At 46.6% G+C, this 119789-nt stretch overlaps 2 protein-coding genes and 1 pseudogene across 5 annotated transcripts; 1 reads left to right on the plus strand and 2 right to left on the minus strand.

Moving 5' to 3' along the window:
• Positions 1–1978: 1978 nt before the first annotated feature.
• On the minus strand, positions 1979–24045 carry LOC127680238 (borealin-like; annotated as a pseudogene).
• Clta (clathrin light chain A) lies at positions 23902–43461 on the plus strand. Of its 2 annotated transcripts, none has more exons than XM_052176382.1 (5): positions 23902–24224; positions 29832–29869; positions 30864–30981; positions 36377–36488; positions 43018–43461. In XM_052176382.1, exons 1-5 carry the CDS (start codon positions 24044–24046, stop codon positions 43187–43189), a joined length of 621 nt encoding a protein of 206 aa, XP_052032342.1. In that variant the 5' UTR covers positions 23902–24043; the 3' UTR covers positions 43190–43461. The 2 variants fall into 2 exon arrangements, with proteins under 2 accessions (XP_052032342.1, XP_052032340.1); XM_052176380.1 differs by having other exon boundaries at positions 23903–24260.
• Positions 43462–44990: 1529 nt separating this feature from the next.
• On the minus strand, positions 44991–86612 carry Gne (glucosamine (UDP-N-acetyl)-2-epimerase/N-acetylmannosamine kinase). Of its 3 annotated transcripts, none has more exons than XM_052176377.1 (12): positions 86480–86612; positions 67599–67804; positions 64477–64928; positions 59612–59764; positions 58155–58367; positions 56122–56209; positions 55041–55251; positions 52515–52644; positions 51973–52194; positions 50361–50543; positions 49130–49246; positions 44991–48134 (listed from the first exon to the last, which is right to left on the minus strand). In XM_052176377.1, exons 1-12 carry the CDS (start codon positions 86528–86530, stop codon positions 47899–47901), a joined length of 2262 nt encoding a protein of 753 aa, XP_052032337.1. In that variant the 5' UTR covers positions 86531–86612; the 3' UTR covers positions 44991–47898. The 3 variants fall into 3 exon arrangements, with proteins under 3 accessions (XP_052032337.1, XP_052032338.1, XP_052032339.1); XM_052176378.1 differs by lacking the exon at positions 86480–86612 and adding an exon at positions 73471–73774; XM_052176379.1 differs by lacking the exon at positions 86480–86612 and adding an exon at positions 73396–73566.
• Between the last annotated feature and the right edge of the window lie 33177 nt (positions 86613–119789).

Consider the following 119789-nt stretch of genomic DNA (forward strand, 5'->3'; position numbering starts at 1 on the left):
GTGTAACACCACCTCGGGGCCTCGGGGTGAGGAACACCCCGAGTCAGGAAACTCAGGCCCTCCTGATTTGGTTTCGACCTACTTTCACCTGTGTCTACCTGGTCTCCTGATTTCTTCCCACAACTTAACCAAATCACATTCCTGAGCACTCTCTAGTATCCTCTAGTATCCTATACTAGGTTAGGGTTAGGGTTAGGGTTAGGGTTAGGGTTATGACATTTTGTGTGTGAGGGGAGGGCACATGCCACAGTGCACATGTAGAGGTCAAAGGGCAAGTTGGGAGAGTGGTTCTCTCCTTCCATCCTGTGTGGCCCTGGGACTGAACTCAGATCGTCAGGTTTGATGGTAAGCACCTTTATCCGAGAAGCCATCTCATGGACGCTCTCTTTGTTTCTGTGGCTATAAGAAAACATCAGAGAGCAGACAATGTCTAAAAAAATTATCTGTGGGGGAGCTCAGGATTCCGGTTGCAGGTAAGTCCTACCAGCATGATATTGGTGTATGGCAAGTGACCCCTGGCTCTCTCATAACAACAACAAAGATGACATCAAATAATGGGTGAGTTAGAGGTCATGTGATAAGAGAGGAAAACCACAAAGGAGACAAGATTGTTCTTTTAGAACCTGCTTTTGAGCATGTTTATTCAACCCTGCAAGATCTAACCACTCTCTGGGACCACCATCAATCCCTAACCTCCTCTTCTAATCCCAGCCTCTCCTGTCAGGTTCTACCTCCTACAAGATCCAGCACTTTCAATGCTGTTTTCCCAGGACCAATGAGGTGGTTTGAATAGGAATGGCCCCCATAGGCTTGTTCATTTGGGAGGATGCTACGTGACAGGAAGTAGGTTTGGCTTTGGGAGTAGGTGTGACCTTGTTGGATGAAGTATGTCACCTGTTTCTTATGCTGCAGTGCTAGATGTTACAGATGTGCGCCTCTACAGCCAGATTTGTGCTCGGTACTGGGGATCACACTCACTGCTCATGTCTGTGTGGCAAGCACTTTATGTAGAAAGCCGCTTCTGTAGCAGAGGATTAGTTAATCAGCTTTTGCTCCCAGTGGCTCATATGTACTGCACCCACCTAAGAGCTCTGGATCCCTCTCTCTCTCTCTCTCTTTCTCTCTCTCTCTCTCTCTCTCTCTCTCTCTCTCTCAAACACACACACACATACACACACACACACACACACACACACACCAGCTAAATTTGATAAGCCTTGACTTGCTCAATGGCTGGGCACTTACGAACCTCCCCACAGCTAGCACACACTCCCCTCTGGTGTTCTGGGCTTAACACCTTCTAAATCTATATTTCATCTCTGCTACCTCAGACCCAATCATAGGAATGGCCCCAGGGCCACTTTCCCGGAATCTTAAGTGTCTGGGCCTTTAAGTCTCTCCTTGCTCCCCTGCCGTGGAGATTGTGTCTCTTCTTCTCCCCCTTAATCCCTTGCCAGCACAATCTGAAGTCCCACCCTTGTCTCCCTGCCCAGCCAATGGCTGTAAGGCAATTAAAAAAAAAAAAAAAACTACAGCAAACTAAGATGGATTGAAAACAGCAAGCTTTCTGGAGGACAAAACAGCTGAAGTGGGAAATGATGGTGTGAAAACTTCAGCAAGAAAAAACCAACTTGAAGCATGTCTGCCACAAAGGACAGAAATAACAACAGAACTTAACAGGAAGAGCCCGGCCCTGCAGGAAGCACAGACCCTACTGCTGACTTCCCAGCCCACCGGGGCCCTGGGCGAAGGTGACACTTGCCCTCTAGGACAAGGCTCTAAGCAGTGTTTAGCCCTGTGGGACCTTGAATGATAGACGTTCTCAGTCACTCAGTACCAAGCACACAAAGACCCTGACTAGCCCTGTTCCCATGTAAATTCTCACAAACCAGAAGTGTGCAGCAAGACACCATAGCTGTCAGAGAGAAACAAAGCACTGTTGCAGGTGTTGCCAGGTGAAGCGGCCCCCAGCACAGATCTAAGGGTTCTGCCACCGCAGTCCCCGCTGCCACCGTCGTGTGTGCCCTGTGTACCCTGTGTGCCCTGCCGTCTTCTCATCGCCCGTCAGTATGCTGCAGCAGATCTGGGCAAGGCCGCTTGAGAGCTTCTAATGATTCTCAGGGCCTCTGGATTCCGCTGAGCAATGTCAACCCTCTGCAGTTCACTGGCCAGTAGCACAAGCTCGCGCCAGCACCCATGGGCACACTGAGGGTGATCCTTTACTGTGTGCGAGAGGGCTGCCGTTGATGGAGACGTTGTAAACCTGCTCTTTGGATGCTGGAGAGCGTAGACCTGGAGTCTTGAAGACCTGGGAATCAAACCTAGGTGCCATGCCTGGGTTTGGTTTCACCAGAGATGGCTCCAGCCTGCTCACAGCTGGCATCACAAAGTTACGGCTTAACTTTTTGCTTCTGCCTCTTCCTTGTATGGACTGGCGATGGAAGGCCATCTTTTGACTTTTGCAGACTGAAGATTCTTCTGGCTCTTTCTTTTTCTTCCTCCTCTTCTTTCTTCTTCTTCTTCTTCTTCTTCTTCTTCTTCTTCTTCTTCTTCTTCTTCTTCTTCTTCTTCTTCTTCTTCTTCTTCTTCTTCTTCTACTACTACTTCTACTTCTTCTTCTTCTTCCTCTTCCTCTTCTCCTCCTCCTCTTCTTCCTTTATCAATTCTTCCACCTCTATTACCTTTCCCTTTTTAACAGATTTCAAAGGTGTCTGAATAGCTTCAGCTGTTAAATTGTTTATTTCTCTGATGTCTTGATCAGCTGTTGCTGCCTCTTCCTCGGCCTGCTTGTTTCCTCCTAGGACGAAGTAGTCAAGCCAATTCATCTCTTGCAGTGCCTTGGGGAGCCAAAGGATCTCGATTTTGTAGAAATTGTCTACCTCCTTGAGGGAGGTCTGTCTGTCAGACTCAATTTGCTTGATTTGAACTTGCACCTCACGGTTGAAGTCCTTCCAGAAGGAGGCAAGCTTCCTGCTCCACAGCGTGTCGGTCCGCAGCTCCTGTGTTTCTTGGGGGCCATGACGCCAGGGTGCATCGAGTGAGGGGCCAAGCTGCCAGGTCAGTGACTGAGGGTCTCAAAACACAGGCTCAGGAAACGTCATGGATCCAGCTAAGGCAACTCTTTATTACCAGTCAAAGCCTGCTGGGGCCGGGCACCTTCAGTATCCAGAGGCAAGGCTTTGTTTCGGAGCCTAATTAAGACAAAGCATTAGAATCAATTCTCAACATGTCACCCTTTCTGTTCAATACAAAAAGGCTCTTCTCAGACACAATTTGACATAACCATAACAATTATGTAATTTACAAAGGGTGATATATAATTAACAGCCAGTCCATCATATTTACCAGTTAGATAAAGCACTACCTGACTTAAAGAGTTTACAAGTCTACAAGTCTATACCTGAATTATGTTCTGACTTTAATTTGTTTTTTTTTTTTTTGTTTTTTTTTGGGGGGGGGTTCTTTTTGTTTGTTTGTTTTTTCGAAACAGGGTTTCTCTGTATAGCCCTGGCTGTCCTGGAACTTACTCTGTAGACCAGGCTGGCCTCGAACTCGGAAATTTGCCTGCCTCTGCCTCCCAGAGTGCTGGGATTACAGGCGTGTGCCACCACGCTCCTGACTTTAACTTGTATACCATCTGAAAATCATCCTTTCTATATCACTTTCCTCAATGCTGAACAACTTAAGTTTGATTAGGAGACTATAACTGGTTTCCAACCCCGTCAGAAATCCGAGAACAAATTAAATATTACCTGAGTATGAAGGAAGCACAAAAGCATAGCTTCCAAAACTTAAATTGTAGAGACAGCTGACTATTCCTCAAAATGCCAGAGCATCTGTGTGCAAGGTATGAGGCTAGACCCCAAAACCACAAAAGTGAACAAGACAGCCAGGGCTCTGGCCTTCTCGGACAGACAGCAGCGTTGTAGAAGCAGGGCCAGGGCCTTGCTGGAGAGGCGGATCACTGAAGCATGCCTCAAAGTTTGTCTGCTGTTCTCAGCCTTTCCTCATAGACCTTCAACTCCATCTGCGGTGAGCTGGGTCGCCCTGCTCCCTCCCCTGCCTGTGGCCTGCCATGGGGTCCAGCCTCATCAGTCTCAGTGTGCATGATCCAGAAAGCACTTAGCCCAGTTACTGTGGGTTAGCTGAAACCTCTGAATGCAGGAACACAAGCAAACACTCCCTCCCTTATATAGTCAGTCCCGGAAACCAGCACCGCCCTCCGCTTCCCCCGGTCAGCTTTTCCATCCCAGCGTTGGTTCTCACTCAATAAACGTTTTCTCTCTTCAAAGTCTCAGGCATCTAGACAGTCTAAAAAAGCCTACCCCAGGACCTTGCCTGGGCCTCCCCAGAACTGGGAATGTGACACTACATTCTACTTAAAATGAAATGGTACACACACACACACACACCTGTATAATTTGTTTTCTGACACACACACCTGTATAATTTGTTTTCTGTTTTGAGACCAAAACACACAGTTCAGTCTGTCTCACACAGTATTGGCTGGCAGACTCTCCTGCATTTACCTCCCAAGTGATGGTGAGATTTCAGGCATGGGCCACCATGCACAGCTACGATAGAGTAGTATTTGTTTCATATTTGGGGGTTTTGTTTTGGTTGAAGACAGGGTCTCACTAGGTAGCTGTGGCTGTCTTGGAACTCCCTATTAGAGCAGGCTGGTCTCAAACTCACAGAGACCTGCCTACCTCTACCTCCCAAGTGTTGGGATTAAAGAAATGTGCCACTACATTCAACCACTGATTTGTTTGCTCTTTTGTTTGTTTGAGACAGGGTTTCTCTAGAATTTACTCTGTAGACCAGGCTAGCCGAAAATTCAGAGATTCACCTGCCTCTGCCTTCTGAGTGCATATAAGTCATGCATCACCATAACAAGTTAACCCTTGATTTTTTTTAATTCCCTCTTCTGGATTCTTCACTCACATGTTACATGTACTAACAAGGAGGCCCAAATGAGTACATATAAACTAAAATAAATGAAACTAAAAAAACTCAGATGAGATTCGGACCTCTTTTATGGAAGAAGGAAGTCTACCAGGAGGTTACCTGTGTGCTTAACTTCAGTATCAACTGCTGGGTCTTCAATAATCACTAATAATCAATAGTCAGTTCCTTAAAATATATGTCTGCCACTGCCACCCCCTTCCTGCTCTACTATGAACTGAATATTTCTGTCCCCCTTCTCAACCTATGTGTTAAAATTTTAATTCCTAGCATGGCTGTATTTAGAGATCAGGTCTTTAAAGATTAAAGTTAAGGAAGAATTGAAAGCCCTGAAGGAGATAGGAACTCCATAGGAGAACCAACAGAGCCAGTTAACTTGGACCCTTGGGGGCTCTCAGAGACTGAGCCACCAACCAAAGAGCTTACATGGACTGAGCTGAGGCCCCCACATATGTAGCAGATGTGCAGCTCAGTCTTCATGAGGGTCCCCTGCCCCCATCATCTGGAGCAGGGCTGTCCCGAAAGCTGGAGTCTGACTGTGGAACCCAATCACCTCACTGGGCTGCCTTGTCTGGGCTCAGTGGGAGAGGATGTCTAGCCCTGCGGGGATTTGATGTGCCAGGGTTGGGGGATACCCAGGAGGCACCCACACTCTCAGAGGAGAAAGGGATGGAAGATGGGGAGAGGGATTGTGTGAGGGGGAGACCAGGAGGAGGGGCAGTGATCGGGATGTAAAATGAGTAAATAAATTAATGGGAAAAAAAAGAATTAAATGAGGTTCTAAGAATGGAACACTACGACCCTACGAGAGTGCCCCTTAGTGCCATCAGCAGAGCATGCACTGTTAACCAAGAATGTGAGTCTCCCACTATTGCATTTCTCTCTAAAATTCACTTATATTTCAAACTGAGCTCCAAATCACCTCTGGGAAGTTTTTTATTTTATTTTATTTTATTTTATTTTATTTTATTTAATGTATGAGTGCTCTGATATATATCCAAGAACCAACTCAGGGGTGGTATTGTCCCAGTGAACTGGGCCCACTCACATCAACTGTCCGTCAAAGAAAATGCACTACAGGCTTACAGAGTCCTCTCCTCCCTCCATTGCTCCATTCCCTGGAGACTATGCCAAAACTTGTGGCAGAGCCAGCTCTCACCCGCCCTTTCATGTCAGCTGGCTGTACCTAGAAGCACTGTCTATAGTGTTCCCAGCGGCCACCCCTGGCAGGGACTCAAGTAGTCAAGTCTCATTACCTTCCTGGCCTCATGCAGGAACTTTCCATTCTCACCCTGCGGTGATTTGAATATGCTTGGCCCTGGGAGTGGCGCTATTAGGAGGTGTGGCCTTGTTGGAGTAGGTGTGCCACTGTGGGCATGGGCTTTAAGACCATAGTCCTAGCTACCTGGAAGCTAATATTCTGCTAGCAGCCTTCAGATGAAGATGTAGAACTCTCAGCTCTTCCTGCACCGTGCCTGCCTGGATGCCGCCATGTTGATGATACTGGACTGAACCTCTGAACCTGTCAGCAAGGCCCAATTAAATGTTGTCTTTTATAAGACTTGCCTCGGTTATAGTATCTGTTCACAGCAGTAAAACCCTAAGACATACCCTCAGATCAACAATAACTTTACAGGTCTCCCTCCCACCTCAACTCCATCTGCTAGAGACTCCAATTCTTCATTCAGTCCCAGGGTCTCCCTACCCCCTTCTTCCCTGTTTCTCAGTTTACTGCCTTATTGCACCTATTTCCAAGATTCCCCTCCTCCCCCCTGACTCCTGGGGATCCTGCCTTGGTGTGAGCAGGGCCCCCCTAACTCTGTGCTGAACTGGGAGCCCTGCCTTGGTATGAGCAGGGTCCCCTAACTCTGTGCTGAACTGGGAGCCCTGCCTTGGTGTGAGCAGGGCCCCCCTAACTCTGTCCTGAACTGGGAGCCCTGCCTTGGTGTGAGCAGGGTCCCCTAACTCTGTGCTGAACTGGGAGCCCTGCCTTGGTGTGAGCAGGGTCCCCTAACTCTGTGCTGAACTGGGAGCCCTGCCTTGGTGTGAGCAGGGCCCCCCTAACTCTGTGCTGAAGCTTCACAACCTTTTCACCTCACCAACTTCTATTCTTCTCTGTCATCAACTGCAGAAGCACTCCCTTGCAGGCAGCCCACAACATCACGCTGTCCTACAATCTGAGAGCACAACAGAACACCCACAAGGACGCACCCACCAAAGGCAAGACCAGATATCAGCACCAAAAAAAGACTGCATCATCCCAACTTCAGACACCTGGACATTAGCACAGAAAGATAATCAGTAACAGACAGGACACTACATCTCCACCAGAGCCCAGCAACCCTACTATAGTAGACCTCAAGATGCAATATAGTCGCACAAGACTTCAAAACAGCAATTGTGAATATGGTTGTCTTAGTCAGAGTTTGTATTCTTGCACAAAACATCATGACCAAGACACAAGTTGGGGAGGAAAGGGTTTATTCAGCTTAGACTTCCACACTACTGTTCATCACCAAAGGAGGTCAGGAAAGGAACTGACACAGGGCAGGAACTTGGAGGTAGGAGCTGATGCAGAGGCCATGGAGTGATTCCCCTGGCTTGCTCAGCTTGCTTTCTTATAGAACCCAGGACGACCAGCCCAGGGATGGCACCAGCCACAGTGGGCTGGGTCCTCCCGCCTTGATCACTAATTGAGAAAATGTCTTACTGCTGGATCTCATGGAGGCATTTCCTCAAGGGAGGCTCCTCTCTCTCTGTGATAATTCAGCTTGTGTCAAGTTGACACACAAAACCAGCTGGTACGATGTCCAAGAATCTTACGGAAAGTCTGAGTAAGTCCATTAGTGAAGTCTGTGAAAACACAGAGGCGTCAAGTATCGGGTAGGGAAAATCTCTCTGTACTGTGCAGATCATCATCAATAAAAAGCTGATTGGTCAATGAGCTGAGGAGAGACTTCCGTAGAGACTGAAATTCCAGGATAGAGTCAGGAGTGGGAAGAGATTCCCCCTGACTCTGAGGAGACAGACACATGAAACTGAGGGGCGGGGACCAGCCATGGGGCACTTGTAGAATAGGAGAGACAGGTTAATTAAGTTACAAGCTGGTGGGAGCAAGCCAAAGCTTTTGGCCTAAACATTTATTCAGAAATAATTCAGTTTCAAGTCGTTACTTTGGAAACTTGGGCGTGTTTGGAAAAGCCAGAGGTTACAGTAATAAAAACAGCTCAAGTCATGGCGGAAGAAATAAAATCTCTGAAGAAAACTCAAACTGAGGTGAAACTAGAAATGAAAATTTTTAATAAGTTAAAAAAACCTCAGAGTCGAGCCTCACCAATAGAATATGAGAGATGGGAGAGCGTGCCACGCACTGAAGACATGGTTGGACAAACAGATACCTCAGTCAAAAAGAATATTAAGCCTAAAAAAGTCTAGGTACAAAGCATCCAGGAAATCTGGGACACCATGAAAAGACCAAATTTATGAATCATAGCAATAGAAGATGGAGAAGAAACCCAGGTTAAGAGGCACAGAAAATATTTTCAATAAACTCATAGCTTAGCCAATGTTCTATCGCTGGGAAGAGGTGCTGTGACCACCATAGCAACTCTTTTTATTTCTTTGTTGTTTGGTTTTAGTTTTTTTGGTTTTGGTTTTTGTTTTTCAGTCAGTGTTTCTCTGTGTAGCCCTGGCTGTCCTGGAATTCACTTTATAAACCAGGCTGGCCTTGAACTTACAGAGAGATCCATCTGCCTCTGCCTCCCAAGTGCTGGGATTAAAGGTGTGCACCACCACTCTGACCACAGCAACTCTTATAAAAGGAAAGCACGTAATTGGGGATTGGTTATAGCTTCAGAGGTCCAGTCCCTTGTCATTGTGGCAGGAAACGTGGCAGTGTGCAGACAGATACGGTGCTGGAGAAATAGCTTGAGAGCTCTATATCTGGATCTGCAGAGAGCAGGACAAAAAGAAAAACCCTAGCCTGTGTTGGGCCCTTGAAAACCTCAAAGCCCGCCCCCCAGTGACGCACTTCCTCCAAGAAAGCTCCACCCACTCCAATAAGGCCACACCTCCTAATTCCTTTCAAGTAGTGTCACTCCCCGATGACTGATCATTCAACTATATGAGCCTATGAAGTACATTCCTATTCAAACCACCATATTACATTCTCCAGCCCCCCACCCCCATAGGCCATATCATAGTGCAAAAATGCATTCAGTCCAACTTCAAAAGTCCCCATTGTCTGTAACAGTCTCAACACAGCTTAAAAGTCATAAGGTCACGGGCTAGAGAAATGGCTCAGAGGTTAAGAGCACTGGCTGCTCTTCTAGAGGTTCTGAGTTCAATTCCCAGCAACCACATGGTGGCTCACAACCATCTCTAATAAGATCTGGTGTCCTCTTCTAGTCTGCAGGCATACATGTAAGCCGAATGCTGTATAAATAATAAATGTATTATAGAAAAAAAAGTCTTTTTTAAAAAGTCCAAAGTTCAAAGTCTCTTCTGAGACTCAAGGCAATCTCTTAACTGCAACCCCCTATAAAATCAATATAAAAAAGTAGATCATGTACTTCCAACATACAACAGCCCAAAATATACATTAGCATTCCAAAAGGGAGGAAAGGGGGCCCAGTGGGGAAATAGTGGACCAATACACGATTGAAAATCAGGAGAACCAGCTCCACACTCTGCATCTCCGTGTCTGATGTCACGTCACGTCACGTCACGCCTCAGAGCTCCAGCTGTCTTCAGCTTTGTTGAACAGTTTGCTGGGCACACCCCAGCCGCAGCACGCTTCTCTCCTGAGCTGGTTCCACACCCTGTCAGCAGCTCTCCTCAGCGGGTACCCCACCGCGACTCTAGCGTCCCCCAAATCCAGGCTTCACTTTCACAGGCTCGCACATGGCTGCTTTAGGCCTCTGTCAGGGACGTCCCTGACACGCTCCTGGCCTCAGAGCTTTTCCTTAGCTGTGGAGTTTTATTGTGGTAATCCACCAGAGAACATGGAGTTAAGCCAATAGGAAGTCTTTCATAGCTGGCTGGTGACTATACTGGGTATTCAGGATCCCAGTGTAGCCCCAGCCTTTCTCAGGGTGGACCTTTAAGCACAAAAAAACATACTCTGGATTGACATATTTCAGTTAACAAGAACTGATAGCTAGAAGCAGAACTACAGAAGCTAAAAAGCAAGAGTAGTGCATTTAAAGACATTCCCAGAACTGTATGGACTTAATGGATTAGGCCTTTGTTTCAGTTTCGGCAAGCGGTGGGTGCAGGCGGTGGGTGTTGTCTGTGTGCTGAGTCTTACAGCTTGGATGGTACTTCCATTGTGGAATCAGTATGCTAAGGTCTGGGGCCCTGTTATATTCCCCACTGGTTTTAATGAATGAGTCAAATCGGGAACTCATCCTGCTCTAAAGAGGAGTAGTTGGTCCCAAGGACCATTCATTTTTACTGAACTAATACATATCTGGCCACATAGTCTAAGATGGAGGACTTCCACCAGCAGTGAGCTGGCCCTGGTGGAAGGAGTGCAGATGAGCTAGCTAGAAGAAGGGGATGCCCTCCCCTCCCCTCCCCTCCCCTCCCCTCCCCTCCCCTCCCCTGCAGCAGCTGGAAGAGCTGGCCCAGAAGGGAAAGAGCTGCGCAACTAGCCCTTCCCCTCACTGGCCATAGCACTTGGGAGAGGGGACCCTGTACCTTGCCTGGGTGACACAGTGGAGCTGGCCCCAGTGACCAAGGCACAGGTGAGCTAGCCTCAAGTGTGTGAGAGCAGGAGAGCTGTTCCAGGCCCTTCCAGGCAGCAGCCCTTGGGAGAGCAGGCCCGGTGCAGCACAGTGGAGCTGGCTCTGGAGGCAGCTCTGGAGCTGGCTCTGGAGCCAACCCTGCCCACTGCCTATGGCGGCATTGGCTGGCTTAGGCAGAGCGGTGCTGGAGAGCGCCCCCTGGTGGTGCGGATAAGGGAGAGCCTATGGGCCGACCAGCTCAGCCACCACCCAGGCTCAGATCCAGGGCTCTGGGTTCTGTGAACAGTTGGGGTGCATGAAAGGACCAGTCCTTTCTGTTCCAAAGCTGCAGGATCTCCATGACACAGAGAGAGCAACAGGATAAACTGGGAGGAGTCCTAATAAAGATCCAATATTGATGGTGTCACAGAAGCCAGAGATATCAAACCAGACCAATGACTCATTACAACGAACATTTGCAAGTAAAGAAGTGTGGACAGAAGGGTATACTGTGGGACACATTGTCTAATCTTTATATATTTCTTTTCTAATATCTGGGACCAACTGGGTGACAAAGGAAATCTTTTTAGCAGCTACCTGTAGGCCTTCTAAAAAGGATCTAGAAAAAGTTGTTTAAAGTTTCAGACCTTGCTGGACAGTGGTGGTGCATGCCTTTAATCCCAGCACTCGGGAGGCACAGAGGCAGGTGGATTTCTTTTTCTCTTTTCTTTCCTTTTTTTTTTTTTTTTGTTTTTTTTTTTTTATTTGATTTTTTGAGACAGGGTTTCTCTGTGTAGCCCTGGCTGTCCTGGAGCTCACTCTGTAGAACAGGCTGGCCTCGAACTCAGAAATCTGCCTGCCTGCCTCCCAGAGTGCTGGGATTATGGGCGTGCGCCAAGGTGGATTTCTGAGTTCAAGACCAGCCTGGTCTACAGAGTGAGTTATAGGATAGCCAGGGTTATACAAAGAAACCCTGTCTCAAAAAAAAAAAAAGAAAAAGAAAAAGAAAGAAAGAAAGAGAGAGAGAGAGACGGAGACAGAGACAGAGAAAGAAAGAAAGAAAGAAAGAAAGAAAGAAAGAAAGAAAGAAAGAAAGAGAAAAAGAAAAAGAAAAAGAAAAAAGAAAAAAGAAAAGAAAGATTTAAGTTTCAGACCTTGGTCAGAGTTAGAGAAATCCACCCTGTGCAGGCTGCGCTGCCCAGCAGATCTTCCCACCTGGCCCTGGGGAGGTTTTCTATTTTTTTAGAGAATGGTAGGTTTCAAAGTTTTCCAATTATATGGATCACTGGTTGAAAAACAGACATAAATCATAAAAAACAAAGTAGAGCTTCCTCCTTCCCTCCCCTAGGGATGCTTAGAGAAGGTGGAGGGGCAAAGGGAATGCTCACCACCGGCAAACTAACCCTTGTGTGTGTGTGTGTGTGTGTGTGTGTGTGTGTGTGTGTAAAACGCGCACTCCACTTAGTTGGCAGGGGGCCCTGGATGAGAGGCCCAGCCCCTCCCCACCTTCATGGACCATGAGCAGGAGTCAAACAACAAACAAGCAAGTGTTCCTGCTCTGAGATTGGGATGGGTGCAAATTTTTTTTGTATCTGTTTGGTTGGTTGGTTGGTTGGTTGGCTGGTTGGTTGGTTGCTCTGGGTGACCTGGCAGAGCCAAAAGGATTCAGGTCCCCAACAAGAGGGGGCATGCTCTTAAAACAATCACTAGAGAAAGCCACTGTTCAATACAGGGAAACAGAAATACATAGAAAAACACACAGAGATACACAGTAAAGACAACCAGTGGTGGCTGCCACGCATTCATATACTGAACAGATAGGGGAGTCCAGTGACATCTCACAGGGATCCTGGGCACTGGTCAGCAGCAGCCTCATCTAACCTCTTCTATGTCTCCAAATAGAAGGTGTCTTAACTAGACTTACCTCCAGAGGTGACAGACTTTGTAATTTGTTTCCTTTTGGTGTGGGGGTGTCAAACTCCTCAGGGTAGAGGTTGATCCTGAGGATCCGGAACGTTCCAGGGCCCTACCTTGGAGGAGTCCCTTGACCACTGCACTCTTCACCACTCCAAGGGCCTCTGAGACTCCTGGCATCTCTTGAGATCTTGGTGGGACCTCCAGAAACATTGTGTGGTATCCGCCAAAGAAGACTGCTTAGGCATGTATTTAAGCTAATGGGAAATCCTTATTAGCTATCTAACAACTACACTGCGTGTTTAGAATTGAAGTGTAGTCCTGAGCCTTTCTCGGGATGAGATTTTAAGCATAAAAACAATGTTCTGGGTTGACATACTTCAGTTTATTGGGGTTGAGGAGTCACCTCACAAACCATAGGAATACCCATCTCATTCAATCAGAGATAGTTTATTGAGCATTTGCCCCAGGACTGATTGATCAGGGCTACAGGACAGACTTCAGAGCTGGCTGTGATCCTGGGTCAAGATCCTATAAGGTTTTAAAGTCTTAAACCCATAAACATCTGTGTCAAGTTATTCCACCAATCTGGATTTAGGAATAGGGGATTTCCTTAGGAACTTGTCCGGCTTCCATTGGTTAGAGTATTCAACTATGGCAGGGGACTTACCTTGTCTAACTTTCGTGTCTTAACTTGCCAATCAGGATGTCAATAACCCAAGGACATATTTCTTTCTGCCAACTAGGATGTCAATTTCCAGGGAGGTCTTGGGAACTTAAACTTTATTTGACCCCTACTCAAAGTGGAAATCTTATTCCAAATAGTTTCTTATATTGGGGCAGGTGTCTCTTATGTTGGGGTCCATCCCAGGAGCAGCTTATAAAAACAAAAACCATAAAAAGATCATACACAGGTTCAGGAAGTCCAGCCTGGCAGTTGGTTTGGGTCCAAGTTTATTGTGGCTAACTATACAAAGCAGTTCTAACTGAGTTCTTTTGTGATTGGTTTCCAAGAACACCAAAGCACAGAATATTCAATCAACTTAGGCATGAGAAAGTTTCCTAGTAATGGCACAAAACAGCAGGCTAGACAGGTAACAGTTACATAGGCCTTAACATTTTACCTAGGCTTTAATACACTTAACAAGAACAGTTAGCCAAAGTGGAATTACAGAGACAAAAAAACCCAAGATTATTACATTTAGAGACATTCCCAGAACTGTGGACTTTGATGGACTAGGTCTTTGCTTTAGTTTTGGCAGATGGGGCTTTATTTTACAGCCTGACTGGTACTGGTATCATGGAATCAGATATGCTAAGGTCTGAGGTCTACTAAAGTAGATCTAACATTCTTGCCTAACATCCATGGGGCTCTGTTACAATTCCATAACCCCTTTCTTATATCCTTGACTTTAAACCCAGAATGGTGTGTCTGAATCTGCAAAGTTCTGTTGTTTGCTGGGGTTGGAACATGAACCCCATCGTTCAATTCTGCATCAACTTCTGTTTTTGATGATTTCCTTCACTGCTGAAGCTTTGCCTTAATTCTCTTTCACAGGTTGAAAGCTTAGCTGGGTGTGGTCTTGCCCTGACATCACCGCTCCCTTTATTCCATTTAGCATCAGACTTTTTTTTTTCAAAACATAATCTCCTTGAGTCCTGGACTTAGCTCTATTACACTTCCTGGTACTCTTTTTCTCTTCAAGCTGTACACTTTGTATTTTTTCTTCTTCAGCTTTCTCCTTTTCATAATATATCTGTATAAAAGTGACCACTAATATTTGAAATTTAAATAAAGAAAAAAAATATATATAAAGAGTGACGACTAAAACCATATGATACAGTCAATACTAGGCTGTCTTGAGTTCTCATCTGCCAATGCCATTAAGCCAAAACTCTTCAGTTTAGCCTCAGGCAGATTTCTTTGGTACAAAAAAATAAAGCCACATTCTTCTCCAAAATATCCCAAGGCTATTTACTAATATCCTTTTCCTCTGAAGTCTCTTGAGCTGGGCCATCAAAATCTACATTGCTCTCAACACTACTGCCTTCCTCTACATTCATACTATGACTAGTAAGTATTGCTTAAGCACTCAGTCACTTTGCTAATCTAAAGTCCCAAAGTCCACATTCCACCAAAAAGCAGCATGATCAGGCCTGTCACAGCAATACCCCACTCCTGGTACCAACTTCTATCTTGGTCAATGTTCCAGTGCTTTGAGGAGACACCATGACTGTGACAACGCTTATAAAGAGAAGCATTTAATTAGGTCCTACTTAAAGCTTCAGAAGTTTAGTCACCACCTCATAGAAAAAAATTTGCCTAGCCTAAAGGAGATGTCTACCAAGGCACATGAAGCATACAGAACACCAAATAAACAGGATCCAAAAATAAATTCTCCATAACACATTATAATAAGATATCTAAACATACAAACATATAAAGAAAGAATATATTAAAAGCTGCAATGGAAAAAAAAGGCCATTATTTTATTAACACCTGACTTCTCAATAGAGACCCTAAAAGTCACAAGCACCTGGAAAGAAGTTCTACAAACTCTTAAGAGCTCAGACCTATCAATCAAATAGACAGATCCCAGTATCAAAATTATCAATCAAATAGAGAAAGATAAAGCAAAATTTAAGCAGTATTTGTACCAATCCAGCTCTACAGAAACCACAAAAAGGAAAACTTCAATCTTAAGAGGTTAACAACACCCAAGAAAATGCAAAGAATACATAATCCCAGGCCAGCAAATCAAAAGAGGAAAAAAAATCCACACCATAACAACAAAATAATAACAGGATCAATAAACACTGCTCATTGATAATTCTCAACATCAGTGGTCTCAATTCCTTCAATAAAATGACATAGATTAACTGATTGGATACAAAACAGGACCTATCTTTCTCCTGTATTCAAGAAACACACCTTAATATCAGAGCTACATATTATTTCAGAATAAGAATGGAAAAAGGTATTCCAAACAAATGGACCTAAGAAACAAGCTGGTGTAGTTATTTTAATATCTGAAAAAATAGACTTCAAACTGAAACTAATCAGAAGATGCAGGAAAAGACACTATATACTCACCAAAGGAAAAAATCCACCAAGAGGATATTTCAGTTCTAAACATCGATACACCAAACACAAGGAGTTGATAAAAGAAACACTACTACAGCTAAGCTCCCAGTATTGACCCTTACACAGTGATATTGTGAGACTGCAATGCCTCACTCTCTAGAAAACAGACAGGTCATCCAGACAAAAACTAAGCAGAGAAATGCTGGAGTTAATTAATGCTATAATTCAAATGAAATCAGAAGACATTTACAGAACATTTAACTCAATACAAAAGAACATACTTTCTTCTCAGTAGATCATAGAACTTTTTCTAAAACTGACCACTTCCTTGGACACAAAACAAGTCTTAACAGATACAAGAAAATTGAAATAACACTCCGAATCCCATCTGACCACCATGGATTAAAGCTGAATATCAACAACAAGAGATTTTGTTTTTTGTTTTGTTTGTTTATTTGTTTTTGAGACAGAATTTCTCTGCGTAACAGCCCTAGCTGTTTTAGAATCTATTTTGTAGATCAGTGAGTTTGTGGCCGCAATCTTACAAAGATCTGCCTTTGTTTCCTGAGTGCTGGGATTAAAGGTGTATGCCATCACTGCCTGGCTAGCAACAACATCAAAATTAAAAACTCTTGGACATTGAACAACTCACTGAATAAAAAAAATGGATTAACACATAGATTAAGAAGGAAACTAAAAACTTTTTAGAATCAACCTAAAATGTAAAAATTAAATCACAACACAAACAAATGAAGGTGGTTCTAAGAGGCAAGTTCATAACACAAGTACCTACATAAAGAAAATTAAGAGATTTCTATATTAACAACATAATGTCACACCTGAAACAAAACGCACCTGTCAGACCTAGAACAAAACAAATAAATAACACCCAGTAGATGGTAAAAAATAATCAAACTCTGGGCTGAAATCAATAAAACAAAAATTTTTTACATAGACTTAATGAGATAAAGTTGATTATTTGAGAAAATCAGTAATATTTATAAACTTTTAGCCAAATTAACTAAAAGACAGAGGAAAAAAAAGATTCAAATTAATAAAATTAGAGACAAAAAAGGACATCACAATAGAGGAAATCCAGAGAATCATAAAGACATACCTTAAAATCTGCATTCCACCAAACTAGAAAACCTAAAAGAAATGGTAGAGAGAAAGGGACTGTGGGAAGAATCAGGTGCGGGAGGATTGGACAGTGTGATACAGAGGGGGAAGGAACAGGTGCCAGGTCTGAGTGGGAGGTAATGGGCATGTGACAGATGTAGACTAGAATAAACGGGCTAATTTAAGTTAGGCAAGGTAGCTATACCTAGCTATAGTGCCTAAGCGTTTATAAATAATAAAAAGGCTCTGTGTCATTATTTGGGAGCTGATGGACCAAGACAGTTTGGTGATAGAAATGAGTATAAACTATACAATCATTATGGAAATCAGTGTGGCAGTGCCTCAGGAAACGGGGACTACATCTACCTCAAAGCTCAGCTATACCGTTCCTGGGTATATAGGCAAAGGTCTCAATAGTTACTACAACAGTAGTAGGACTACTTCTGGCAGGACACAGGTGAAACGGGGTTCTAGAAAAGAACTAAGGAGCCCTTCTGGGTTTGGAGGAGCTCAAGAGAAGGGTAGATTAGCTCAGCTGAATGACACAGAAAGATTTCTAGCTAGCAGCTCAACCTCTGAGTTGCAACCCTTTTGGGGTCATTGAATGATTCTTTTCCCTGGGTCACCTAAGATCATCGGAAAATGTAGATATTTATATTACAATTCATAACAGGAACAAAATTACATCTATGAAGTAGCAATGAGAATAATTTTATGGTTGGGTATAGCACAATGTGAGGAACTGTGTTAAAGAGTCGCAGAATTGGGAAAGTTGAGGACCACTGTAGTACAACAGACACACTTGGTCAACTGTGTTCATTGCTGCTCTATTCATAATAGCCAGTGTTACAGGATAGTTGGTGATTGTACATAGAAAACCTGTTTGTTAGCAAAACATGAAAGCCTAGAAAGATATTGTGTTTGTCCCATGCAGTTAGGTGTGTCGGGAAGAGACGCAGTTTGGGTGTGCCTCTACAGCCCTAGCTAGATAAGAATGCTAAAGAATTGAAAGTTCCAGCCCATTCCAAGGCAAATTGCTTGTGGTCTTTGCTCTATTACCAGAAGCAAAGTCAGCTGGATGGCCTTGAGCTGCTGCTCTGTGCAGGTGAAATGGTTTGGCCCCCACTGACTTGGTTTGTAGCCACCACCCACAAGTCTCTGGCTCCGCCTGGCCAGGGTGTAAGGCAATGTGTTATAGCAATGGACCTTTGAGAGAGCTCTGCTCACTTGGACTTTTAGGCTCTCTCACTTTTGGCTTGGAAGAGCTTCGTAGTAGGAGCTCCTGGTCAGGTAGGGATTTGTTCTTTGGACTAGCAGGAACTTCAGAACTAGCAGCAGGAACTAGCAGCTGGCAGGACACAGGTGAAACGGGTTTCTAGGAAAGAACGAAGGAGCCTTCCTGGGTTTGGAGGAGCTCAAGAGAAGGGTAGATTAGCTCAGTAGAATGACACAGAAAGACTTCTAGTTAGCAGTTTAGCTGTAGAATCAGGCTTGTAAATAGACCTTTTGTATATCGTTAAGAAACTAAAGTTACCTTGCTGAGCTATCAGGTTTTTACCACAGCTGCTGCCTCCAGTGTCTTTATGGGTATTAATATTAATCAAATTTAAAAAGATAATTATTACAAGCCAGAAATTGGAAACACCCTTGATGCCTGTGTTAGGGTTTCTATTGCTATGAAGAGACACCATGGCCAAGGCAATTCTTATAAAGGAAAACATTTAATTGGGGCTGGCTTCCGGTTCAGAGGTTCAGTCATCATCATCACGGTGGGAAGCATGGCGGCATGCGGGTAGACATGGCTCTGGAGAGGTGGCTGGGAGTTCTACATCTGGATGTGAAGGCAGTGGGAAGAGCAATGAGCCTCCAAGCCTGGCTTAAGCTTCTGAGACCTCAAAGCCTGTCCCCCAGTTAACAACGTCCTCTGAAAATGCCACACTTATCTAACAAGGCCTCATCTCTCAACAGGCCTAGTCCCTAGGAGCCTATGGGGCCATTTTCAGACTACCAAGATGCCATCGATGGATTGATGGATCAGGAAAATGTGGTATATTTACACAGTGGCATGTTATCCAGTTGTTAAAATGAAATCATGAGGTTTTTCAGGTAAATGGATAGAAGTAGAAAAACATCATCCTGAGTGAGGAAATGAAGAATTCAAAAATCACATATGGTATTTTGATGCTCTGAGTGAGCATGGCCCCCAGAGCTCATGTTTGTATGTTTAGATCACAGCTGATGAATTGTTTGGGAATGATTAGGAGGTGTGGCCTCCTTGTAGAGAGGGTGTAACTGGGGATGGGCTTTGAGGTTTCAAAAGCCTGCACCAGGCCTAGCATCTCTGTCTGTCTGCTGCCTTTGTGTGTATCAGGATCTAAAGCTCCCCGCTACTTCCCCACAGCACCATGCCTGTCTGTCTGTTCCCTGTCAATAATGAAAATGAACTAACTCTCTGAAACTGTAAGCAAGCCTTTAACTAAATGCCTCTTTTTGTAAGAACTGCCTAGGTCATGGTGTCTCTTCACAGCAATAGAACAGTAGCTAAACCTGATATGTATTCTTTTATATGTGGATATTAGCTCTTAAACCTTCAATAGGCAGGTTACTATAAGAACCACCACAGAGGGTAATATGTAATGAGGAACTAGAGGGGAGGGAAGAATTCCCCAAGGAGGGGAAATAGAATATATAGAGAAAAATGGTGGGGAGGAGACTGGAACAGAAGGATTAAGTGGAGAGAGGAGGAAGATGGGGTAAGGAAGGATGTATGGGGGGGCAGCTAACAGTGAGGTCATTTGAGTGGGTCATGGAAACCTACTATAGTAGAAGCTTCTGAGATAGCGTTCATTGCACTGGAAGGTACTCTATACCCTACCAGAGGACAAGTGTAAACACTAACTCAGCTGCAAACCCTTTTACCTACATTGATGACCTTCCTGCATGGTACACTGGTACAACAGTGTCATAGATGTTTTTGGAGTAGCCAACCACCAACCAATTGAATCTAAGGCCCACACCATGAGATAGAACCCATTGTCAATCATAATCTCTATAAATTCAAAGTCTCTTCTGAGATTTATAAAGTCTCTTAACTGTAATCTGCTATAAAATTAAAATAAAAAGCACATACCTCTGACATTACAGGATATATATTGCCATGCCAAAACATAATAATGTGGAAATACTGGACTAAAGCAAGTCCAGTTGAGTAAATTCCAAACTTTGCATCTCCATATCTGATATCTAACTTCTTTCATCTTTGTTGACTGCAACACAATTCTTTCTCTTGGGCTTGTTCTACTCCTTGTTAACAACTTTCCTCAGCGGATATCCCATGGCTTTGGTATCTCAAACAACTTGGGGTCTCCAAGGCAACTTCAGTTTCACAGCTTCTTGTTTTAATGTCTGAGATCCACACATGATCTTCTGAGCTCCTCCAAAGGGCTTGGGTCACTTCTCCAGCTCTGCCCTCTGTAGCACTCTAGGCTCAGGTTGACTCTATCTGACTGCTGCTGCTGTTCTTGATAATCATCCCATGGTACTGGGGTCTTCCTATATGCGGGGCTCTTCCACTGCAGCAGGGTTGCACTCTCACTAATAGCCCCAAATAGGCTCTCTTCGCGGTGCTGAAGCCTCTACTTCTTTGCATGAGTCTGTCAGTCCTGGGCCTTCAGCTGCCATGAGTCTACATCTTCACCATTGGCCTCTCCTGGCCTCGAACGGTGCCACGCCTCAGCCACTTTCCATGACCCTTTCATGCCTTCATAACCAGTACCACATGGGTGACTTGCACATTCCCAAGTCTGGCTGCCAGCACAGGGTCCTTGACTCTATAGCCAGAACCCTATGGCTGAAAGATGCTAAGGTCTACATGGCCCCTGCTCAAATACATCTTCATCAGCTTTCTTTTTTCCAATGGTTTCCCTCACTGCCTAAGCTTGGCCATCATGGCGCTTGCTCTGTACACCAGCTGACCTTGAACTCAGAGATCTGCTTGCCTCTGTCTCCTGAGTGCTGGGAATAAAGGAGGGCACCACCATGGCTGGACCTAAGCTTCTACTAATTCCTTTTTATTATAGATCTTTATAAACATGTCATTATGTCTCAAGATCTGGACCATTATGCCTTAAGACCTGGATTAAGTGTGTGTGTCAATCTGGATCAAAATTGTGTGTCATCCCACCTCAATATCGGGATCAAAGGTAGTTGTCTTCCTGCCTCAAGATCCAGATTGCAGGTGTAGCCTCCATTTCTAGACTGTAGTTCATTCCAGATATAGTCAAGTTGATAACTGGGATTACCCATCACAATCCATCCCTTGTCAACTTGACACACCATCATATCTCCTTATGTCCAAGTGAAAACAATAACCAGCTCATAATAATGCCTAACATGATATAACTCCTTCAAACAATATGAATACATAGTAAATTTAGATTAGGTGGCAATGTCCCTTTTTCAACATTGTTTTCACAAGATGGAAACTTAGCTGGGTGGATCTTGCCCCAAAGTCACCATTCTCTTAATTTCGCTTAGTATCTTTAATCTGTTTATCTTCTTGAGCACAGGATTTAGCTACATTCCACTCCTGTAATCCTTGAATCATACATTTTGTATTTTCCCTTTCTAAGTTTGCTACACTTGATCAAAATGTTCTTCAAGAGTGAACCATAAGGCAGAGTCTATGGTAGGCTTTATTGAGACTTCCTTTGTCAATGCAATTAATCTGAATGTTTTTTACCTTAGCCTCAGGCAGACTCTTCAGACAAGGGCAAAAAGTAGCTACATTCTTCACCAAAATATCACAAGAACAGTCTCTAGGCCACATATTGAAGTTCCTCTCCACTGAAACCTCTTCAGCCAGGCCCCTACAGTTCAAATCACTCCAGCAGCACTGTCTTCCATGCTTCTGCTAGTATTGCCCATTAAGTATTCCACTGCTTTCCAAAATCCACATTCCTCCAAACAAAAGCATGGTCAGGCCTATCACAGCAATACCCTAGTCCCTGGTACCAACTTCTTAGTTAAGGTTTCCATTGCTGTGAAGAGCCAAGGCAACTCTTATAAAGGAAAGCATTTAATTGGGATTGGGGGGAGGGCCCCTTGTGGGTGGTACCATCCCTGGGCTGGTAGTCTTGGGTTCTATAAGAAAGCAAGCTGAGCAAGCCAGGGGAAGCAAGTCAGTAAGTAACATCCCTCCAAGGCCTCTGCATCAGCTCCTGCTTCCTGACCTGCTTGAGTTCCAGTCCTGACTTCCTTTAGTGATGAACAGCAGTGTGGAAGTGTAAGCAGAATAAACCCTTTCCTCCCCAACTTGCTTCTTGGTCGTGATGTTTGTGCAGGAATACAAACCCTGACTAAGACATCAGCACAGCAGACCAAGCCATCACTTCCTGGGACCCTTTCATGGTATTTTCTACTAGCTTCACAGGGTCATTCCAGAGATGAATGAGGAAAGTACTTCATACATCAGTACCTTGTTTTATATTTTAGACATCATCTACCCTGGCTGGCATCTGCCTTTGCTAAGTAGACCACACTGGCCTTGAACTCATCTTTTGGTTTGTTGTTGTTTGTTGTTGTTTTTTTAGGGTTTCTCCCAGTTAGGCTTTCTATTGCTGTGATGAAACACCATGACCAAAAATCAAGTTTGGATGGAAAAGCTTTATTTGGCTTCTGCTTCCACATTGCTGTTCATCACTGAAGGAAGTCAGGATAGGAACTCAAACACTGCAGAACCCTGGAGCAGCAGCTGATGCAGAGGCCATGGGAGTATGCATGGGAGGGATGCTGCCTGCTGGGGTCGCTTCCCCTGGCTTGTTCATCCTGCTTTATAACAGACTCCAGGACCACCAGCCACAGGCCCTCCCCCATCAATCACTCATTAAGAAAATGCCTTACAGCTGGATCTTACAGAGGCATTTTCTCAACTGAGGTTTCCCTCCTTTTGGATAACTCTAGCTTGTGTCAAGTTGAGAGAAAGGCTAGCAAGCACACACCTGCTTCTGCCTCCAGACTGCTGGCTTTACAAATGTGCATTAACTTTCCCCAAACATTTCCATACATTGCTTTTACATGTATCTTGTGGGTACTGTGTTGTATACGTGTGCAATGGCATATCGGCATATTTGATCATGCCATGGTAGCCAACTCAGGTCAGCAGACCTGCGACCAACATTTTTACCTGCCCAGCCATGTTGCCAGCCTTCTAAACTTATTACAGTCCATGCTTACGATGGTTTTAGAAGGCCCATGTAGTTCAGTGGTGGAGAGCCTGCCTAGCCTTCTGCCCTGTTTAGCATTGTAGTTACTTAAAAAGTAACAAACCAAACCAACCAACCAACCAACCAACCAACCAAAAATATGTGTATTAAAACACACAGGACTGGCAAAATGGCACACTGGATAAAGGTGATGCCACCATGCCTGGTAACTCGAGTTCCATCCAAGGGGCTCACATGGTAGAACTGCCTCCCAAGCTGGCCTACGAACTACACACACATTTTAAGTAACTACAATTAAAAAAAAAAAAGAACTCACATTTTTCCTGGCCTATTTCTGAAAGCATCTTTGACCCCAGATTTGGCTGGTTGTATAATGGGGGTTTCTACGTGTTGCCCAAGTTGGCCTCAAACTTCCAGGTTCAAGCAGTAAAGTGACCTTTGTATTTTTTCTTTTTAGGGTGGTGACTTTAAATGGTAAATGCACTTCTCTTGGTCTATGCACCCATAACATTTTTCAATAAGCCAGGAGGGAGGCAATGCAAGATTCTTCTACCAGCTTTTCCAAGCGAAGACACTGAGGTTCAGAAACACCAAGTGGTTGTGTGTTGAGTAGTCGGGAAGAGCTCACAGCCCCGGTCCCCACAAACCCCTCAAACAAGCCCCACTAACGGCTGCTCCTGGTCACTCCAGCTCCTGATGCTCTGCGACTCCCAGTCTTCGGTAAGGTGGCACTTCCGCTGGCTCCTCCCTCCGCTCCCAGTCACGAGTTGTCCCCAGTGCTCCGCCCCTTTGCCAGCTGATTGGGCAGCTCCCGTCTTCTGATTGGCTGTTCCTTTTGTGGCTCGCCAACCCAACCGGATATAGAAGCAGGGTTTCCGCTTCCACCTTCTCCCTCCTCTCGCTCGTCCTCCGGTAGCAGCCGCCAGCACAGTGTCCGCTGCTGTGCGGAGTGTCGGCGGATCGGTCGGTTGGTTTCTGCTTCGGCGTCGCTGCGGTTTAGTTGGGCCGTCATGGCTGAGTTGGATCCATTCGGCGCTCCCGCCGGTGCGCCCGGTGGCCCCGCGCTAGGGAACGGGGTGGCGGGCGCCGGCGAGGAAGACCCGGCCGCGGCCTTCTTGGCGCAGCAGGAGAGTGAGATTGCGGGCATCGAGAACGACGAGGCCTTCGCCATCCTGGACGGCGGCGCTCCGGGTCCGCAGCCACACGGCGAGCCGCCGGGGGGTCCGGGTGAGAGGGCAGCGGCGTTCGGGCGGGAGGACTTGGGGCACACTAGGGTCGGCGCTCTCCCGCGGAACTCGGGCTTCAGGTTGAAGCTTTAGAAGCTCAAAGAGGAAGTGAGACCCCGTCTGGGTCATTGCACAGACCTCCGCTGCTGCAGGCTGCCGGCTTCCGAGTGCTGCTGGGCCGGGGCGGAGGGGAGCGCAGATGCAGTGACTGTCAGGATCTGGGCCCGTTCTGTCCAACTTTTCACCAAGCATTTGCTGTGCTTGAAGCCAGGTCTCTGAAGCTGCCGCATTGGCGCAGTTTGGCCAGACTTGTGTCTTGAGTCCACTCGGAAATAATTGCTTAGGAAAAAGTAAGAATAATGTAAACGTTGGGACACGCGTGCAAACAAAAATGTCAACGTAGTTCAGCAGTAAAGATATATAAAACTTTGAATTGTGGGGAGGAAGATAAGGAGTTCATAGAAGATGGGCTGGCTGTGGAGAAAGAAACCGGCCCAGAAGGATAGGTGTTACGTTGCATACCTTGCATACATTGTGGAGGGTAGGACTACAGGCGCTATTCTTAGGAAACCACTTGGAAGGAATTCTTGCCCCAGGAAAAGCCAAGGATAGTCCGGACCAATCAAAGAGGGGGAAAAAGTGAATATGGTGTGCACTGTGGGCCCTCCCACAGCAAAGCACAAGCAAAAGAGACGGGATAGGATGACAGTTTGGTTTGATGCTCAAGATTGTGGTGTGGGAGGAAAGAGTGAGTGGAAAAGGCCTATTCAGTAGTAAAGGAAGTAGGAAGTTAGCTAGAGAGACAGACAGACAGACAATGACTTTCCTTTTACAAGGGAAAAAAAGCTTGGCACTGCAGAGCATGTCCTTAGGTGTTTGGGACATTGGTGCCGGAGGGTCACCACCAGCCAGAGTAACATGGGGGAACCCCACCACCACCAAAAATGCAACTTAAAAAGATGTAATGGCAGTCTCTGTAAGTAAGAATGTCTACCCTCTAAACTGCGACTGAGTCAGGTAACCGATGGGAGCAGACAACGAGACAGTGGTGGTGCACCAGAGTAATGTTCTGTGTGTATTTGAGGCCAGAGATTGCAAATGGCCATTATAAACAAGCAGAATATTTTGAAACAGACTTGCTTCTACTCCGCAGTCTCTGGGTTTATTTATTTAACAAAAACAAAACAACAACAAAAAAACCCCAGGACATTATGCCATCTCTCAGACAAATCATTCCCCAGCAGGAGCTTATATGGAAGCCTGCACTGTAGCCAGGTTCGCAGTTTCCAGCAAGCTGCTTGGACAGAACTGGGTGGTAGCCTAGAGCTGAGGTTGATGTTAAGCAACAGAGGCTGTTTTCTTTGAGTGGGTTTTTTGCATTTGCCTGAGAACTTCTGAAATTTGCTTTTTAGCCCTACAGTGTCCTTCCTTCATTTAATAGAAAACTGAATCCTAGAGCGTTGTGACTCTCCCCTCCCTCAGCCTGTTCCTCCGTCTGTTGCAGATGTTTTAGCAGCGTGTGCTGGGGTGGAAGAAAGGTTTTGTGGATGTTTTGGCAAGGCAAGAATTGGGAGAAGTAGCGCCCGTAGAAGAGTATATGATTCTGTGGGCAGTGTTGTATGGGTTCAGTGTCACATTTGGATCACTTAAGTGTCTGGTCTAGGTAGGTGCTCATGTGTTTGACAAGTAAGTAGGCAAGAGAGCCCTGAACAGAGAACACAGCTGCGGGGCTAGGCAGTTTGGGAGATAAAATGGAGACAGTTGTGCCTTCTTTTCAGCAAAGGGAAGGAAAGGAATGATTGCTGACTTAGTTCCTGGAAAAGACATTTTTATGAACTAAGCATTTAATGACTACATGGTAGATCCTGACACTGCGTTGAGGGTGGTAATAGTGTAATCTCAGCACTTCCTTTCGGGAGTAGAGAACTTTCCTACTCAACACAGTAGTGGTTGTGATTTGGGCTATCCTGATGCTCGAAGGTGAATTTAGGCAATTTCTGTGACTACCATCACGGCCTAGCCTGTTTTCTTCTCTGTTAAGGTACATAATAATATATACTACATGGTGTTTTAGAGTTACATTAATTTGTCTGTAAATTGCTTACTGGTGTGTGAAAACTGGCGCCTGAAAACTGGTGAATTTTAGCTACTATTTTCCTGGAAGCAGGAAGAGGCATTACAAGGCTTGAAGGCTTTGGGGTACACCGAGTAAATAAAAACAGTAGGTGGGAGCCCTGCTTCATGTACTTTAAGGGGGACAGAGAAAAAAGACAAACTTGCTCCCTCTGCCGGGTGGTGGTGGGGGGTGAATTCCCATGGGAGATGCGCACTGGTTGAACAGAAGGCTGGGCCAAGACATACATTTAGGGATAGGCGGTAATCAACCGGGTGAAGTGCCTGGGGGTAGTAACAGAACAGATGGTTAGGAAGGAGGCGGGGCAAGTCTAGATATTGAAAAAATTCCTCCGTGGTGGGGCCCGGAGGAGAGGAAATAGAAGGTGTATGCGGTCATAAGGCGCCATTTTTGACAGGTCAAAAGAGGTGAGTTCAGGTTGTTTTCTGGAGGGAGATTAATTTTATTGGTAGAAATGGAAGAGTGTTACCCGTTATATTTAAGTATGCCGTGCACTTACTGCACCCAGCATCCTCATGCCTCTAGGTCCACGCAGCCTCTGCCAGCCAGGCTGAGCTGTCCACGCCCAGCTATCTGTGTCAGAGGAGAACTGATTACCGTGCAAGTTAAGCTGTGTCCTAAGGTAGCAAGCTAATCAGTGGCTCAGCTAGGATGCAGCCCTGGTCTGCCTGACCTCACTGTGCTGACATAAACATAAGGTTAAAATTGTTTGCTCCATGGAAACTTTACTCTGGCCCTTGGTTATTTTCTTCTTTCAGGGATGGGGTGGTAGTTTGAGACAAGGTCTGTCTCTGTAGCCTGTCCTGTCCTGGAACTTACTATAAACAAGTCTGGCAGAACTCAAATCACCTGCTTCTGTCTCCAAAGTTTCAGGATTAAAGCATGTGCTATTATGCCTAACTTGGCATTTGTTTCTTTTTTGACTCCCTTTTTGTTTTGTTTTGTTGTTTTGAAAGTTTCTCTGTATAGCTCTGGGTGTACTAGAATTCACTCTGAAGATCAGGCTAGTGTAGAACTCACAGAGATCTGCCCACCTATACCTCCCAAGTCCTAGGATTAAAGGTGCCCCACTGCTGCCTGCCTTTTTTTCTGGACTTCTTAAGATGCCTGAAAAAGTTTTCTTTTGGATTATTGGAGTTAGTGTAGCTGTCTTAAATCAAGGGCCATAGATTCCTTTGTTTCTGTAGACTGCCTTTGACGTGGTCAGTTAGTTGATTCTTGTAGGAATGAGGACTAGCGAGACAGCTCAATGGTTAGGACCACTGGCTGCTCTCTCAAAGGAACTGGATTCAGTGCCTAGCATCACATGGTAGCTGTAACTCTAGCTTCTGGGGATCCGATTACCTCTATCTTGGCAGGCATTGCATACATGGTGGCACACACATACATATGGCAAAGCACCCATACAATAAGTCTTTAAGATGTCAAAAGAATAATATAATACTTAATAAAGAGCTCAAAGCATGTGCCAGAGGTCAGGATGAATCCTCAGACCCAAGAACAGGCTGCAAGTGGTTTAGGAAGTATGGGTTGTGCGTTGCTCTGGTTTATATAGAGTAATGGCCAAAGTCTTCTTTTGGAACTGGCCCTGGGCTGAACTGTATTAACTGTGTTGGCTGTAATATATTAACCATACTGTAGGACTGATCAGGCTAGCCATTGCAGGCTCTAGGAGTTAAAACCATCTCATTCTCCTACCTTACACAAAAACAAATTCCAGGTGAAATCGACATTTTTAAGGTACCAGAAGAGGGCCAGAGAGATGGCTCAATGGGTGAAAGGCCTTTGCTGTAAAACCTGATGGCCTGAATAAGTAAAGTGTAATAAATTATTTTTAAGTACCAGAAGAAAAGTATTCTTGTGGGATAGCCTGGGCAGAAGCCACAGAGTAAGAGTTGGTAACATTTGCAGACAAATTAAAGTGTAGTTCTCAGTATTAAATGTCATAAGCCAAATTGAAAAACAAATGGGGTGTTGGGATGTAGCTCAGTGGGAGAGTGCTTGCCTAGCATGCATGAAGCCTTGGGTTCAATTCCCAGCACCATAGAAACTGACTTATATGGTGGTGTAGGCTTGTATTCCCAGCACTTGGGAGGGGAGGCAGAATATTAGAAGTTTAAGGTCATTCTCACCAACAAGATGTTTGAAGACAGCCTGGGCTTCAGTGAAAGCCTGTGTCAATTAAACACACACACACCCACACCCACACACACACACACACACACACACAGTGAATGTAGGAGATGGCTCAAATCCCACACAAGCTTGAGACCCTGAGTTCAACCCTGAGTTAGTTAGTACTCATGTAAAATCTGGCTGCCGTGGTGGATGCCTGTAATCCCAGAGTTGGGAGGAGACAGGATCCCTGGTGCTTGCTGGTCAATCAGCAGCCCATGTCTTAAAAAAAATAAGGTTGAAGTCAGTTGGGAGGATAGCCAACAGAACCCCTGAGCCCCGCATGCATGCACAGGTGCAGAGAGAGGAGCCTGGGGAGAGAGGTGAACAAAATGGGGAAAGTACTTGCAATAGAATGGGTTTATTAATAAAGAGAATATAGAGCCCAGAAGACAGTAAAACCAGGCAAATCTCAGTTCAGTAAAGAAGAAACTCAGGTACATCATTACCTCACAGGGAATAGGGGCTGTCCCAACAGTGCATACCCAGTGACCCAGCAGTTCTACCACAAGGAATTTATCAAAGGAGTAGTTGACTACACCAGCCAAATACCTTTATTTGCTGTTAAGAACCTTTGTTAAAATTGTTAGGCTATATGCCACTTACCTTTAGTTTCTTACTGTATGGCTGACGCTTACGTGGAATTTGCCCAGGCTGGCCTCAACAACCCTTGATCTCCTGCCTCAGCTTCTGAGTGCTGGCACTACAGGTGTGCATGAACATATAGTTCATACCCACACCTCAGCCCCTGTGTGTGCATGCAGGTCAGAGGAAAGCTTGCTGGAGCCCTGTTCTCTTACTGTTTGGGCCACAGGGATTGGACTTGAGGTGTCCGGCAATTTAAAAAAAAAAAGATTAGTGTGTATGAGCGCTTTGTCTGTATACATGTTTCCACAGCACTAGGGTGCCTGGTACCCAGGGAGGCCAGAAGGAGAGCATTGGATCTCTTGGAGCTGGTGGTACAGATGGTTTTAGGCTGCCCTATGGGTGCTGGGGAAAACCTGGGTCCTTGGAGGGTCTGCAGTGTTCTTTACCACTGAGCCATCTTTCTGGCTACCTTCCCACACCAGAATATTTTGCCTTTTGATCCCAGGGCTCTCTGAGGCATGCGGGCTAGTGTTGAGCTGTACTCTAGCCCTGCTGTCGCCTCTCAGAGGCTAGTCAATAGCTCCTAGTTGTACAGCACACAGTATTGTATTCTCCTATATAATCCCTAATCCTTAAGTAGCCCTGACTGACAGGCTGAAATCTTATGTCTTGCAGATGCTATTGATGGAGTGATGAATGGTGAATACTACCAGGTACAGAGTGCTCTTAACTACATTAAATGACACTAGAGTGTTTACTGTGATTGGAACTGATTGACCTAAAAAGAGACCCCCAATACTAGTACACTCTGCTGGAGTAGGCAGTGGCAGTGGCAGAAAGAGCTTTTTTGAAAAAAATAAAATTTGAAGCAGTGGTCATCATCCTCACTTTCAGCACTGTGTGCCGTACGCCATACCCAGCACTATTAAAGTCACTGGGTGCAGTGTAGGCCTGGCTGTCCTGGCGCTCACTAGTGGACCAGGCTGGGTTCCCTCACCGTTGCACTTGCTCTGCCTCCTGAGAGCTAGGATCCACTGCTAAGCCTGGTAGTCACTAGAGCTTTAAGTAATTCTCCTTTTCTCTGTGTTAGAGTCTAGCAAGGTTAAGCTGGTAATGATCGCCAGTTGGCCACATAGTATAGTTCTCAAATCAGTTCACAACCATGAGTTTTTGTCAATGTATTATGAGTTCTCAAGTCTTTACCCATTACAGAGAAGCGTCCCTGCCCCCTGGCTCATAATCACCTGCATTTTTTGATCCTTCCCTGCTTTGACTTTAATTGCTATACATTTTCTTTTGAATTCTTTCTTAAAATTTACTGTTTGGTTAGCTGGCAGTCAATGTTTCCTGCATAGTAAAATGGCATTTGAAATCTTTGGCTTGAGGCTTGGCTCTGTTACTTGAAGGTAGCACATAATCTCTCTGTCAAGTGGGGAGAGAAACTGGTCACAGTGTCTGTGTCCCTTACCCAGCCAGCCTCAAACTTTCCTATCACTCACTTGTGTCCCACTTTTGAACAGATAACAACTAGTCTGCCTCCCTCCTGAGAGGGCAGAGACCCAGCTCACTTGTAGCTTGTGGCTTTAAGTAATCCTTTAATATTTTACACGTGCCAGCCCCGCTATATAACCTGACGTTATACTCTTATGAAGACTATCTCAGAAAGGACTGGGGCACTGATAGAGTATGTAATTGTTTTTTGTTAAGGAAAGCAATGGTCCGACAGACAGTTACGCAGCCATTTCAGAAGTGGATCGATTGCAGTCAGAGCCTGAAAGTATCCGGAAGTGGAGAGAAGAGCAGACAGAGCGCCTGGAAGCCCTCGGTAAGGAGCCCGTTTTCCTTCGGTGTCTGTTTTCAGTGGCGTAGCTGACCTGGACGGTACTCTTAGCCCTTTGAAGCTGGCATCGGCATAGTGTTTCTGTTCCGTCTTGAGGAAGTTTTTCTTCAGCCTAAGGTCGCAGGGACCGTGGCTGTGCTTCATCAGAGCATAGGGGGGCGTCTTCCCCAAGAAGAGCCCTGGATTTGAAAGGCTCAGCTCAAGACCCCACCTTACTGACTGGGTCTTTCATTCTGTCATCATCTGAGAGGACATCAGTGTCACTGACAGCTGAGTGCTGTGTACAGGGGCACATGAGGACTTGAGGTACTGTCCATGTGAGCGACACTGATGGTTCATTTATCATTTGAAAGATAAATCTAGTGTTAGGAAATGTGTCAGGAACTTTGATTGCTGTGACAACAGTGGAGAGAATCAACTTAAGGAAGAAGGTTAATTTGGCTCACGGTTTCAGAAATGGACTCCTGCCTCTATTACTTTTGGTCTGACAAGACAGAACCATCCTGGCAGAACAGGCAGAGGACATCTGTTCACCTCAAGGCAGGTTGGAAACAGAGAAGCCAGGGGTCTGAGGACGTCATACACCTTCAGAGGGACTCCGCAGCCACCGCCTCCTCCCGGCTCCCCTTCCTGTTATCACACCTCCCAGTGCTCCATCCCACTGTGCATCAGCCTGGATCACCCATCAGTTAGGATGGAGCTCTTGTAGTCCAGTCACTTCCCAACAGATAGCATATGAGCCGTTTTTTAAGGTTCATAATTGAATTTGTGTGTATGGATGTTTTAGCAGCATGTGTGTACATGTGTGTGGGACCTGCAGAGGTCAGCAGAGAGTGTTTGGTCCTCTGCACCTGGATGGTTGTGACCCATTATGGTTGATTTGGTGGACAAATCAACAAGTGCTCTAAATCCCTGAATCTTCTCTCAAGCTCCCTACATGAGTCTTTAGGGGGTCTATCATATCCATGAAACATGGACTTTTTTTTCTTAGCCTTACTGTCCCTGTAAGGTAAGGGATCTTTTTGAATTTTAAAAAATTATTTATTTTTATTTTATGTGTATTGGTGGTTTTGACTGCATGTATGAATGTCTCTTGTGTGGGTGTTGGGTGCCCTAGAACAGGAGTTATAGACGGTTGTAAGCTGCTATGTGAGTGTTGAGAATTGAACCCTGGTCCTCTGGAAGAGCAGCCAGTGCTGTTAGTGCTGAGCCGACTCTGCAGCTCCCTTTTGCGTTTTTATGAGTAAAGGTATTGAGGAAGATAAGTAGCCTTTGAAGCACACAGCTAAGAAGTGCTCTGCCTCAGGACCCACACTCGTGCCACTCCACATTGCTTTCTAATGCATCTGTGTACATGGCCGTCTAGCTGGGCAGGCCAGGCCCTACTTTGGCATTAGCTTCTGGTAGAATTGTATCCCTTAGTGTCACCTATTCCTTCAAGATGAGGGAAGCCTGGTGGTGTGGAGTGCTATGACCATGTGAGGAGGTGACCAATAGTTTCTCTTTGTAGTCCTGGCTGTCCTGGGGCTAGCTATGTAGACCAGGTTACCCTAGAACTCAGAGTTCCTGCCTGCCTCAGCCTACTGAGTGTTGAGGTTAAAGGTGTGCACTATCATACCCAGCTCTTAATGACTTTCATTTAGTTAGAGTGTGCATCTGTATGCGTGTGCTTCATTTATTTTTGGATTTCTTTATTTTGTGTGCCTGAGTGTTTTGCTTACACACACACACACACACACACACACACACACACACACACACACCCCAGTGGTGCCTGGTGCTGTCAGAGGCCAGAAGAGGGTTTGGGATCCCTTGGAACCGATAGATGATTGAGAGTCACCATGTGGGTGCTAAGAACCTAACCTGGATCCTCTGTAAGAACAATAAATGCTTCTGGCTGCCAGGGCATCTCTCCAGGCCTGCATGTGTGCACATACTCCTGTTTTGGCTGATCAGCTCTAGCATACAGGCATAACTTCTGTCTATTCTATAACTCCTAGAAGTCTTCACGTACCTATGCCTGTATTCTCCCAGGCACTACCTAATAAACTTATGCTTCAGATGGGGTAACTCACTCCTAGAAATAGAGACCTTGTCCAAATAACATAACTGTTAGTCAGAGCTAGATCTTTTATTCCTAGTTTCAAAGCTTTTGAAACAGAGTGACCCTGAATAGCAGTAAAGAAATGTTTTTTCCTAAGTGGAAATACTTGGTATCTATACCTTTGGCCAGTTTGGATGTGGTAATACACAGTATAGTAGCCCCTGACCATATGTGGGTATTCAGGTACTTGTAACTGAATTCAGAGGCTCAGTTTTAAATTTGTGCATTTTTAACAAGCTTACCTTCCAGTGGCCTTGTGTGGCCCAAGCCGCTGTGTTGGAGAGTGCAGTGCGGTCAGGAAGTTGGAGACAGGACCAAGGCCTGGGCAGCTGCAGTCTTTCTGCTTGCTCTTGTTGTCCATAGTGAAGGCCTGGAGGCGGGGCTTGCCTTCACAGAGAGCACATTTTCTTAACTAAGGAGCCTTCTTTCACCCAGCTCCACCACAGAGTCTCATAGTGTAGCCCTATTTGACCTGAACTTTGTTGTGTATATCAAACTGGCTTTAAACTTCAGAGCCTCTAAGCACTGAGATTACAGGTATGCACTCACATTTGGTCTGGTATTGCAGTCAGACTGCTGGCAGTTAGGGGTTTCTGCAGTCTCACCCTTTTTTCTGCAAGAATGAGAAAGCACAGTGCTAAAGCCGAGTTGGCGGCCGTGTTCTCAGGCGGCATTCCTCTAAGGAGCAGTGGGGTGGAGACTGGGGAAGAGGGCTCCTGTCAGTGAGCCTCAGTTTCCGTTTCTGCTCCAGGTCATGCTTCTAGATCTGTGTCCCATCAGACTGAGCAGTAAGGATTCTGAATTACTTCTAGCAGCACATCCTAAATCTGTAAAAGCCAGTTTTTATACTGAATACATTCTGTTACATACAGATAATTGCCTTTTTACTTCAGTTACACTAATCCATTTTAGAAAAATGTCCATATTTTAATAACATTTAATGAAAAATATATATGATGGCTATGGTGATACCTGCCTCTAGTATCTGTTTCTGCTAGTAACTGAGAAACAGACAAGTTTGAGGCCAGTCTGAGCTGTACAGCCAGTCCATTTTGGACCATGTAATGAAACTCTGAAAAAGAAAGACTTTTTTTTTCTTTTTAAAGATACAGTCTCTATTATGTATCTCTTGTTTCTCTGGCTGTCCTGGAACTTAAGACTTAGATCAGACTGGCCTCAAATTTACAGCGAACCATCTGCCTCTGCCTCTGCCTCCGCCTCCCAAGCCCTGGGACTAAAGGTATGTGCGGTCATGCCTAGTCCTCTCAAAAATAATTTTAGTGATTGTTAGAATACATAGACTATAGTCCAATCAAAAAACAATTAAAAATTTTAAACATTTCAAGGCTCCATTGTGGGACCCAGGATTGGACTCAGGTGATCACACTTGATGGCAAGTGCTTCTACCCCAGAGCCATCTGCCATCCACAGAGGGGCTGTGATTGGGAGGTAGCTGCTTTGCATTTAGGTTTGGTAGTAGGTTTGTATTTCATTGAAGCTCACATGACCTCCTCAACTTCGAGAATCTAATAGCGGTATAGTTTGTCCTCTGTCCCGTGTGCCATGGACAGGACCACCAGAAGTTCTCTGCCAGTATTTCAGAGGCCTTAGTGGAAACTCCAAGTAGATGGGTCTCGTGTGAGTGCCAGGCCATCTTCTGGTGAGTTAAACAACGAAGAGGGGAGTCTGTAATAGAGACACTTGGCGGTGTCTCCCACAGCCCAGCCTAGGTTGTTAGCTTGCCTTGCAAAGGGAAGATGCCCAGGAACGCTCTTGCTTCTTCAGAGCAGTCTTTACTTGATGCCACCCTGCTCTCACCTCCTCCTCCAAGATGTTAATTACAGGCCGGGCTCTTCCCTGCACTCTGTACTCTGGGTTCCTGGAGGCCTGGATGGCTGTGTGATCATGTGATTACTCCCAGGCTTGCCTGGGAAGTGAGTCAAGTGTGAGCTTTAGGTCTTTAATCTCCCCTTATCCAAGGCAAGTTCACTCAACTTTTTTGAGTTTTTTTTTTTTTTCCCCTCCCACACTGCTGGAAATGAACCTAAAGTTTATCTTCTTGGGAGTATTGTAAAGATTGAGATACATGTGAAGCCTGTGCCAAAGAGGATGTCCCCAAGAACACACATGTTTAACGATAGAGTGACTCACAGCACCGCCAGCGGTGACCACACTCCCTACCTTTGTGACAGGTAGTCTTCAGCCAAATATTGTGTAAAACTACATTTAATCTGAAAACTTCACAATAGAGTTGGAAACATAGCTTGGCGGTTAAGAGCACTTGCTGCTCTTGCAGAGGACCAGGTTCAGTTCCCAGCACCCACATGGCAGCTCACAACTCTCTGCACCTCCATCTCACGGATTCTCTGGCCTCTGGGCACCTGCATTTGTGCCCGATTGTGTGTGAGTGTGTGTACTTCCAAGGAGAAAATGTGTGAGAACCCAGGCTAGCAAGCCCACTTCTGTGAATTTTCTGCACCTGCTGCCTTGAGCCTCTCAGTGACTGTAAAGCAGTACTCCTGTGCCCTTGGCCCGGCAGCTCCCTCCCTACCTGTTTTCTGTCAGTGAGCTCTGTTATAAACTAACTGCCGCCCAAGCTGGAGTGGGTGCTCTCTAGTCTGATTTGTGAGTCATTAGAGGTGTGGACTATGTACACTTCTAGAAGAGTTAGAAGAGTCTGTTGAGTTAGTTGGAGAGTGCTTACCCAGCATGCACACAGTCCTGAAGTCAGGCTCCCACACAGTACACAGATGGGCACAGTCACACATTTCTGTAGATGAGCATTCAGAGGGAGGGAAGCAGGAGGCAGAAGTTGAAGGTTTTCATCGGTGTCATAGGTTTAGGGTCATCCTGGGCTACATGAAATACTGGTTCAAACAAAAACATTGTGTGTATGCCTGTGCACCATATGTTTGAAGTACCTATAGAGGCCAGAAGAGGGTATTGGATCCCCAGGAACTGGAGTTAACGATGGTTGTAAGCTACGGTGGGATGTGGGTGCTGGGAATGGAACCCTGGTCCTCTGCAAGAGCAGCCAGTGCTCTTAACTCATGAACCACCTCCTATCCTTTTTTCTCAACACATACTCATGTGCGTGCGCGCGCGCTCGCGCATGCACACACACACACACACACACACACGCACACACGACATTCATATATTCAGACATTCAGGCATTCCTATATCTCGGTAAATTTGGTAGGACCAAAATGCTACAGGCTGAAATGAACTGACTTTTGCTTTCCCTCAGTTGTTTTCTTTTCTCTCTTTTACAAGATGCCAATTCTCGAAAGCAAGAAGCGGAGTGGAAAGAAAAGGCGATAAAGGAGCTGGAAGAGTGGTATGCGCGGCAGGACGAACAGCTACAGAAGACAAAGGCCAACAACAGGTGGGTCCTCTCTCTGAGACTGAGTCAGATCCGTTCCAGATCCCAGTCTAGGTTCCTGGCTGTGCCTGCCTTCTCAGAAAGGCCCTGGAGATCTGGAAGAAACTGCTAGAAACAGAGGCCGCAAGTCTCCTGGGTCTTGAGAGCAAAATTCAACTTGGATTGAGTTTGGCTCTAACTGGGTCTGGTTTCATCAACTGTAATGGTGTGATCTGGGAAAGTTAGGCCTGGAGAGCCCTGAGACAAAGGTCAGTTGCAGAGTCTCGTTACTGTGGAGACAATTACAGACTAACTTATACAGACCCCCTAAATGTAGCCCTGCCCTCCTAAAGAGGCTTCCTGATGTTCTTAGCACAGATGTGCTCTGTCATTAGGTAGCTCAGGATGTTCTAACATGGACGACAGGATTAAGGCTTCACCGACTACTGCCTGTGCTGCCTAAGAAGCTTTGGGTTCATAAAAATGCGCTTTTTTTTCTTTTTCTTTCTTTTTTTTTTTAAAGGGGAGGGGGGCTGGAGAGATGGCTCAGCAGTTAAGAGTGCTGGCTGTTCTTCCAGAGTCCTGAGTTCAATTCCCAGCAACCATGTGGTGGCTCACAACCATCTGTGATGGGATCCAAAGCCCTCTTCTGGAGTGTCTGAAGATAGCTATAATATTCTCATATACATAAAATAAATAAAACATATGTATACACACACACACACATTTTTACACTTACTGAAAGTTAATATTGCAGGGAGAGAAAACCCTCCTCCTGTCACTACCGAACAGTAGCTGCAGTGTGCACTCATTTCTTAGGAGACCCTTGGGGCGTCGCTCCCTGCTGGCGAGGCAGATGAGCTTTCTGGGACTCAGAGCCACCCACTGTTTGCCAAGTAGGAGGCATGCCACTCATTGTTAAAATCAAAATGAAGCCCAAGGCAGCCTGGGCCTTAGTTAATCTAGGTGGGCTGGGTCTGGCATTTTGGGGGCAGCTCTTAGATGCAAATCCGTCAGAAAATGTAGCTGACACCGTCAGCAGCCAGCTGGTGCCATTGTGAAGCACCGTGGCAGAATAAGTGGGCCCTTCCGCATGACGGACATATGCGTCCTTTAAACTTCTCGTGTTCCTGGATCATCTTTGGCACTGACCTTTGATGCCAAGCCCAGGCCTCTCTACCTGGTCCTTTTTCTGAGGGGTGAATTCTAAGGCAGTGCTTTTCAGGTTTCATTTGAGTAAGGTGGGCACGACTGTGGTCAGGGTCCGTTGCCATCCAGCTGCTCAGAGCTTCTGCGCTGGTGTGAGGTGCCAGCCTCCTCTGCTCTCACCACCTCAAGAAGACTCCCTTCAGAGTCAAGTGCGGCTCTGCAGTAAAGAGAGGCTGCAGTGTGGTGATACTCCCAGCCAAGGAGCCTCAGCACCTGCTCCACTCTGAAGGCCCTAGGTCAAGTCCACTAACTCTTCCTGCCCCAGGTCAGCAACCTGACAGATAGACTTTCAGACTTAATGATGGAGACATTGGGAACAGGCTTTCTATCACTGAAATGTTTGCTTACTCCCTTGATCTAAAGGGATGCCCCATGCCTATTGTAGGATCCTAAGCTTAGAGGGTGAGGTTCTGAGCGCGTAGTCAGATTGTAGTACCTTAGTCTACTTGAATTGTAGAATGTTGACTTGCCTGATCCTCGTTTCAGAAAGAAGAGATTTCTCGTGGCGTATTAACATATCGATGTCAGAAACCAGCTTCTCTTTAAGCCTTGAGTCTGGTACATAAAGTTAGGGTACGCTAGCCACTGTCCCCACACTCCTAAGACGTAAGATATGCTTTCTACTCCATTCCCATAGTTTTTCTTTTTTGTTTTTATTCTGAGACAGTCTTTCTGTGTAATCCTGGTGGCTGGTGTCAAACTCAGAGAGATCCTCCTGCCTCTGCCTCCCAAGTACTGGAGTTAAAGGCATGTACTACCACTGCCCGGCTTTCAGTGATTTCTTCAGAGGATGGTGGTTAGGATGATTTATAAATCATTTGAGGGACTAGGAATGAAGCTCTGTGATGCAGGACCTCGTGTTAAATCCTCAAAACGACAGAGGAAAGGATGAGTATCAGACCATTGGTGGTACCACACTACTGTACTCTGGAGGCTGACAGAAACGAGGCTAACTTTGAACATACAGACCTATTATGTTAAACAAAACAAAACACCTCAGCACTTGGGAGCACATCCAGGCCAGGTCCTCCTGAGTGGGGTGAGGAAGAGTCAGCAGAAGGGTGGGGGGATGGGAGGGTGGTGCTTGGTTCCCATGTAGCTGGTGCTGTGTTGTCAGGGCCAAACTGTGTCTTTTATCCCAAGTTAGGGCCTACCTGTCGTTGCAGCAGAGCAGGAATCATTCCGTAGTAGCCTATGAGAAGAATTCCCTTTTCAGAGACTCAGTGGACATCTCCTGCAGTTCATCCGTGGGGGACACTCCCTTCCCGAGCAAGAAGAGAAACATTCATTCCCCTTGTTAGAGTTTCTCCTATGTTAAGACTTTCAGCTCTAACTAAGGCCCAAAACCATTTGAGGAATTAAATCCATCATTCTTAGCAGTGGTAGACTTCTTTTTCCGTGCCCACTGTGGAACTATTTATAGAATGAAGTTCTGAATTGTTATCTTAGGCCTTGGGTCAGGCATCTGTCTCCCCGTGCCGTGCTCGGCTAGGAGTCTGTCCTTCAGAGGCCCTGCTGTCCTAGGCACCCTTTCCTCTTGGCTGGTTGAGAAGAGGCGGAGCCTCACAGAGCTTCTGTGGTGACTGCCCTGGGTGGGGGCAGCAGACCTTTCTTCTCCCCCAGTTAGAGCCAGGCAGGGTGAATGGCTTAGGCTAAGCCTTCTGTAGACTCAAGGGCTTAGGTGCTGCCCTCTGCCTCCCACGGGCTTGACTCACAGCACCCTGTTTCCCTGCCCAGTCCCCAAGTTACAACCAGGCTGCTCCTTTTGCTTTCTTTAGATTTCCACAGATATCCGCTGTGTAGAGAATTAGGAAAGAATGAAGGGTATGTGTGCATTTTAAAAGTAAACTAGGAACCACTGGAGGTGCAGTCAGTTGTGATTGCATAGCACGTGTGAGGCCCTGGGCTTGATCGCAGCACTGTCTGAAGTGGATACTCAGTCCCAACATTCCTAAGATTGGGGACAAGGGGTAGGAGAACTAGAACTTCGAGGGCATCCTCAGTTACCTGTCAGGTTTAATGCTAGCCTGGGCTACATGAGGCCCTGTATCAAAATGAAATAAATATAAACTAGATATGTTACTAGAATTTGCTTTCAGATAAATGTGTGTGTAAGCTAATGAGTGATCACGATTGTCCTTGAGAAATGATCCTTCCAGCCAGCTTCTGCCTCTTCAGGGCTACAAAGTGAGATCCCGTCTCAAAAAAAAAAAAAAAAAAAAAAAATTCCTGCTTTTTATCCTAAAACAATATAGCGAAGGACAGGCTGAGACCTAGCAAGGTTGTTCACAGTGTGTCTGCGCCCTGGTTAGTCAAATCCTCCACATCCCACCCCACCTGCCTCCCATCCCGAGGATATAAAGACTTGGTGAGGTCAGGATTTTAAGCTTTGTCAAAAGCCCGCCTGGCATGTAAGTGTTTAGAAACTGTCCTGGCTTCCTGAGCAGACACAGAACCCAGGGCCCAAGCTGGCTTCCACATGCCCAGAGCCCTTCCCCCAGCCTCCGCATGTCTAGGGCTGGCGCTGTGCAACAGCCTCAGGTGTGTGCCCCACCTGGCCAGTGTGGGAAAGCAGTGGTTGGCTCCAAAAATTGGGATTGAATCTTTGGCACTGTGCCCATCTGTTGGCTGGCAGTGACCATGCCCAGCGGTAACCCCAGGGCTGGCAGAAGGGCGGGTGTCATGGCATCCTGAGCTGGCAAATGTTAGTGTATAGTGAGTAAACATGTGCACTGCAATCCACACTGACGCTAGCTGACCAAGTCTTCGTCACTGAGCTCTGCCACCTTACCAGGGAGGGGGGCGAAGCACCTCCAGCATAGGTTAGCCACAGCATTAGCCCGTCACAAAGTGCGCACTAAAGGTTGTCGCCGGTAAAGCCCACTCTGCAGCTGCAGTGCCCCGTGATGGCCGATTCCATGATGCCTCTGTCTACCGGGAGTGCCCACCGCTGGAAGCCCCTGGGGTCAGCTGGAGCCCTGGGTGCAGTTCCCCGGGTGCCGTGACACCTCTACTGTGGATTGTCGATGTTTCTGCTTCTCAATGTCTTCTCTTTTTTCCTGCCTGCTTGCCTGCCTTTGGACCTCTTGCTGTCTAGGGTGGCAGATGAAGCTTTCTACAAACAACCCTTCGCTGACGTGATTGGTTATGTGTATGTTGCAAAACTAATTCCTTTTCTTCTTTTGATTCTTTCTGTTTAGAGTTAATGCTCCTTTTGTCACAGTTGCTTTGCTTTTTAAAATATTTCACATTGGCTCTGTGGGGCTGCCTGAGAGTTGATGAGCTAGATCTGACCGTTGCTAATCTCGCACACCTCTCACTACACGCACGCACGCACTCCCTGGTGGCCACTTTCATACTTGAGGTCCTGGAGGGAAGCAGGCTTTCATGCTCGCTCTCTAGGAAGGGTTTGTTTTGGGCTTTGGTGGGTCTGACCACTTGCTGGTACTGCCAGCTTCCAGGCCCTGCTGCCTGCCTGTCTGCCTAAGATGGGAAGGCGGGCGGGTGTCCCCTGTGGCACCAGTGATGACGTAAGATGTTAGGGGCCATGGTCAGCAGCACCGCATTACCAGTCAGAGCTGGGGGTGGGGGCGGGGAGGCTCTGCCCTGCCAATTCCTGTCCTTAAAGAGTGTGAAGTGACACTTACTCAGGCAGCGTGGGGATCTGTCACTGTTTTCCCCTTAGATATCAGGTCTTAGATATCAGAAATTGTTATTTAAAAAAAGAAAGAAAGAAAGAAATTGCTATTTTAGTGGCCAGCTTCTGGTGCCCTGTCCCCTCCCCCCAGCACAAGCGGTCCCCAGCTGTGAAGTCAAGATTGTCAAAACTGTCCAGTAAACTACTTCAGTTTTCTCCCCCAAACTATCTTTTCTAGAAAAGCTTTTTTTTTGTTTTGTTTTTTGTTTTTAATAAAGATCCTTGTTAATGAACACAGTATTGCTGAGGACTTGGAAATAGTCCTGTTTCCTTTTTATGATGGAACTAGGAGGGAAAAATAACAGCTCCTTGGGAAAGGTGGTAGACAGTCTCTTGGGGCCCATGACCTGAGATGGCCGCCTTATTAGACGGAGAACTTGGCTTCCTGGGCCCCGGGTGCGCTTGCAGTGAGACTTGTGAAATGCTGGACTTACAGGTGGTGTTCGCTTTAACTTTTACACATTCTCTGGAGTAAAGTGGAGACTGGAAAAGTTGAGTCTGGGTTTGCTGGACAGCAGGGTGGCCGGCAAAGGCAGCTGCACGCGCCCAGGCCTAGAGAAAGCGGCAAGGGCATGTCTAGCTTATGACCATCTGCATTGAGCCATTCTCATTTTCTATATCTGACCTAAAGTTTCTCCTTGTTTCTCTTCTCTTCACCTTTAAGCACAAACATAAACCATCCTTGCTACAGCCTAGAACAGTTAAGTAAACCTTTCTCACTGCCCCTAACTGTGTGTGCCATGAAGTCGCAGTGTTGTAGTGGCTCTGGGCTTCAGCAGTGTTTGCCACGGCCATCCCTGTGATTAGTGCCACCCTCTGTCCCCACAGACCGGTCATCTCCATTGCTTTTGCTTTGCCCGTGATGCTTGTTGGAGTAGCTGAAGTCCATCGTGTCTTTCCCACTTCTTCCACGTGCCTCTGGGCTGTTACTCCAGCCAGTTAGTTCCCAGTGGGGGTGGGCTGATCCTCGTGTGAAAGAGCGAGTGTCGAGTGGCACCCTGCCACAGAGCAGCTCAGGCTGGCTCTCCTGCCAGGGTCTTCCCTGAGTGCGCCAGACACCTGTCGGGAGAGAAAATGGCAGACTGTTGGCTGAGCTGGTCAATGTCCTAACAACCCCTTCCAGAATGGCTTCAGTCTCTAGTGCCTGCCAGCATGGGGGCTTGGTCTTGAATGCCTTTTGCTCTGCCCTGTTTCTCTCCAGCCTTAGGAGTAAGTTTGAGGCTATTATGCAGTGACCCAGGGGCCTTTTAGAAATCTTAATTGGCTTGAACCTCAGTATAGCCCAGCTCAAGCTGCCCCACAGGCCCTTGATCAGCTGCTGCTTTGCTCTTGTTCAGAAAAGCAGTTTGCAGATGGCCAAGGACTTGCTTGTTCACGCTCTAATGACCAAAGCCAGCCATAGAGACAGACCGAGCCCTGAACCAAACCTGTACTCCGCCATTTCACACAGCAGCCTGGGTACCTGTATCTAGGAGAGCTGGCCACATGTCTGCCCTAGCTTCTGACCTGAACTAGGGACTGATACTCTTTGGAAAACCAGAATGCCACTGAGTCAAAAGTCACTCTGTAGCAAGTTAGAGCAAGGCAGCCACCAGATGGCTCAAAGGGTTTTTACATTAAACCAACATATTTTGTTATTGCTTCCAGGGCAGCAGAAGAAGCCTTTGTAAACGACATTGACGAGTCGTCCCCAGGCACTGAGTGGGAGCGGGTGGCCCGCCTGTGTGACTTTAACCCCAAGTCCAGCAAACAGGCCAAAGATGTGTCTCGCATGCGCTCAGTCCTCATCTCCCTGAAGCAGGCCCCCCTGGTGCACTGAGGAGCCTCCCTGTGGAAGCACCAGGTCTGCTGTCTTAATCCCACTCAGTGAGGGGCTATTCACTCAATTGGATTAATTATGCTGAGTTCTTTTGGACCAAACCTTTTGTCTTTAGAGTTGATCATTGTTTGTGATTGCATGTTTCCTTCAACTGTGTTCTCCCTGGCATTCAGAGAAGAGAGAGGAAGAGGATGGGAGGGAATCTCCCGGCAGCAGCCTCAGCCTGTGCTTTTGTGCATTATTCTGAGAATAAATTTCTGTTTCAAACAATATACACATGAAGCATATTTAATTGATCTGAAAATGGTCCTGCAGCTTGGGGCAGGCTTAAAGGGTGAGTGATTCTCCTTTATTTCTGGAGCTGAGAAGGCACAGTCACCGAGTGTCCACCCTTTTTAAACTATAGTAGCTCCTATTTCTGGTGTTTGGGGGTTGGGATACTTGAGAGTGTGCGTCCTCTTTACTTTTTGAAATAGGGCTCCAATATAAGAACCAGTTTGAAGCCTCTCCATAATACTTCCCTCCTCCCCCGAGCCTCGGGGCCAGAGCATGGCCCTTGCTTTTGGTATTGGCTGAGTGCCATTTCTGGAGGTTTTTTTTTTTTGGCTGTGTGACAGTTTTAAGTTTTGATATTATTCAGATGAAATAAACTAGAGGACAGAAGTGATGGCTGTGAGCTAGGGCTAGACCATACACAGCTGCCTCTGAGTTCCCTCTGCCCGGTAACCCCAAGCCACTCCATACAGGAAGCTCTTCCCCTCTGAAGCAAGCTCGCCCAGAGACTCACCTGAGAGACCTTGGTGTGAGCTCGAGCAAGTGCACAACGCTGGGAGCAGAGCTCTCCCAGCTTCTGACCCACACATCGTGGATGGAGTTTCTGATGTTCAGAACCCATCGTGGCTTTTGCACAGCCACATGTAGTTCCATATGGTGACAGTGAGGGAAGAGGCTAGCCGCGATGGCACGCGCCTTTCATCCCAGGACTGGTGAAGCAGAGGCAAGTGATCTCTTGAGTTTGGAGCCAGCCTGGTCCACAGAGTGAGTTCCAAGCCCACACAGGCTACACAGGGAGACCCTGCCTTTTAGAAAGAGGAAGTAGTAATTGGTTCAGGGATTATAGTGCGTGTTCAGCATTTGGTTTTGAGCTTCCTCCTTGGAGCTACCTTTCTCTGTGTCAAATACTAAATGCTAGTTTAATAATGGTCTCTAGTAATAACTCCTTTTCCCTTGGTTAGGAAAGCAGTGGTACTTGATAACAAATTATATCATGATAAAAGGTAAGCAGAGTGTCTTAGTCAGGGTTTCTATTCCTGCACAAACATCATGACCAAGAAGCAAGTTGGGGAGGAAAGGGTTTATTCAGTTTACACTTCCACACTGCTGTTCATCACTAAAGGAAGTCAGGACTGGAACTCAAGCAGGTCAGGAAGCAGGAGCTGATACAGGCCATGGAGGGATGTTTTTTACTGGCTTGCTTCCCCTGGCTTGCTCAGCCTGCTCTCTTATAGAACCCAAGAATACCAGCCCAGGGATGGTACCACCCACAAGGGGCCCTCCCCCTTGATCACTAATTGAGAAAATGCCTCATAGTTGGATCTCATGGAGGCACTTCCCCAAATGAAACTCCTTTCTCTGTGAAACTCCAGCCTGTGTCAAGTTGACACACAAAACCAGCCAGTACGCAAGAGCCACAAATACAGAGCTCTTTTGGGAAAAGAAATGGTTTTAGCTGTGGGTAAGCATACTGTAAGGGTATGGACTGTTAAGACTTGGACAAGGAAATGTATTTTTTTAAGCTTGGTTCAGAATCACAATAAAATATTTATTTAAATTGAGACATAGTTTCTCCGTATATATTTTGTCAGAATGTGTTACACTTTCCACAAATTTGATTAAAACAGATTTGGCTTTCATTTTGGTATCATCCTTTCAAATATATGGCTGACAGTGTGGTAACAGTGCAGTTGTTTGGTGTGTAGTAATTACAGGGTAACCCATTAGTGAGTGAAGAGACCCCCTTAGTGTGCATCCTCTGCCCCAGACATGGCGGCCTGGATAATAACCAGACACAGGTGATAATTGAAGGCAGCAGTTCTCAGCCCGTGGCCGTGACCCTGTGCGATGTCGGAGGACCCTTTTCACAGGGAGGGGGGCATATATCAGATATCCTGCATATCATATAATTACATTATGATTCATTACAGTAATAGAATTACAGTTAGCAACAAAGTAATTTTATGGTTGGGGGGGGTCACCAGGACATAAATTGTATTAAGCTCATTTAATCCATAGAACTGTAGTAAAGGATTACGGCATTAGGAAGGCTGAGAGCCACTGGTTTACGGGCTGGCTATAACCAGCCCAAGAAAGATGTGTGTATAGGTGACAGCAAAGCTGCAGGGGCTGAGCCTCTGAGCCCTTCGTGACTGACGGCCTGGTGGAAGCGCAGGGGTTGCAGTTTGCCCTACTGAGTTTGGTTTATGTCCAGGGTTCCCACTGTGTCCCTAATTCCTTCCGTGTCCCGTTCCTCATGCCCCTGCTCCCAGCCTCCACGGCTCTCTTTGGAAGTCTACTCTGCCACTGTGGGTTGGAAGTCTGTCGTTTTCACTTTACCAGGACATTGAGGTTGAGAGATTCCCTTACATCTCGGAAGAAACTTAGTGCTTGGTGTTGAGACTGTTGAAGACTACAGGGACTTCAGAGGTGGCCGGACGGATTGCTTGGCATTGCCGTATGCCCGGGCGTTTATGGGAGTCAGGAGTGGATGCAGTTTGAATGACTTCCGTGGGCTCAGCTCTGCTAGCGTGTGCTCCTCAGTGGGGCTGTTTGACATGGGCAGCCCTGGTAAGTCCATGTCCCCCTCCCCCGTTTGCACTCACTCACCCCACTGTTTGCTTGTAGTTGAAGGTGTGGTTTCTCAAGCTCCCTGCCCCGGCCTCCTATTCCTGTGTCTTTCCTGCCTTTACAAATTCTCTGGAACTGTGAGCTAAGGAAACTGTCCCTTCTGTAAGTTGCCTTGGTCACCTTCATCACAGCAGCAGAAGGTAACTGCTAGACTGGCACTTGTTGGCACTTATTCCAGGGTACAGTTAGTAGGCACAACTTCAGACTTTTATATTTTGTCATCCAAGAAAGCAGATTGTAAGAATCAGGTGTGGTGATTGTTTATAATTCCAGTACTCTGGAAGCTGGGGCAGGAGGGTTGTTGTTGAGTTTCAGACTAACCAGGGATAGAGTGAGACAAACGAGATTCTCTCAAAAAAATAAACACAACAAAAAGACAATAACTTAGTCAGGATCCAGACCCATGGCTCTGAGCTGTGGGTGTTACACAGCACTCGTGAACGTGCACATACACGTGCACACTGCCTCTGCTGACATTCTGGGTCACAGAGAGCAGTGAAAGGCTCTCCTTCCTTCCAGAAGTTCTGAGTCCTGTTGCAGCCTCTGGGAAGAAAGGGCCCCCACTAAGGCTGTCATAACTCGGACCCCAGTCTCAAGTATCTTCACAAACTCCACAAGGAAAGCGTCTTTCAGCAGACACGGGCGTGCCACATCTGTCCAGTCCCTTGATTGTGGTGACTCTTTAGTAGGAGTATGCCTTCTTGACAAGTTGTAAGATGTGTAAGTTGTTACGTTGCTAACAAGTGGGTGGGCATCTCTGGTGAGCTTTCCTATTGTGCAGCAGCTCGCTGTGGTCTTAGGAGGACCAGTAACCTAAGCCTTCCCATGATGCACCATCCCAAGGTCTCGAAAGAGTCCTAAGTCGGTTAGGAGCTGCTGCTCCTTTTGGTGCAAGTGTCCTTAGAACCCACACGGGGTTCGCAGTAAGATGACCCTATCAGAGCAGACAGCTCGTGGGGAAATTTGAAAGGAGACATGCTATTCTTGGTTGTCAACTTGATTACATCTGAAATTGTAACTAAATTCAATTCAGATTACATCTGAATTGAAACTAAAGCCCAAGAAGCTGGGTATACCTGGGAGGGGTTTTTAATTCAATCATTTGATGTAGGAAGGTCTACTTTTAGTCCACATCTTTTGAGGTGGGAAGATCCACCTTTAATCTGGGCCACACTTTCTGGTGACAGCTTCTGTAAAGGACAAGGAAGGAGGAGGCATTCGCTCCCTGGTTACCTGTTGCCTGGTTGCCCTTGCCTGCTCACAATTCTGACATATACTGAAGACCAGCTGAGGCATCCAGCCTCATGCACTGAGCCAGACTCTTGGGCTTTCCCTTGCAAGACAGCCATTGTTGGACTAGCTGAACCACAGCCTGTGAGCCATTCTAATAATCTCTATTGTAGAGAGACTCATTCTATCAGTTCTGTTCTAGGGAACCCTAATACAGAAGAGAAAAAATGCAAAGATACTTCTGCTGGTATTTCTGGGATTAGATATCAAGTTTACCTTTTAAAAAATAAGGTTTATTTTTATGTGTGTGCCCATGGAGAGGAGTATGTCCTTTTGAGTGCGGACGCCCTAGGCAGCTGAGGCACTGGATCCCCTGGGGCTTGGCTTTCAGGCAGTTGAGCTGCCTGACGTGGTGCTGGGAACTGAACTTGGGTCTTTGGCAAGAGCAGTTCAGGCTCTTAGCCACTGTGCTGTCTCAGCAGCCCCCCAAATTTGCCTTCGAAGAAATGCTGATCTAAAAGAGCATGGTTCCACTAACGCTCCTGGGTCTCAGTCCATGTCCATTCCCAGGAGGCCTAGCGGATCCTGCGGGTGGTGTAGTCCAGGACCATGCTGGCCGCGCCGAGCAGGGCTGGGTCCGCCAGGTCTGAGACCACCACGTCCACATCCTGCACGGAGGCCAGGGCTTGCTGTCGGATGACGTCCTTTACGATGTGGATGTAGTGACTGGCCAGGACTCCAGACAGGATTACCAGGGAGGGGTTCACAGTGTGGAGGATGTTCACAACCCCGAGTCCCAAAGCCGTTCCAGCTGCAGGAAAGCAAGATCAGAGACATTTCCAGGAAATGTTAAGTCAGACAACAGGAAGTGCTATATTTAATAGCCGTTCATGAAGGCCAGGCGTGAGGGCACACAGCATTAGTCCTCAGGAGACTGAGGGAGGTGGGTCTCTGTGAGTAGGCCAGCCCGCTCTATACAGTGAGTTCCAGGACACCAGGACTATGTAGAGACTCTGTCTCAAGAAACCAGAATCCAATCCAGACCTGTTGACTTACTTTCTCACATTTTTTTGTTTTTGGTTTCTGAGCCAGACTCTGTGTGATCCAGGTAGGCCTCCAACTCAACATTCTTGTCTTGCCTGTAAGGTCCGAGCTGGCTTTTTGTTTTGCTTTGAGACAGGAGTCTTACGACAGGGCTCAGAGCTACTGGAATCAAGCAATCCTGCCCCAGCCTCCTGAGGAGAAACCTTGAGAGTACCCTGATCTATTCTGTTGCAGACAGTTCTCATTCCATAGCCTTCGCTGGTCTTGAGTGTACACACCTAACCAAGCAAGCTGCTACCTAGATTTCTAGAGCCAATGCTCTGTCCTCCCTAGGCCTCGCGGCTACCATATCTTTCCCATTTCTCTCCTGCCATCAGCACAGACAGCAAAGGAGACCTTGTCGGAGAAAGCAAGAGGAATGGGAGTGTAGTGTAGCGGCAGAGTGCTTGTCAGAATATACAAGGCCCCGTGTTTATTCTAAGCACTTCAGAAATAAACAAAATTGTGTATACACTGTAAGGTCTGACCTTACTATGTGACCTTACGAGAAGGCTAGAAAGACATCCTAACTGAGTGGGAAAACTTGATAGTTTTCTTCCTCCTGACCTATACTCTAAATACCTAGATGCAAACTTAAAATAAGGATTAAGACACATTTAAAGGCAGTGATTGTAAGCATCAGCAGGAAAAGTGTCTGAGTGCACAGCGCAGAGGGAAACTGAGGCTCCCGGCTGTCCTGGGTGTCTGGGACTGCAGGCTCACCTGTCCGTAAGATGCTCTGGGCCTTCACGTTGCCCAGCTTGGCAGCTTGGATGAGATGGAGGGCGCCCACAGCTTCCTCTTTTGGCACTGACATCCCTTCCACCAAGAGCAGGTCCTCTGAGCAAAGAGGGGGGTGCAGTCAGGAAGGAGCAGCCCTGAGGGGCCTTGGCCATACCTGTGCACACTGGCTGCAGCTCGGCCTCCTCACGGTGGCAGTGTCTTGTCGTGTGAGGATATGCACACTGCCAGGCCTCTGCTGCCCTCTTGCCAGCACACTTCTGAGCTTACCCACCTGGACGCCGCTGGCCCGGAGCCGAGCCGCTCCCCACCTGCCCGTGTTAGTGTCCCCGCCCCACTCTTCCTTCTCTGCCCCAGCTCTGAGGTGGTCTACCACAGCAAGGCTGTGGCTAGGGTGCCGCTCACACCTGTCCCAGCAGTCACCACAGCTGGCCACACAGGTCTGCTCACATCATTTCATTCTGTGTGGTTCTCTTTTCTACAAGACTGGATAATACAAACTAGAATTATTTAAGGAATGAAGTTAGTCAGTAGAAGTGGATTATCATCAAAGCCAGCCCTACTAAGTGCTAAATAAGCAGTAGAGCCAGGGTCCTTAATGGAACCTAGTGTGCAGGGTACAGGGTGCTAAGAATGCTAAGACCCTAAGGGGCTAAGGATCCTCCTGCTTAGACACAAGCACTTACTGACAACCATCCCCCAGCCCCAGCAGTGGGGACCACTGCCTCTGTCCTGGAAGAACTCCTCTGCCGTGCACACTTCTTTGCTAATCCATGTCTTCCCTGAAGCTCAGCCCCAGGGTGGTGCCCTGACACGCCCTCCTTTCCCTGTATGGAGGGCAGCGGGGGAGCTTGTGGCCCCTGAGCAGGTCCCCACTGCCTTGACCACTGCTCAGTGCATGTGCGCACTTGAAGCGGAGGATGGTCACTGTTTTTTCTTCACGGAAATGGACATGAAGTCCGGGCTGTGTGCGCACTGACGGCTGACAAAGGAACCCGAAAGACCTTCCTGCTCCTGGGGGGTAGGCCGGTGCACTTCCCCAGGCCCGGACAAGTGCGGATCTGGATCAGGACCAAAGGTGCCCTGAAGCATCAGAACGAGGGAAATGAAGACCTGGTTCAAAATCATGGCCTCCAGGTCAGCTGTCTGTAATTTGCCCCCGGGTCCTTGTCTGCCATTTGGTTAGTGACTCCGGAAGGTGACAGGTACCAACCGTCATGCAGCTTCTTTGCCTCCCTCTGCAAGGCCATCCCCGAGGCATACGCTTCGATACACCCATGGCTTCCACAGGAGCAGTCAGGACCGTCCAGAGACACCACGAGATGGCCGAGCTCTGCCGCACAGAAGGAGCTGCCATGGATGAGTTCGTGCTGGTGGATGATGCCCCCACCGATCCCTGCAGGGAGAGACGCACAGCCGTCCACCTCAGACAGGAGCAGGCTCACCACGCGCTGAAACTGCACTGCTGCCGCTCTGGAAGGCAGTGTCTGCAGCACGTCTTATGGGTCTGCCTTCCCATCTGGCTGGCCCACCTCGCGTTGGTGGGTGGTCCCTCAAGCACACACTGCCTCCTCTCTGCACTGGAGTGTGATGTCCCCAGCTAGCCTCCGGTGCTGTGAGACTGTGAGACGGGAGCCAGCAGGGGGCAGGCAACTCCAGACCGTGCTGTAGGAAGCTTCTAAGGGGCCTGGGAGGTGGCGGCCCTTCCTGCCTCGGTGGGACTTGGGTATCACACCCTTTAGTGGCTTCACTCCACTCTCCCTCCTGCCCCCTCCCTCCTGCTTTTCAGGACCACCTGCACAAGAAAAGTGCAAGCTCTGCTTCAGGGAAGGCTAGGTAAGACAACCTGTCTAACTGTCCCAGTGTCGCTTCCAGAAGCCCAGAGCGTGGACTATGACTCTGGGGCCAAGTCTGAAATTCTACCATTCTAAAACAACAAAGACAACAGCTGTCTTATGTGGGGGGCTGATGCACTACCTCTCTCATTAAGCAGTTGAAGGACATTTTACCTTCAAAGCTCCTACTTTTAAGAGCCGTCTGTTATGTGTATGGGAGTTTTTCTGTATGTATCTAAGAGCAATGCGTGTGTGCCTGGTTAGAGGCTAGGAGACTGTACAGGGTCCCCCAGAACTGGAGTTACAGATGATCCGGAGCCACAGTGTGATTATGGGAATCAAGCCTGGGTCTCTGGAAGAGAAGCCAGTACTCTTAACTGCTGAAATATGTCTCTAAAACTTATCCTCAGTTCTTCTTCCTTGCCTCTGACTGCCTTGAGCTAGAAAATGTATCGAGGTTTATTAAATTGTTCAGCACAGCAGAAAGACTGCATGAAAACCCACAAGCTTAGCCAGGATTGTGGCACAGCACTGTAACTCAGAGTTTACAGGGCTGTGGCAGCAGGTTCAAGTATTCAAAGCCAGCCTGGGGACATGAGATCTTTGTCAACCAACAAGAGCCCGAAGGATAGTAGAACAGTACAAAATGTAAGAGCCATGTGGCCTGGCTGACCTGGAAATTGTAGCAATCCTCCTGCCTCTGCTTCTCTAGTGCTGGGATTCAGGCATGGGCTACCATGCCTGGCCAAATTCCCTTTTCTTTTTCTTAGTGATACTGGGGGTGGAGCTCGGGGCTTCACATGAGGTGGACACAAGCTCCTACCATGAACTATCTGCTTGGGAAGGGCTGAGTGGGCGTGGCCGTTGGCCGTAAATCTCCTTCACGGCCTACTGGAGGGCAAGTGAAGGCTAAGGCACAGCTGTCAGTGCCTCCCTGAGGGCTGAGTCTGGTTCTGGCACCTCCTGAAGAAGCTCTCCTTGCTGTCTCACCTGTCCCTGTGATGAGCGTCACAAAGTTCTCCTGTCCTTTTCCTTGGCCAAACTTGCGTTCTGCCATGGCGGCGCAGTTGCCGTCATTGTCCACCCACACGGGGAGATGCAGGGTGTCGGAGAGCGGCGTTCTGAGGTCCACAGAGTTCCATTCCTGGATCAGCTTGGTGGAATGTAGCACAACTCCTTCCTGGGGATTCACGCGGCCGCCTGTGGAGATGCCTGAGCTCCACCCCAAGCAGGAAAACAGTTCTGATTACTCATTTTACGCACACCAGCCAACATAAAGGAATTCCCCCATCTTGAACGTTCCCGAGAACTGCCAGGAATCATACAGTTCCGAGTGAAACCTACAGTGCCCGAGGATCCAGACCGCCCTAGCGGTCCCTAACGCTCGCTCGCTGCCGTGAGGCATGCATGGGGCCCATGGGGAACGTGGAACCTAGTCACAGGCAGGCACTGGCCGAGCTTACGTGTCAACACAGACTTGAACTGTGAACACAGAGAGGAACATTTCTTGGGTCTGTAGTTTAAAATCTCACCTACTCCCAGAATCCTGCAATTGAGTTTCACAGCTTCTGCCGCGGCTTCCACACACATCTGCAGGATTAAACTTATCCTTTCTTCATAGGTTTTAGGATTGAACTGACTGTACTTCTTAACTATTTCACCCTGAAGAGGGAGAGAGAAAAAACAAAACAAAGGTCTGTCTTGGTGACCGAGCTAAGGAGCACACTCATGTGACAATCAGCCCTTGAGGAGAAAGAAGGTGCTGTGATGGAAGTGACTGCGTGTGGAAGGCCTGAGGTGAGCCATCCCCACACAAAACAATGTTATAGTCCCAGGGAAGCGGCTCGTAGGCTTCTTTGGTCAATGGCAGGCAATCTAAACCGAGTTCTTTAAGAGGTCATAATTCCTCTTTTCAGGTTGATACAATTATCTAATTTCAATTCTGAGGCACCTAATAGTTATGCTACTGTTTGCATTTTTGTCATCTTCTGAAACAGAGACCAGCAGTGGTGTGATTACACAACTGAGAACAAGTTTCCATGTGGACTGGCCCATCTATCCTCACATCTTGTAGAGTTCCGTCCTAATTTAATACAAAGCAGAGACAGCCCCTCCTTACTGTTCCAGGGCTTGATTTTGGTTTGGTTTTTTATGCACCTCAACTGTGTAGTATTTTGTTTCAGAATAATGTTATATTTAAATCCTAATAATGTATGATAATTTTATGGAACTGTAAGATCCTATTGAAATGCTGACTATAATTATGTTAAATTTGAATCCCATTTGCGAGGTGCTCACATTTAAGCTCCTCAGCACTTCCGGCGAGGCTGCTTCCTAGGCCTTGGTGTGGCACTATTTCAGAATTTTATTTATGGAAATCACAGTTTATGGTTTTGATTATTCTTAGGACTCTGGGTTGTTCTGAGTTAGTAGCCTTTCCCCTTCATATTCTTTTGTATTAATGGATTTTTTACATATCAAATACAAGGATTAAAGCTGTTTATCATTAAAAATAAATCTAAAGGCATGCTTCTCAACCTTTATTGTGTGAGGATCGGCTTAGCATAGCTATGGTGTCCCCAGAGTCAAACTAATGAGTGAGTCTGCTGTGGCAGGCATCAGACTCCTGGGGTCTCACAACACCTGAGTGATCCTAATGCTTGACAGACACATTTGTCATTGACGGACGTTCACATAAAGGGACCCAAGATCCTTGTCACAAATTCATTTAACCAGAAAATTATTGATACATATTAATCATAATATCCAGCCATCTACTGGATTGACGCCCTAACTCTACAATCCAGTCCATTTCTTCACATGATCCACAAATAATATTGTTTGCTATGTTTTGTTTGTTTGTTTGTTTGGTTGGTTTGGTTTGGTTTGGTTTTTTGGATTTGGTTTTTTCGAGACAGGGTTTCTCTGCATAGCCCTGGCTGTCCTGGAGTTCACTCTGTAGACCAGGCTGGCCTCGAACTCAGAAATCCACCTGCCTCTGCCTCCCAAGTGCTGGGACTACAGGCGTGCACCACCACCGCCCGGCTTGTTTGCTGTCCCTTGCTTTATTCCTTACAGGAGAGAAAATACTTTTTCTTAATTTCAATTGAAATTTCATCTCTAAAAAAAGATCACTTGTATTTGATAAGTAAAAATCCATTAGTACAAAACAATATGAAGGGAAAGGCTCCCAATTCAGAACAACCCAGAGTCCTAAGAATAATCAAAACCATATTGTTGGTCACCAATAAAAATCCTATGTTAGGAGAATAATCTACTACTTTTTTTAAAGTATAGGGAGATTTCTTTTGCTTCTCATTAATTGACCTAATATTATTACATTTCTAATAATTTATGTTTAAATCTCAAGGACTGTCAATATCCTACATGTCTATGACAGGGCAGACAGAGTTTTCTGGGAGGCTCACTTTCCATTCAGTCAGTAAGAGATCATTGTAACATAGTCTGCTGTTTTCACGAAGGCACGCACGCTCACCCTGCCAGAGCCCCGGCTGTGTGTGGTACTGTGAAGACCAGGCTATGAAACCAGGAACTGGAGATGTGCCCAGCTGACCACTCCCCCTTGAAGCAGCATGTCTCTTCAACTGTGGGGACCCTCAACTAGGTGGGGAAGTGCTCACTGGACGTCACATCATGGTGTCTTCAACTCTGTCCTCCTGAGTGGCAAAGCCCTCTCTTCCATCTCAAGGGGCCTCCCCATCACCAGCTGGAGATTTACTGCATTGGGGTCCCTTACAGTTGACTTCTGCGAAATGTTTATCTTGTGTTTTTTTTTACACTGTGGCCTAGGCTGCCCTCAACCTTTCGGGAATCCTATTGCCTCAGCTTCCTAAGTCCTGGGATTATAAGCATCAGCTTCCACACCAGCTTAAATGTTAACAACCGGCAGACACGAGATGCGCGTTGTAAGGGATCTGGGGCCACCATGGGCAATGATGGCACACGGCCTGGTGCTCCCTCCTCCTGCCTTCCATGCACACATTTTAAAAACCCAGCCCTCGAGCGGCACACAGTTCGGTGCCCAGCACTGAGTTTACCTTCATGCTGACTATCGCCACTCTCAGATTTGTCCCTCCAAGGTCGACAGCCAAGGCGCTCAGGGTTTCCAGGATGTGGTCAATGTCTTGAGAGATGTTCTCCTTCACAGGAGGGAAGCAGAATTTCTTCTGTAGTGGCTCTTGAAGGTCAATGGACTTGAGAAACTTTAAAATCCTTGGAACAGCATTTCCATCCCCATATATCTTTGAGCTGCAATGTCCAAAAAAGTTCAGTAAAATGGTTTTGCCACACATGCCAAAACTACCCAGTGGTAGAGCACTTCCCTGGCATGTGCCAGGCCCCAATTTTAGTCTCTTGCATTACAAAACAATAAAACAACATCCCCACCCTGTGTGTGTGTGTGTATTTTAAAATATGATACACATGATAAGTCACTCCATGAACTTATTTTCTGTCAATTAAAACAAAAACTATAGCTGGCATGGTGACACACAGCTTTAAATTCAGCATTTGGACTGTAGAGGCAAAAGAACCTCTCAGAGTTTGAGACCAGCCTAGCTTACATAGTGAGTTCTAGGACAGCCAGGGCTGCATAAGAGAGAGACCCTGTCTCAAAACACAAAGACAAAAAGAAAACAACAACAACTACAAATCTTAACTACTCAGAGCTAAATACAGAAACAACTGGGCCTTTTGACAACATTGTAATTTAGTACCTGAATTTGGGGCTTTCTGTCTTGATTTGGGTGTTTGCTATTTTAGAAGTTTTAATCTTTACAGTTCTGAGAAATTACCATATTGAAATAAAAAACTGGGTAGCCAAAGTTAAGTTGTAAAGGAAATCAGATACATTGTTTTCTAGAATGTAGTCAGATTGTACCAGCGAAACCACTGTAGGGGTAGTACTGTTGTAATTAGCAGAGTCAAATTGTAAAAATTCTCCACTGGAACCTGGCAGAGACCTGGAGTCAGACATCCTGTCTGTCCAGCTGCTAGGGTGTGCTAATGGAAGAAGGAAAGTTCTGTCAAGGTGGTTAAATGGCAGTGGACCATAGCTTCAGCTGGTGCCTGGGGCTGCTCCCCATTTAATTACTCCAAAATGAAAGGCTCTATACTCACCATGGGTACTGTTTACCGAACTGGAGGTGTAGTGCTTGTAATATTTTATCTTGGGTGTCAGCATCCCTGACATGAAGAACATTCTCCCCTGAATAAAAACAGGGACGTTAGAATGACGCGTAGTTTGACTGTCCAGAGAAAGACAAACAGCAGTGTGCTGGGTTCACACAAACAGCAGTGTGCTGTGTTCAGTTCACTCCTAAACCCAGCAGATGCAAAACACTCTTGGTAAAACTTCCCTGCAGCAGATAAGATCTTTATCCTCAAAGAAAACAAACCACAGCTCTGTTCATTTAATGAGATCAGATAGACAGATGTTTGGTTGGTTTTGGCTTGGGGGCAAGCTGTAGACCTGGCTGGCTTCTAACTTGTGACTCTCCCCTCTCCTCCCTATGTGCCAAGACCACAGGGGTGTGTCACCACACATGGCTTCTTTTGTTGTTTTGGGGTTTGGGCTTGTTTTGTTTTTGGAAGTCTTGCTGTACAGCCTAGATTGGCATCAAACTTAGGACCTTCCTATCTCTGACTCCTGAGATAATACACACCAACACACCAGATTAGGGTGAATTAATCCAACCCTGACAAACTCTTTGCCTAGATATCTACGAAGTCCATTTTCAACTAGCCAAACTAGCCAGCCAGTCAGTCAGTAGCCAGACAGGGCCAGGCAGGCAAGCGTTTTCTCTCTCCATCTCTCAGCCAGTGGAGAGTAAACATCAAGGAGAGACAGGTTTTCAACAGGCTAAGAGGGGTAGAAGCAAGATGGCTGTAGAGAAACGAGGGGCCAAAGGAGGGTTTTGTTTTGTCCCCCAAATAGGAGACCCTAAGCATGTTCAAATGACAAAGATGCTAAGGGCACATGGAAGAAAGGTTGATTGAGGGGCAGGCAGGGCCCAGAAGAGGCAGGAAGGGTAGGGATTTTGAGCATAGGAAAGAGGCTGAGCGATATGCAGGACACATTCATCTCTGAGACCCTGGCTCCCCCCAAGAGCAGGTTAGAAGGAAAGGGATCCTGCCTGCATGGGACACTCAAATGTGCGTAAGTGCACTGGCGGGGCCTACAGAGACCACACTGTCAAACTGACCTTCAGGGCGCTGGGACTGCGGGGGTGTGCAAGGGGACACTCACATGTGCGTAAGTGCACTGGCAGGGCCTACAGAGACCACACTGTCAAACTGACCTTCGGGGCGCTGGGACTGCAGGGGTGTGCAAGCAGGCCAGAACCACCATGCTAGCCCCTGTCACCTCTTATTTGGGCTCACAGCTACCTTTAGCACCATCTCCTGGAAACTGCTTCCTTCTGGACTCCTATGACATCCCTGGAAGGTCCTTTATGGTTGTCTTTCTGTCCTTGTATTTCACAATACAATGTTGAAGAGTTTCAAGGTTGGTCTGGGCTGCATTTTCTGCCCTATTTAGACATTCTTCCTAGGTAATGTCACTGGTTCCCTGGTCTTTAAATACCATCTATAGCACGGGGCCTTTATCCTTAATATACTTTTTGTAGTACTTTTGATGGAAGTTTTAGCTAGGAATCTGATAGTCTACTAAATTTCAACAATATTTCTGCCTAAACATGACTAGCACTTCGGCCACACTAGCTGACACCATAGTGTGAATGGGGGACTTCACAAGGCCTTCCTGCATGGACGACACACGGGCCATCAGTGCTTAGTGAGAGAGGATAAGCAGCTCCCCTACAGGTTACCTTAGCGCAAGTGGTCCACCCTAAATACATGTACAAACAAGCAAAAGAAATGGATTCAGTAGGGGTGTGTGTGTGTGTATGTGTGTGTGTGTGTGTGTGTGTGTGTGAAGCAATAAATCAGAAGTCATATATTTGAGGAGCTGGGGGGAAACAGGAGGAGTTGGGGAGGGAGGAGTAGATATGATATGAATGTAAATACATCATTCGTGTATGAAGTTCTCAAAAAAATAAAAAACAAAACAGTAAACATAAAGAATGTGGCCAGCGCAGACCCGTCACAGACAGAGCAAGGCTGGTCTCCAAGACACGGGCAAGGGGAGATACCCGTTTCTCTTCCTATCTGCCGTGTGCCCAGGTTGATCACAGGGGTTCCAAAGGCGCCGACCTCCCGCACTCCGCAGCTGCTATTCCCAATCATGCAGCCAGCGTGGGCAACCAGCTGTATGAACTGGTCAAACGGGACGTGCTTGACTGCACGGAAATTGGGGTGATGCTCGATGCCCTTCCTCCGCATCACGCGGACCATCTCCTTGCTGCCTGTGAAAATGACCACATCGCATGATAAAACGCAACCACTTAACCACGAGACAAAGACATGCTTCTTAGTGATGAGTGCAGCCCTGATCCTCCTACCAGTGACTAGGGAAGCAGTCACACGGCCACCCATCTTCCCGTTTTATGCTGAGATTTTCATGAGTACCTCTCTGCATCTCATCCAGGAGCTGATACAGTAGCTCCTGGGGTTTCAATTAGAACTTATCAAGTAAATATATTTTATTAATACCTCTGTAGAAACTTTTACCATAATTAAGAAGCTAAAACAAGCCAGCAGTTTCTAAGCAGGAAGGTCATAGGCTCCAACACAAGCTGATTAGAGCGGCTCTGCCTAACTCTGCTCACATTTTCAGACTCCCACCTTAGTGAACTAAACTCCAGGGCAATATGGAAAGGGTCCAACACCACTGCTGGTATTTTATTTTAAAATACACCACTTTAAAACAATTTAAAGCTATGAGAAGAAAACAATGCTTAATGATCTCTGCTCCCTTGTCTTTTTCTTTGTCTACTATTATGCATGTGCACGCACACATGTGTGTACACACTCACATGTGTATACATGCACATTGGCCATCTGACTGGAAGACAAGACACTGACCATACAGTGTTCACCAACAGATAGAGGCCATCAACCTACCAGAGGCTGTGCATGTGTCTCTTCTTCTTTTTATTTTAAACTCTATTTGGCAGACAGGTAAACGGGCGCAGGGTCTAACGCCCTGCGAGATGACAGGACACTTCCTTCCAGGCCAGCCCTCACCTGCCACTGTGGGAGAACATGGCACTCCAGAGGTCCTGTGATCCCAAGACTCCACTTTGGCTTCAAGCCTAAGCCACATAGTACACAACCACATGGTGGCTCACAGCCATCTGTAATGGGGTCTGATGCCCTCTTTTGGTGTGTCTGAAGAGATCAATGGTGTACACTCTACACCCTGACTTCTAGGGTTTATATCTTCTCAGCAGACACTGAAGGGAAAAGACTAAATACGAGAGCAAAGTGCACACAAGCGAGATCCTTTAGAAAGTATTTATTTCCTGTCGTTTCCACTGGACTTGACAAAAATATCAAACATCTTGATCTACAGCAAGAGTAACCTTTGACTAGGATGCCTTTAAGAAGAGCCTTTAATAATAAGATGGGCAGAAAAAGGCGACAGGCAAGAAAAGAGGTGACAGAGATTAAGGTTTGAAGAGGTAATTTCATCTTCAAGTTCCATTACCTGCATCGATATTTGGAAACAAAACTAGGGTCCTCTTGTTAAAAGAGATAAGGGCATCCAGTGTTAACTCGAACATCTTTATGGAATGCTTAATGTCAGTGGTCACGGGGTGCTGCAGGGCGACGATGTAGTCTTTACACTTTACATCATCACCTGTTTAAAGAAAGGGAACCACAGTGCTTCATTAGTTAAGACTCTGGCTGGTGCTGGTGGTGCTAGGTTTTTTGTTTGTTTGTTCGTTTGTTTGTTTGTTTTTCGAGACAGGGTTTCTCTGTATAGCCCTGGCTGTCCTGGAACTCACTCTGTAGACCAGGCTGGCCTCAAACTCAGAAATTCACCTGCCTCTGCCTCCCAGAGTGCTGGGATTACAGGCGTGCACCACCACCGCCTGGCTGGTGGTGTTAGTGTTTGAGGTGGAGTCTCACTATGTAGTGTGGCCCGCCTGGAACACAGTTTCAAAGGTGAAGAGGAAGCCAGCCTCTCTCATGGTTAGCCGAAGTCTAGAGGACAAGCCTTTAGGTTACCAGGGAACCTCGGTACTGGAACCATAATCGATAGGGAAATACTATATATAGTTCTCCCAAGCCACAGCTATGACACATGATGCTCGTATGTGAATAAGCTCATTCCTGACTGGTAAACTGAGGAATGCTGTCAGCCTTTACCACGGGAGTCGAGGTACTCGGAGTCATCCTCACAGTGGTATCCAGAGCACCAATATGCTCGGAAGGATACCAGCTCCTCTCAGAGTCCTCCACCTTCAGTATTTTGTCTGCCTATTACCTTGAAAGCATATAGAAAGCGAGACTCCGATGTTTTCTCAGAGGGTTTTCTTTGAAAGGGAGAGGGTCACCTCACCCTAGGAGTCTGGGAACTGAAGCCAGCATTCACTAATCAAGTAGCTGGCTACGCTAGCCCTGAAGGTTGGGATGCTAAGGATTCGACAGCGGCATACCAAGGAGCAGTCTGTGCAGTCCAAGGACAGGATGGAGTGAGCAGACACTCGGGAGGACTCCAGCAGTTTCTCCATAGATCCCTACTTCTCATGGACCTTCTACTTTAAGGGTAATTTTTTACATTTAGTTTTATTTATCTGTCATTATTACTAGTGAGGGTCATGTACATGCTATGCACGCACAGGATGACTTTCAGTCAGTCTGCTTCCACTGATAGGTCCCGAAACCAAACTCAGGCTTGGGTAGGGTGTCTTAACAGCTAAGCCATCTCACCACCCTCAACTGTATTGTTTTGTTTTGTTTTGTTTTGACACAGTGTCTCCTGTGTTCCAGGCTAGCTTCGCACTCAATATAGCCAAAGAGAACCTTAAACTCTTGATTTCCTCCCAAGCACTAGGATTACAGGCATGTGCCGCTAGACCTGGCTAGGTGCTGTTTGTTTGTTTGTTTATTTTTGAGGCAGGGGGGGTCTCACTATGTAATGGTGGCTGGCCTGGAACACATTTTCAAAGGTGTTTCCCTTTCAAAGAAAACCTTTCTTTTGAGAAAGAAAGCTCAAGCCATTGAACCCAAACTATCTGTTCCTGGCATTGAAGTCTGATATTTGCTGTGTGATGTCTCTCACTATTAAGAACTTAACGTATCTTTTTGACCTTGCTAGTATTTCATCGGGATCATATTAATGTTCAGGATATAAAGTTGCATGTTGTAAGCGACCTGTACAATTTGTTTTCCTATAAGCACAGTGAAAACATGAGAAGCTGTTAGTGGAGAAGCAAAATGTGTTATTTGTACAAAATGCATTGTTCCCAGATAGACAGTTCTGCTCGCTGTCTTGTGTTTTCTTCTTCCCTGGTTTAAAAACCAAACAAGGGGCTGGGTGTTGTGTACACACTTGTAAGCCCCACATATGTAAAGATGAGGCAGGAATGCCACAAGTTCAAGATTAGCCTGGGCTATGCAGTGAGTACGAGGCTAGCCAGAGCTATATAGTAAAGCTCTGTCTAAAAATAAAGAAATAAATATAAAAACTAAAAATCCCATCTTGCTCTTTCTATAATGGTCAAATAGGGCTCAGAGTTTGAATTTCAATCTCAATGCACTGTTTCTTCATTTAAAATAATTGCATTCGTTTGTGGCCATAATGTGGGTGATATGCATGCACTGCACACATCTAGGGGGTCAGAGGTCAATTCTAGAATCCACTCTCATCCCAGCTTTATATGGGCTGTCAGGATGGCGCTGTCAGGAGGCCACAGCCTTTACCGCTGAGCTTTCTCACTGGCCCTCAACTCTCTCCTTCCTTCCTTCCTTCCTTCCTTCCTTCCTTCCTTCCTTCCTTCCTTCCTTCCTTCCTTCCTTCCTTCCTTCTTTTTGAGACAGGGTTTCTCTGTGTAGCCCTGGCTATCCTGTAACTCACTCTGGAGACCAGGCTGGCCTCAAACTCAGAAATCCACCTGCCTCTACCTCCCAAGTGCTGGGATTAAAGGTGTGCACCACCACTGCCTGACCAACTCTAGCTTTCTAATGGTCACTTTTTACTCATTAGCGTTTTTCAGTGACATATTTCCATTATAGAGCAAAGCTGATGGCATGACCAGAGTGGAGTGCAGGAGCGTGTCCTCCAACCCCGCGAGACAGAGAGGAGAGACATCTTATCCCACCAGCACTATCTGCACGGCATCCCTGACAACAGCACCTATCCAAGGCATGCCAGGACGGCTTAGCTTCTCCATGAGGAAGCCCAATCCCTTTCCTGCTTTAATATGCCTAAATTAAAAATATAGCTAAGTTGGGCCCATCGAGAGGCTCGGAGGAGAGTGAGCTTCTGCTGACCCTGGCAACTGGAGCTTGAGCTCAGGGGCCCATGAGGAGCGGGAACTGACTCCACGCGGTGCCCTCTGACCTCTCAGGGTACTGTAGCACACACGCACATAGACATATGCAAAATAAATATAAAATTAGATAAAAGTAACACTTTATTTCTCTGATTATGCAATTACAAATTTCCATTCTTCATTACTCAACAGATCTACTTTATATAAAAAGTCCTAAATAGACAATTATTCCTCCTCTCCCAACACAGTACTTTCACTGTAGACTTAGTTTTCTGCTTTGTCTTCTCTGTGTAGCCCTGGCTATCCTGGAACTCACTCTGTAGATCAGGCTGGCCTCGAACTCAGAGACTGTGTGCTAATAGTAAAGGAGTGTGCCACTACCACCCCACAGGTTTATATTCTTACTATTAAGTAAATTTAGATTGAAGGCTTATTTATGAAGTCCACAAAAATCCAACACTATAGCCCTGCCACTGTGTAATGATACCAACACCCTTTAACCTGCTTGGTGTAAGCATGAGGATCGGGGCTCAGATCCCCAGAACCCACATAGAAAAAACAAAAACAACAAAAAACAAGCAAAACCCCACAGCTTTGGATTGGGCATGGTGGCACACACCTTTTCTCCTAGGACTTGGGAAGGAGGAGGAGCTCTGTGACTTCAAGGCTGGCCTAGTTTATATAACAAATTCCAGGCCAGGGAGAGCTACCCAGTAAACCCTGCCTCAGAAACAAAACAAAACAAAACAAAACAAAACAAAACAAAGCAAAAGCAATCTAAAACTAGCAGGTTGGGAGCATTTGCCCATAACCATGGCTGCGGCCTCGGGGAAGATGAGAAACCCTCCAGGGCTCCTTGCCCAGCCAGTTTGGCCAAATCAGCAGCTGCAGTTTCAGTGACAGACCATGTTTCAAATAATAAGCAAGAGAGGAAATCACTGACTGTAACCTCTGGCCTCCACAGACACATGTGCACTTAGCATGCACACATATCGCATGCACACACACAAAAGTAAAACAACAATTTTCCATTATAATAAAAAAAAATCAAAGGCAGGAAAAGTAAAAGTACCCTTTCACACTAGAAAATAATATATAAAGAACTATATATATTTACACTATAGCTTGTACAGAAATGGCATCATGTTACACAGTGTCACAGCTTACTCCCAACACTGTGAGTCTGTATACACATGTGCATTCATGTGTACATGTGTGGGCCAGAGCACTGGCCCACAATTCTAGCACTTAGGAAAGAGATGCAGGAGGATCAGGAGTTCAAGGTTATCCAGACTATATAACACATTCAAGGCCAGACTACACTAGATCCTGTCTAAAAAAAAAAAAATGTGTGTGTGGCGGGGCTGGAGAGATGGCTCAGTGGTTAAGAGCACTGACTACTCTTCCAGAGGTCCTGAGTTCAATTCCCAGCAACCACATAGTGGCTCACAACCATCCGTAATGTGATCTGATGCCCATTTCTGATGTGTCTGAAGACAGTGACAGTGTACTAGCATACATTAAACAAACAAACAAACAAATAAATAAGGAAAGAAAGAAAAGAAAACGAGAACAACAGAAGGCCATTGGGCTAAAGTGCTCAATCTGTTGGCCTGATTTCACTCCCTAGGTCATACTGCAGAAGAACAGACTGACTTAGGGTCCTTAGACCTCTGTACATATACACATCATGGTTTAAATGTATACACATGTGCAAATGCACACACAGTAATAAAATTAATTTTTTAAAAATATTTTTGCTTATTACTCTATTAGCACATTACAACTATTGAAGAACTATCCTTATGAATACCATTTCCTAAAATATTTAATATATTTCATAAATGTGCTAAAGTATTTAAAATACTCAAGGGAGTAAAAGCACCCCATGTACACACATTTAAGACTCAGCCCAGCATGCTTCCTTTATGGATAAGCTTGCAGGCAAAGATATCACACAAGGCAAGAACTATGAAGTCAAAATCTTAGCTCTCCGGTTGCTAATGGAATAAAGATTGAAATATACCCAATATTTAACAGCCGTTAGCCTGACTAAAGTTTGGATACGTACCGAGCCACACCCGAATGATGCTCATATAGTCCTTGTTCTTGGCGGAGAGCAGCTTGTCATAGGAAGGGCAGCCTGCCAGGAGGATGCGGTCGTGGTCCTCACACATGGAGATCAGGTGCTGCTCTGCACTTCTGGTGCAGCACACGTGGTAGTGAGCCAGCTTCGTTATGGCATGTCTGATAGAGTCGTCGATAGTGCCGCTGACCTCTCCCCCTTCGATGTGAAGGATGCGGATGTTCATCAAGGCGGCCGACGTGGCCAAGGCCAGGGCGTCGAACCGGTCCCCATGAACAATCATGATGTCGGGCTTCAGGCGGTTGAGGACGTCCGGCAGCTTCACGAGTGCCAGGCCCACCGACTCCACCATGGCCGCCTCGTCCTCCCCTCTCACAATCGTGTGCAGCCTGGTGTTGATGTCAAAGTCATCTTGCTCAATCATGCGGTATGTGTTTCTAAACAGAGCAACGAGACGTGACACCGTGTTCTTATATAAGAAAGCAATAATGCTAACCCCGAAGGGAGACACTTGCCTACACTTTTCTTGCTAAAACAAGTAATTACATTGAAGTATAAACTCTCAATAGTGAGCAAAGACCATGAATGCATTTATTCAGGATTCACATTGTTACATAAAACTCAGTGGCTATGGCTTAGGTCAAGATAAAGCCTTCTCTGGGAAGCCCAGCTGTGCCACTCCCAGGCAGCACCAGAGAGGTGGGCGGGGGGGGGGGGGAACCTTTCTTTTGGGGACAGAACAAAATTCAAATTTTAATAATGGTCAGGCCTTTTACTTTTTATTACTCATCTATTTTTTTTCAAGAAGCAATTGGCATTTTAATGGAGGAAAAAGTTTGCAAAACACAAGTTTTTTAAACCAAAAATAAATAAATAAATAAATAAATAAATACAATAAATAAATACAATACAATAAAATAAAAAGCAGAGCACCAGGATGCCTGGCATGGCTGTATACTATACATTTCTTTAATATACATTCATTTTTAAATGACTCCTTTAGTTAGTATGCAAGAGAGTAACGGGATCACCATGACACTTTACACATAACATCATTATACTGTGTCCTTACTCACCCTCACACGCGCACATGTGTGTGTGTGTGTGTGTGTGTGAGAGAGAGAGAGAGAGAGAGAGAGGGGGGGGGACATGGAGAGAGGGAAAGAGAGCACCTATGTCCCACCTCTCTGGGAGCCGAGGCAGACGTCAGTTAAGTCCGAGACTTGGGAACCCACTGTTCAGCAGCAAAGCCCAAGGAAAGTGAAAGGCCAGCATGGTGACGCATCCCCTACTTGAGAGGCAGAGACAGGAGGATCACCACAAGTTCATGTCTAGCCTGGGCTACCTAGTAATCTCAGGTTAGCCTAGGCTACATAAATAGATTCTGTGTATAAATAAACAAACAAACAAAAATGAGCTAGGCATGGTGACACATGCCTTGTAATTTTAGAACAAGGTCATTCTTGGCTATACAGAGTTTGATGCCTGCCTGGGCTACAAGAAATCAGAAACCGTCTCACAAATTAAAACAAACATTTCCCTAAAACAAAAACTAAAAAATAAAATGGGTAAAATGTATTCTCATAGTTTATAACTGGGAAGGTACAAGAAGTTATGTGACGTCTCTTACACTCTTGTCTTCTCACTGCTCCATCCTCATGTTAGAAGAACCCTAAGCGTGCATCTTCCTACTCACCAGCCTCACCAGCAAATATTACCTTCCTACCTCTGGTGCTGTGGCTGCTACCTTCCGGGAGAGCCTCCATCCTGCCAGCCTTCCTGCCCAAGCTTTGTCACACAAAACCTACTGAGACTCTCACCTCCAGCTTAAACTGCGTCCTACCAATCAAGCGAATTGTCTTAGAAAGTCAGGATTCATTTCAATTTAAAAACATCTATGGGTCTATGTGAGCTCCCCATCGCTTGCGCACTGCTCTTCTGACAGCGCGTGGAGGAGGTGGAGTTCTGCTTGCTCTTCTCCATGTCCCTGTCTTTAAGGCCAGCTGTTTGAAGCACTCTTAGGAGGCTGCACGGACATCTCACACCACAAGGGGGCACTAGATGTACGCTGAGGGCAAAGCCAAGGCTCCTTTCTGTTTTATCCATACAGGGCTCTCTCAGATTACCCCTCAGTTTTCAAATATACCTTGCATACAGTGCAAACCTTAATGTCACACACATGATACCAACGATCTTGGTAACAGGACATTTTAATTTGCCTCAAAATAGGTTAGATTTTTGTATATCTTGTTTCATTTATACTATTTTATATGCGATTAACCTATAAACGAGGGTTGGTTTCTATTGTCATTTGTTTGGAGACAGGGTCTTACTGTGCAGTCCTTACTGGACTAAAATTCACTATGTAGTCTGGGCAGGCCTCAAACTCAAAGCGATCCTCCTGCCTCTGTTTCCCAAGTGGTAGACATGCACCAATACACTCAGTTGGGTAAACTATTTGAAGAACTGTTCTCAGAACTCACAAGACACACTGGGGTTAAGTAAAGGGTGCCCAGTGGTAAAGCTCGTGTTTAGCATGCTTAAGGCTCTGGGTTTGAATCCCAGCACCAAAAAAGTATGCCTTGAAGCCATGTTATTATAGTCTAGTATTATGTGTGTAACATATATAATATATATATATTAAATTATTCACACACACATATGGTGTTTCTTCTGAGTGTAGTAATGCTTCCAGCTGCTGGTTATCAAGTATCTACTATACAGCACCACTGTGACAGGTTCCACCACCATGTTGGTTTCACCCTATTTTTGTTTTGTTTTGTTTTTTTCGAGACAGGGTTTCTCTGAGTAGCCCTGACTGTCCTGGAACTCACTCTGTAGAGCAGGCTGGCCTCGAACTCAGAAATCCACCTGCCTCTGCCTCCCAGAGTACTGGGATTAAAGGCGTGCATCACCACCGCCCGTCCGCCTGGTTTCACTCTATTTTATAACTGAAGACACCAACTTGAGATGCTTCCCACATTCTCCAAGGCACATGGAGACTGGGGAAGAACCACTTGACAGTAGGTCTGTAAGCCTACAAACCCAGGCTGCTCAAGGCACACACACCAGAGGCAGAAGGAAGAACAAGAAAGCACTCAGCTCACCCGTAGTCGTCGATGAGGTGAGAGCCCAGCACGACCACATCGAGCTCGAAGAACGCAGGCTCTGTCTTGATGCCGAACATGATGGGGGCCAGTTTGGAGTAATCAGCTCGGTTGCAGGTAGCGACGCAAACCCGAAGCTTCCGGTTATTCCCGTTCTTCTCCATCACTTGCTTCTTTTTACTTGAGAGTTTCTTAAAATAGAGTTCCTAATGATAAAAAAAAAAAAGTTCTTGTTTATAACTGGAATCGCTACTAGGTGGAAAAGCAGAATTTTTCAGTTGTTTGGCTTGTAATCTTTGTTCCCCTGGGCCACCCCTGCACAACATGCTGCTCTTGCTGGTTGGTGTGTGAGGATAGAGTTCCAGCAGGCTGGTCTAACTCCACCCCTTCTTCTCACTGGCACACCAACACGCAAAGTTCTTTAAAAAGATAAATGAATATCAGCTCTTTAATTATTAGTTTCAAACTATGTACTAGAAATTAAAAAAAAAATACTTGGTATACTCACAAGTGAGCCCAACCAAGCTGACCATTAGAAAAATCTGGGTAGAGGGCTGGAGAGATGGCTCAGTGGTTAAGAGCACCGACTGCTCTTCTGAAGGTCCTGAGATCAAATCCCAGCATCCACATGGTGGCTCACAACCATCCGTAATGAGATCTGAGGCCCTCTTCTGTGGCGTCTGAAGACAGCTACAGTGTACTTATGTATAATAAATAAATAAATATTAAAAAGGAAAAGAAAATCTGGGTAGAGAATCATCCATCTGGTTAACTCCCTCAATTTACAAAAAGGAAAACACAGGTCTAGAGGGAGAATTACTTGCCCAAGATCAAGATCACATCTGTAAAGAACATGCCTTTGCCCTCACACTTCGTGGCCCTTGGGAAGACAAAGATGCTTGGGAGGAAAGTCGACCTCTGAGACCCCGTCTACACCGGCCGGGTCTCGAGGTCGACCCCAAATGCCCACACATGGCTCTGCTACGCATGCTCCAGCCACCTGAAAGCCAGCTTCCCAATCTGAACTGATTTTCTGCTGCAGACCTGTTTTTCCGTTTGTTCTCTAACAGTTAGGAGCCACTCGTCCGAATGCCCTGATATCGTGTGCTTCCATTCCTCACTGCCCTTAGACCAGTCTCTTGTCTTGAGTCTGAGATAGTGGTCAGTGGTGTGCCTGTCTCTAGTCCTGCCTGCTCCCACAGACATTCAAAATGACAGCCCCAACTTCATAGATCTGATTGTTACACCAACCAGCATGCCTCACTGTGGGAAAAAATCCAAACTGCTAACCTGGACCTCACTCAGTCTTTTAGGCCACCTCTCTCGCCTAGCTCTACTACCTGTCAAAGCATCAGCAAGCCTGTGGATTCACTAGATCTATGCCATTCATAGATCTGAGCGCCTCAGCCTAAAACTTCTTCCCCTCTTGCCCAGACTCCTACTCAGGCTTCAAAAGTCAGCCAAGTGTCACCTTTTCCTGAAAGGATTCACATAAACCCCGGGCCCTTCTCACCCCACCCCTCACAGACACCACCGTCCTCTTAGCGGCCGACCACACACACAAAAACCCTTTAGTGTAACGAACTCCTCTGCCCACCTAGCTTCCCACCTGCCCTCATGCCAGGCCCTTCATCCACAAAGTCAAAGATTAGAACAAGATTTGCTTGCTTTGTGGAATGTGTCTCTACATGTCAGGTATCACATAATCCCCGGACTTAGAAGGCTGGGCAGAAGGGGCAGAGGCTCGTCAGTCTGGTGAGACGTGACATGAGGAGGAGGCAGAGATGAGCGGGGAGGGAGGAGAGACCTCTAAGGAAGGGATGGAGGAGGGCGTTGTCTCATGGACCACTTTAAACTTCCCAATAGCAGTGTTAAGTTTCACCCCATGGACTGAGCCTAGTGCTTAGATTTGAGGAAGTATATCAATATTTAGAACTTGAATTAAGAATCCAGACAGCTTGGGTAAGAATGTGATAGGAGTCACACTGCCCTCTGAAGCTCACTAGAGAAGCCCTTCGGGAGTCTTCTGCAGTAAGTAGAACAACAGTTGTTTAGAACAACATCTAAAACAACTGTTCACGTGCTGCAGTGTGGCGCTCCCTGACCGTGCAAACTGTCCCATGACGAGGCCCACTCTGAAAGCACGACCCAGCAAAGGCTAATTCCACCCGATGAAAAGCTCTTGTTAGATGCCAAAGGAACATTCTGCAAAGAGGCCAAGGCACTACTCAATCATTAAAGACAAAACTACTCTTCCATCTCAGCTGTATTGAGTGTTCCTGCACAGAACCCGCCCTCCGATGACCAAATGTGGCCTGACTGAACGGTTGGTGATGTTTACTTTGCTGGGTGAGGCCAAGCCACTGATGGCAGCTGCTCAGTTTCTTTTCACACAACAGTGAACTTTCTATCTGCTGGTGCTTCATGTTTGCCGGGTTATACTGAACTACTGTTCTAATTAACTCAAGTAAGCCAGCGGGATAAACTAGAAAAACACAAGTGTCCTTTTTGATTTAAGTCAAAGCTTTTTAGGAAAATAAATCAAATCTTAGAATCTTTTAAGGAGGAATATTTTTTTTTAAAAAAAAATATTTATTTTTATTCTTTAATCCTTTTTTACAGTCCAGACTTCGTACCCCCCCCCAGGCCACTCCCCCTCCCATACCTCATTCCCCCTAAGAGGAGTATTTCTTGAATTTTAAAAAGGAGTTATTTCAGAGGAAGAGAAGGGTGGATCTGGGGGGAAAGGGAGGGGAAACTTCCCCTGGAATGTAATGTATGAGAGAAGAATACAAAATTTAAAAAATTAAGATATACACACACAGCTAACTATTTCATACTGGATATGGTGTGTCACACCTCTAATCCCAGCACTTAGGAGGCAGAGGCCAGCAGATCTCTAGGAGTTCCAGACCAGCCTGGTCTATGTGCAAGTTCCAGGCCAGCCAGAGTCCTGTGGTAAGACCCTGTTCCAGTAAATAAATAAGCAGATCAGTAAATAAATCCATAAATCCACAATTAGGTGTATGTCCACAGGGCTTCAGATGAAGTCACCGCACACCTCAGAGCAGAGTGTCCCAGGCTGAGCTCTCAGCCACGCGGTTCCTTAGCGCTCCAGTCAGTCACATAGCTCCTCTTAGAGGCCTGCAGCGCCTGTTTGGTTTCCTTACTTTCTTTTCTTTTCCATCTTCTCTCCTCTCCTTGTTCTCACCATTTGTTATTTCAGCTTATTTAGGAGTTTTTGGTTTTGTTCTTCTGTTTTGTTTTGTTTTGTTTTGTTTTTTGAGCCCTATGTAGCCCTCCCTGGCTAGCCTGGCCTGATACTCATTACATAAGCTCCCAACTCATGGCAATCCTCCTGTCTAAGCCCCCAGAATGCAGGAATCATAGGAATGTACCATCCTCCTATATATACATATTTATTTATAAATATATATAATGTATATTATGCAATTGAAAACATTTTACAAACTTGCTACATTCTTCCATTTTTAAATATTATGTTTCTGAATTAAATAGGAACAAGGAAAAAGTTAAAGGCAATGGAATATCAAACCAAGGTGCAAGGTGCTTTACAATAAATGAAGGGCTATGAGAGCCAGGAAAGGGAACAAACGCTTCCCGAGTCTTAGGCTGTGTGGGGCTCTGCACAGAAAATGGAGATATGCGCGGCGGGGAATGGTCTCATTCTTGATTTGGGGGCTGACACTGGGAAAGAGGGCCTAGTGCTCACAAGCCCCAACCATCTTGCTTTCACAAACAAGTGCAACAGAAATCAGAAACTTTAACAAATTGTTATTTGTTCTGCATAAAATATTCCTAAAGGGACTTTTGTTTTGTACTTTTGAGACAGGGTTTCTCTATATAGCCTTAGCTGTCCTGGGATTTTTTTTTTTTCCAAAGACTAGAATGGCCTCAAACTCACTGAGATCTGCCTGCCTCTGCTTCCAAAGTGCAGGAATTAAAGACTTGAGCCACTAACGACACATTTTATACCGAAGATAGTGACCTGCATCTTCAATGTCAATATCCGATGTGGAATGTGACAAAACGGACTTAACCCATCTAAAGGGAATTTAGGTTTCAAAAAGCACAATGCAAAGCAAGATAAAACTTGCTTCTTTACATAGCAGAATGTTAGACAGAAATGAAAATTCATCAACTGTATCTATAGTTGCCAGTGCATACTGTGTGTCCCCATACAAAAGTCGGAGGCCCCAAACATTGCAAAATACAAACGGTTTTGAGCACAGAAGCCAGTGAAATGACTGGCTGGCTGTGAGGGTAAAAGCACACAGGGTAAGCCCCACTATAAATGCAACCCAGCCGAGAGAGTTAGAAATGGGGTGCAGACAGATAAGGAACGCAGGGGCACGCTTCTGTAAGACTTGGGGGGTGGGGGGTGAGGTGGGGCAAGACGGGAACACAAGAGCAAACACCCAAACAAAAACAGCAGAAAGGAAAGGCTGCCCTGGGCAAACGCTTGGATCGGTGGACCAGACAGTAAGGGAAATGGGAGGACACAGGGGCTTCATAAAATGCCCAAGCCAGAGTCCGCCTGCCTGAACTCCCAAATCTCGGGCCCATCCCATCCCACCAGGAGCTGTCAGCTTGCTTCAATAGAGCTTTTCACTTCACTTTCTCTGCCTTTGAGTCTTCTATCAGTCCTACACCAGTCTCACAGAACGACTGTCACCAGCTCTCCTCTGCACTTTCACCTTGTTGGAGACAGGCTCTCTGTTGTCTCCCCCCCCCTCCCCCGCAAGGTCCCAAGGCTTCTTCGGATTGCTGGGATTACAGCAGCTCAAATTATAGGACTGATTTTGATGGGTTCTGAGCCCCCAAACTCAAGTTGAGTTTTCAGCTTAACGCCCGCAGCAGCAGCAGCAGCAGCAGCAGCAGCAGCAGCAGCAGCAGCAGCAGCAGCAACCTCCCCGGCTCGGAGAAACGGCAGTGCTCACAAACTACATTCAGCTCAGCTGTGCTTTATAAATGCTGCAAAAGGGTAAGTGAATGTTCCAACCACGAGAAAGGCTAAGCACACTTGTGCAAGTAGTCACCAGCAGAGAAAACAATAGTAAAGGAAACGTCTGCTAAGGCTTTCACCAGCACTGCACTGGGCTATCCTGGCGTTACAAGCATTCCGGCCTCATTCACTCCACCATACACACAGGGACACTGGGGTATAGGGGGGAAAAGTTCTCTTGCTTTAAATCACAGTTAGTTAATGATTGACTGAACTTAAATTCAAACCCAGGTCTAAATGACTTTCCTACACGCAGGTCACTGCCGTACACACCCTCTACCTTGTGTGTTCATTCCACAAACATCCACGAGTGCAAACCTTTCCGGAGAACTTGGGACACTCCTTCCTTTCACTCAGAGCAGATGGAACTCACGGCAATAAAAAGGGAAGGGCTGCACAGAGTTCTCAGAACCATGCTGCCCAGCTATAATATTTCAGTTTGGTGTTCCTTCCACAACCTCTACAGTCGGGCTAAACCATTATCTTTACTGTTAAACCGTTCCCTGCCACCACACCCCTCCTATCGAGGAGCAAAGCCTATATCCCTTGCTCTAAAAATTTTACAAGCCTGTTCAGGAATGGATATAAACGTCTATTACATTTCCAAGGAGTCCAGATGGGTCAGAGTTGGGTGCAAGACGTCCCAAACGTGCAAACCCTCTCCACCCTAGGCAGTGGTGGATCCCCGCAGCTATCGCACGCCTCCACCCCCAGGCCAGGGCCCTGTCGCCTGCCTGCAGCAGGCATGGGCTGGAGCCTGGCCAGGCCTACCTCTGAACGCCCCGGTCCCCATTCACCCGCACGCTGAGCCTGACAGCTCTGGTATCCCACACCGGAGCAACGCACCGGGGAGGAGAGGCGCCCTGCCGCGCAGGACCCGGCACACAGCGCGAGGCCCACAGCTGCAGTGGAGGTGTCGAAGCCTGGCACGATGCTCGTGAGTCACCGACTGACTCGTGGCCTCCGCCGGGTTAGTTCCCTCCGGCGCCACCTCGGCACTTGTCAGGCTCGCGTCCTGCCGGCCCACGGGGCAGGCCCCGGCAAGCGCACCCCAGGCTTCCGCTCCCCGGCGCCGCTCGACGACTCGGCGCTCGATGCAGCCCCATCCATTGCTTCTGCAATCGAAACACACACACAGATACACACACACACACACACCTCCCCTGCTCACGCTGAGCGCCGAACCTTCGATCGCCCCGGCCCCGCCCAGGCCCCTCCTTTCCGAGTTTCTGTGTTTCGGTTGGCCAGTCGTGTGGAGCGCCTTCCGCTGTCGTGTCACCTCTGGTAGCGGCATCCACTCGGTTTGATGACCCTAGGTATCGCCTGGGGGTGTTCTCTCCTCTGGCAGAGCCCACAGTTAAGCCCGAATTCTCCCTCGAGATGGTTGTTTTAGCTTTGCACCCAAGCTGAGAGCCATCTCGTGGGCCAAGCTCCAAGGCACTTGTGTCCGTGGTCCTAGAGTGGACCCTGGGATTTAAGCTTTGCCACCCCTACGACGAGGCTGGCGGAGTGCAGGATGACAATACACATTCTAGCTGAGCATAACTGAGTTCTGAGTTGCCTGCCACTCCAGGGATCTAGGCAATTCTATTACCGAATTTGGGCCTCACAGTTTGTGCCCTAGCAGCCAGATTCTGTCACCTGTCCTCCATAAGTTAATGAGAACAGAGTTACTAGTAAAAAAAAAAAAAAAAAAGCAGAAGACAGAAGTTAATTCAGTGTGGCCATATTGAGAAGAGGGACAAAGATATCCAAAGATATGTCCCCTGGGGTCCATTTTGGGAGCTCAAATTTTAGGTTAAAATATATAGAGTTAGAGATGTGCTTATCTAAGTGGTCCAGGTCAAACTGTAGCCCTCCCATCACTGTCTGGACTCCAACTTCTCCAGCAAAGTGGCAGTAACAACTTGACAGTCCCATGTGAAGTCTCTTTTGAGTACCAGAATTCAGTCTTTTCCTTCTCTGAGCATGAGATCCTTGGGGTGGGGGGGGAGGAGTGGTATTTCAGTTTCTTTGTGTCGATTATTTCAATAGTCTGATAGATTGGTCTATGCAGACATCTCTAGAATATTTGCCAGATTAACTCTAACTCCAAGACCCAGGAGGGGGGGGAGGGGCCTGTGCAGCTAGCTAGCTAGCTCCTGATGAAGGCTTTTTTTTTAAGGTTTTATTTTAGGTTTTTGTGTGTGTGTGTGTGTGTGTGTGTGTGTGTGTATCTAGTGGGGAGGGTATGTACACATTAGAGTGCATAGCCATGGAGTACAGGTGAGGGCATCAGATACCCTGGAGCTGGAGTTATCAGTGGTGGTGGGCCTCCTGATGTGGGTGGCATTTACCACAACTAGGTGCAAGAGAATGAGAAACTAGACAGGATTCTGAACAATATAGCTGCACCCACGTCTCACACAACAACAACAACAACTCACAAGTGAAATTTTCAAATCTATTTTTTTTTTTTGAGACAGAGTCTTACACTGTACCTAGCTGAAAGTGGCATGGGAATCACTGTGTAGTCCAGACTGGTCTCAAACCGATGTCAGTTCTCCTGCCTCAGCTCAATCCAACAGCATGACTAAGTGGCACCATGTACACAATCAGGCAATCCACTGGGGGTTCTTGCTATGAACTAAATGTGAACCCTATCAGACTTTTACAGCTTGTGGTCTATTTCAGTCAAGGATGAAGCTCTGGTTTCCATAGTATTAGTGTATCCTTGTTGGATCCAGCAAGGGTCACCTCATCCTGGAAGGACAGACAGTGAGTGGTTTTGTATACGGAGGTGACATTGTCTAGCTTTCTGTCTGAGGTCAGAGCAACCATCGATTTGTAAATTGACCAAGTCCCCATGCATGTATGCTCTGCTAACACAGCAATTTCCAATGCATTTCACATCATACGTCTTTTAAATACCATCTGGGCTGCCAGGTGGAGAATGGATTTGTTGAGAGTCAAGAGTTGGTACCAGTGAAAATTCCACTGAAATAGATAGGTAATTCATCTGGATGTAAAACTGGTGGAACTTATTATTAAGTTAGGAGGAAGAAATAAAGAATGGCTTCCAGGTTTCTATGTTTATCAATTGGCTGGGTGGTTGTGGCCCTTCCTAGGGTGACTTGCCTAAGCTGATGAACAGGTTTGGGAAGGAAAGTTAAAAGATTTCATTTGGAGTATGAGACATTTGAGAGCCACAGGCAGCTGTTGAGTACTAATAAGAGATGTGAATCTGGACACAAACTCCTAATCCAGACAGCAAGTGGTTTACTAACTTCCTACCATTGATGTAACAAAGTGCTAATGTTCTTTTACTTTCCTTATCTTATGCTTCCGGGGTTAGCACAGAATTTGGGGGAACCAACACACAGGCAGAAGCAGGATATCTGCCCTTTCGAGGCTGAAGGAGAGAAATCATTTCCTTGCCCTCTCCTCATGGAGACTGACTTCTTGGCTTATGAACATTCTCACAGCAAGACTTTTCCTGGCTATGCCTCTCCTGCCTGTCTTTCATTTACAGAGACCCTTAGAATACTAAATTTGCACCTAACTAGTAGTCCAGAATAATCTTGCTGGCACAAAATAATTGATTATATCTGTGCAATCTGTCTCCAAAAAAAAGGGATATGAACATTTCAAAAAGCCAGTATTCGGCCTCCCATGAGTGGTATAGTCATGTTCAATAAAGGTGTATGGCTTTGAAAGTCACATGCTACATCACTACATAGGCAGTGTAGAAAGTTAAGACAAACTAACTTCAAGAACAAGGTTTAGCTGGGCATGGTGACCCATACTGTCAGCCTAGCCTTGAAAGGCTGAGGCAGAATGAGTGTCATGCTTGAAGTCAGTCTGGGTTATAGAGAAAGACTTTGTCTCGTGAAAAAAACAAAGCAACACATACACACAAGCCACACACCACACATGCACACATACATACACACACACACATACACACAAGCCACAAGCCACACACAACACATGCACACACACACACACACACACACACACACACACACAGAGTGTTTGACAGGCAAATTGGCTAAGCAGGTAAATAAAGGCACTTGCAACCAAGCCCGATCAGATCCACATGGTTGTGGAAAGAGAAAACTGATTCTCTAAACACTGTGACACATGTTCACATGTGAATACACACATAAAATATACTAAAAAGTTTTAGGATAAAATGTTTAATTTTTAGTTTTATTTATCATGAAATCTAGAAATAAAAATCAGAAACAAAATGACAGATACCAAGGGCATCCAAAGAATCATTAGGTTATCCTTTAAAAACGTTTACTCCACAAAATTGAAAAAATCTAAAAGAAATGGATAATCTTCTCTATAGATGCCACTTCTCAAAGTTAAATCAAGATCACGCAAACAATTTAAATAGACCTATAACAACCCAAAATCTCCCAACACCGCCCCCCCCCAAAAAATGACTGGGGCCAGATGATTTTAGTGCAGAATTCTACAGATTTTCCAGGAAGAACTAACACCAATACTCCTCAAATTACTCCACAAAATAGAAGCAGAAGGAACATTACCAAATTCATTCTAGGAGGCCACAATCACTTTGATACCAAAACCACACAAAGATTCAACAAGGAGAATTATAGACAAAATTTCCTAGTGAATATTGATACAAAAATACTCAATAAGATACTTGTAAATTGAATCCAAGAACATATCAGAAAGATTATCTACCATGATCAAGTAGGCTTTATCCTGGCGATGCAAGGATTGTTCAATACAAGACTCTGTCAATGTAATCCATCATACAAACAACCTGAAAGGGAAAAACCCACATGATCACCTCATTAGATGCTGAAAATGCCTTGGCCAAAATCCAACACCTCTTAACGAAGAAAAAAGGCTTAAAGAGACCAGGGATGACAAGGACATACCTAAACATAATACAGGCAATCTACAGCAGGCAACTGCGCAAGATCACATTAAATGAAGAGAAATTAAAAGCAATTCCACCAAAATCAGGCATAAGCCAAGGCTGTCTACTCTCTCCATATCTATCCAATACAGTCCTTGAAGTCTTAGCAAGAGCAATGGAACACCTGAAGGAGATTGAGGGGATACAAATTGGAAAAGAAGAAATCACGGCATCACTATTCGCAGGTGATATGATAGTAGGTGATATGATAGTATAAGTGACCCCCAAAATTCTCCTGAACCCCTACAGCTGATAGGCACCCTCAGCAAAGTGGATACCAAATCAAGTTTAAAATGTCAGTAGCCCTCCTTTATAAAAGTGATAAACCGGCTGAGCAAGAAATCAGGGAAACACCACCCCTCACAATAGCCACAGATATTATAAAATACCCACAGACACAGATGTCACAGCAGATGCGGGCCAGTGGAGCACGAGGAGAGAACCCAGTGTCTGGTCTGTCTAGAATCCTAAACAGCTTTCTGGCTCCAGTCTATTTAGATGTTGGGCTTATTTTCCCCATTTTCTGTTTTTTTCAATACTAGTCCTCTGCTACTATACCGTCTTTTTGACTCTACTGTCAATCCATCTTTATCATTACAAGAAATCCTCTTTTTCTTCAGATGCCCTTTCCTTATTATCATGCAACCAGAAGATACAACTAAGCTGAAAGTCAGGGAGAACCCCCAAATTCATTATTTTGGTCCCCAACTCCAAAGTCACTGCCTGCCTGGCAAGCTATGTTGACCGTGACTCGGGACTGAGTACAAGTAAGACTGGAAAGAGCGTTTGTGTGTCTGCCATGTTGTTTGGAAGGAGCCGGAAGGAAGCCAGAGCTGGCACCATATGTATTCTCTGTCTTTGCTTTGCATCATGAAAAAGACAATCGAGGAGAGAAAGAGGAGGAGAGAGAGACAGAGACAGAGACAGAGATATCACATCAGATGGGCATGGTGGATTAGGCCTATCTGGAATACAAACCCTCAGGAAGAATGGTTTGGGGCTAACGTGGGCTACAGTGATCAACCAATTGCCATATCCATCTGGATATTCTTTTTTAAAAAAAAGATTTATTTATTATTCTATGTAAGTACACTGTAGCTGTCTTTAGACACACCAGAAGAGGGGGTCAGATCTCATTATGGATGGTTGTGGCCACCATGTGGTTGCTGGGATTTGAACTTAAGACCTTTGGAAGAGCAGTCAGTGCTCTTAACCACTGAGCCATCTCTCCAGCCCCCATCTGGGTATTCAAACATCCTTTATTTAGTTGTTCTCAGTCATATTACTGTTGATTGACACAGTGTCGAGAGTGTGTAGGGTAAAGCATACCCTAAACTCTGTTGCTTCTAACCTCCTCGTGAAGTAGAATGACGTATAAAAAAAGACAAGCTATTAGAAGCTGATTTGTTAATATATTTAGAGAACCACTTAAAGCGCTGCTTGCACGGCTTATCACCAAGCATGCCTTCACTTGCGCCCTGGAGCAGCGTGACCCAGAAGAGCAGCAGAAACATGGGTCGATGGGTCGATGGGTTGGTTGCAGTTCACCTGCTCCCTCACTCGCTCACCTCAGCTGGTGGCGCTCATGAGAAAACAAGCAGAAGCCTTCCTGGACCTTCTTCAGTCTGACAGGACACCTCCTCTCTTCTGCTCTCTTGGTGTTAGAGTGCTCGTTCTAGAAAGGTTCCTGAAGCACTCAGCTCACAGGGCTCCTACCGCACCAAGTTTGCCTGCATGGCTGCCTTATGCAGGGAAGCGAGGTTTTGTTTGTTTGTTTGTTTGTTTGTTTGTTTTGTTGTTGTTGGTTTTTTTTTTCTCTAGGAAAACCACAAGGATTAAGATTGTATTGTCTGACCATGTAGCCTACTCTGGGGAGTTTCAGATCAGTCAGAGACTGCCTAAAACAAAGCGGAACGGCACTTGAGAGTGACCTCTGACCTCTATACACAGTTACAATGTTCAAGTGGGCCTTCACACACACACACACACACACACACACCCATCCATCCAAAATTGTACGAGTCAACTTCAGTTTAAGGATAAAAGAGAGGCTGACAAAAGACCAGTTTAGGTACTAATGGCAAGGGGAATCTTTCCGAAGCTCATATTTCAGAGCCTTCGAATGAGTCTTCATAGCTGCAGTTACTAGTCAGCATGCTTTTCGGAGGTCTGTGATGACAAGGTGGCTCTGTGCTAGTATTGCTAACTACAGAAGAGACACCCATAGTACAGAAGACATTGTGTAAATGCAATGTTGCTGTGTTTGTTTCTGTAGAATAGTATCCTTCATTGGGGTTTTAAAATGTAACTTTTGGGCTGGAGAGATGGCTCAGTGGTTAAGAGCACTGACTGCTCTTCCAGAGGTCCAGAGTTCAATTCCCAGTAACCACATGATGACTCACAGCCATCTGTAGTGGGATCTGATGCACTCTTCTGGTGTGTCTGAAGAGTAATGGTGCACTCATATACATATAATAAACAAATCTTAAAAAAATAAAATGTAGCTTTCACTGTGGACTAGGAAGACAAAATGTTTTATCATCTAGAAGTTAGAGAAATAATGTAAGTCAGGAAGCACTCAGCCATCCCTGGAACTGGCACAAATTCTGGAAAAGTGTGTGTGTGTGTGTGTGTGTGTGTGTGTGTGTGTGTGTGTGTGTGTCAGGGCGGGGATCTCTAGTTTGCCTTTAACTTTGGCTCTGCAATAAAAAGTTGGGTCAACATAATTGTTCTCGAAAATAATATCTTACTGAAAGTTATACAAGTTTGTTCCATTGAACTTCCTGGTACTTAGCTATAGTCAACAACACTCAACCAGCAACAAGCCTTCAGAGAAACTTCACGAGTTCCTAACCGAGGCTAAGGAAATACTCTGCCGTTGGTCCACAACTCCTGGTGGAGGACTGGGACATGTTTGTTGTATAAATGACACGTGTTAATTCATTGTGTGGCCGGAGCGGCCATGCCATATCTGTTAGTAAGCATACAGCTGAGGATGAAGGGACAGCTCTATGGGGTCTTGCTGTGTGGTACTGGTTGGCCTCAACTCTGCTACCTAAATCGCCATCGACCCTGCAGCCCTTTCACCTCTGCCTAGTGGTTCGAGCGGCTGCTTAATATCTGCATGAAACTGGATCCAGTGGCTCGTTCCTGGAGGAGCCCCTTGGGTCCAGGAGACTAGCCTGGGCTATAGCGTTAAGACTCCATCTCAGACAAAATAATACTACACGAGTGCTCAAGGCATATCCAATACGCATAGCTAACACCTCTAAGGCCTTGGCGTGAACATAAGGTCTCCACCCCACTCTTCTGTGTCTTCTATGCCCCCCCCTTGGGATGATATCAACTCTGTGTTTCAAATCATTTCATTTCTTTTCTTCTTCCTCTTTACCTCTCGTCCTGTCCCTGTGTGTGAGTACTGTCGTGATTGTGCCTCTACTCTTCCATGGTCTTCTATATACTCTGTCTTCAGAACTCCCTGTATTCTTCTGCTTTCTATCTTGAGTTCCATGTAGATAAAGCCTTGTATACAGCATCTGCTCTCCTCTCCCTTCCCCTCTCTTCCCCTCCCCTCCTCTCCCCTCCTCTCCCGTCCCCTCTTCCTCTTCTCCCCTCTCCTTCCCTCTCCTCCCCTCTCTCCTCCTCTCCTGCTCTCCTCCCCTCCCCTCTCCTCTCTCTTCCCTCCCCTTCCCACCTCTCTTCTGTCCCCTCCTCTCCTCTCCCCTCCCCTCCCTTCCCACCTCTCTTCCCCTCTCCTCTCCTCTCCCCTCCTCTCCTCTTCTCCCCTCTCTTCTCCTCTCCTCTCTCCCCTCCCCTCCCCACCTCTCTTCTGTCCCCTCCTCTCCTCTCCCCTCCCCTCCCTTCCCTTCCCACCCCTCCCCTCTTCTCCTCTCCCCTCCTCTCCTTTCCCCTTCTCTCCTTTCCCCTCCCACCTCCCCTCTCCTCTCCCCCTGCTCCTTCCTCTCTCCAGCATCCCATAGATCCCAGGCTAGCCTCATTCTCACCTATAGCAGAGGACAACTTTGAAAATTTAATCCCCCTGCCTCACCTCCCCAGTGCTAGGAATTACAGGGGTGCTTCCCATGCTCAGGTTACTGTGGTGCGGGGATTGAGCACAGGGCTTTGTGAAGGGGAGACAAGCACCCACCCCGGCCTCAGCCCCTCTGTCCTGAACACTGCTTTCTTCGCTTCCCCTGTTTGTGTTGAGCATTTGCAAGACCAAGCCTTGTCTTGGTTTCTTGTGCCCTACTTGAATTTCAAATCCTATCTGTCCTGAAACCTAATCTGAACTCTCCATGTGTCTTAGTCAGGGTTTCTATTCCTGCACAAACATCATGACCAGGAAGCAAGTTGGGGAGGAAAGGGTTTATTCAGTTTACACTTCCACACTGCTGTTCATCACTAAAGGAAGTCAGGACTGGAACTCAAGCAGGTCAGGAAGCAGGAACTGATGCAGAGGCCATGGAGGGATGTTCCTTACTGGCTTGCTTCCCCTGGCTTGCTCAGCCTGCTCTCTTATAGAACTCAAGAATACCAGCCCAGGGATGTACCACCCACAAGGGGCCCTACCCCCTTGATCACTAATTGAGAAGATGCCCCTCATGGAGGCATTTCCTCACCTGAAGCTCCTTTCTCTGTGATAACTCCAGCCTGTGTCAAGTTGACACACAAAACCAGCCAGGACACCATACAAAGACAATCCTCCCTCCACTGAGTTTCTTTAGCATGTGGCTTGAGTGCCCATTTCATGTTTGTTAGCTACTGGGTGTTTTTCATGGATACGTTTACGACTGTGATGGTAAACATTACAGTTAACATTCTGTGAAATCAAGTCATCCTGGCTGCCCCCTCACCCACAACACAGTTCTTAATCAGATTTTACAGTCCTTTAAGTTAGCTCTGTATGTGTCTGACAGTTCTCTGAATCAGTACTTATGTAAGAAATACGGGCAGTGAAGACCGTCGTTTAGGGGTGGTCCTGGGCATCCCTGGTTTCCCTCACAGTCCACATCACTCTGTAATCAACGCCCCTCATTGGTCATCTTTTGGTATCTTTTTTAAAGATACTGTTTACATCACCTAGATTTATGTATCCTTTCTTAAGAAATAAAAAATGATTGTCATGGTGTGTGCATGTGTGTGCATGCACTCACACATGCTATGACACACACGTGGAAGTCAGAGGACGGTTTTGGGAATTGATTCAATTGATCAAATTGATTTGGGAATTTGAGAGATCTGGGGAATCAAACTCAGGTTCTTAGGCAGGTTTGTACAGCAAGCACTTTCACCCGCTAAGCCGTGTAGCTGGCCCCACAACACTCTTTCATGCCGATTTTTTATAAAGATCACGTATGAGAAATAGTAATGAACTGGTCGAACAAGGAGAAATTCAGTGCTACTAAAAGATGTGTGCGTGGAAGGCCATGTCAGCACGGGCCGTGCATAGTGCCACAGTAAGAAAGTCAGCCACGCCCCTCTCTGTATTTGAGATGGCATTTGGAATTATGGGTGGTGGGTTAGGAAGAGGAGGGACTGGAGGAAAATAAAACTTTCAAGTGATGGCATCAGGAATTAAGAAAGAGAATCCTGCCAGACATGACGGCACTCACTCATGATCACTGGGGAAACTGAGGCAGGAAGATTGTGGTGAGTTTCAGGATGGCACGAGATCCTGACTTGAGAGAGCAAGAAGTGGGAAGGAAAGAGATGAGAGAGAGGGTGAGTTCTGACAATGGAATCGGGAGAATGTGGAGACAGAATGGATAGAAGCGGATGGTAGAAACCATAGTGAGGGACCGAAGTTCCTGCTTCAATACCTGAACCGAGGAGAGACAGATGGGGTTAGCTGTAGACGGGAGGATGGTGCCCTTGCTTTGGATTTGATGAGTCTGTGGAATCCTAGGAGATTTTCATGAGGTTGAGGATGTAGAGGAAAGCATAGTTTAGAAAAACAGACTTGTCATGGGTGTGACTGATTCCATTACCTAATATCTGGGTTTTAGTTTTGTTTTGTGTTTGTTTGTTTGTTTGTTTGTGTTTTTTAAAGATACTGTTTACTCTGCTTCTGAGGCACCACTATCTCTCTGGGGGGGTTGTTTTTGTTTGTTGTTGTTTCTTTTTCCAGTCAGGTTTCCCACTTCTGGGGAAATCTCGGAGAGCAATGAACAAGCTTCCACCCAAAAGCCACCGTCGCAACCACAGCATCTCCCCTGCCGGGTCAATGTCCAACTGGACTTTTCACATCTCATTTCTCCTGACTCCTAGTGTTGCTTGTGGTCAACTCTTTTTATAAAGCAGGCTTCTAAGCTGGGTGGTGGTGGCGCACACCTGTAATCCCAGCACTTGGGAGGCAGAGGCAGGCAGATTTCTGAGTTCGAGGCCAGCCTGTTCTACAGAGTGAGTTCCGGGACAGCCAGGGCTACACAGAGAAACCCTGTCTCGAAAAAACCAAATCCAAAAACAAAAAAACAAAAAACAACAACAACAAAAAAACCCCAAAAAAACAAAAAATAAAATAAAATAAAATAAAACAGGCTTCTATACTTGCAAACTCCACACCCATGGATTTAAAGAGTTATCAGCAGGAGTCTTCAGAACAGATGTGTTTGAACTGAAACACATGGCTTCCTTGCTTGTTCTCTAGTAGGTAACTGAGCCTAACCCTGGCACGGCGTTATTGGGAGTGACTTAGGGGAAAATTAACTATACAGGAGATGTGTGAAGGTTATCGCTGTATGAAAATACTCTCATTTTCAGAAAGGGATTTGAATATCCACAGGTTTTTGAAGCTCTTGAGGCTTCCTGGAACCAATCCCCCTGTGGTTACCAAAGCCTGACTGTTGGTTGATGCTTGTTATATGCTGTCTGGGCCTCAGAAAACTAGACTCAAACATTACGAAATTGGATTGAATAAGGTGGAAAGTTCTGTGAAAATGGATGCCCGACTCTGTAAAGCTTTTCTGGGCGTGAGCCTCTAACTCACTCACGCTCGCTCCTTCCGTGGCCAGCGAGCCTCTTTCCAACCCACGCTCGCCCCTTCCCCTTCCGTGGTCAGCGAGCCTCTTCCTAACCCACACTCCGCCCCTTCCCCTTCCGTGGCCAGCGAGCCCTTCCTAACCGATGGTCGCCCCTTCCGCCAGCCCAAGCACATGCTTTCTCTTCCTGCTAGCGTCTCTCCATTTGACATTTTCTTTACATTACAGTTTATGGAACTTTTTTTTTCTTTTTGAGACAGAGTGCCATACAGGCCTGAAACTCACTACAGAATCACGGATGACTTAAATTCCAGTCCTCCCGCCTCTACCTCCTCAGCGCTGGGGACTGCAACCACAGCACCCAAGCCTCTGCCTCACTCTGGAACATTCCACTTCCTGGGCATCCAGGACCTTGGCTTCCCATCTATCTCTCTAACCTCTGGCCCAAATAAAGATCTCTTTGGCCGGACAGTGGTGGCACACGCCTTTAGTCCCAGCACTCTGGGAGGCAGAGGCAGGCAGATTTCTGAGTTCGAGGCCAGCCTGGTCTACAGAGTGAGTTCCCGGACAGCCAGGGCTACACAGAGAAACCCTGTCTCGAAAAACCAAAAAAAGAAGAAAAAAAAAAAAGATCTCTTTGCCTCGTAAACCTGGGCACTCTCCTCAAGCTCAGCTCCCGGTGAACAGCGTTCTAGTCTATCCAATAACCTGAGGGACACAGTGGTTCCTCTCTGTCCTTTATCTCTCGTATTCTGAAGGCCATAAAACCTTAGGAGACTCTAAAATACACAGAGTGGTTGCTCAGAGAGGCTTTTGTCCTTGTAAGTACAATAACCTCTGCACACTAGATCTCACAGAAGCCCTGAGGGGGGAGAAACTACAGCTTAGTTTTAGCTGGGAGCTCAGAAAGTCTAAATTTGAATTTAACTGCCAAACAGTTAAAAATGTCTTAAAAATAAGTCATCCTCACGGATGGCAAATCGAAATGGGGCCTCACTGCCTTGGTGATAGAGCTAGTTGTCGACCGTGAGGGGAGGCTGTCGACCCTGAGGGGAGGCACCACCGACCTAAATGGTACTGGAATGAACAGCACCACCTAACTGAAAAAGTTCTTTCGAAAAACTTTTTTTCTGATTTCTTTACTTAAAAATAAATAAATAAATAAAAAATAAAAAACCTGGCACATATTCATGAGCCAGGGTAACAAGTTTCATAAAGACAATTCTTTGCAGTGTACCGTGGAGTTCGGTCCACTCCCCCACTCCAGTCCTTCCTCTTCGTCCTCTGCCCGCTTGTCTCACCTGACAAGCCTTCCCCTGACAAGTTCTCAGAGGCGTTCCTCAACTGTGGGTGATCATCACACTGAAACATCCGATTTAAATATGCCCTGGAGCATATAGCTGCTGGTAAATACAGCACATATTAATATAATATTATACGGTGCGGTGATCTAAACATTGATAAACATGGCAATTTTGACTTAGATACTAATTAACACAGAGAAAGCCCCCCCCCCAAATATGGTCATTCAGTAACTCAGCCATGGTGGTTATCAATTAAGGCCGGTCTATGTGTCATGTTTCAAAAGCAAATGAAGTTACAGCAAACACTGCACCTTTCGGAAAGGAACGGTATTTATGAAGTGAAGAATTCGAAAAGCAAAAAACGTTTCTTATCTAGTGAGAGCCTATGGAGTTGGGAGGAAAGAGTTTGTTCTTACCTCTCCCTTTGGAAATGCCAAGAAACCAGGATGATGACAGAGAGTCTACCCAAAGCCGTTCGGTGACTAACCATACAGTGGCCAGCCAGGGTGAGCAAGGGGAAAGACGTTCAGAAGCAGTAGATGGGACAGACTTAAACCTGAAGTTTCCTTCTTCCTTTGTCTCTGACAGCAAAGCCACGGTGCTCTGGGGGCTGCGGGGTGGCCTGCGTTACTCACATGAGGTCCTGCGAGGCTCTGCTCCCTGTGGAGACGCGTGTGTGTTTCCATCCTGTGGCACAGCCGTTTCCTGAGGTGTGGTCAGACGCACGGAGCGGCTGTCTGTCCTCTTGGTTTGGCTGCCTCGAAGTGGTCATTAGTAAGCACCTGCGGTCCAGGCTGACTCTCAAGCTCCGCCTCTTTGAAAGGGAGGGAGAGTGACTCTGAATTCTTCCTGTGTTCCTGGACATTAGTTTTGAAGTAGGAGGACAGCTGGCACCTGAGGGCCACTTCCTTGTTCTTGATAGATAACTGAACACAGTGATTTTATTTTCAATAAAATAAAAGTTTCTTCCGAGTCTCTGAGCGCGCGCCGGATGGCATCTACAGTGCGAATCTCCACAGTCCTTCCTCCTGCTTTCACGCAGGTAATTTCAGAACGTCTGCTGATATGTTCCTCTGAACAAAGAAGTGAAAACATGAAGACTTATGAGGGGTCCTTAGCAATCGCAGACTTCTTCATATTTAGAAACCTCAGCTTCATTAGACTGAAGGAAACTCAAATCACATTCATCTAAGCTGTTAGGACAGAAATATGCTTCTACATACAAAGAATGCACGTTTATGGTTTCAGTGTCCGGGGACCCCCAAAGGGATCCCAGCTAACCATCTGCTTGTTGTAAATACAATCCTCCGATTCAGTGGTAAGGGATTGTCTCCACGGTCTCCTACCACACGGGGCCCTATGTCCCACCTGAGGTGATTTATAACTAAATGTAAGTGCCTTGCTGGGTGCAGTAGCGCCCAGTAGTCTCTCCGCATTCCATGGTTGGAAGTGCACCTTGGGTTCCAGGTCATCCCGGGGACAGTCTGAACCAGCTAATTTTATGTCAATCTTACTACAGAAGACTAGAGGCATCTGATAGGAGGGAACCTCAGTGGAGAAAAATGGTTTCCCTTGTGATTCTCTGGACTTCCTCGGTGCCTGTTGTTTTATGTTCCCTTTTTTTTTTTTTTCTTTTCTTCTCCTCCGCCTCCCCCTTCTTCTTTGGATTTATTTTTTTTATGTATATGAGTGCACTGTAGGTGACTTCAGACACACCAGAAGAGGGCATCAGATCTCATTACAGATGGTTGTGAGCCACCACGTGGTTTCTGGGAATCGAACTCAGGTACTGTTAACCACTGAGCCATCTCCCCAGCCCTTATGCCTCCCGCCCCCTTTTTCATTTCTTCATTAAACTTGGATTCTCTCTCTCCACCTTATAGTTAATTTGGCTAAGGATGTGTCAACTTAGTGATTTTTCTCAAAGAACCATCTTTGTTTCATTGATTTTTTTTTCCTTAAATTTGTTTGGGTTTTGTTTGTTTGTTTGGCTGGTTGGTTTTTACTGATTTCAGCCCTGAGAGTGATTATTTCTTGCCTTCTAATCCTCTTGGGTTTTATTTCTTCTTTTTTTTTCTAGAACTTTCAGGTGTGCTATTAAGGGGCTAGTATGAGGTCTCTGCCCCCTGAAGTGCAGGCCCTGTGTGCTCTCAGTGTGCCTCTGAATCACCCTCGACATGTCCCTTAAGTTTGTGTATGATGTGTATTTATTTTCATTCAGTTCTCCAAAGTCTTTCATTTCTTTCCTAATTTGTCTTGACCCCTTTTCTTTATCCAGTGGTGAGTTGTTCAGTTTCCATGAATTTGTAGGCTTTCTGCAGCTGCTCTAATCCGTGGTGGTCAGACTGGATGCAGGACAGTACTCAATTTTCTTGTATCTGTTGAGACTTGTTTTATGACCAAGTATGTTATGAATTATGGAGAGAGTTCTGTGAGGTGCTGATAAGGTATATTCTGTTTGGGTGGAATGTTCTATAGACATCTGTTAGGTGTATTTGGTCGATAACATCTGTCAGTAACAGCATTTTTTTCTTCTTAGTTTTTGTCTGGATGACCTGTCTATTGGTGAGAGTGGGGTAAAGTCTCCCACTATCAATATGTGAAGTTCAATTTGTGATTTAAGCTGTACTAATGTTTCTTTTTAGAAATCAGTTGCCCTTGTATTTGATACAACATAGATGTTAAGAATTGAAGTGTCATTTTGGTGGGTTTTTCCTTTGCTGAGTATGTAGTTTCCTTCCCTGTCTCTTCTGATTCGTTTTGGTTTGAAGTCTCTTTTTCCAGACACCAAAGTGGCTACACCAGCTGTTTATTAGGCCTTTCTGATTTGAATATCCTTTTTTTTTTTTTTATCTTTTTGCCCTGGAGCAAAAGGATACATCTCTCGTTGATGTTCAGGTATGTTTCTTGGATGCAACAGAAGGATGGATCCTACTGTTAGTCTCTGTCTTGTTATTGAGGAATCAAGTCCATTGATGTTGAGGATTATCAATGAGCAGTGTTTGCTGATTCCCATTATTTTGTTGTGGTGATGTCCCCCATCCCCGATTTGGTGGTCTGTAATTATTCCTGTATTTTTGAGGGGGCTAGTTAACCTCTTTAGGTTGTAGTTTTCCTTCCTGTGGGGCTGGATTTGTAATTAGATGCTGTTTAAATTTGGTTTTATTTTCTCCACTTATTGTGACCACAAGTTTTGTTGGGTATAGCAGTCTGTGTGGTCTCTTAGAGTCTGTAGAACATCTGTTCAGGCCCTTCTGGCTTTTAGAGTCTCCATTGAGAAGTTGATGTTAACAAAATGGCTCTGCCTTTGTATGTGTTTGGTCTTTTCCTTGAAGCTTTTACTATTCCTTCTTTGCTCTGAAAGTTTAGTATTTTGATTATTCTGTGCTGAGAGGAATTTCTTTTCTGATCCATTTGATGTGGTGTTCTGTATGCTTCTTGTACTTTGATAGGCATCTCCTTAGAGGGCTAGGAAATTTTATGTGCCTTTGAACTGATTTTTTTCTCTTTCTATTCCTATTATTTGTATATTTGGCCTTTTTAATAGAATCCCTGGGTGTTTTGTGCCAGAATTTTTATTTGTTTGTTTGTTTGCTTGCTTGCTTGTTTATTTTTGAGACAGGGTTTCTCTGTATATCCCTGGCTGTCCTGGAACTTACTCTATAGACAAGGCTGGCCTCGAACTCACCTGCCTCTGCCTCCTGAGTGCTGGGATTAGAGGGCTGTGCCACCACTGCCTGGCCATGCTGGGATTCTTTTTAGAGTTAACATATTCTTTGGCCAAGGTTCCCATTTCTTCTATCATGTCTTCTCTGCCTGAGAGTCTCTTGGACCTCTTGTATTCTGATGTATTCCACAGTTTGAGTCTTCATAGATTTCCTTAAGGAGTTTGTTCATTTCCTCTTTAAGGACCCCACCATTTTCATAAAGCCTGGTTCAAGACCTTGTGTTGTGCTTCAGCCGTGTCGTATTTCTCAGGGTCTGCTGTAGCAGGGCTGCTGGGCTCTGGTGTCAACACATTGCCCTGGCTGTGATTGGTTGTGTTTTTACACTGGCATCTGGGTTTGGGATGATTGCAATCCCAGGAGCTGACATCTGGTCTTGTCTTTGTTGGGTCAGTGTTCGTTCCTTAGCTGTGGTTGTGTGGTTGCCTGGTAGGGGCTGCTGCTCAGATCTGTCAGGTGTTGCCACTGGGAGTGTTTTTTTGTTTGTTTGTTTGTTTTTTGTTTTAAAGAAGATGCTTCTTGGTATTGGGAGCTGACACTTTGGGGTGATGGGCTAGAAGGGGGTGAACAGAGGTTCATACCAGGAGTAAAACGGTGTGCCTCCAGGGTCTGCTGATTTCCTTGCAAATGGGAGCAGAGAGGGAGGAAGACCACACACAGTCTGAAGCTGTAGAAGACACAGGGGCACTGGATCTGAAGGAGAGGAGGGAGGTTAAGGGCCTGAAACCTGGCTCACCTGATATCCAGGCCCCTGGGGCCCACAGGTTCCCCGGGGATGCTTGTGGGAGGTGAAGGCACAGGGTTGGGTGGTGAGGAAGGCTGGACGAAGATCATCATGGCCTCTGGAGATGGGGGCAGAGAGGAAGAGGAAGCCATAGCAGGTGCTCCTGCTCCAGAGCTGAGGTGAGGCTGTGGAATTGGATTTGGAGGGAGAGTGAGGGTCTGAAGATCGCCTTCCTGCTTCCCTAGCCAGCAGCTTCTTGGGAGTCCCAACAATGCATCTTAAGAATAATTCCTAATGGTCAAATGACCTCCATCGCTCAACCATCAGGATGGTTTCATTTTAGAAAATCTCTTTATATAATCTATTGTATTAACAGCAACAACAAAAAAAGCTAAGTTAACTTTTGAAAATGTATTTCTGATATTAAAAGCATACAACTGACAAAAATCCCAATCTTAATTCAATAAGAAAAATTATCCCAATCTATGGCAAGGACCTCGGGTGATGCTGACTGCTGCAGCATCCTCACAACATCCTGCCAACATCCTCACAGTGACACGTTGCTCCACAGTGCTGACGGCTCTAGCCAACACAAGATGGCTACAGAAAGCGTAAGTATTGGGAAGAATTAAAACCATATTATTTAGCTGGGTGTTGGTGCCACATGCCTTTAATCCCAGCACTTGGGAGGCAGAAGCGGGCAGATTTCTGAGTTCAAGGCTAGCCTGGTCTACAGAGTGAGTTCCAGGACAGCCAGGATTATACAGAGAAACCCTGTCTTGAAAAAACAAAAAACAAAAAAAAGCCATATTATTTATGGATTACATGATTGACTGCATAGACACTTCCAAAGAGTCTCAGCCTAAAAATTTTTATAATCAGTATTTGCCAATTTGACCAGATACAAAATTGCCAGGGTTTTTTGTTTGTTTGTTTGTTTGTTTGTTTAAGTAACAAAAGAAAATTCTCATTCATGGAATGCCAAAGACATCTGATACTCAGGAATGACTCTAAATGACAATGTTTAACTATTAACATGAAGAAAACTATAAAACTTTGCTGGAGACCACCTCAATAAATATGCAGACTCTGTCCTTAGATGGGAAGGATACTGATTCTCCCAAATAATGTACAAGCCCAAGGCAGTCCCAGTGGGCCTAATGTCAGTGGACAGTGATTAAACACTGTAGGTTACTTAAAGCAAGAACAGTGGAAAAGATACAAGATGGTTTTCTCAGAGAAGGATTTGTACTCACTGCCTAAGGCCCGCAGAGAATTTAGGGGACTCCTGAAACCTCACAGGACTAGGAAGCAGAAATTGGTGTGTGTGTGTGTGTGTGTGTGTGTGTATGTGTGTGTGTATGTGTTATGTATATGTGTATGTATATGTGTATGGTTGTTCTGTCATTTTAAGGAAAACTCCTATATGGAGAGAGTATATTCTAACTCAGGAAGTCTAAGTTAACAAGTTGACATTACAAATTTATATCGATATATACTTGTGGGTGTGTGGCTGTGTAATCATTTTGAGACTTTTTTGAGATTATGTAATCCATTCTGGCCTTGAACTTCTGATCCTCCTTCCCTACCCTCCCAAGTCTTGGGGTTGAAAGCAAGCACACCATGCCTGCCTCAGTTTTTTCACTTCTAAACTATATTTTGTAGTGTACAATCAGGGAAACATTGTCTCCTCACACTATAGTCAAGGCTGACTCAAAGGCTTGTCAATCTTGTCTCTGCCTCCCAAATGCTGGAATTCAAGGAGAGAGCCACTATGTCCATCTACAGTGTAACTTTTTGCTGTTTTGTCTTGTTTTGTTGGACAGGTTCTCACATACAGTCCTGGCTGGTCTCAAACTCAGAGATCCTCCTGTGTCTGTCTCTCCTGTGCTGGGACAAAGGCATGTGCCACCACAGACACTCGTGTAATTTGTTTGAGGGGTTAGGATTTGAAGATCATTCTCAGCTACATGGTGATGCATGCCTGAATCCCCAGCACTTGGGAGGCAGAGGGAGGAGGATGACCCAGGGCCAACCTGGTCTGTATAGTGAGTTCTAGACAAGCAAGGCATGCATAGTGTGACTGTCTCAGAACAGAACACAAAGGATAGGCCTTAGCTCCTTCTGTCAATAATATAACATCTGTACTTCCACTGGCCAGGGTTAGCCCTGGCCTTGCTTTCATTGGCTTATGTGTTTTCCACAATAAAACTGAAACTGCACATTGGGAAGGGGCTTTGCAATTGACTCTGATTCTAATAGCCTAAGGGGGTGTGCATCTTGTACTCTGCAGGAAGAGACAGATGCTAAGCAGACTTCTAGAACCCTGGACATATGATGCTTTCAAAGAGGAAAGAGGGCAGGACATCTCTGAGCTGACAGTGAGCTTGGATTTCTAGGTGCTTCCATACTGCAGAGTGCTGAGTTGGGTAAATGCTCAACAGATGCTCTCTGACTTGGGAGACAACAACAGTGAGTGTCTTAGTTACACTTTCATTGCTGGGAAGAGACACCATGACCACAGCAACTCTTATAAAGGCCAACATTTAATTACAGCTTGATTAGAGGTTCAGTTCTTTGTCATTACAGTGGGAAACAGGGCATCATCTAGGTAGGCATGGCCTGGAGTTGCTGAGAGTTCTACCTTGTTCTAAAGGCAGCTAGGAGAAGATTGACTCCCACATTGGTTAGGAGGAGGGTTTCACTGACCACCCTCACAGTGATATACTTCCTCCAACAAGGCCACACCTACTCCAACAAGGCCACACCTCCTAATAGCGCTATGCCCAGCTAAGCATATTTAAGCCACCACAGTGTGTCCAGGACTGAGCCAGCTTATGGTTTCATATGCCCAGAAGATAGAATCAGGGCTCAACTTTGAAGACCTACAGATAGAATAATAGAGAAGATAGAACTGAGGTGCTAACAAGTGAGGCATGCTGGCCAACAGTAGGCAGGATCAGGGCTCCTCTGGCAGAGTAGGGTTTGGGAAGGAAGTTAAAGACTGGAGGAGAGAGCTTCAGAAGTGACTCCTCCTGCCCTTGACTGTGTGTGTGTGTGTGTGAGTGTGTGTGTGAGCATGCAAGCACTTGCTCACACAAGCCCAAGGTGTGACTAGCAGGGTAGGGTAGTGAGGAAGATGAGCCACTTGATGTCCCCAAGGTGTGTCAGCTTCCTTGGTAACATTATCCAGCCATAAAGTAGAACAACAGATTTTATTCTCACATTCCTGATGTCCAAAGCCCCAAACTAAAATGTCAGCAGATCTGTGCTCCCTTTGCAGACTCTAGGGGACACCTTCTGTTTGGCTCTTCTGGCTTCTGGTGGCCGCTGTAGACATTTCTTTGGCTTATTTGGAGTGCCCATGTCCTTCCAGCCTCACCTGGGCATCCAAAAAGCTTTCTTCTCTTCAGTATGGACCTCTGTCTGGCTCTTACGAGGACACTAATACTGGATTTAGGAACTGCCTAGGTAATTAGATCTGTTACTTTTCTCATTGTTGTGACAAACACCTGACCACTTAAAGCAACTTGAAGGAGTGCTTGCCCTGGTTCACAGTTCTTTGTGGTCGGGGAGCTGTGGGAGCAGGAAGTTGGTCGTGATCAGGGAGCCATAGCAGCTGGAGTCAGAGGCAGCAGGTCATGTGGCACCTGCAATCGGAAGTGAGGTGAATGTGCGTCCTCAGCTCATTTTTGCCTGATTTATTCAGTCTGAGCCTCCGCCCATGGAATGGTACTGTGTGTAGTTTGAATGGATCTTCTCATCTCCACCGAGTCTAGAAACCTTCATGGGTATGCTCAAGACTTACCTCCTAGGAGACCCTAGGTTCTGACAGTTGACAGTCATATTTACCACTGCAGCAATGGGGGCTAATCTCATGCTCTGTGGAGTCTGTGAACACTTCCCCCCCCCCCAGATTATACAATACTCAGAGATTTATAGACCTATCTTTTGGTAAGTGTGGAAATGTAATATGTTAGTTTGACTGGACTACCATACCGAAAATTTTATAATTTGGGGCCTATTAGGGACTGAACTCAGGGTTGTAGACTTTCTAGACATCTATTACTGAGATAAACCCTGTACTGGCTGGTTTTGTGTGTCACCTTGACATAGGCTGGAGTTATCACGGAGAAAGGAGCTTCAGTTGGGGAAGTGCCTCCATGAGATCCAGCTGTGTGTCATTTTCTCAATTAGTGATCAAGGGGCGGGAGGGTCCCTTGTGGGTGGTACCATCTCTGGGCTGGTGCTCTTGGGTTCTATAAGAGAGCAGGCTGAACAAACCAGGGGAAACAAGCCAGTAAGTAACATCCCTCCATGGCCTCTGTATCAGCTCCTGCTTCCTGACCTGCTTGAGTTCCAGTCCTGACTTCCTTTAGTGATGAACAGCAGCATGGAAGTGTAAGCTGAATAAACCCTTTCCTCCCCAACTTGCTTCTTGGTCGTGATGTTTGTACAGGAATAGAAACCCTGACTAAAACAAACCCTAACCCATATATTTGCTCAGACGTTATTCTAGGTGGTTTCCTGAGGATGTTTTGGGATGATATTTACATTTAAAGGGATGGGCATTTACAGTAGATTGTACAGTCAGTCCAGGCCTGAATACAAGGAAACACTGACCTCTCCCACACAGGAAGGAGTCTGTCAGAACACTTCATATTCATCTACAATGTGAACACTTCCTGAATCTCTGACCTAATTGCCTTTGAATTTGAACTACAAGTTTTTCTGGAATCTAAATGGCCTGCCACCTTAACCCATCAGGTTTCAGACTCAATAGCCACTATGATCAACTCCTTAAGGTAAGCCTTTTTGTGTGTAGACACAAGTGATTTGTGTCTCTGATGAGTCTTGACCAACCTAAGCTGTGGCAATCTCCGTAGGCCTTTTTTTTTTTTTTTTTTTTTTTTTTTTTTTTTTTTTTTTTTGGCCAGAGCTGTCATTCTTTGTGTTGTCTGTCAGAGAGAAAGCTTCCACAGGAAGACGCCTTCATCAAGCCGTCACAGTGGTTCATCAGACAGACTCACCACTGACATCACTGAGCTAAGGAGCTTGCACGGAAGCCCCACCACCCTTCCTTCGGGGAGCCCAGCATCCCTATGTTTGCTGACTCACTCCTCCTCCTGGTCCACAGACTGGACCTATGCCGAGTGTATTACTCCCAGGCTTGATGTTTGAGTTTCCCTCCTTTCCACATAGACAGAACAATGATATGGGTTTCCATGTCTGCTATACTAAACATTATCTGTGATTTTTTTAATGATTTTTATATCTCACTTGAAATCAACCTTAGGTCAGTTCTTCTATTTGTACTCTATTTTATTTTTTATTTTTCTATTGAGATGCCATCTCAGGTAGCCCAGGCTAACTTGGAACTCATTATGTAGGCAAGGCTGGCCCTTCTTGTGATCCCTCCCCTGTGCTATGATACTGGAGTGGTGTGAAGAGAATTTTGAGTGCTTTTGAGAAAATGCCAAGGAACAAGGCAAGGGTCTAATGACCTTAGGTGTTGCAGATAGGAGTGACTTTACTTCATAATGTTCATCACAACTGGCTATTGTTGTTTGTTTATATGCCTCTATGGAAAAACACATTTCTGCCCTGTACAGCTTGTCCTTGTGATTGTAAACAACTTGAGCTCATGAGAACTTTACTCAGGTGACCTTTCTTAACCCTCGGGGTATAAATTGTCTGATGCTCTGAATAAAGTTGGCTGTTGCGTGAGGCTTCAGTGTGCCTGTTCATGCTCCCAGGTTCTGCCTCTTTCAGAGGTGAACACCCCGCCAGCCCCATTTCATGTGGTTGAAACCTGACTCCCGTGCATGCTAGGAAAATACCCTACCAACTGACCTGTATCTCCAGCCCTGGTGTCAAAATAAAAACAAACAAACAAACAAACAAACAAAAACTGGCCTAGCAAAATGGCTCATTAAATAAAGATGTTGCTGCCACGCCTGATGACCAGACTTCAGTCCCTAGAACCCCCGAGTCAGAAGATGCAGCAGATCCTCCACCTCGGACTGGAACTCTGCTCTGCTCCCTATATGTAGAGGGGCTCAGCCAAGTGAGGCCTGTGTAGTATGAAAACTAATGTTAAAATAATCATTTGTTCTTCTTCATATAATTCTTCCTGAAAGAAAATCGATTGACAATGAAAATGTTGTCCTCTGACACCCACATATGTACCATGGCATGTGCATGCACACACACACACACACACACACACACACACAAATAAAACTGTAATTAAATGCCGGACACAAATCACCTTAAATGAAATTAAAGGTGCACGCCTTTAATTTCAGCACTTGGGAGGCAGAGACAGGCAAATTTCTGAGTTCGAGGCCAGTCTGTCTACAGAGTGAGTTCCAGGACAGCTAGGGCTACACAGAGAAACCCTGTCTTGAAAAACAAACAAACAAAGAAACAAACAAAACAAACTGTAATTAAACATTTTAAAAACTTAGTTTTAGCCAATAACATTTATGAAATTATGTTTAACATGATAATTTTCCAGTCAAGAGTAGATTCATTTGGCTACTCATTCAAGACAGAAGATGTTTATGCTTAGAGAGATCAAGAGGTTAGTTATGAACTTTTTTTCTAGAATAATTATAACAAATACATTGGTAGTCACCCAGCATATGTGCAGCATGTGTTTAGTTTATAAATGTATTTTACGTGTGAGAGAGATCTGCATGCATGCGTGTAGACACACATGGGCCATGGCACCATGTGGAGGCAGAGGATGACTCTGAAGGGCCACTTCTCCCATTCCATCGTGAGTTTCAGGCATTGAGCTGAAGCTACCAGGCCTGTGTGGCAAGCGCCTTTACTGCCGAGCTGTCTTGCGACCCAGCACGCCCTCTGTGTTAGTCAGAAGCCTGGCTTTAAGTTCAGTTTGTATTACTTGTTTTGTTTTGTGAGTCAGATTCTCTCTGTGTAGCCCAGACTGTCGGGGAACTTGCTATATAGTCTTGGCTGGCATTGATTTCACAATTCTCCTGCTTCACAAGAACCACAATTACAGATGCGTGCCACCATGCCCAGCTTGTTGTAAACCCCTTAGCGCCCAGGCTAAGCCCCAAGCCCCTGTAGGCCTACAGAAGGGAAGATTGACAGCTGAGGGAGCCAATCGAGGGTGCACCAGACCCTCCCTCCACTTTGGACTGGAACTCTGCTCTCCTCTTTGCCTGCACATGGGAGGGAGCAACGATGTTAGAGGGGCTAAGCCAAGTGGGGCCTGCACAGTGTCATAACTGATATTCAAACAATCATCTGTTCTTGCTTCTTCATCTAATTCTTCCTCAAAGAAAAGCGATTGAAGATGAAATAGATTTGAGCCCCTGAGTACCCTTGCATGGATGTGCGTGTGTGCGTGTGTGTGTGTGTGTGTGTGTGTGTGTGTGTGTGCTCTTTCTGTCCTTTTCAGTCCTTTTCCATGCACAGATTCAGTTCTTGAAAGGGCTGGCAAGCTAGTCACCTTGACCATTGCTTTATTCCTCTTGGCTTGCCCCTCGTCACATTGTTACGGGTGTCTAGGCTCACGTATGGGCCTTCAAATCACTTGAAGATAGCAGCGAAGGTAACGACATCTCTGACAGTTTATTTCAGTTGTCGAGTTGATGGGACTCAGAGTCACCATGGAAGCAGCCCTCTGAGCATGTCTGCGAGGGGGCGTTTCTAGGTCAGCTTAGTCAAGATGGGAAGATCCACGCTAGTTGCTGGTGGCACCATTCTGAGGGCTGGAGTCCCGAACTAAAACAAAGGAGAAAGCAAGCTGGGCTCCACCATCCACCTCTCCCTCCTGCCTGTCTGCAGTGCTCCTGCTGCCGTCACTCTAATTGTAATGGACTACACTGCCAAACTGCGAACCGGTTGCTCTAGTCGGGTGGTTTCTTTCAGGGACAGGAAAAGTCACTACTACACAACCCTTGAACTATACGCTGATGGCTCCACAGCTTTATCAAACCCTGTAACCTCACACTCTGCTTTAACCAACAGAATGGTTCCCCTTTTGATATGACATCTGAAGCCTCCTCCTCCCCGGGATGTCTCTCTGTCAGTCCCTTTCTTTGTTCTTTACATAGTCAAGACTTTCCTTTCTCTCAGGGCCTTCCTTCTGTGGACTCACATGGCCTTCTGTGGCAAAAACAAGTCCACGGACCCAAACCAGTTCTCTCCACTGTCCCAACTACCCTTCTCCCCACCCCCCCACCCCCGTGGACGCCATCTCTCCCCCTCCTTTCACACATAGCGAGCAGGCGACCTCCAGGGTCTGCGTTTGCCAGCTCTTCAGTCCTTCATTTTTCCAGTCTCAGCTATCCAGACTATGACCTTGGTCTACCTCTGCAGCTAGTTACTCTCTGACCCTCCTTTAGCTGTGGCCCCAGATACCTTTACACACTCTCTCCAAGGCTGTTCCTGACGTGTCTTTTCTCCCTGCGCTTGTGAAGTCAGGGGGCCGTGTCCTCTGGTCTCCTTTCCTGTCATCAGAGAAGCCTGGGTATGCTGTCCCGTGTCTCAGCAGTGTGACTCCCACCTGCCTTCTCCTCAGAGGCACGGTAACATGATTCATCTCGATCCCCTCTCAGAGTCCAGAGCTCAGAATAGAAGTATGGCAGCCCTCGTGATGAGGCTTCTGGGTAAGTCAGTGAGAACAGTTTGGGGTTTCAGCAGGAAGTATGATTGTGGAGCCAGTGGCTCAGAAGAACAAAGAGATGTTGGAGAGGGAGGCATTCCGGAGCCACCACATGCTTCCTGCTGACCGGCCAGTGTAGTCACCTGGTCAGGAGTCCCCTGACCCGAGGCCCCTGGGCTTGAGAGCAGTGTCAACCAAAGGCTACCACAGTAGCCCTCTAGTCAAAGACACCCAGGGTAGGAGAGAGAGAATGCATCCCTTTCCTGAGGCATTGTGGGTGGGACTTCTGAGAAGGAAGGACTCCAGGGCGCTGTGATGGGCAGAATGGCCCAGACTCCTCAAGGAAAGGAAGTGCTTGACATCAGCCTTGCCTACCCACGTCTGTGGAGACTTGGGGGCCTTGCGCGTCCCTTTGGATCTGCAAGGCTTGTTTTCAGCCCTGATGGGTCCTGGCTGTCACTTGTTCCTTGTTCTGTCATACAGCAAAAAGGGGCAAAGGGCATGGGAAACAGGCAGGGGACGCCTTCCTTAGCTGCACCAAAATGTTTCCCAGCACTTGGGGTCTGGGAGGAGCAGTAGCCACGGGAAATCCTACCCCTGCCTGCCTGCTTTCCTCTGTCTCTCCTGCTACAGAGCAGGTCAATGCCAAGGCAGGTGAGTTAACATTCTGTGCCTCCATTTCCTTTGTCTTAATAAACTTTTGTTTCCTTTTTCTCTTCCCTTTTCTTCCCTCCTCCCTCCCTCCTCCCTCCCTCCCTGTCTCTCTCTTTCCCTCCCTCTCTTCTTCCCTCCCTCCCCCTTTCCTCCCTACTTATCCCTTTATTTTGAATTTATCTTGAATTTAAAAATCTTGCTGTCTTGCTCAGACTGAACTCATTCTTCGAAACGTTTTAGATTTATTTGTTTTACTTTATGCGCATGAATATTTTTCCTGAGTGTGTGCTTGTGCCTTGTGTGTGTGTGTGTGTGTGTGTGTGTGTGTGCCTGGCGGATCCCCTGGCACTGGAGTTACAGATAGTTGTAGCATGTGAGTGAGTGGTGGGACTTGAACCCAGGTCGTCTGTAAGAGCAACAAGTGCACTTAACCACTGAGCCATCCCTTCAGCTCTGACCTCGAACTCTTGAGCTCCAGCTCCTCCCAGGCAGTCTCCTGCACAGCCTGTGCCATTGTGCCCAGCTCAGTCAATAAACTTGCTGTTGGTGAAATCTGTTATGCACAGAGACAGGCATGGAGAGGAAGGTAGGCCAGCTTTTGAAATTTAACCTAATGGGATATTTATTTATTTATTTATTTAGTTTTGCACTAGCTCTTGTTGTTTAGAAAGAAGACATCAGAGGGCACAGACCTCTTGTTTCTAAGGGGCCTCTTTGCTTCGGTTGGCTTTGGCCCTGGAACCGCTTTCTGACCTCAGAGCACACAGGTGCTGGTCTTGAGGTGGGGAGGAGTCGCTGACGTGGGACTCTAAACTTGCTTTTGTTCAGGAAGGGAGGTGGACAGCGATGTGTGTGTGGGGGAAGAAGCTCTATGAGGAACCAAGGACTCTGGAAACAGGATCTCTAAAAGAAGCCATAAAGAGCAGCGCCCAGACCTCAGCTCTGGTTTTTCTTGTTCATGACGTCAGTCAGCTGACTGTTCCTTCACTCAGCTGCTCATTTATAGTCTGTCCCCAGGACTCTCTTTAACCGCTGGCAAGCACTCTGCATTTCCACTCAAACGAGGATCCATGCCTATCCATTTGCAAGATTAGGGCAATATCTGATTCAGACTTTTTACTAAGAAGCTAAGCATGATGAGTGTCTCACATCTGTATCCCAGCATGGGGAAGCTGAGGTGGTAGGATCACTAAACCAAGGGCTCCAAGCCAGCCTGGTCAACATGGCAGAGTCCAGGCCAGCCAGGAATACTTAGGAAGAACCTGCCTTAAAAAGAAAAGAGCGGGAGATTGTTTATGGGTAAAAGCACTTGCTGTACAACAGGGAGGTGAATTCAGATCTGCAGAACTGATGTAAATGCCAGAGACAGTGGTGTGAGCATTTGTAATCCTACCTCTGCTCTGGGGAGATGGAAGGTGTGGACAGGAAGATCGCCAAAACCTCCCAGACCAGCTAGTCTGGAATCCGCAGCAGAAAACCAGTGAAAACTTGTCTCAGACAGGGTGAAAGTTTGTCTTCTCATCTCCACAGGAATGTGTCTGAATTCACACACATGGATGTGCACTCCTACATACTAACATACACACATATACAGGGCATTATTGTGTAGTGCTGGCCAGCCTGGAGCTTACTATGTAAACCAAGCTGGCCTTGAACTCAGAGATCCTCCTGCCTTTACCTCCCAAGTACTGGGATTAAACATGTGTACTGCCACACCGCATCCTATGTATTTTTAATTATGTGTATGTATGTCTCCCTGCAGGTATGTGCACAGGAGTATGTCAGATCACCTGGAGCTAGAGTTACAGGTAATTATGAGTCACCCAATGTGGGACTAGGAACTAGCAGTAAGTACTTTAAACCACTGAACCATCTATCCAGTCTTCCAATAGAAGGTCAACAACAATAATTAATAGTTATAACAGGAGTTATAAGTTATTTTGTAATAAGTTATTTTGGTTCATACCTGTAATCCTAGCATTTGGGAAGGCTGAGGCAAGAAAATTGTGAATTTGAGACCAAACATGACCCACACAGATCCTTTCCTCAAACCAAGCCAGAACAAATACTTATTTAAAAACTTACGCCAAAAGCATTGAGCCTAGACAAAGACAAGCTCCATAGGGAGCCCTTGGATACCGAACCAAATATTTAATGTAAGTAAGGAAAAGTGGGAGGTATTTTGAAATTAGTGGAGACTGAAGAGCATAAACATCACTGGACAGATTAGATCTGCAGATGGAGAGGCTGGGTCTGCAGATGGAGAGGCTGGGTCTGCTGATGGAGAGACTGGGTCTGTTGATGGAGAGGCTAGGTCTGCAGATGGAGAGACTGGGTCTCCTGATGGAGAGGCTGGGTCTCCTGATGGAGAGGCTGAGGCTCCTGATGGAGAGACTGGGTCTGCTGATGGAGAGGCTGGGTCTCCTAATGGAGAGGCTGGGTCTGCAGATGGAGAGACTGGGTCTGCAGATGGAGAGGCTGGGTCTGCAGATGGAGAGACTGGGTCTGCAGATGGAGAGGCTGGGTCTGCTGATGGAGAGGCTGGGTCTGCTGATGGAAAGACTGGGTCTGCTGATGGTGGCAAGCTTGAGTCTGCTGCTGTTCCTTCCACATTTCTACGTTGACCAACTTGATTAAGAAGGATGCCTTTTGTCTTAGTTATGATTTTATTGCTGGGAAGAGACACCATGCCCCCCCCCCAAAAAAAAGTTTGATCGGGGCTGGCCTACAGTTTCAGAGCCTTAGCCTATTACCATCTATTATCATCGAGGCAGGAAACACAGCACCATGAGAAAGAGCAGAGCATCTACATCTTGATCTGCAGGCAGCAGAAAGAGACCATCACACTGGGGGTAGCTTGAGCATAGGAGACCTAAAAGCCCGCCTCCACAGTGACGCACTTCCTCCAACAAGGCCACATGAGTCTATGGGGGCCATACCTATTCAAACCAGTACACCTTTCAAAGCAAATCTTCGTCAGCTCCTGTGGTGCATAGCTTACACATTAATCTTAATGTGTAAGTTTAGGTATATAGAGTGAATACATAGGACTCAGGACCATCTGTGGTTTCTGGTCCCCGCCAGGAGTCTTGGAGTGTTTCTGATGGATAACTGGGGAACTCTTTATCACCTCTTCTGCCCATTTCCGTGTCTTGGACAATTTCATCCGAAAATGAAATCCTGCTTGTGAACCATAAAGCCAGTCTGGCGACTTCCTGGATCCAGACACCCTGGCCTCCGTCCTAATTTCTTTATTACTAACACTCACTGGTTATAGGGACCCTTCCCTCACTGGCACATTGTGGGGATTAAGGAACGTGCTTAGAGAGCCATTTGGGCATTAGCTGTTTCATTCCTGAATTGAGGCAGCCCAGGGGCGAGCTGTCCATGATTAATGCCTTCCAACAGGAGCTGCCACAACCTGCTCTGCTGACTTCTGTCTCCCTTGCAAACTCTTAACCTTTTACCCTTGCAAGCCCTCAACACAAACCAGAAAAAGAAAGTCACTGTAACCTTCAATTTGCAAACCACAGGGATTATTGTAATCATGCCCTGCCTCGGGCTGTCTCTTGTATCACAGTTTTCAGCTCATCTGAAACAGTTATGAAGTTTCTTTATTTCTTATGCCTTTGATTAAGATGAGTTTCTTTGGTAGCAGGAACCATTTCCCTCTCCCAACGACTGACATGGCTGTTAAAAGATATTTTTTTTTTTTTGTTTTTTGGGTTGTTTTGTTTTTTTGAAACAGGGTTTCTCTGTGTAGCCCTGGCTCTCCTGGAACTCACTCTGTAGACCAGGCTGGCCTTGAACTCAGAAATCCACCTGCCTCTGCCTCCCAAGTGCTGGGATTACAGGCGTGCGCCACCACTGCCTGGCTTAAAAAAATGTGTAGCCCAGGCTGGCCTCGAACTCGTGATCCTCCTGCCTCTGCCTCCTTCAGCAAATCCTACTGGCGTGCACCACCACAACTGGCAAAAGATATTTAATAAAAGCAGGTGTGATGACACAAACCTGTGATCCCAGTATGTGTGGAGCAGAGGCCAGGGGATTGGAAATCCATGGTCAGGACTGGAGAGGTAGCTCAGTCATCAAGCACAGAGGACCTGAATTTGGTTTCCAGTACCCACATCAGGCAGCCCACACCTGCTTATAACTCCAGCTCTAGGGGAGTCCAGTGCCTACTTCTGGACTCTGCGGATGCTTTCATTCACATTCATGCACAAAACCTACATACACATAGACACACATAGACATACATAGACATATGTAGACACACATAGACACACATAGACATACATAGACATACATAGACACACATTGACGTACATAGACAAACAATTTTAAAAATGAAAGAAATCCAAGGTGATCTTTGGCTATGTAGTGAGCTTGAAGCCTGCTCAGGATGACGTAGACTCTGGGGGTGGAGGAAGTGAGAGCCCACTGGGCATGCAGCCTGGCTGGTAGAGTGTCTGCCTCGCATGTGTGGAACCCTGGGTTTAATCTCAGTGCCTTTAAGGTGAGCTTGGTGGCATATGCCTGCAACCCCACCCAGCACTTGGAAAGTGGGGGCAAGAGGATCATGATTTCAAGACCAACCTGGGCTGCGTGAACATAGTCTCAAAAAGAAAAGAAAACAAAACAAAAGAAAAGAAAGAAGGTGATTACCCAGAAGGTGTTGAAGCAGAGTACTTTCTTTCTGCCTGCCTTTAGAGGAATGATAACTTACCAGAGACAGCTCAGGTGCCTCTTGCTGCCCTCCACCTTCTGCCAGACCTAGTACAGACTTGCAAAAAATCAATATCCATTCTTCTAACCAGGACTGGTCTTCTTCTTCACCTTCAGGGATTAGCTCTAGTGCCATTTCTTCTAGTCACACACATATGAGGCAGGCTCTCTACCAGCTAAGCTACAAGGAAGGTTAAAGTCTTTAAGAACCATCATTAAAAATAAAGTTTGAAAAAAATTAAAGTTACAGGCTGCTGAGCTTGGTGACCTAAGTTCAATTCCCAGATCCCACGTGGAGGAAGGAGAAAAGAGACTCCTATCAGGCCACAGGAGTTCCACAGCGGATACACGGACACAGAAGCAGACAGACAGACACATATATGCATGCACACACACACACACACATACATACATACACACACACACACACATACACACACACAAATGTCTTAAGATAACTCCACAGAACTGGACATCTAAACAGTTTCAGTGAGCTGTTACTGGTATGGGCTACTTGAATTCATATACTTATTTTTGTGATCTTCAGCAAGTCACTGTAGGAGATCAGAATATGTCACCCCAAGTCTGCCTGTTTAGCACAAGGACTACTTTGAGGTGATTGTTTTTAAAAACACCCAGAAGAGAGGCTCTGTAAAGGAGGTAAAAGGGGAAGTTTAATCTACTGAAGGGATCTACATTTCTAAGGCACTTTCCTGTCTGTACAGTGAAGAGAAAGATAACCCCAGATTTCTAGAAGCTCCCATCTGTAAAGTGGACAGCCGTAGGTCGACACCACAGGCCTGACTCTTGCTCCCGGTTACCCCCCTCTTACCAGCCCGTTCCACGCCCTTCCTTCTCTGTGTATTCAAAGATGGTACTTCTGACTCCAAGGCCACCTTTAATATCTACTCACGTCTAGGTATCTTTCATCTGTACAGGTATCTTTTATCTGTATATGAGCCGTTTGTGTTATTAATCACAGTTCTTTTTCTCTGGTTGACTGTCTTTTGTCATTAGAGATCCCATGTGACCAAGAACGAAGCAGAGCAGAAAGAAAATTCTTTCTATTCCTCTGTGTTGCTAAATCATCCATGCCTGATTTTCTAATATCAAGCAGGGGCAGGTATTATTCACACCATTAAGTATTTATAAGGATTAAAAGGCTGATGCACACACAGCCTGAGAGGAATGCTCAGTTCATCAGGCCTTGTGTACATTTGATTGACATTCTATATTCTGATATATATATATATATATATATATATATATATATATGACATGACATAAGCCAGACATGGTGCCTCATGTCTGTAATCCCAGCATGCAGCAGACTGAAGCAGGAAGCTTCTACAAGTAGAACAACTAGAACCAGCTGAAGCTACAGAAAAGTCAGGCATGTTGCTCATGGTATATGGAATCTTTGAAAACCGCCAACTCTCTGACTCTGGCATTCCCAGGTGTCTGTCTGGCCTGAGGAGTGATGTTTGGCTAGCACCAATTCTATGCTGCAGGATCTTTACCTCATACATCATCTTGGGTGTGTTTGTGTTCTGGGTGGAAGTCAAACACATAACCTGGTGAGCTGGTTTGCACAACCTCCTAGAATTCACAAAGATGGTTCTGTGTGTCCGGCAGTTATCACATGCAGATTGTGTGACCTTAAACAAGGCCCACAGCTGTGAGCAGCTCCGTTGTGAGCTGGATTGGCTGTTTGGCTTCTCAGTGCCATCCTGGGTCCTTTGGTGTCCTTTGGTGTGGCAAACGCTGTCTGGGGTCCCAGGTTAGACCTTACCTATAAGCAGTGTGGTGAAGCTTAATGAAAAGATCTAGTAGATGAGGTTGCTGCACCACTGTGGGGAGCCAGCATGGACTTCAGCAGCAGAAGTGAGTTTCTCACACACCCCAGGGGGGGTCTGGTGGAGATTGCCTCCTCAGTCCCCCAGGCAGCTGAGGACATCCAAAGCACCTACACATCTCGAGTCCCTGAACATTAGACTCAGTTTTGTCTCCTTCCAATTGATTCTAAGAGCGCAGAGCCTTGGAATACGAGACAGAACGCTTTTGTTCAGAAAGAAACCCACCCAGCGCCATCACTCCTTCCTCCCGCAGCTCTGACTGCCCTCCCTGCTCCCTTCCACCTAGAACCACCAGGCACTTTTAGACTGGGCGGATTTGTCTTTCCTGAGCATTGCCCACGCTCTGCATGGAGCTGTGGTTCACTGACCCCTAGGGCGTTCTGCACATCGAAGGTTTGTGGCAATCTGCTTTGATCAATGCTGTTTGCCAACTTTATGCCCCTGTGTCGCCTTCTGGGAACCTGCAGAGTATTGCAAACTTTTGTCGTCAGGTAGGCTGTGGTGGATTGCTGTTGCTACCATACCTTGGGGTCGTCTATTCTGATTGTTCCACAGTTGCTCCCTGCCACCCACTCCTCAGGGGTCCTTTTTCCCTAAGCTGAGTAAAGAGTTAAATGTCCCCACAGGCTCCTGTGTTTGAATATCTGGTCCTTAGCCAATGGGAGGTGGTGGAAGCTTAAGGAAGTGGGACTCATGCCCTGGGGAAAGGGAGGAAGGCCTGTAGGCTTTTAGCTCAGTCTTGTTTCCTGTTTATTCTCTGTTTCCTGTTCCAGTCAGGTGTCAGGTAGCCTTTGGTCCCTGCTATCACAACCAGAGTGCCCCGCCCCAACCCCCAGGCTCCATGCCTTCCTCCCTCACGACCAGTTGCGTTTTCTGCATTTTCAAAATCCAGGCATGATTAAGCCTGTGAGGCTTAAAGATAGTGAGGAAGGTGGGCCAAGGGCAGAGCTGTGGCAGGGGCTTGTCCCCTTCATCTGAACAGTCAAGTTGTAAATGCACAGGGAAGCTCTCGAAGGACATTAAGTGTCCAGAGAGGCATTTCTATAGACACGGAGTTGAGGAGATTCTTTTCTGAGCCCCAACAGCAGCATTCAATCATCACCAAATGCCTCTGTGAAATCCTCTGTCCACGGTGCACACAGCCCAGGAGAGAGGGCACAGGCGTGTCGGAACAGCACTGGGCTGGCCACCTTTGGGTCTGACAGTGTTTGAAAGTCCACAGGCCAAGGTCTTCCTGTGCTTAGAGGAACCCTTCCTAGTGCTGACCAAAGGGCCTAGGCTTGAAGTCTGACTATCTGTTTGCCAGAGCCTGGGGCTGAGAGCTGTATACAGGTTTTCTTCAAAAGGCCTCTATCTGTGAGCTGTGAGCCCTCAGTGAACAGCACTGGGCTGGGGGAGGGGCTACTGGCCTAAGAGAGCCTGCTCTCTGCTTAAGGATGTCCTCCAGACCAAAGAGAGTGTCGCAGAAGAGGCCTGACTAAGATGAAGGCTCACTGTCAGAAATCCCCAGAGCTAAGAGTCTGTAAACTGACAGGAAAATAATTACACCCTGATTTTATCACGTTTAGCTTTCCCTTCAGCTGAGAATGTGGGCAGCTGGGGCTGGAGAAGACTTAGTTGGTAAAGTGTTTGTCACCTCTTAGGCCTGTAGTCCCTCCCCCAGCCCAGTGCCACCCACTCCTGGCTCACAGCTTACAGACTGAGGCCTTATGGAGTCCCTAAACCCATGTCAACCCTGGGTGGGACTGACAGCTCACCTTTAGTTCTGTCATTCAATAGGTGGAGATAGTATTCTCAGTGCAAACTGGCTAGCTTTTTGGGTGATCTCTGGCCTCCCCAGAAAGACCCTGACTCAATGAATAAGGTAAGGAGTATTCAAAGAAGACTCTTTCTGTCTGCCTCAGGCCTATGCGACACACATGCACATATATGTACATGCACACACACAGACATGTGTTAAAGGAAAAAGCTGTAGTCAGCAGGTGCGGCATCATGTGGAAACCAGAAGAGCAGGATCTTAACCTCCACAGCAAGTCTAGCCTACCCTAAGTGAGACTTGTGTCTTAAAAAAAAAAAAAGACCAGAAAACAAGCTGGGCATGCGATCTCCTTAATCCCAGCCCTCGAGAGGCAAAGGCAGATGGATCTCTGTGAGTTCAAGGTTAGCTTGGTCTACAAAGTAAGTTTCAGGCCAGTGGGGGCCGCATAGTGAGAGCTTGTCTCAAATAAAACCAACCAACTGCCAAGCACCGTGGCACATGCCTTAACCCTAGCGCTCAGGAAGCAGAGGTAGGCATATCTCTGCCTCTATGAGTTCGAGGCTAGCCTGGAATACATAATGAATTCCAGGACAGCCAGGGCCCAAACAAAAAGCAACCCAAACAAAGCCAAAAGAGCCAAATGAACAAAAACAGTACAGGCACGAAACTTGCCTGTCAGAGGCACCTGTGACTTGGCCGCAGTTTGGACACTTTCGCATCCCCTTCTATGTGTTACATAATCTCAAAATATCTCTGACATTCGTTTCTTTAGAACCCGCTGTTAGGCCTATTGCTAGCTCTTGTCTTTGAGTGCATTAGTGAATCGCTGTTTCTTCTCCACACCACAGATATTTCTATTTGGATAACTGTGTTTCAACATCATTGGCCCTCATCCCTGCTTATTTTGTGCCCGGAAAGCCCGTGAAGGAGTCCGAGGCAGGCGGAGGGTTAAGAGCCCAGCGAAGCAGCTAGCTGCTTAAGGGGGAGGGTCTGAAAACAGGAGATCTCAAGTTCCGGTTCCACATCCTTCTTAGAAGACACAGAGCCTTTTGTTTCTCACCTCTAGATTTGATCAAGAGCCAACTCGGAGAGTAAGGTGAAGCTGTGGGAGAGGAATACTGAAGAGGCTGTTGCTGCTCCAGTCCCCAGTATCCTCTGAGACCTGGACCCTCGGGGGCTGAGGGTAGGGGGTGCGATGGGCCCTGTGGTATTTTCCAACCTCAGACCCTTCCATTTCCTGTAGAGAGCTACCCTTCAAACGGTAAAGATGAGTTTTGACAGTCTTCATCTGATGCTGTGACCACACCAGGATTTTATCACCGCGTAAGCCAAGCTGCAGCATCCCACGCCCACTTGAACATCACAGGTCCAGTTTCCTTAAGAAGGATCTTGTGGGGGACTGAAAAGATGGCTCCGTGGGTCAGAGCGCTTGCTGCACAAGGATTAGGATCCAAGTTCAAATCCCCAGCACCTATGTAAAAAAAAAAAAAAAAAAAAAAAAAAACAACTCAGTGTGTCTGCATCCTGTTGGTCTCTAATCCTAGCGCTGGGATGGATGGAGACTGAAGTATTATTGGGACTTACTGGCCTCTGGCCTAGCTCCAGAGTCACGCATGGAGAAACCCTACCTCAAGGAAATAAATAAAGCCAAGAGTGTCCTCCTTTAGCTTCTAAGGACAAAAGCAACCCCATATGTGTGTCCACTATACACATGCCACAAACATACACACACAATAGAAAAGAAGGCTATTGTGAACTTGGTGTGGTGACCCTTGCAAATAATACCGGGATTCAGAGAGGTATAGGAGGATCAGTAATTCAGGGTCATCCTAAACTGCATAGCAAGTTTGAGGCTCGCCTGGTCTGTTGTAGATAGGATCCTCTACTTAACAACAAAAGGCTATTGTGGAGTCTGGCCACCTGTCAGGAACACTCTTGTTGACTCTTAGGACAACCCCAAATTTTCCAGTGGGTCCTGAGTGAGCCAACAGGAAGGGTGTGGCTGGACCAGGGTAGAGGCTTCGAGCTGGCGAGCTTGGCTCAGCCCTGGGTGTTTGGAGTCCGAGCCTCTGGGCTCTGTTGCCAGATTTCCTGCACCGGATCCCTTTGCTTAGTAACCCCAAGATGACCTGAGGGAAAAGGAGAAGTCGCAGGGACCTGTGAACAGGGCCTCTGGGTTCCTTATTTGGTGAAGCTGAGTTTGCACAGCCGCATGGTGAGGAGGGAGTACGGGTCTCATTTTCCCCCTAGATCTAGTTGTTATAAAAGGTCAAAAAGCCGTTTACTTGCTGAAGAGCAAACCTGTTGCTGGTGGAGGTGTTAAAGACGTGACACCCACTCTCGCCATTAACCAGCGGCATTTCAAAGTAGCCACCACAGCTGAAATCTGATTTGAAGTCTGAGCCTGGCCAAGAGTCAGAATAACAGACGTGCCTGCTCTGCCTACGGGTTTATATATGTTCTGGGGGGCTCTGGGCGGTGACGTGTGCGCATGCACGTGCGGTGAAGAATGAGGACCATTCAGGAGAGAGCTTGTTAGCCCCAGAAGGGGAAGCCAAAGCCCTTCATGACTGGGGTGGGTTCTCAAACACACCAACGGCTTTGTGGATGTGGGCACTCGGCTGTCAGAAGCCAAGAGGAAACAGTGAGCTCCAGGACTTCTTGCACCTGTTCCTAACCAGCCACAGGTTTCCTTGCTCCCTTCTGGGGCTGCCCTACTGCTGGCTACTGTCTCTGGTTGTTGTTAGGGGCTCCTCCTACCCAGTCTCACTGCCACGTTGAGGCAGCTGGTTCTTGGGTCGGGTTCTTGTCTTGCCCTCACTTCAAGGACAGAGTGGTATGGTAGTTAAAAAAAAAGATAAACAAAAGAACCTTTCATTTACCACTAGGGAACAATCTAAGGAGAAGGGGTGTCAACCAATCAAGAGAGGTTGGTAGTGTTCTCAGCAGGCTTCAAGACGAAGCCAGGAAGCTACAAAGGTTATGGCTCCAGCCGAGGACAGCCCCAGGAGCAAGTACAGATCTACCGAGGGCAGACGGGATTGTGAGCCTCCCAATCGCTGACAGGTCTCAAAGGCTGGGGCGGTCCCTTCATCTTGCAGTGGAAGCTGCGGATCTTCACATCGCCATGGGACTCTTCTCTTTCTGTGAATGGATGTTTTTGACTGCACGTATGTCTGTGCACCAAATACACGCCTGGTGCCCTCGGAGGCCAAAGGAGGTGGCCAGAGCCACAGATGGTTGTGAGCTGACCTGGGTGTGCTGGAAACTGAACCCAGGTCCGCTGTAAAGCAGCCAGTAGTCTGAATTGTTAAGCCACCTCTACAGCCCTTCTAACAAATCTCGAGTGTTCTCCCTTCCAGAGAATGCCTTTAGCAACCTTGCCCCCAACCCTCAGCCTCCAAAACTGTAAAAGCCCTCGGGCAACCCATTATATAGAGCCAGGCCCTGATTGGCTGTGTCCATACAGATGGAACCAATCAGGAAGCAGCTTTCAAACCTGGAAGGGGAGGGGTTTCGTTCGGGTCCCTTGCTGCTGTGGATGCAGGAGCAGCGATTCTGAGCCATGGAAGGGCTCCACAGCCTGCCCTTTCCGGCTGCCGCCGCAATGATGTTCTAATCATCTTGCCACACTAGACTGCCATGACCTTCGTCTGGAACTATCCCCCTGCTTGTCACCGCCTGTTCCAATAGGCTCTTCACCGGGCGCCTGCTCTCTGACCGTGGTTGAAAGCTGTCGAGCAGCCTGTTCCCGGATGCAATGGCCCTTGGGTTCCTCTGCTTTTTCTTCTTTTCTGGCTGCTACTCTGGTCACACACGGCCCTCTCCGGTCCCTGTTGATGTCATGTCATTCTCCAGTGCTCTCAGAGATGCTTTGGTAGGACATCTGAAGATGTGTGATGTGTGGCAGCCAGCCTCCAAGATGGTCCCGTGATCCCAGTCCCCTGGTGTCCACACCCTGGCTTGGTCCAGGGATAGTCTGTGTGGCCAACAAAATTTGCCAAAACGATGCATCTTTGCCATTTCACTGCTGAGACAAATAGCAGAAAGAGGGTAGCTGGTAAAGAACGGGGGAGGGGGAAGGGATGGGGGTTAGGGGGCTACTTAGCTCGCAGTTCTGAAGGCATGGCCTGGCCTGGCCAGGCTCCGGGGAGGGCATTTCACTACATCACAACACGGCAGAGGGCGGCACATCAAGAGTGCCATCTTGGGCCTTTCTTCCTGTTTCATAAAGCTACTGATGCCACTCCTGCAACCTTTTCTGAACCCAGTTTTCTCCCTGAGCCCCCTCCCCCATCTGCATATACCATTAACATATGACTTCCGGGACTAAATTTTCAGCGCATAAACCGGTGAGAGACAAGTATTCAAACAATAGTTTTGAACTACAGCACACCATTTCCAAGATTAGGTCAAGAGTTAGTAGATTCTAAAAGATTTGAGCTCTGGCGTGTGTACGTGTGTGTGTGTGTGTGTGTGTGTGTGTGTGTACACGTGTGCGTGTGTGTGTGCGCGCGCGCACGCATGTTGGGTGGGTGTGTCATGTGTGTGTTAACAAATGTTATGTGTATGTTGTGTGTGTGTGTGTTTCTTTCTTGATAATTTGCTTTAGGGGAATGAATGGACGGACGGGTGAGACAGGAAGCCCTACAAGAGGCTACGGGTTGAAGAGCGAACTGATATTGGAAGCACGAAGGCCAGCTGACAGCCAGAGCAGATGCTCCCGAGAGACCCTGTCCAGAACAACCCACTCCAGCTACCCCCAGAGCGCTGACCCGCGGACACTTGTGACGTACTGTTTAGTGCTCTAACCGCTAAGTTTGGGGTAATTTGTTCTGCAGCAAGATCATGAATTTATGCCTTATCAGGGCTTCTTGCTTAGGATGGGTAACCAGGACATGCGTAGTCTTTCTCTTGGTCTCCCTCCTTGCTCTTCTTCTCTCTTAAGAAACCATATCCTGGAGTAAATCCAGCTGCCACAGCTCCATGACATCCAACTATTTAAAAAAAAAAGAACAGCAGTTGCCAACAGGATTTAGTTCCGGAGTTTTAATACAAGGCCAGAGGGGGAAAAAAGAAGCATCATGGGACTTGAGCCATGCAGTGAGGATTGTGGGTGGGGACGGAAGCACTGAGCTAATGAGCACATAGAAAATGTGTTCTGGGGACAAGCGTGAGTGCAGGTCCCAGCATGCCAGGCGGGAGGCACTCACCTCTGCACAGAGGCTCAGGGACAGGGAGACTCCGTTATTGTTGACCTATAGGCAATAGCTAAAGCCAAACATTTAGGAGAGTCACTTTGCAGAGAGGACTCTGGCTGAGAACCCCCGTGCTTAGGAAAGGATTTGATTCTATATATTTGTTTGCTCCTTGGTTGATCCAGTGTGTATATGTGTGTGCCACAGGGTGCCGTCGAGGCCGGAGGACAGCGTGAAGAAGCTGGTTCTCTTCATTCACCATGTCAAAGCTGGATTGTAAGCCGTCTGCAGGTGCTTTCAAAAAGAACAGCAGCTGCCGGGTCACTTACTGCATTGCCCCAGTTGCTCACTAAGCTGTCCTGCCGGCCCCTTGCATTCCCGACCACAAACTCACTATTAGCCAAGGATGCCCCCCACAACGACTGCTGCTCCTCCTGCCTTTATCTCCCAAGTGCTAGAGTCGGGCATGTGCCACCCAACTCAGTTTAAGCCATGCTGGGACTGAGCCCAGGCCACCAGCATGTCCCGCAAGCACTCTTCTGCAGAGTTCCACCCCAGCCGAGCGAGCGCTCCTTCACACCAGAGTAGCTGCTCTGCTCAACACAAGCCTCTGTTGCTGTTTAAGACAGGGTCTTAGTGTGCAGCCCAGGCTGGCCTAGATGCTGGCACTAGGATAGGCTCCTGGCAGTCCTACTGGGCATTATTTAACCAGATGGCTCCTGCTTTTGAAGGATCCATCCTCGAGAGACATTTACATGATTACATCAGTTACAATGCTTCTGCTTCCTTCTGCCAGGTACAGCAAACCAGGCGGAACAGGAGCAGGTGCTCTGCTGCCTCCCACAGTGAAGCCAGTCGGAGTCAACATTCTAAGTAAATCTCAGAAGATCCATTTGCCCTTTGTAGGTCACAGGGCTGCCTCAAGTCCTGGCTGTGCCCGGGGCAATGGATGTTCTTCATTGTCTTTAGTTGTCATGCCGGACTGTGCCAGGCTTGGGGTGCATTTCCTCCTGACATGCGGTACGTGGGCAAAGGGACTTTTAGGAAGAGGGGAGCAGGGAATGGATACCCAACAGGGAAGGCAAAGAGTTTGTCAAGTAAACTCTAGAACTGCAAGCCTAAGAACCCAGGGAAAACGTTGCTTCTTTATTAATGATTTTAGAGACAGGGTCTCTTGTGGCCAAGGTTGGCCTCAAACTCCTTGTATAGGTGAAGCTGACCTTGAACTCCTGACCTCCTGCCCCCACCTTTCGAGTTCTGTATTTACAGGTGTCTCCACCCTGCCTGGTGTCAAGAGGTGCTAGCGATCAAACCCAGGCTTCGCGCATCTAGGCTGTGCACATTGCCAGCTGAGCTGTGTATGGTCTCAGACCCACGCCATCTTAGCTTTGGGAGAAACTGAATGCTCTAGTCGTTTGTAGGGACAGGGAAATTGATTTTTTTCTTTTCTTTTCTCTTTAAAGATTTTTTTTAATGTATGTAAATACATTGTTGCTATCTTCAGGCATACCAGACAAGGGCGTCAGATCCCATTACAGATGATTGTAAACCACCATGTGGTTGCTGGGAATTGAACTCAGAACCTCTGGAAGAGTAGTCAGTGCTCTTAACCGCTGAGCCTTCTCTCCAGCCCCGAAAAATTAATTTTTCATTAATTTCAACCGTCTGTATGTGATTCCAGAATCTTCTCTCCAGACCTCCAGGGAGTGCCTTTGTCCTCTTAGGGAACATCTAATGACAGACATGTGTCAGCACTTGGTATAGGGTGCCTCAACAGTCACTGCTGTCATTTGCACCAGACAATTGAATTTGGGTCCTAGCATGCTCTCCAGGCTATCCGGGAGAAGCTTGAGGACACAATACCGAGAGAAGTTCAGGGAATGCATACAGGCATGTTGCTAAGCAACAAAATTAATTGGAATCCTTAAGCTGTAGATAAGTTATCAGAGTCAATCACAGGGAATTTGTGCTGGGAATCCAGGAAGCTCTGGGTAGAGATGAGGATCAGACAGGAACCAGGCTGAGGCCAAGCCTCTCCCTCCTCTTGCTCCCCAAACCCCTCTTTCGCTGCCCCAGAGGCTTCAATGTAGCCCTGAGTGGCCTTGACCTTTCTATGTATTGAACTCCAGATCCTCCTGGATTTACCTCCCCATTCTAGGATTACACTTGAGCCACCAAGCCCCGCTAAGAAGCCAGAAAAGGCTGTTCAAACACGTTTTTGATCCTGGGGGTTGAAGCCAGACGTTCCTGCAAGGCAGGCGAGTCTACGACTCACTCCTCTTGTTTCTGCCTCTTTCTCTCACAGGCAGGCTTTTCTGCTTGGTGGAAGAAAACGCTCACTTATGTCATGGTCTTCTTCCTGACTTCCACATTGTGTAGAAGACACCCCTCAGCCATGAGTGCCTGAGTGTGTGACTGTTGCTCTGGCCCCATCCTGAATGGGTATCGTGAACTGAGTGGTAACTCTTAAGAGTGCTGCCTTCCAAGGCCCGGAACAAAGCTCTGTGAGCTCAGCTGCCTGCTTTCAGCAAGTGGCTGCCTGGAAGGAAGGAGCTTAGGGGCCTTGCCTGCACATTCTCCCATCCCCCACCGCCGACTTCACCGCTGACTAGTGCCCCAAGTTGATCGCCATCAGGTTCCTTGTGTGCATGTAGAACCCTGATGTAGTAGCCATTTGAAGTCTACACGTTTCCTTCCATCTTTGTGAGACAAATTCAGGTGTTTTCTCCAGCATGGTCATGGTTCCGGTTAGGTTCTGGGGTCCAGATGGGATCTGATTCTGGGTGTAATGTGGGTGATGTTTTCCTAGGAAGAGTCACAAGAAGCCAGTGATGGTGTTGGGGGTCAGGTGGGGTGGGACAGACAAGGCCTCTGGGGGCAGTGACCTCGGTTGGAGCCCAGGCTGGGGACAGCTTAGGTAGCATTGCTACTCTGGTCCCTGCCTTAGTGCCCTTGTGATTGCTCTGATGATGTGGGCCTCTCACCCTCCCCTACCTGGGTGAATGCTGATCTGGACCTAACTGCAGACCCCCCCCCCCCATACACACACACACACACACACACACACACACACACAGATCCGATTAAGGTACCAGGCCCAGAGCCCGGGACACTGTTGTAGCCGTAGCCTCTCTCCCACAGGCCTGAGCAATGTTTTTTTGACTTTCTGTCAGGCATGGACCCATCCAGAGCCAGGAAGTCTTGTTAAGAACAACATGCTCCAGTTGCTGCAGAAAGCGTGGCTGCCCCAGGCCTTGAACCATCCAGCCTTCTCCCAGGAACCCATCTGCAGCCCCGAGGGCCTCTCTGAAGAACCTTGACCTGGGCTCCAACTCGCAGGAAGGAATTTCTTTCTGCAGGAAAGGAGTATAGGAGCCTGGTTATAAAGGAGACCCTCTACGTCGTCGTGAAAGCATTCCTGACACCCAGCGTCCACTCTTCCCTCAAGCTCCACCAGTCATTCAATCTGTCTAGGGAAGATGAGCGTGGTGGGGCCTGCCATCCCAGCCCTTGGGAGACTGAGGCAGGAGGATCACAATTATAGGCCAAGCCAAGGATGGGCTACGCAATGAGGCTCTGGGCTGGAAGAGAGCAGCCCTACACGTACTGGACTGCAGGCCTGAATCCATTCTTATTCCCTTCCCTTGCCTCATGCTTCAAAGCCTGCCCCGCCTCTCACACGCACTCCTGGGGCCTGTCCTCGAAAGCTTAGCCACTCAAACCTGGGAGTTACTCCTCACCTCTTCATGCGGGAATTATCGATTCAAGTCCCATCTAGGGCTGAGCCCTATTGTCAAGCCCTCACGGTAAAGATGTGAGCAGGCTCAAGGGGACTCACTGACTAGTGCAAAACACACAAGCCCTTGTGTGCACAGGCTGGAGAGAAGCGGAGATTCACAAGGGCTTTTCAGTCAGAAGGGCTGCAGTGGCCCGCTGGCTGGCTGGCTGGCTGGCAGCTGTCAGGAAAAGCTTTCGGGAAGAGGTGACCAGTGAGGTTGGGTTCTGAGAAGAAATCAATAAAGTGTCCCCAGCAGGCTGAGGCAATATCCAGGGCAAAGGTGCTGAGAGGCTGCGGCAGGAATAGAGGTTAGACACGTGGGCAGGGAAAGGCCATCTAAGATGTGGGAGACGAAAAGGGCTTGGGTTGGGTTTAAGTGGAGCCTAGTCACTGAAGGCAGCCATAGTCAGAGCGACTTCTCTTGGAGGCAGTGAAGGGATTGGCTGTAACAGTACAGGGACACTCAGGTGTGGTGGCACACATTTTTAAACCAAGCACTTGGGAGGCAGCGGGAGTTACCTTTGTTTTAGGACAGCCTGGCCTACATGAAGTTTTCTAGGCTAGCCAAGGCTATATAGTGAAACCTGTCTCAAGAGAAAAGAAGTGGGGGTGGAATCCTGACAGCCTAAAAGACAGAACCTGAACTGAGGCTGTGGAAGAAAGGTGGACGAAGGCCGTTCACCCCGGGGTGGTGGCACTCACCTGTAACCCAGCACTTGGCAGAACCATTGAGGTCAACCTGGGCTACATAGTAAGTTCCAGGCTAGCCTAGGCTATGTAAGACCCTGTCTCAAAAGCAAACACACACACAAACAAACAAGGTGGAAGGCTAGTGAGATAGCTCAGCAGATAGATGGCCCGAGTTTGCTCCTTAGGACCCAGCTCCTGCCAGTGTCTTTTATCCACGGCACACACGCACATACATGAGCACACACATACATATGCAGTGTAAATAAATATTTAAAAAGAAAAAGATGAGCAGGCCTAGGAAGATGCCCACCTGTGGGGAGCGAGGTACGAGGTAGGCTGGCAGTGGGCGCATTCAGGTTCACACAGAGTGGGTCTGGGTACACAGGAGGCTTGGGGAAGAAAGTTTGTGAAATTCTGTGTGTGTGTGTGTCTCTGTGTGTGTGTGTGTGTGCGTAGCTGGTCCTTTGGCTGTTTTGTGGGTTTTTCTTTCTTCTATTCTTCTCAACCATTTTCCCACCCTTTCACACACACACACACACACACACACACACTGAGCACTAGTCAGGAGATAAAAAAAGGATAGAGAGGCCAGGCTGTGGTGGTACATACCTGTAATTCCAACACTCTGGGAGGCAGAGGCAGGCGGATTTCTGAGTTTGAGGCCAGCTTGGTCTACAGAGAGAGTTCCAGGATAACCAGGGCTACATAAAGAAACCCTGTCTCGGAAAAAAAACCAAATCCAAAAAAAAAAAAAAAAAAGGATAGAGAGGAAAGAGATCCCTGTATGACGTCAGGGTCAGAAAGGGGATGACATCGTTCAACTACTTCCTGCTGATTAGGGGAATCAGGTTCCATGGGGCGAGTTTGATCTTCACTGTCATGATATCTAATTTCTTCTTGTTTGCGCGTGACTCCTTAACAAACTCCCAACCAACAACCTACAACTTTAACATAGGTGTGGCTTTTTTTTTCCGGGGACATCAGGTCACACCATGCAGCCCAAGCTGGCTTCAAACCTGCGATCCTCCTGCCTCCCAAATGTCAACATTACTTTTAAAACCACATCAATCTGACCTATTCTCGGCACTTGGTAGTGTATAATAGCGCCCCCTGGTGGAAGCTTTATGAATTAGTATTTTTTTCATTAGCCTGGGCTTTTATAAATATCTCTGTTCTCCATTTTCCACATTAGTTTACTCAAATCTTTGTCATTGGGTATAGAATTTAAAAGAAACACTTTAAAATAAAATATAGATATTTTTAATTTGTGAGCATAAAAGGGCATAAGCAGTATCACACCAACCCCTTCTGACAATAGGAGACTGCCCATGCTCGACTTCAGGTGGGTGGTCTCTGAAGCTCTCACATCAAGGCTCAGAGAACACTGTAGCCATAAGAGCCACAGGCTGGGGGTGAGAGCTGTGAAGTCCTGTCTTCCAGGCAGGCATGGCGGATGCTTACCAGCCTTGGCTTCTGCAGAAGTGCTGCGTGACATGAAGCTAGTCAGTCAGAATTTAACATGGGTTGAGAACCGCTAATCCAAGGCCCTGCCTCTGACTGAGGAGCTAGTGGCAATTGACTGCGGCTGCTGAGGGAGGGAGAGTCACTTTGCCCTATGCGTGTGGCCACAGGTAAGTTGTTCATGCCTGGGTATGGCCTCCATCTGTCTAGTACAGAATTGGGGATGAGACTGGGGATTGAATTTTGAGAAGAGGAGGAAGTGTGAAGATCTAAAGCTTGCCTTTACTGACCTACTTCTTTGGTAGGCTTGGCTGGAAGGTTCCAGAGAAATCACATTAAAGCAAAACAGAAAAGAGGAGAGGATGGTGGCAGATACTTGTGGTGCCAGTGCTGGGGAGGCAGAGACCACGGGATCTCTGGGGCTCACGGGTCAGCTAGGACGGAGAGGGGGCAACTCCTGAGTAACACTCACAGCACCCTCCTCACACACAAAGTGTGGCACGTAAGGTCCACTTAAAGAGGATCTCCCTCAATATAGCCCAGTTGACTTCAGGCATTCAACTATCATGTGTCAGGATTATAGCCACACAGTACCCATAAAGTGCAGATAATGCAGCACAGCAGTCTAGACCTGAGCCATTAGTCAGCCACTTCTATAGGAAGATATCTCATTCTTACATACTGAGAGGATATGTACTGAATTGTTTTTCCACTTGAAGCACACTCTACAT

This window comes from Apodemus sylvaticus, chromosome 3, assembly GCF_947179515.1.
Source record: "Apodemus sylvaticus chromosome 3, mApoSyl1.1, whole genome shotgun sequence".
Classification (NCBI taxonomy): domain Eukaryota; kingdom Metazoa; phylum Chordata; class Mammalia; order Rodentia; family Muridae; genus Apodemus; species Apodemus sylvaticus.

Coding starts and splice junctions, on each gene's coding strand:
- Clta (XM_052176380.1), top strand. CDS start 24,044: ATGGCTGAGTTGGATCCATTCGGCGCTCCCGCCGGTGCGCCCGGTGGC. Junction 24,261..29,831: donor CGAGCCGCCGGGGGGTCCGG/GTGAGAGGGCAG, acceptor TATGTCTTGCAG/ATGCTATTGATGGAGTGATG. Junction 29,870..30,863: donor TGAATGGTGAATACTACCAG/GTACAGAGTGCT, acceptor TTTTTTGTTAAG/GAAAGCAATGGTCCGACAGA.
- Gne (XM_052176377.1), bottom strand. CDS start 86,530: ATGGAAACACACACGCGTCTCCACAGGGAGCAGAGCCTCGCAGGACCT. Junction 52,645..55,040: donor TGGCGATAGTCAGCATGAAG/GTAAACTCAGTG, acceptor CTCCCTCTTCAG/GGTGAAATAGTTAAGAAGTA. Junction 48,135..49,129: donor CCAGAGCATCTTACGGACAG/GTGAGCCTGCAG, acceptor GCTTTCCTGCAG/CTGGAACGGCTTTGGGACTC.